This window comes from Astatotilapia calliptera, chromosome 10, assembly GCF_964374335.1.
Source record: "Astatotilapia calliptera chromosome 10, fAstCal68.1, whole genome shotgun sequence".
NCBI classification, from domain to species: domain Eukaryota; kingdom Metazoa; phylum Chordata; class Actinopteri; order Cichliformes; family Cichlidae; genus Astatotilapia; species Astatotilapia calliptera.
Genome location: NC_137431.1, coordinates 13,541,225 through 13,675,071, shown reverse-complemented (window position 1 = coordinate 13,675,071; position 133,847 = coordinate 13,541,225). Strand labels below are relative to the sequence as shown.

Genomic DNA, 133,847 nt, shown 5'->3' with positions numbered 1-133,847 from the left:
AAATATCCCGGACGAGCCCCCATTTATTTTATGACCCGCCTCAAAAGCCAAACAGTTGGTACCATGAAGATCATAAAACCAAAACTGGTGTGCCTCCACAGCCTGCCTCAAGCATGCCTTTATCCACATGCCATGTGTGGTCAATTGGCAATTGAAGACTCAATTGACAACTCTTTGCACTGCCACTGCAAAGAGAATAGAGGTTGCAGAGGGGCGTAACAATGGCAGGAGTGATAATAATAATAATAAGTGAAATAATCTAATACATCTATGAAATGACAAATCTTACTCTTTTGGCTGCTCTTTTTAAGGGGACACCTCAGCAGATCATCTATCTCTCACTGTCATCATCTTGCCCTGTCTCTAGCATCCTGGTCTGTCACACAAACACTCTGCAACACTCTGTCTCAAAACTGCCCAACCTGAGCTGTCCCTCTGATTTACTTATTTTTTTTCTGTCCATTTTGGTCCGTCCCAGTGAAGATCTTAGCATCTTTACTTGTGTGAACTCCAGCTCCTCCTCCTGTCTTTTTGTCTTTTACTCTTGCTGCTGTCATTCTGTCACAAGCCACCTGGGCACTCATTTCCATCCACTGCACTCTCTTCTTCACCTCTTTTGCATGCTGCCCATTCCTTTGGATGGTTGACCCCATTAAATCTACTCATTGGATGTATAAAATAACAAACATTCACACTTAAGAATCAAGTGACGCACTAAAGCAAAAAAAAAAAAAGACACATCATTTCAGTCCTGCCTTTGGCGATGTATGCATTTAATGGATTACATAGAAAAAAACAGCATTCTTTGAAAAATATCTGGACATGAATACCAAAGATATCCATATATGTTTATATTTCTATAAGATATTTCTATTTACATGTTTGAACTAACACAACAACTAAATCAATCAATGAAAAAATAATGCTGCATTTTATTTATCCTCAAAAAAACACATTTGCACAGAAATGTGCACATTAATTTGTGTTACACATAAAAAGAAATAATACCCTTTTCCTAATTAAATATAGCAGGCTCAAAACATTTCTACAAAAAATCTTCATAAGGTAATGTTAAACTATTTAAACTATGTTAAACTAGTCCTGGGACATACTTATTTTGATATGACAGAAAAATGATAAGAGACCTCTTAATCAACAACATAATTAAATTAATGTGATAGAATACTTTTCAGCGAGTTTTGTCAATGATAAATCTTTCAAATGACTTAGGTTTAATTAATCCTGATGTTATATAGAGAGATCCGTAAAGAGGTCCCCATTTATATAACTTGTTGCAGAAATAATGAAATATGAAAAAATATGTACAAAATCAAAACTTTGAGATGAAGACAAATCAAATACACAATACTCAGTGAAGAAAATTGGAAGGAAATGTTCCTTCAACACTTCAGAGGTAAAATTTTGAGGTATGAGTGTTCATATAGCCACTGATATTGTTTGCACTGTGATATGTAAACAACCTTGTCTAACACAATCATACATGCTGTATAAGGGTTCAGTACTACAACAATTAAGAGGTCAAAATACAAAAAGAAAAAGTAATACTAAATAAAATATGTACAACAGAAGTTTGCGAGATGATGTTAACACAATAAATTGGCACTTTTTTTTTACAATGTGTCTTTGGTGACATATGAAGCTGCCTGGAAGTAAGCAGCAAACACTTGGTTAAGTTTCATCAACCATTACATATTTCCAGCTATTTTAGGATTCCACTACTACCGGCCTTTTAATCGACCTCACATTCCCAAAAATATCCTTTTGATCTGAGAAAGTCATGAAAAACACATTTCACTCTTTAAATTATCCAGTACAGTTTTTACAGAAATGTTTAACGCATGGTAGAATTTACAGTGTCCATGTAATCCTGTAAAAAAACTGAATATATGTTGCAGTGATTGTTACACTGATAACCTTTCCCCCCAAGAGGCCAAATAAACTTAAGAAGCATTAGTATTTAGAGGTATTTCCAAACACTAAAATTCTCTAGAATTGTTTTAATGCTGTTAAAAACTGCTTTAAAACAACATTAACATAAAATAGAACATTTGCATTGGTGGAGATCTATATATGAGCCTTCTCTTAGATTTAGATTAAGAAACTGCAGCCATCTCAATACAATACATACAGGATATTATACAAAACATATGATTCACAAAGTTCAAAATCGAGAATTAACAGATTACAATAAAGAGCAAAACATGCAGTATATAAATTTCCTATTTATAGTTTCAGGTGGGGCTACAACGATGACATAATCGATAACATCGACTTTAAAAATTCGTCGACGGTCATACTCTAGAACCACGTAAATATGTTTTTGCAACTGCAATACACTATAGGAAGCTATGGGGGCAGTGTCGCCTATATGGGCTGCCAATACGGCATTTAGTACTAACGAAGAAGAACGTAGCGCGAAAAGTAAAACAGCTGGCGTGGGGAAGAGGGGAGAAAATGCAAAAAAATGTGAAAGTTAATTGCAGACTGTGCAAAACCTTTCACGACAGCACTACTGCAGCACAAGAGCATGTCCGTCAGCACCCTGGTGCGGTGACGTTAACTCTGAACGGGTCAGTTTTAGAGAGTTACGTTAGTGCGTCGCGTTGATACCTCGTTTATGTTTATGTTAATGTTTGTGTTAGCTTGCCTGTCGGAAATTTCTCATGGAAGATGCTTGCTAAGCAAACACCATTTCAGTTGTGTTAGCTAATGAGTGAAATGCGATGGTAAAAACATTAAACAGGAGTAGCAACACTCTCCCTTTTTTCTTTAACATTAATATTAGCGTTTATTTCGAATAGTAAACCTCTTCTAGATGTTATTTTGGACTGGAAAATAAAATCTTTTTGATTTAATTTGAAGCTTTATTTGAACTTACGGAGAGACGTTTTTAGTTTGCGCATTGTTTTTTTGTTTGTTTGTTTGTTTGTTTAAATACTACTAGCACTTTAATTTGTATTGCTTTATTTTTATTTACTTCATTTTTATTCTGTCCTACTGAGTAATGTTAAAAATAAATTGGATTATTATCATATTCATATGTTTTCTGTGTCATTACTTTCATTTTCTTTGGGTAGAGGCAACAGGGTGGGCAGACTTGAAGTGAAGTTGAGAGTTATTGAAATAATTGCTGACTAATCAAAAAAAATAAAATTTGCAGATTCGTCAACTACTAAAATGTAGGTCTGCAACAATTTTGGTGTAGCTCATGTTTCAAGGTCTAATCACATCTGATAGTGAGAACATATAGCTGATACTGTTTTGACAGAAGTGTATCACAACATCATTTGATTCATAAACTTGTATGTGGTGATTATGCAGAGGTATATTTTTGTGGATATACACTTTTTTCCAATACACAGCTTTTCCTCTATAATGTAATTGGTATTACTGATCAGACGATACACTACTTTATCTATTGATTATCAGTTAACTGTAATGATTTCTCCTGGTTGACAGTGTAATTGTTTTGCTGTTGATGGCTGGTTCCTAAAACACATTTCTAAATATAATCCCTAAAAGCTGAAATACTTTACTAATTTGGGTCATAATCATATACTATACTGATTACATGCTATCAAGTCCTCTTTTGAAGAATCTGGTGCTAATTTTCCAAATTGTTCTTCTAATTTCAAAAAATTGATCAAATGCCACTACTTGATAATGTAACTTATTTTCAATGTGGAAAGATTCATCTTGGTGAAGATGCCTCTTTGTCTGTCTTGCCTTCATAGTTACCCTACATGATGCTGTCTCCTTGCACCACAGGGTAGCAAGTGAAGAACTATTTTTAAATCATCTTTCAAGATCTACAAAGTAATGTGTGTTGGAAAATAGAATTATTGTGTTCCCAGTGTACCTTTTAACAAAATGCCTCTAAACAGCTTTTACACTAATCATGCTAGAGTAAAAATAAGACTGCAACCTCATTGCAACTAGAAAGGAATGGTAATTACCTGGTGATCACACAGATTTTTTTTTTACTGTTGAAAACCAATTGCAAGTACTTGTGGTAACTAAGTGGCTGCTCAGAGGTTCAGCACTCAACCTCTCGGTGCTTGCAGTTTGCCTGGTGGGAGGAAATCTGTCACCAAACAACCATTGTCGGACTCTAACTGCTATTACTCTCACGGATTGCAGAAGGTTTGCAAATAATTGTTATCTGATTTATAAATGCAGACACACTGACAACATATCATAATCAGTTTGAGTCAGTCTGCACTGATGAGACACAAATCAGTTTCTTTGCAAAAGAGGACTAAACCCAACTGGTTCTAGTCTTGTTATGTTCCTATATAACAGCAAGGTTGACAAGCACCTATGTCATTTCGCAATTAAATTGCAGCAGCTACATCACAATTTCTGTTTCAAATCTACGAGCTTCTGGCTTGACTCTGAATGTAAGTAGTTTGTGTAAAAATCTGTTTAATGTAGACAGCAACAGATTTATCACAGTTAATTACCATATTCTCGCAGACAAATTGCATGTAATTGCCAGCTTGACCTCCTCCAACCTGATAGCAAACTGACTCCATCTTATTGCCATTTACGGCTATTGGCTGCAAGTGGTTGCAGACCTGGTGCCTGTCTCTGAAGCAACAAATTCAAACTTGAACTTATTCACGCGTTCGTTGTACACAGTTGCAGTAATCTTGGTCATTCTGCATTCTGCAGTCATTGTTTCCCCGTGTGTGATTGTAGCACAAAGACAAATTCGTGTTACGCTGGTTCCTTCTTATGTATTATAACATACATACTTTTGAACATACATACAGTTTTTGATAGTTCACAAGTAGTTCACTTATGCAGGCTTGTCTCTCTGTTTTATATTCACTGCAGTGATGGTTGCGTCTTATTTCTGCGTCAGGACATGACTGATAAACCTCTTCTGATCTGTGGATAATGATGGTGAAAGCTTCTTTGGATTCCACTCTCTGAATGAAGGTGAGCAGTAGAGTGATGTGGAGAAAAACCTGCGGGGGTGAATGAAATGGAAAATGTTCAGGGATGACAAACACTCTGAGGGTGTTTATGTTTGTTATCTGTAATAAAATGTAATATGTATAAGAAATTAAGGGCAGACTAATGATCAGTCTCACCTCTCTGCGATGCTACCCTGACACCCAGTTGTGTGTGGTCGTCTTCACCCTCTGGGAAAACCCATGAGGCCCAGCTGCTGGATCAAAATTAAAGTCCAGCCCCCCACCATCCATGAGTGTGTCATGGAGGACGGACTCCAAGTCACATTCAAACCTTTCAGTAGGCACACTGTCCAGATCACTGGGTAGGTGCTCTTGATGATGATGACTGTGTGGGTGTACAGAGTTGAGTTCTCTGTAGCTGTTGCTGCTGCCGTAGGTCACTGAGGCATCATTAGTGTGTGGAGGGAGTCCGAGGGGGAGCTGCATGCACGTCCTTGGACCAGCCATTCGAAGAGAGGGCCCTGAATGGCTAGTCAGGCGTATCATGTTACAGCTATTCAAGTCTTGTGAGGCAGCTGGACCCTGGCTATGCAGAGTATGTGGATTTACACGAGGAAGTGGGTGACTCTGAGAGGGATTCATCATTTTTACTCCATTATGACCACCCACATGGCTTTGGCTGCTATAAGTAGGTATTGGACAACTTGCCCTCCCAACTTCAGAGTGCATCATGTCCCTTCTGGTGTCTGGTTCTCCTGTCAGCAGCCCAGAAGGGAAGATATACTGGTTCTCGTAAGCCCCAAAGCTGGGCTTAGTCTCTGGAAGTGTCTGCATAGGAGCAGGGGACAGGGAGTGCATTCTCACCTGACTATACAAGCACTTCTGGTAGTCTTGCTGCTGGTGTGGGGTCAGTCCAGTGGAGTTATAGGGGCTACTCTGAAGCATGCCGGCGTTTGAGGAGCGCGGGGAGTGTGAGGAGTCAGAGCTGAGCTGGGAGGGTTTAGGAGACAGCAAGTTAAGGTTATCCAGCAGATCCATGACCTTTTCTGAGCGATGCTGGCCCATGGATCCAGACACCTCAGACAGGCTGGGCAGGGTAGAGGTTATCTTAGCACCAGCAACTCCAGGATACATTATGTGGCCATCGGACTCGCCCACATCATCCTGTTCAGAAGGGAAAGGTGAACGGCGACCACTCAGAGTACTGGCATCAGAGCTGGTACGCGTCCTAAAGGTTTTCCAGTTGTCAAAATCTTCATTGCTGTGGGAGTTTGGACTTCCAAGCCAGGTAGAGTACTGGGAACTGGGGCTGCCTGCTCCTCCTTCAAGCCCTTCCTGTAGAGCCATCTAGAGATAGTAGAACACAAGAACACTGAGTACATGTAATCTAGATTCAACAGAATTAAAAAAACAAAAAAACATTTGGCTGAAATATCTATGAAGGTTCAGTTCAGGAGCAGAGACCTTTTTCTTTGCGGCTCTTCCTCTACTCTTGACAAACTTATTGCTGTTGTCCATGGAGGTAGCTCTGCGTCGAGGTGACTTTCCATTCTTTCCTCCTTCTGGGTTCAGCATCCACCAGGAGCTTTTTCCTGTTCCCTCGTTCTGTATGCGCACAAAGCGACTGTGCAGGGACAGGTTGTGTCTGATGGAGTTCTGAATGGGAGAAAAGTGATTCATTTGTAAGTTTTCCCTCACACAAATATCATGGTCAGTTTAATAAATCAGTGCCTGTCACTGAATATGATACTGAACAAAATAAAGTATCGTCAGCAACATAACTTAAGAGACTCTTTTCTCCAGAAATACAGGACCTATTCAATGAAAGAGGGAAGCGGTGATAAATGTTGGACACAAGTGTGACAAAGATAGATGACAATTCATATTACACTATAGTATAATAGTGCAAAATTTGACCAAAGAAACATTTCTCGTTAGTTTCTTCACTCGGTCTGCTTTTTTTTTTTTTCCTTACATTTTTCCTGTTTTCTGAATACATTCTGACTTTTACGTTGTATTCATCAGTTTTTCTCATGCTTTAACTGCTTGTATTGTTTTGAAGGCCCACGAGAGAGCTTACTAGGGTGTCCATCTTTCCTCACTGCGGACTATAATCATGTTTCCTGTGATTTCCACTGACTTTAATCAGCGCAGCCCAGCAGCAGCAACAACAACACCGTTCGCTTTGGATCCAAAGTGAAAAACAACAGTGAAAAAACAAGGAGAAAAACAACAACAAAAAACAGGGTAATTTGGAAGACACGTTACAGAAAAAAAACCATCACTGCTTAATCTTGCCTGTGCCCATCATCGAAAATTACACCTCTGAAAGAGCTCATTGAGATCACTGAGCTGCTCTCTTTTTTTGTATGTGGTCAAATTTGTCCTCGTCCAAATATGCACACACCTAAAGCCTTATTCAGTAGATTTTTAATGCCATGTTATGTATCCCAAAAAGGATGCAGTAGACTCCTCCTGTGGTAATGCTCTCAGGAAGAAAACCAGTGTCGGTCGGGAGGTCATGAAGACAGTTAGACATGGCACAGACACACTGTACAGACTGGTCTTTCTGTGACACTAATATGCAACTTGCTGAGCTTGATGGGGGGGACAATGAAAGACTAAAGTGTAACACAATACGTGCAAGTATGGAATTTCCCCCTAAACACCCATGTGAATAAGAAAGCAGCTCCCTGCAGTTAGTAAACCCAGATGTTCCCAACCGCAGGATTCAGCAGGGATATACAAAGCACTGAGATAAAGATGTTCTCATCCAAAACAATAGATGGATTGTCTCAGTGTGTCTCTGACATTTTGGGGTTAAAGTTAAGCTTCTGGCAGGAATATGACTTCTAATCTATAAAACTACTCTCAGTGAAAGTATTATTTCAAAGTGGAAATTATCAAAGTAGATTCAAGGAATAAAACCAGAAAAAACTGCAAAATTGGAACAACTTTGACGCTTTTCAAGTATTCTTTTTTGTGCCGTCGTCATAAGAAGGTGCTGAAAGATGAGTTCAACCTCAAACTGTAAACTGACAGAGTGAAAACAGAGAGCGGTACACAAGTTAGATTTTTTTTTTGTTTTGTTAAACAGAAACTAAGAGGAGGTCACAGAGTTCGAAGCTAAGTTGGGGAGGGCGACACTGTAGGATGTTATTGCCGGCAGTGAACTCAATGAGTGAACTCAATGAGTTCACTGTGTGCTAAACACGAGCTGCTCATACGAGCTGACGGGGACATGCAAACAGGTTGGATGGCAAAGGAAGAGCGAGGAGGAGAATCATCAGATGTGACACGCTGGGTAAGACCCGCTTCGTGAGACTCACCAAAACAGCTTCTTTGGACTGCACCCCACCACCAAAACCAGACTCCTCCCTTCTCCTCCAGTGACTTTTAAATGAGGCTTCCTGTGTCAGAGGACATCCTGCACATGTAGACTGAAGAGACCTGAGGTTGTATGGTTTCAAAATGCAATTCAATCATTGCATTTTATGCTCATTTGATTTACGACCCTTTTCTCTCCATTTTCCTTTTTTTAAATGATCTCCTGTAACTAAAGACAGGACCGGACATCTTAGCAGTGTGCTGCACAGACTCAAGCCTGCAAACCAACATTTATTTCACTAACCAAATGTGAAGTCTCGCTCACGCATGGCAGAGATCACTGTTGATATGCAAATCTCTACAGCCTTTGATTAGCACCTACTACGGATCGTGCACTGCAAGGCAGTGCTGTGGAAAGGGAAATTTTCTTCTCTGCCTTATCTTTGACAAACCTCAACTCAACTCAAAGACAACAAAAATTCCCCTTCCTTTTTAGTTCAGGAGGTGCCCCACTCAATCATTATTTCTTTGAAAGAGCCGCCTAAGGTCCAGTCTTTTTTTTTTCTGTTGTGTTACGGCATATTTTGTAGTAGTAAAATGTGTGCTTTTGTGGTTGCAAAACATTTCATGAGAAATCTATTTTTTCCTCCGCTGACCTGCTTTGGCAACCAGGGTAGTGACGAGGTCCAGATTAAAGAGAAACTTAAGTGACATAAATGTTTAAGAGCAAAGATCCTCTTAGAGAAGTGATGCCACACAAGTCTGCAGAAGAGTATTACAAAGAAATCTGCAACATTTTCTGCTCTACACTTGAGGACATTTAGTAGTGCTGCCCCTGAAACAAACCGGTGCAGCACGGAAGAGACATTAGACAGCTTATGCAAGAAATCCTGAAATCAGGAAAGACTGAGTTGGGACAAAATCTACTTTCAGTTCGTCCTCAGAAATGGGTCATTAGGCTTCCCACATGAAAGGAGAAAACAGCACCTGCCACAACTCAGGTGAGATACCCGGTAGAACACCTGAGCTGGAGTAAGGAAAGTCATCCATCACCATCATCCATAATGCAGCATGAAATGACTCCTCCTACTGGACTTCAAAACAATCTAATTGACGCAGCTGCTGTTTCTTGTGTAGTGAAGCATGAGGCTTGCAGTAACGGTCGCAGGGTAAGTAAACAAACAGGGCTCGATTGCAAGAACAGGTGCGGCCTCAGTGAAAGTGGCCTCAGTTGCAATTGGTCTATGCATTTTACATACAGCGCCAGCTACAACCACAGACAGGACAGAGGATCTCCCAGGAGGCTGACTGCTGGAGACCAGCTGCTTCTCAAATCAGTAACTTGGTTTTTATCTCAATGATGAAAGCTTACTTGTAGTTAGTGATGGGGAGGGGGGAAGGGAGAATGACCTTGTCTTCCCATCAGTAAATTTCCCAGGCAGGAGAACGTGAGAAAATATAAATATAATTTTTTTCTTTGAAGGCTTTAAAAGTTAAAGTGTACTGTGACTTTTGATGCTAAATGTTAGCTTAGGTTTTCAACCTTTAGATATTGCAACCCTGTAGATAAGCATTTGTGTTTGTATTTGTGCCACTGCTATATTTTTTCATTATCTTTTACACAGTTAGCAGCAAAACCTATAAATGGAAAATAGTGCAGTTTTTTGCTCATCGCTGACAGTTATTCAGTCCTTCTCATTGGATTGCTTGATTTCCCAGTAAGAGAGCCAAGAGGTACTGTCCTAATCTTTGCTAACATTCGCTAACACTAGCCACGATAAGCTGCAAAAATGCCCGGGTAAATAATGGTGCAATTTGTTGCTCACAAATTCAACTGTTTTTATATATTCAACCAAATATAAATGCTGTTAGTCACACCTGTTCAACTGCTCATTAATGCGACTGACTAAGCAGCTAATCAAATGGCCACAACTCAATGCATTTAGTGATGTCGATATGGTCAAGATGACCAGCTGAGTCTAAACTGAGCATGGGGAAGAAAGCTGATTTAAGTGATTTAGTAAAATTGTATGGCTGTTTGTACGAGACAGGCTGGTCGAAGTGATTTATAAAATGCTGCTCTGCTGGGATTTTCCCACACAACCATTTCTTGGGTTTACAGAGAATGGTCAGAGAAAGAGAAAATATTCACTGAGCAGCAGAAAAAAGGCCAGCTTGCTTTGATCTGATCGAAAGGGAATAGTAGCTCCAATGATTTTTCGCTACAATCAAGGTATGCAGAACAGCATCTCTAAATGGACAACAGTGAACCTTGAAGAAGACAGGCTATAGCAGCAGAAGACCACATCAGAAACCACTCCTTTCAGCTAAGAACAGGAGTCTGAAGCTATAGTTGTTATAGAGTAGTTATAGAGGTTGAGCAAAATTGAACAACAGAAGATTGAAAAAACATTGCCTGGTCTGATGTGTCTCAGTTTTTGGATGATTTGGTCAGAATTTAAGATAAACAACATTAAAACTTTTAAAATTTTGTATGATGGATTATGTAGAAAAAGTAGAATTGGGCTGAAAGATCTATCGCTTTATCACCTATTCAGGTTGTAAATCGTGTTTTTAAAAAACACGTAACTAAGTAATTAATTACTTTTGAAAATAAGTAATCAGTAAAGTAACTGGATTACTTTTTTGGGGAAGTAATCAGTAGGACTAGAAAGAGAGAGCATATTTCTCCTGTTTTGGCTTCCCTTCATTGGCTTCCTGTTAAATCCAGAATTGAATTCAAAATCCTGCTCCTCACATACAAGGTCTTAAATAATCAGGCCCCATCTTATCTCAATGACCTTGTAGTACCATATCACCCTATTAGAGCACTTCGCTCTTGCTCTGCAGGCCTACTTGTTGTTCCTAGAGTATTTAAAAGTAGAATGGGAGGGAGAGCCTTCAGTTTTCAGGCCCCTCTTCTGTGGAACCAGCTTCCAGTTTGGATTCAGGAGACAGACACTATCTCTACTTTCAAGATTAGGCTTAAAACTTTCCTTTTTGCTAAAGCATATAGTTAAGGCTGGACCAGGTGACCCTGAATCCTCCCTTAGTTATGCTGCAATAGACATAGGCTGCCGGGGATGCCCATGATGCATTGAGTTTTTCCTTTCCAGTCACCTTTCTCACTCACTATGTGTTAATAGACCTCTCTGCATTGAATCATATCTGTTATTAACCTCCGTCTCTCTTCCACAGCATGTCTTTTATCCTGTCTTCCTTCTCTCACCCCAACCGGTCGCAGCAGATGGCCGCCCCTCCCTGAGCCTGGTTCTGCCGGAGGTTTCTTCCTGTTAAAAGGGAGTTTTTCCTTCCCACTGTTGCCAAAGTGCTGCTCATAGGGGTCATATGATTGTTGGGGTTTTTTTCTCTGTATCTATGAAGCGCCTTGAGGCGACTTATGTTGTGATTTGGCGCTATATAAATAAAATTGAATTGAATTGAATTAATTAGTTACTGATTACTTTTTTCAAGTAACTTGACCAACACTGGTTATACCAGCAGAAGCTCAGCTGTTCTCAGATAACCTACACAGTCACAAGACAGCAATCCACTGGAGCACCTTTGAATTGTGGTAAGATGGGAGTGTCGCATTATGGATGTGCAGCAATTGTGTGATGCTGACATGTCAATATGAACCAAAATCTCTAAAGAAATGTTTTCAACAGCTTGTTAAATCTATTCTATAAAAAGCTTGAAGGCAAAAGGGAGGGGATCAGCATAAGGTGTACCTCGTGTTTTTGTCTTTTTAAGGCATACATTTCAACATTTTACTGACCTCAGTGATAGATTCCGCTGCACTCAAACAAAGTGCTTGTGCTGTGTCTGCCAAAAGGTTTTCAAACAAAGTTGTAGAGAATGAGGAAACTGGAAGAACAATTGTCTATTAATCAAGATCACATTAGCAGGGAAATTAGGAAGTGTGCTAATCTATGTAGCTGCCAGTGACTACAAAGAGCTCAGCAAAGCCATTTTACTGCTGTCAAACTTAATTTCAAAGCAGGATTTTAGGTAATACAGGCTAAAAGGTTAAGTTACTGGAAAATGTATTTGATACTGCTTGACTTCATGAGCATGGCCAACACCCTGCTTCTTTAATTTACATTAAAATCCAGACTTGACTAAATCGGAGTGATTTTCTGCTAACATGTAACTACCACTACAAAGCAGTTATCTGGTAGAAATAAGAGAATAGGAAAAACGAGCACTTGCAGAGATTACGGTCTTCCTGTGCTGCCTTCCTGTGCACCCCTCCCCCTTTCTCTTATGACCTATGATGCACAAAGCTGTGAGCATAGGGCCTGGGTTTGCTTTAACAAGGCGGCAAAAAGGTGAGAAAGCCTGCAGAAGAAGAAGAGCATGCGAGCCTGGTGCAGAGAGTGCAACTCTTTACAGCTCCACATACAGTATGCAGACTACTTAATTAACAGTGAGCATCAAAGGAAGTGACCTGTTTCTGCAATGGCATCATGAAGACGAATGGAGAGATCTGCAATTCAATAATTTAAGCACAAACACTGCACTTCAATCATATTTGAATATTCAGAAATAACAAGACTATCTCAGCCAATTATTGTGAATGAACCGCATTCTTTGCACACTTCATCGGGTGAAAAGGTCACCTTTTTAAAAAAATGTATTTCTGTCATCCTCTGACCCCGTCTTTTGTATTTTGCATAATGGATTAGAGGCCAAGTACATTTTGTGAACATAATATATTTGGAGCTGATTAAAGATCCACATGCCACAGATTCCAGCGGCTCACACATGTAGACAGCAGACAGTACACAGGCCTCAGCCCCCAGCAAACCAGTCAGCTGATTGCTCCCCTCCTTCCCTTAAGCTATGGCCGTTCCTCTTTGAAAGCCCCTGCCTCAAGCCTCCTTTTCTTCATGGGGTTACTTGAAGCTTTTAGTGGGCCTCTTAAGTTTGAGGCAGACATCCCTTTTTAACCTTGTGATCCCGAGACAAATAGCTGGCAGTTACTCTTTTTTTCTCTCTCTTGCTTCTTTTAATAGTTGCTACCAGTTTTCAGGTCAGTGTCCTTAACAAAGTTCACAAGGCAACAATGAAACAAAGGTTGATTAATAAATTAGATGATCCATTAGCATCTAATGCAGTGAATGCTCCTTGTTGTGATTGTGTTTGTTTTCGTGCAGCCCACATAGAGTCATGTGAAAAAGAAAGTAAAACTAAGTACACCCCACAAACATTAGTAGATTGTGGAACCAGCTTTGGCAGCAATAACTGGAAGTAAAAATTTCTGTATGACTTTGTCAGTCTTCTCTCCTCACTGTGGAGAATTTCTGGCTCACTCTTCTTTACAGTGTTGCTTCAGTTCTTTCAGGTTTGCGGTCATTTGTTTATGCACAGCACTATTAATATCTCACCACAGAATGTTAGTCAGGTTGAGGTCTGGACTTTAACTGGGACATTACAACATCTTGATTCTTACCTTTTTTTCTTTAGTCACTCTATTGTAGATTTGCCGCTGTGCTTGGGATCATAGTACTGTTTCAGAACCCACTGTCAGACAGACACCCTCACATTTGACCTCAGAATACTTGGTATACAGAGAACTTTGTGGTCAACTTCATGACTACAATGTGCCTAGGCACCGTGGCTGCAAAACTAGTCCAAATCATCACCCCTCCACCACCGTGCTTGACAGTTCGTATGAGGTGTTTGTGCTGGTATGCTGTGTTTGGTTTTTGCCACATGTGGTACTGCATTATGGCCAAACATGTCCACTTTGGTCTCCTCTGTCCTAAGGACTTTATTCCAAAAGTCTTGTGGTTTAATCAGATGCAACTTTGCAAAACTAAGGAATGTTGCTATTTTCATTTTACAGAGAAGAGGCTTTTTCTGTCGAGAGTTTTAACATTTAACATTCTAACTGAGGCCTGTAGAGTCTGAGATGTAGCTCTGGGTTTTGAGCAATTTCTCTGAGCATTGCACAGTCTGATCTTGGTGTGAATTTGCTGGGACGTCCACTCCTGACATGCTATAAACACCTGAATGCAAATAGCAAACTGTCAGAGCAACTGCTTTTACAGAAGTGCTCACAGTTGCTGATGCTCAGTTAGTCAAATTCACTGATTATCAGAACCTGGCTGCTACTTTTCCTCCTGATTCCTATGAAAGCAGTATTGGGTTGTTTTAAGCAGCAGGTGAAAGTTTCTACTCAGTTTCACTTACAAAGGATGTTGTTTGCAGTTCCAGGTTTCATATCTCAGTGTTTAGCAACATTTTAATCTTTAATGTTTGTATATGAAGAAATAATATTTGGGGCCATCAGGGATGTTTTTTCTTAACTGCAGAACTGTGAATGCCCGCTGACCACAGCATTTCCATCCAATAGTTCAATAAACATTTCACTCAAAACCACAAATGTAAACCTCCTGTTATCACTCACAGAGTCAAATCTCTCATAGCAACCCATCCAGTAGATTCTGTCGTGGACAAAACCAACCAATGTTTGTTCTGGATGAAAATTTCCATTTCTTTTTGTTTTAATCTCTACAATAAATGTAAAAAGGTTTTACTACACAGACATTTTTGTGGCCTTACTATGTGATCCACTAATGGAGAATATTACAAACTTGGTTAAAAACTGAAGCCAGTGGGGAAGAGATTTAAATTTATAATGTCTAAAAAAATGTCTTAAATTAACGTGGCTCTAGCTTTTCATTCAGGACAGTTCTAGTCACAGAAGCTGGAAAAAGGAGATTCACTACTCAAACTGGGAAACAAATCGAACAAATCTTGTTATAGCACTCAAGCAAGTGTATGGGTCACCGCAAAACCTGCCAAGAACTTTGGTTTGGGTTTTGCCATCACTCCAGTCCCGCTATTGGCTCTTATCGGCTGTAAGTTGAGGGACGATGACCTTTACCACTGTGCCATTTGGCTCATCCTGAAACCTTCAGTCTTGTTTGTCACTGGTTTCCAGAATGGTCATATGCATACATCAGGCGTGAGACAGGCAAATCAACACATTGCAGATCTGTAGGCTTGGTGACCTTTTGACCCCCGCGCTAGATAACATAGTGCGATAAACCTCTTCACAGGAGACAGTCACTAGACTCAACTCTGCAGGCTATCACCAAAGCAACCCAACGAAATATTCTTTCATTTGCAGGGCAATGTTTTCAAAAACTTCAAAAAACGGAGGGGGGGAAACGCTTTTTTGTAATCAACATGTTTTTGGGTGACACCTCGGAACTTCAGCGGCAGTTAAACTCAAGAGCGTCACTTCCTGTTCCATTATCTAATGTCACAGTTCATTGAGAAAAACAGTGGCACTGCCAGTAAAACGCTAAAAGTACGTTGCAAGCTGTTCACTGCTACTCACAGACCCACCAGTATCCCAGGGGAAACCAGTCCTCCCCGAGTTAACGGAGGGGCCCTCTGTTGTCCCAAAGGCATCATGATCACTGAGCTGCCACACAATATTTAGAGGGGAAACCAAAAGAATCTCCATGACATACAGTAGACAGAAAGCTGCTGAGGCAGTGCCTTTCCCCTTGCCCTGCGCTCCACCTATCTATACTTTTTTAGGTGTACTGCTACAATCAAGCGCAATGCCCTCCACCCACTATTAGATCCCTGGCTTATCTTTGTGCATCACTACAGCAAGAGACGAAACTGCTTTGTTAATAAAAATGTCAAAAAGCACAATCATAACAAGTAGACCAGCAATTACGTTTTTAAGTGGCACAAATGTTGAAATGATATAAAAGTGATTTTGCATAGACTTGGATTCACACAAATGCTGTGTATATGATCTCTTATTGATTCATCCTCTTTTTCCCCCCCTGCCCTGACCCTCATGTTTTGCAGGGTGGGGATGTTAACACATGGCACTGTTTTCCATCCACCGGGCAGGAAATGCATCATAGTTCATTGTGGGGGAACCGCCGTGTTTTTTTAACAGGAAAGTGTAAAAATAACTATAAGCCAGCAGTTCCAAGGCCTGGTGGGCATGCCAGCATTCAGGAATGGCGAGGCTGAAGCAAAGATGTGTTGATTATACGTAAAATATGTGAATGATCATGAGCTTTTGCTCTTGATAGAGAACTGAGAAGCGTTCGCTGCCTCGCTGAAGGGTAACAGAACCTTTCTCTTTGTTCTTTTTCTTTATCTCTATGACTAAGGAAGGGAAAGACATTCTTCATAAAGACAAAGTGCACCAATACAATTATTTATCTCCCGAATTTGTGTCTTAAAGACCCCCCCCAAACAAAAAAAGCAAAGGCCTTTAGTAAAAGAAATCTCAAGGTCCTATTGAACAAGCACAAACCCTGTGAGCAGAAACCCAAAGAGAGAGAGAGAGAGCAGAAGAAAGAGATAGGATGAAGAGCAGCGATCCCTTTCTCCAGGCCGTAGCATCCGCTAAGGAAACTCTAGAAGACAGGGACACAAAGATATGAGCACACAACTCAGGAATGGAGGATGTTTGACGTAGTTCCCAGCATCCCCTTCTGCCAGTCCCTTCCCCTCGAAAACACTCCCCAGCACTGATTGAGCTGTTTATGTAGCTTCCAGTTATTTCAAACAAAAACAGGCCGATTCGTCAGTGCCTGTACATTCAAGAGTGTGCAGATTTTTAAAAGAAGTAGGTTTAACAAAGTCTGTATATATAATAATCTGTGACAAAGCTTTTCAAGTAGGGTGGTGGTGGGGGGTTAAAACAATGGGAGCTATATATGACTGAGGTTTCCCAAAGGCATTTCCTGACAACTTTCAAATCACCTCTCAAGAGAATGCAGGGGGTTACAGAAAAGGCTGCGACACTGAAAACTCAAGCAGAATACGTTTTGTTGGGCGTGTGCGGGCTTTAATTGGCGTCTTCTGTTGGTCCACCTTTGGCTTTGTCTGCGGGCTTCTGTCCATCACGAGTGGAGTGACATCCTCACTGGCCGGATCAGCATGTTTGTGCAGGCATTAGGCAAATGTTTTCACAGCTCGTCCCCTGTACTTAATATTTCCAGGTCTGCACATTCAAATTGCAGTTTTCAGGGAGGTAGCAGGGTTTCCATGACTGTGGAAATGCTGCGCAAGTCAATGTGTTTTGTGATAATACAGGTTGGCTCCCACATAGGTGTGTTTGCGGGTGGGGGTGGGGGAATCCACAGAGCATACCTACACATCTTTATCCTCAGTCAAAACCCAATTTCACATCGCTGTTTCTGCTTTTTATAGAGAAAAGCAGTCTTGGTGGCATCTATGGGATGTTTACAGTCAGACCAGCTGGTTTGTCCTCTGCTGCTTTAGAGCTGCATGTGTCCTCAGTGACAAAGCAGAGAGGCATGTGCTACCACTGACAGAGGAAACCACTCCAAAACTTCAAAGGTTACTCAGAAGCCAGAAGTCAGCAGCCCCTCTAAAAGCTAACCACCATCGGACAGGTTTGAAATCCCACCATGGTGTTAAAAGAGAAAAGGAATGGGTTACTCCTGTTATTACTTAACTGCTAATAAATCCTGAATTAAAAGTTATAATCATATTTAAAAAATGTGATGGGTTGCTTTGCATAGCACAAATGTGAGTGCTGAGTGAATATACTAAACCAAATGCGTTGCACTATGTGCACACAGTGAAAGTGAATACTGTCACTTTCCTGAAGCAAACCAAGTTTTCTAGATAAAATAAAATCACAGGTTTAAGAATTTAAGGTGTAAATATCCTGCCACGACGTCTCTAAATGCGAGTGAAACAGGGCTGGGTTTTTTTTTTTTTTTTAACTACAAAGGCAATTAATTGCACATCAAACCTTTGCATTTCCTGCTCAGCAGATTGTGCAAAACGCCTTACAGTGGCAATCGGTGCAATAAGACGCTAATGAGGATGTGGCCTTGATATGTTTTGTGCAAGTTTCCACTGTCTGCATATAAAGTCTAGCACGTTCAAATGTCACTCCCTAACTTTTCTTGGTATCATGATTTTGTCCAGCTTTGCTGCTGGCGGCTCTTTTTTCATTGGTGCTGCTTGCTGTGCTGTGGTGGTAAAGATGGTTACAGCGCATATATGCATCTCAGCTCACGCACACATCCTACTGACAGCGAATGTTCACGTGCACGCACACACTCACCTTCCAGCCCGCGGAGCTGGTGCTGTCTCCTTTGTCTTTGAAGTAAGGCACGCTCTTAACCATCCAGTCGTAAATCTGAGAAAGGGTCAGCCGCTTCTCAGGTGAGCTGTCTATGGCTTTGGTGATCAGGTCTGCGTAGGACATGTTCCCCCAGGCGTTTCGCCGGGACGAGCTGCTCTTCCTTTGCCCGGGTCCACCCAAAGGTGGGACCCCAGGATTTGGCACCTGTTGCTGGGACGACAGCTGTGGACCCGGGACCTGGTGCTGCTGTTGGAGCTGATGATGATGGTGTTGATGATGATGTTGGTGGGGGTAATGATGCACACAGTTGCTATCCCGGCACTGAAAAGCATTGCAAAGCGGCTTCTGCTCTGAGTATTCTTTATAGTCCTCCTCCACCAGGTCGAGGTTTCTGATGAACTCGGCGTTTGCTGCTGGCTCCTGCTGCACAGACGGTGCTGGGGAGGATGTGTTGGAGCTGGCCGGGTCGATGAGCTCCGGCCGGGGCAGCGGCCAGGTGCAGGACCGCGGGCGAGAGAGAGGCTCGAAGTCCGGGTCTATATCGCCCGGCTGCGGCTGTTGTGGCAGTAACTCAGCCATGTCAGGGTAACACCGATCCTCTGTCACATAGATGTTCACTTAAAAAGAATTCGCCAAATTGTTAGTAAAAAATATAAAACGGTGACATAAACATCGAGAGGCTAATAATGAGTCATCAAGACCGAAAACAAACCCTAAAAGAGAAAGAGTCGTTTGTAATGTAAAATAAAGAGATATCTAAAACTGAAGTTCACACCATACTGTGTCAGTTAGCAGCAACTCTCAAGTCTGCCGCTCTAACAAGTGGTAGACAGTACCACACTCCGGTGCTGCCTTCACGGCTTACTCACAGGCTCCATCCTCCGAGCTTTGCAACTTGAAGGTGCGTTCAAGTGCTGTCCTGTTGACAAATCACGCCAAATGGACCCTCAAATTTGCAAATCCACATCAAGGGTGATTTAACTGCCTATTTGATGCTACAGTTAATAGTTTGGGCACACTTTCTCATAGCATCGTATCTATGTATTTGTTGGTGCACTTGAGTTTAAAATCTTATTCCACGATTTTCTGTGCTTGGTGCTATGAGTGACAGTCATCTCGACAAAAATAAAAAGTTGTCGTTACTCAATACCAGTTTTAAAAATATGTAGTGAAAGGGTTGGTTAGTCAGCTATCTCTTTCAGTTCGCTTGTCATTCAAACACATTTTGGCGGGACTTGAATGCACCATACAAGCTGAGAGGGCATGTTTTTAGTTTCAAAACGTTCTGAGGGGGGGCTCAGCTGATTCGAAACACTGCCCTAAGCTTAAAAAAAGAAATATATTAGGGCCATTTGTACAGGTTTTTTTTTATTACTTCCATACAAATATAGCAAAAAATGTTAATGTACTCCTAAACTTTTTTTAGTTGAAGTATCTGGATGCCATCTTTAAAACTGTGGGGAATCCTAATGTAATGCACAACCACAACGTTCAGTAGCGCCATCTAGTGGCCAAGCCTTAACAACTCTACATGAGTGTCTCTCCCCCCTACTGCACTGTATGGCCCAGACAAACAGAAACCAGGAAGTGTTGCCAACATCTTATCATGCCAATCACTCTGTTTAAGGAAAAGTGAACAAAATGTGGAAGTGGGGCACTTTGAAACATCAACCTGTCAGTTTCCACTTTCTCAGACAATAGATCGAGCAGGGTGTTTTTAGACCAGAAAGGATCCGTGTGGCACGTTGTTAAACAGGTTGTTTAACTTTAAAAGCACTTCCTCTGAGAAGGGGTACAGGGTTCACGGTCTGATTGTGTTTTCTACTGTAAACTTGATCTCAGATCCTCAATACCGCTCACAGGTTATAGTTCTTGCAACCGGTCTGGGAAAACACAATCACTCATGACTGCAAGGTGTTTGTATGACCTGTGACACTTAAAGAATACAAAAATATTTTCATCTGCACATTTTCTTTGTCACACAAAGGTCATTAACAATCCATTCAGCTAAAGTGTTACTTGTTTTTAAAGTAAGTTACTCTAATGACCTTTTATAACAATATTTCAGTGTAACAAGAATAAATCAACACAACCATTTTATTTACATCACTTAATACCACTTGTGAATCACAAAAATATTGCATTGACTATGTGTGCAGCAACATTTCACTTCCTTTCAGGGCATTTTTCTCAATAGCATGACATCCAATATCTCCACTAAGTTCTCTCCTACAAGAGTCAAGAAACCAGGAAGGTTTTGACTGCCGCATAAACTGTATGAGTAATGATCACGGTGGCAAAGTCTCGCTTTAAAGTGTTGGTTTTATGTGACCACAAAGAGCAAATGCAGACATATTAAACCGTGCTAAGTTTATTCAAGGTAAACATCAGCCTCCTTAAGCACTTCCTCTTTTTGATGGAAGTAGTCCCTGAACCAGGATATATGCTCCTTCTTCTGCTGCACAGTCAGATAGGGGTTTCTGGACAGGCCGGTCACTACTAGCTCCATGAAGTGACGCACTGGCCCCTCACGAGGGAAGCCCTCCTCCAAGTGCTTCTCTAAGAAGATGTGCTCATGGAATGGGACCTTGGCTTCCTCTTCGAGGCCTAACACAGCAAGAATGAACAGTCAGTTTCTCTCTCAGAAAAATGTATTTTCCCCTCTTTTAAAAATAATGAAGTCAACCTTCGTTACTCACCAGCTTCATTGTTTACTGGGTACTGCCATAGTTTCCCTTCTTTGGTCCACTGGATCATTTCCTCAAACCCATTTCGAAGCATCTGATTGGTCGATAGAGACAACTGATTTGCAAAGTCCATGTCCCACAGAGTCGGCTTAGCTGAAAATATGATACAATGACGTTAAAAGCAAAAGATTTTGCAATGTGACATGAAATATGTTTACGGAGTGACAGGCATTAAAAGCATCACAGTCTTGACAAGCATTATTAAAGCACCATGCTTAACATGTTTGATACTGTGTCATGTTTCATCAGTTTAAGCTTGAAAAATCAACTGTCACTCATGACTTGCTTACTAGAAGTCTTCATGAGGAAGACCACTGTTAAGTCAGTGATCTTCTGGTGTGGTGCATACATTTTGAAGACAAACTTTAAAAATGTTTATTTTTAGGCGTTAACAATGAGACAAGTAACACCAAAAAGTGGCCTCTGTGAGCAAACATATGAAATGAACAGTAAGCTTCAAATTGAAAAAAAAGAAAGAAAAGAAAATCTAAATCCATCAATACCTGCTGCTGGTTCAATTCCATCTTCATCAGCAGAGGAGGTGAAGATGTTAAGTCTTTTCCCTAGCAACAAGTTCCTCCTTAAAAAAAGAAAGACATTAGACACAAGATCCATTAAAAACAACAACAAAAAAAACACAACAAAATTAGTGTGAAGAGCTGATAAAAATATTACCGTTTCCGAACACTGGACAGCTCGGAAGTGATTCCTCTGTAATGTGTATATCCTCGCCCGTCGTCATCAAACCGGATCTGATCGGCTGGCCAGGCATTCTGCCGGTTAGGATTCTTGCCTACTTTCATTTCAGCGATAATCACTCTGAGAAAATATTGTTTGATTATTTTTTGTTAAATAAGCTTTTCAGAAAAGAAAAACGGGGGGGGGGAGAGAGTAACAATCTCATTAACTACAGTTATTGGGGACATACCCGAGGTTGTTAATGTCGCCTTTCTTCTGAGCCTCAGCGATTGCCTCGTGCTGCCTCAGCTGCCTGAGCAGCTCAGATTCAGCCTGGCTGTGGTTAGGCAGAGTGGAGGCAGCAGAAGATGCTGCAGCAACCAGATCAGGATCCAAAGTCTCACTAAAAACACAACCCAGGGGGGCACAAAATGAGTGAATGAAATGTGACAAAAGTATAGCTCCTAAGGTTTGGTTTTTAATTGTATGGACATAAGTATTGGGCTACTCTGAATTCAGGTGTTTTCATCTCCAATCAACCACTGATCCATGCAGTATACCTTTACAAACATTTGTGAATGAATGAGTCATTCTAAGGAGTTCACTGAAATCAAGTAGCTGTAATAATATGCAACAAGTCACATTAGTGGAGTTTCTTCCCTTCTAGAGATTCCACACTCAGCTGTATGTGGTATTGTTGCAAGGGAGAAACATTTTGGAACTACAGCAACTTAGCCATGAGCTGAGTCACCAAGTACTGAGGCGCACAGTGCATAGCACAGACTAAACCATTACAATCAGCACAAAAACTGTGTGCTGGGTGCTGGATGGCATAGGTTTCCATAGTTGAGCAGCTTGTGTAGGTCTAACATCTAGGTAGCCCAGTACTTTCCATGTGATGTAAGTAACTATAGATGAAATAAACTTGAAAGAGAATCATGTGGAGTGACTGCTGTTGTCATCTTACAACTTTATTGGCCAATGGTGTGAATAACACAAAAAACTTCAATAAGGCAATACAACCCTTCTCCAACTTCTCTCACCTCTGTGATGAATCATTCCCTGTAGCCTTCTGATACATACTGATGGTGCTCTCCATAGGTGCCGCCTTCGGCTTATATTGTGTAACAGACTCATAACTTTGCTTTGCCTTCAGGTTTTTGAGCTTCCTTTTGTTGGTGACTTCTACTTTCATGGCTCCAAGAAGATTCAGGAGACTCTCCTTCCCACTCTTAGCTGCATCATTCTTCGTTTTCGCTGGCTGCTTTGATGCAACCTGTTCAGTTTTAACATCTGTCTGCTGCTGTGTGGCGTCTCCATCATCTGCCTTTAACACCGCTGGCTCCTCCTTCAATTCGACCACCTCCGCTTGGTCACCCTCTTTAACTGCCTGTGTTTTCTGGTATTGGTCATTCTTCTTTTCACAGAGCGAGCTTGAACTTGTGCTGAAGGTTTTTACCCCACATTTATTTGTAACCCTGTGTCGAGAGATAAACAGATTTGTGCATCAGAAGGAGCCAAATCTGAAAAGGTCACGATTCAGACTTTTGATAATTATTACATTAACACAATATCATCAATATTGAACGTAATAAATGCAAAGGAGGGGGCAACAGTGTCTGGAAAAAATAACATTATTATACATTATAGATTTGTATGCAATTCCATGCAGTTTTAATCTACACCATTTACAAGCATACCGCTTAAAGACAACATGACAACTTGTGATGCTTTGCATATATTTGCCGGTTCGAGCCCCGGCTTGGACAGTCTCGGTCGTTGTGTCCTTGGGCAAGACACTTCACCCGTTGCCTACTGGTGGTGGTCAGAGGGCCCGGTGGCGCCAGTGTCCGGCAGCCTCGCCTCTGTCAGTGCGCCCCAGGGTGGCTGTGGCTACAATGTAGCTTACCATCACCAGTGTGTGAATGTGTGTGTGAATGGGTGGATGACTGGATATGTAAAGCGCTTTGGGGTCCTTAGGGACTAGTAAAGCGCTATATAAATACAGGCCATTTACCATATCTTATATAATATACATATTAGTCTGTGCATCTATACGTGAATCAAACTTTTTTTTCAGGTCCGTGCGATTAACTTCACATACACATTACCATGGAAACAACCGCCTGAAGAGCTGTCAGTCAAGACGTCCATCCCCCTCTTTAGGCTAGAATAAGCTAGTTGCTAGCCACATGCTACTCTTGTTTAACGAAACAAGCAAAACTCAGCATATTTCGTTTGTACTTTGGCAACCTGTTCTTTGACATTAAGAAGCTCGGCAGCTGAGTCTCACGGTCATTAGTTACTCTGTTTCACAGTGTGGCCCGTTCAATCACAGCTAACAGTCACATGGTTACCTCACCTGAAAACCGTCTTGTCACATTTAGCTGCTAAAACACACGAGTCGTAGACATTGACTGAAGAACTTCGAGGCGCCAACAAAGTCCGAAATATAATTCTGTACATTGTGGCTTGTTGTGATGTCCTTCCACGCTCCTGTCGTTTACCTCCGTTGTTACCACATAAGGTCACCCCTGTAAACTTTAAGAGAATGACAGTTCCGTTCCAGGATGTGCAAAGACTCGATGTTTGCTCTTCAACGTAAGAGTGCCGAGTTTTAATTTAGTCTGGATTTATTTGTAACATTGGCAATCTCAATATTAAAGTAAATTTAATTAATTTCTTTAACATTTTAGTTGATTTGATTTTTAAATAAACTTTAGGCGGTTACTGTCAGTAGTATAGTCTCGCGAGACCGCAACCGGAACGTGAGTCAAAATGGCGACGAAACACAACCGCTCATTCACGAACTGAGGTCTCAGCTGCAGTCCGCGAATTAGTTTCTTATTTGCATCAAGAGATGGATATTCAGAGAGAAGAAATAGCTTCGCAAAATCAGCATTTTTGTAAACATTGATTGTTTTTATTCGCATAAGTTCCTGCTTATATTCAGAGAGGAGAAAGCAACTTCACACAGGTAAAACGTCAACGGAAGCTAAGTTATTAGCATGCAAGCTAACATGCTTAAAAATTAGCTTACCGCAAGTTAGTGTGAAATAAGTATATATTTATTCAGAAGCGTAAAGTTACCATAATTTCTTTATTTTTCACTGATCTTAGGTTCCAGTGAATATATATAAAGTGTGGCTTGTGTGTTACATGTTGTAGTTCGCTGTTGTTCCGTCAGTGTGAACAAACCCGCTCCTTGGAGCTCAGTGTGTTTGTTTACCTACAAAGTATTTGGAAAAGAGGAACTTGGACAATCTTTAAATCACTTAACATTATATTAAATGTGTAGTCTTCGCCTCCACATTAAGTTTCACAGTCTTTTTTTTAAGATTTTAGATTTTATTTGATGGGTGTAATTACAACGCGCTAGCTTTGCAATACCTCCAGTCCTGTGAAATACCGTGGACTTGTTTTCATGATAACGTTGTATATCATCTTAAGAACAAGCTCCAAAGACGTAATTGGTGTAGTTTTAAAACACGACTTCTCTCCTGTTGAGGTTTTGTTCGGTCTGTTATCGTTGCATTTACGTTAACAAATACATGCGAAACTTAGAGAATGTGTCTGACAGCAAATATGCTGTTGCTACCACAGGATCTATTATGAATAAGTTTTGTTGTGCTTTAACATTTGTTGCTGACCAGAAAGTTACTGTTGTTTCAGCAAACCTCCAAATAGTTTTTCATGTATTTGAGATTCTCTTATAACCCCTGCCAATCACCAGACGAGATTTTAGATCAGTGTTTGGGTCATTGTTGCACATCTCTACTATATAATAAGCCGTTATTGTATGCAGTGTCTTGAAGGGGTTCCTTTTGTGTGATTATCCACCTTAATGGTTTTGTCGTAGGGACTGCCCATCATTAATGAAAAGGGTTTTGGATGAGGGTCTCCTTGGAGATGTGTAGCTGTGAGGGTTTTTTTTATGGTGAAACGCAATGGGACAATCTGTGTAGTTATTGCATTGAGTCTCGGAAACTAAAAGCACTACAAAAATGATCTACAAAAGGAAATATCTATAGTAAGTGAATTTAGCCTAAATGTCCTGGTTTGGTGGGTATGTAAACAAAGAGGAAAGAACATTGTACTTAGATCTGTGCAGGTATTCTGAGGAATATTCACTAAGCACCTCTAACATTCCCAATATACTTCAGGCCCAACAATAGCCACAGTAATCACACATAAAACCAATGTAAGGGAGCTGGGTTATCAGAACAAGACTCAGCTGTACACCTGCACTTAAAGGAAAAAGTACACTCTTTTGAAGATACTAATGTTCACATTTTGGATAGAGAAGCCACAAAGTTTGAAATATGAGTAAAGGATGCTTCCTATGTGCACCTATAGCAACTGAGGTGGTGGACTATATAACAGTCAGCTATAATGCATTCTTGAGATCAATTCGCACTCACACCTTGACCCATGTCATCTTAATGGCTCACATGATGGGCAGGCTTAGCTGACATGTTACAGAGAATTCACAGCATGGCATGTGACCTTAGTGTGTCACACCCTGAAACTTGTGACCCTGATGACACGAAGACAGAGTGGGTCAGTGACATTCAGGACCACCTTCAAGGTGGCAACACATTAGAAGTTAAATACCTGGGAATCCTCATCAGCCTTTAGAACTGAAGAAGCCTTTTCAATGAGAGCTGAAATGTCTCCCAAGACCCTACAAGAACAAGTCCACTTGCCTTCAAAGGAAGCTTTTAAGACTTGATTATAAGCTATTTATAATCAGAACTCTGTCAACAACATAGTATCACACTGTGATTGTTACTTTAAGTCCATTTGAGTATCTACAATTGGCTATGAACTATTAGAATTTTGTGTTTTAGTTCTAAGTGTGATCTTGACTTTGTGTGTGTGTCTACGAGAGGTTATATTTACAGACCTGTGTGCTTTCTTATGTCAGCCATGGCGGAAGAACGTCGGCAGAAGCACTGTTCGGTCGTCCTGCCTACAGAGTCAATGAAGGCCATGGCAGAGTCTGTGGGAGTGGGGCAGTTACAGGAGGACAGCTGTGTAGCTCTAAGTGAAGAGGTCAGCTACAGAATAAAAGAAATTGCACAGGTAAAGTATGAATTATCAGAGAAAATATTGCCTTTTATTTATGTGGAAGAAAAATGCTCAAAAAACAGTTACTGGAAAATCCAGATTTATATTTAAATCCTCTTTGGTGGTTTTTTTTCTCCTTTTACATAGGATGCTTTGAAATTTATGCACCATGGGAAGAGACGTAAATTAACCACCAGCGATATAGACAATGCTCTCAAATTAAAAAATGTGGAAGTAAGTGAGAACTTGTGTGTTTTTAAATTAAGTACTTTTTGCTGGCTTATTAAGTGATTTGATGGATGCAGTTGGAAGGCAAGCAAGTCTCAATTAATTCCTTTCGGTACAGCCCCTGTATGGCTTCCAGTCGCAAGAGTTTATCCCTTTTCGTTTTGCGAGTGGCGGTGGAAGAGAGCTTCATTTCTACGAGGAAAAGGAAGTTGACCTCAGTGACATTATAAACACGCCTCTTCCCAGAGTCCCACTAGATGTGTCTCTTAAAGGTATTCAGAGAGTCAATTTTTTTTGTATATTTTTGTCCAGTAGTATATTTAACTTGTACTCTGTGCTTGTTTGTTCATCACCAGCTCACTGGTTAAGTATTGAGGGGATGCAACCAGCTATTCCAGAAAATCCACCACCAGGTTAGCTCTGACCAGATTTTTTTCTATTAAAGTACAAAGTTAAATATCTGGAGAAGAAACGTAGACACATTAGATATATTTTGTTTCCTTTTTAGCAACAAAAGAGCAACAGAAAGTTGAATCTACAGAGCCTCTCAAAGTAGTCAAACCTGGTCAGGAGGAGGAAGGTACGATTCAAGGCAAGGGTCAGGGCACAACAACTCCTGACGGTAAAGGTCAGTGTCTTGTTTTCTATTTAACTTTTTTTTCTCTTACATTTCCCTGCTTTAGTTCATTTCAGTTTTGCCTTCACAATGCTTGTTGATAATGTTTATCTGTATCCGTCTTGTTCAGGAAAGGAAAAGGGTCTAATAAGGTTGAAACCACGCAGCACTCATGAGCTTTCTGTTGAACAGCAGCTCTACTACAAGGAAATCACAGAAGCATGTGTTGGATCCTGTGAAGCTAAGAGAGCTGTAAGTTCTGCCTCTACTTTATATTAGTATTTTGTATTATTGAACATTTTAGTAATGGTTTTGTTTTATTAATGAAAACTACAAATGTATTATACAATAAATATATATATAAAAATATAATATAACTTAAACTTGTGCATAAAACAAAATGCCCTTCACTGTTTTTTCTTGGAAGGCCAAAAAAAAGAGTTCTGTCTGAGTTTAAGTGAGTTTAAATGAGTATCTGGCGATTGCAAAGAAGAAAAGCGAACATATCCACATTCTCTGCTGTCAGCTTTCAGCAAACTGCCTAATTCTTCATGCCAGACTAAGTTAACAGGTCATCTGCACACATTCGAGTTTATTTACAATTCGCTGTCCAAAACTGACAGCGGTGGATGGAGCAGCTACAGAGTAGAGCAGGGCGATATGGCCAAAAATATTTATCACGATATATATTTGAAAATTTGCGATAACGATATAACTGACGATATAATTGATGCGAGACAAAATACAACTCCACAACATTACTAGCGCAAAAAGACAACCTTCCATTTATTTTCACGTAAACAAGAAGCTGGTTTTTATGTACATTAAAGCTTTATAAAAATGTAACAGTGCAAATGCAAATTCCTTGCTGAAAGTTTAACCCAAAGGCATTTCCAGTAGAAATGGGCTGACATATCCTGAGCATAACCATGTATAATATCCACTGAAGTTAAAAAGAGGTGCTTTGCAACATTAAACTGCAGTGTGCAGTACGCATTTTTCGGACCATAAGGTGCACAGGATTATAAGGCACATTAAGCGAAACAAAGCAGTCAGATAAATCAAACTTTATTAAACTCATTCTTCTTGCTTCCTCCACTTCTGTACCATTGATTCATTAATGTTGAATTCTCTGGAAGCTGCTCTATTCCCATGTTGTTGCAGTATATTAATGACTAACCTCGTATTGTGGATGGATTATCTCAGTTGTTCTCCTGACTGAAGTTTGGTCCGTTTACAGCATCCTGCCATGCGATTACATTTGTCTCTAACCATGAGGAACCTTCACGTTAACTTTTATAAGTGGAAAAGTGTTAGTGTTCGTCCTCCAGCTTCACTGTTTATGTTATGCTAACATAGCTGTGTCGCTAGCGATCACGTAGCACATCATTATATACCAGCTAGCCCAACTTCAGTAACCCTACAAACGTCACTGCTGTTTAGTTTCCTGTCTTCATTTATGTTGGAAGTGATAGCAGAGCTGCACGTTTGATTTTTTTCAGAAATCTCTCAGTCAGAACATGCAATATCATGCTTAGGTAACTAGCGAAACTAGCGAGCTAACTTCCGCTAGCTTCCTGCTAACTTCTAACTCCGTTAAATGTAATAACTTTTGTTTTCATGGATGCCTGGAAGTTAAACTTCATAGTTACACCTGGTAAAGCAGCAATGCTGATCGTTTTATTAAAGATGAAATAATTTAGACAGTTTTCAACTCTCAGTGATGCTGCAGTGTTGTTTGACCTGAAGTCAAATATACTGAGTTTGGGACCCAGATTACTCCCAGATTTAAGAGCATCTTAGTCCGACAAATACGACAATAACAACGGCCGCTTGCATGTTCTGCAAAAAAATGTGCTTTGTTGTGTATCTGACGGACAAACACCAAACCAGTTCCACATCATGGAAGTTGCACCATTTTTACAAACCAATTCTGGTTCCTCAACAATCGGTCATGTGCGTATGAAAACAAAGGCACTGCGCATGCGCGTTTTACTCCCATTCTATCGCGATATTTCATTTTCCTATCGTTGCCTAACATTATACCGGTATTACCGTGAACGGTATAATATGGCCCAGCCCTACTACAGAGCTCTCTTTTCTTCATGTTGGAGCTTGTTGATCAGGTGGTTTGATGAAGGACTAAAGCTAACTTTTCCCAGTGAAGCTTTTAATGGTAAGCACAGAAACATGTGCTGCTGTTTTGGATGCCTAGAAAATCTAATGGCGCAGCCTCTGTGCACTTTGTGTTTGTGTGTGTGTGTGTGTGTGTGTGTACAGACTGTGGCCCCACATTAAACTACTAACATGGTGATAGTTGAGTCCTACAGAGTCATGGATTTCTAAAAGCATTAAAAAAAAATGTCATCTGGGATTTTTTTTTTTTTATTTAGTTGTTTGTGTTACTTATTCTAAAACGGGTTGTTGTTGTTATAAAGTAAAATAGTAGTGCAGTCTAATTCTGTCATACTATCAAAAAGTTATTTCAGGCCAGTTTGTCACCTGACTTCTCTTTTTAAAAATGTTTGTATATATTTCGCACAGGAAGCCTTACAGAGTATTGCTACCGATCCTGGACTTTATCAGATGCTTCCAAGATTCAGCACATTTATTTCTGAGGGCGTAAGCACATTTCCAACATCTTGTCTTCTCAACCATTTCTTTACCTCACAAAAAAGCCCTGAGCATATTTGTGTTCAAAGTGCTGACCTTAGGCTCTCTTCAAAGGTGCGTGTAAACGTGGTGCAAAACAACTTGGCTCTCCTGATTTATCTGATGCGGATGGTCAAAGCTCTGATGGACAACCCCACCCTGTATCTGGAAAAATACGTAAGTGATGGAAACAAATACAATGTTGTATTATTTTATGAAGCTTGTAACCCAAAACATACTTTCAATGTGATATTCAATTTTTTTTTTCTCTTTTTCTCTCCGTCTACAGCTCCATGAGCTCATCCCGGCTGTGGTAACCTGTATTGTGAGTAAGCAGCTGTGTTTGCGACCGGATGTTGACAACCACTGGGCTTTACGGGACTTTGCTGCTCGTCTTATGGCCCAAAGTTGTAAAACCTTCAGTACAACAACCAACAACATTCAGTCTCGTATTACCAAGACTTTTACCAAGGTGAAGTTTTTCTTTGGTAATAAATATGTTGTTCCCATATTGAAGATGTTTTGATATTTTATATATATATAGTGAAATGCACAGAGCAGTTAGGGTTAGGGTGATTGGCAGTAATAAATTGGCTATAGGTGTGAATGGGTGTCTGTTGCTCTCTTATCCTTACGAGAGATTTGCAACCTGTCCAGAATGAGCACCAACTTGTATCTTATGATGGCTGGAATAGACTTCATAAGAGACTAAATTGGATATGTGGAAAAGGGGGGATGGAGGGAATCATGCAGAGCAGAGGTGTGGACTCGAGTCACATGACTTGGACTCGAGTCAGACTCGAGTCATTAATTTTATGACTTTAGACTTGACTTGAAAAAATGTTCTAAGACTTGTGACTTGACTTGGACTTTTACACCAATGACTTGGGACTTGAATTGGACTTGAACCGGTTTACTTGAAAAGACTTGATATTTTACCCCAAATATAAAATTTAACATGCATATTATATGGAGATTGAAAATGTGACGTCATTCACGGGTAGAACCGCAAAGGATTCTGGGAACTCGTGGCAAGCGGTACTAGCGCACGCAGGCTTTCAATTAAAATCAGTCACACAGCGATAAAAAGAAACACAAAAATGTCAAGAAGCCGTTGTATTATTAACTGCAATAGCCGGTCGCATGACAGCCACGGGAAGCCGACGGGTAAAGAGATCGGTTGTTAACGGATTACGTTGTTGAAGAGCAATTGTTCGAGCCATGTTTCCGAAGTAACAAAGAGGCGACTGGATTGCAGCCATTCAAAGATCAAATATAACGTCCTAGAACACTCCAGCTCACAGGTTAGTCTGCTCCAAGCATTTACACAAAGGTCAGTCTGCTGTTGTAGTTAATGCGTCATTTTTCTTAACATAATTGGTGATATAGGTTACAAGCAAGTCTGTCGCTGAACAGAAATTGTCGCGCTATGCTCCTTTATTTATTGTGCATAAATAGTGAATTGTCCTGACACAATATTGTGTTTCGCTTCTGTTATTATGGTACATTGACAAAAACATATACTTTTATTCACAGGATAAAACAGGTTTTTTGTATCACTAATTGCCCAGTATGATTACAGCATACAATATTATTGTCACTGCTACATTTCTGTGATGCTACCAGAAATTATTTCCACTACTAATTAATTACCGTTGAGCTCAAAGGTCCTATTAATAAACGGTTAACGAATGTGTATTTATGAAGACGATTTGTGAGACTGGTAAACTTATGATACGTACGATGGTCTTTCGTTCTACACGGTGCATTTCAAGGTCCTGTACCCATCCGTCGGTAAACTGTACCTGGGCTTGTTGCAGTGACCTGAAGTTACTAAACTTCATGAGTGTATGCACTCACTCCAAGAACCGTATAATTATAAATATGCATATAAATATGCTAAGATGAGATAGCTGACTTCATCTAACTAGCAAATGTTTTCCAGGCTACGTTGGTGATGCAGTTTTTTTTAATGTGTATGATATTTTTGTCATGCGATTTTAAAGCTGGTCCTACAACCGCATCCAAGAATAACATGCAGCTTATCTCAGAACTGTCGGTGAAAATTATTCTTGGAGCTAGGTTTAATTGAGCTGCATTTTAAAGAGGTGCAATTTCACAATTTGTGTATATTTTCTAAGTTCACTATTTTGTATGTGTTGAGAAAAACACAGATTTTAAAATTACATGGTCTAATATTTACATTTAGCATAACTGCAACATTATTTTTTCGTTTGTTTTTTTTTAAAGACTCGAAAGGACTTGAAATTCAAAGTTTCAGACTTGTGACTTGACTCGGACTTTTACACCAGTGACTTGAGACTCGACTCTGACTTGCCTGACATTACTTGAGACTTGACTTGAGACTTGAGGATAAAGACTTGAGACTTACTTGAGACTTGCAAAACAATGACTTGGTCCCACCTCTGATGCAGAGTATAAATTTGTTTAACTCTCTATCAAGTATTAAACAGGCTCTCTGGATGTATTTCATAATTTTGGCTGTAATACTTTTAAAATGACAAAATAATTCTCTTCTTTCAGCAACCATTCCATTTATCTCTGTTCTTTTTCTCTTTCATTTTCCCAAATAGTACTGTGAAGTGCACATGGTGTAGTGTAGGCGGTGTTAATTTGTCTGTCAGAAGTTAAACTAAATAGCTTCACAGTTTCTCAAAATCTAATTGATGACAGTGTAAAAATGCAGGTATGCATCAAGCTGTGTTGTGCAAGTATGTCTTAAAATTATTAATAATAATAATCAGTAACCAAATATGTCATTGCCAATTTGTAAAAAAACAAACAAATTCTAGTTGTATTTTAATGTTGTTTAAGAGTGTATCTACCCTTTTGCTCTTTAGTCTGATGGAATCTTACTGGCCCTGTTTTGTGAGCGTTGTTTAAGCAGGTGTGAACTTGGTAATCTCCTGTTGCGACTGAAGCGCTCTGAAGCTTTTCTTTGTGCTTTGCATTCTTACGTAGTAACAGTTCGATAATAAACCTTTACCTCACAAATGTATCCTCTAGTCCAGGACACAACAGTTGAAAATTCTCATGTGATTCACAGGGAGGCTTTGTAGCTTTTTTGGACTGATTCAGAACAGGCAGTCAAACACCAAGTAGGAAAACACAGCAAAACACATGAATCCACTTTTTTTTCTTCTTCCAGAGTTGGCTGGATGATAAAACGCAGTGGACGACACGGTACGGCTGCATCGCTGGACTTGCAGAACTGGGACCAGATGTGAGTGGGGTTTTGTTTCCTCTTCTTCTTGTTCTGTCTGTTGCAGTGAAACCAACCTGCTGTTTTTATCTTTTATCCTCTGTAGGTGATAAAGACATTGATAATTCCTCGGCTTGCTATAGAAGGTGCTCGGATCAAAGCAGTGATGGAAGGACCTGTGATCTCTAATATCGATAAGATAGGAGCTGAACATGTTCAAAGCCTCCTACTGGTAATATATGAACTTTTCTGAGTCTCATACATTAGTTTGTAAACTAGAGCAGTCCAAACAGATTACATAAACCCTGAGATTGTTATTAAAGTGTTTTGTTTTCCCTTCTCCTTTTTACAAAGAAACATTGTGCCAGTGTTATTGCCAAATTGCGATCTCCGCCTGACAACGTGGAGCAGTATCGCACAGAATATGGTTATCTCGGACCCATGCTTTGCTCCCATGTAATGAAGGCCAGGACTCAAGCAGCACTGCAAGCTCAGCAAGTCAACAGAACGACATTAACAATCACTCAGGTATAACTTACACCCAGTTATCACCAAAGTATCCTATACCATACCATCATTTATTTATATAGCAATTTAAAAACAACACACGGCCGACCAAAGTGCTGTACAGCAGAAATACTAAAAGTATATAAGTAAAACTATATGAATAATTATTATTATTTTTAATTTACAATTAACAACAAAATAACAGTGTCAGTTACCCGCTAATTCAAAAGTGAGGGAATGAAAATAAGTTTTGATTCTGGATTTAAAGACCACCACTGAAGAAGATTGCCTGATGTGAAGAGGAAGATGATTCCAAAGCTTCGGGGCAACAATAGAGAATGCTCAGTCTCCTCTAAGTTTCAGCCAAGACTGAGAGCAACAGCTGCTCAGGCTAACCGGCGTGAACGAGGGGGGACATAGGGCTTCGGCAGGTCGGACACATATACGGGCGCCAGACCATTTAAGGATTAAAAAAAACAGTAAAAGGGTTTTAAAATGGATTCTAAATTCAATTGGAAGCCAGTGTAAGGAGGCCAGAACTGGAGTAAAATGCTCAAATTTTCTTTCACCAGTTAAAATCCGTGCGGCAGCATTTTGCACCAGTTGCACCAGAGTTCCCTGGCTAACCTTTATTAAAAGGGAGTTAGAGTAAACCAAGGGTGAGGTTATAAAAGCATAATGGCAGTTTCCAAGTCATGCCTGGGGAAAAAAAGGCTTAAGCTTTGACAGACGTCTGAGGTAATAGAATGAAGATTTTCACCACTCCATTTACGTGGCTGTTAAAATGTAAATGAATGTATATTTAAAAATACTTATCTGTAATAAGAGAATTCAAAATTAAAATGGCATATTAAGATTATTACAAGTGCTATTGGTAACTAGTACGTTTGCCTTCGTTTAATAATGAACAATGACACTTTCTTTCAGCCGCGTCCCACCCTTTCAGTCTCACAAAGCGGGCTAAGTGGGTCATCAGGTCCTCGCACTCCCAGCATCATTAAGGTCCCAAGCTCCCTCACACTGATGTCGCCACGACCTGGTACCCCATCACAGCCATCTCCTCCAGCTACTAAGTACATTGTTATGGCAACCAGTGCAGGAGCTGCCTCAACTCAGCAGGTGATTTTAGTTTTTTACCACCACTACAGGAAATCTTTATAAACTGTTTTTCCATAAAGGCACAAAGCCTTTCTCATATACTTGACCTTCATATTGGCATGATAATGTGCCAGATTTGACATTTTATAAATGCTTAGTGTTACAAAATGGAAACGCAGTGACAAAACTTACTGAATAAAGATTGCTGTTGATGATTGTGACTTCTAATAAAATCTACAACTGCTTGCATGTTTTTTGTCTATCGTCAGGTCATAACTCTCAGCTCTTCACAGTCAGCTTCACCAGTAACTAGTACTGTTCCCAGTGCTACATCTACCTTGCAGCCTTTGGTAAAACTGGAGCCTGGCAGTGGCCCTGGACTGACAGCTTCACGACCTCTGCAGAAGTACATAGTCGTGTCTCTTCCCTCGTCTGCCTCGTCGTCTTTGGAGACTAAGAGCTCTGTGCTACCCACCTCAATCTCCTCAAGTTCACTAGATGGAGGGATGAAGCTGGAACGGTCCGAGTCTCCTGGAGCAAGCACACAGTCGCCACACTGAGACTTGTATGAGTAGTGGAGATTCCTATCAAGTTGGAGCACCTGAGCACACAAGGAGATTTGTTTGGGCTGAACTTAATGGGGCAACCTCTGAGGTGATATGAGGGGGCAATATCTGAACTCTTGACTGATTGAGAGAAAATGTGACCAGAGGTAAATATGTTGATGCCCGATGAAAACCGACCAATCTGTGACATCTTCACTGTTTCAGCCTATATTCAAATTGATTTCATGTTTCTTTTTTACCCTAAAATAAATGATTTTTTATTAAATCTTTCAACTGTATGTGATTTTTACATTTCTGTTGTCATTTTAAGTGATTCTTTGGTATTGTCATTTTTGGTATGGATGGCTCTCAGAGTTTGTAAATTGCTGCCAACATCCAATATCTGAGCTTGCAAAACAATCCACATGGGCACCAAGTCAGTGCAATAAATGAAAAAGGTGCAGTACAGTGAGGACAAACAACAGAAATGCTACAGTAGAGGGATTCTGCTCTAGTCACATAAAAACTTGGCTATTTTAATTACAGCTTGCCAATTTTTTTGTACTCTTTATATTTTCAGATGAAATTTAAATATATAACTCCAAACTTGCATTAAATTTGAGGAAAATATGTATGAATTTGTATAAATCAAGTTTGCTGCTACATTGTTGTGTGTAAATGGGTCTAATGTGTAATGAAAGGCAGCTTTAAGCCCAAAGGTTATAAGATAACCTGCAAAAAAAGACTCAGCCTCAACAAAACTTAGTTTGAATTCAAAGTACCCATAAAAAAGTTTTAAAAAAAAGATTCAATCCTGCATTTGAAATGTTGAGCGAAAGGTCACTGAATGCAGAATGATTTCTGTCAGCAAGTGAAAACTGCAGAATAATGCCTTTTGTTTTATATACTGCAATATTTATAGAGATGACATATAGTGTTACTTTGTGGTAAATATGAATTTTAAAGGCTTTTCTTTGCTTAAGTCAATAAAGAAAAATAGAGGCCACAACTGCGTTGTTTTACTTTTATTAGACCTTTGAAAGTAAAAACGGTGAAAGAAGTACAATTCTTTTGCAGCTGTTAAAGTTTTCAAATACAGTGAAAATGAAACGTTGAGGCAGTTCACCCCCAAAGTAAAAGCTGCACCTATTGGAATTCTTTCAGTAAATTTAAGAGCTGAACCACATACACAAGCAAATACAGTAGTTTAAATACTGGACACTTTTCATATCTTTCTATTACTTTCACACAGCTAGTCTCCTGTGTTGTGTGATGAGGGTTGTGATTCACGTGTACATATACATAATCTTTTTTTTAATGTTTTTGGGGTTGTTTTTTTTTTATGTTTTTGACTGAGCTCACTTGTCACTTCGGGTGACTATTATCACAATAGGAGAAAAAATTTCAATATTTAAATTTCTTGAAGCTTTTAACTGTACCATAAATAAAATAAGAACATTAACATTTGTTGTTTTAGTTGGAAAGCCATGTATGGCTGAATGGTTGTAATTGTCCATGGGTTATCCATAACCTTTTTGTTGAGCCTTTAAAGGGGGCTCAGTGTATATAGAAAAAATAGTGGGAGCTCACTCCCATTAGCTGTTTTCACAAACTTTTAATTTCAGGGTTTTTTTTTTTGTTTGTTTGTTTTTTTAGGGCCCCATAAAGCCTGTTGTGTTCTGACGTGTCATATAAGTTGACAGGTTAAAAATCCAATATCTGTCAACTAAAGAACAAGAAAAACCAGTAGTTTAACTTTTTAAAAATGATATTCAAGAAAAATGACTAAGCACCCTAAAAACAAACAAACAAAAGTATAAGTACGAACTTATGAAATTTGTTCATATTTAAGCAATTTGCTCATTTATGTGGTTCAACACTTACTGCAACTTTGGAGGTTTACTTTTTACTGTCTTTGTGTGCGGTTTGTTTGAAAAGGAGCAGGCGGATATTTTTGTACTTGTACTATTTTAAATGCACGTAAGTGCTCCTAATTGTGCGAAATTTTGTTGTTGGTAGTTGTAAAATGGGGCTCATATAAAGACTTATTGCCTTATCCAAATCGAAAGGCATACAAAACGGTAATAATAATAAAAATCAATCAATCAATCAATAAATAAATAATACATTTTTTAAAGTTCCAAAATTATTTTGACCTTTATTTTGAAGGCGGAAGTATCAAGGCGTAGCCGCTTCCTGTACAGACTTTTTTTTTTTTTTTACCGCGTAGCTTTTTTAGAGCTGAAAACTGGCAAAAAAACCCCTGAAACTCTGCAATTACTGTAGACATGAATTTCAAAATACGGCGTGCTGCGAAGGAAGACTGCAAAGACATATCGAGGATGATAATGGTGAATTATAGTTAACTTATCTCTGTTTTTCCCACTTCGCAGTACTTTGATAGGGCTCTGTTAAACGTTAGCTCAATATCTGAAATGTTAGATTTTGTTTCCTAATAATTCTCCAGAGTGTGTTTCTCAGTTGACATAACGGTAAAACGGCATTTTTCAGGATTTGGCGATTTATGAAAAGATGCCTGACCAAGTGAAGATTTCGCATGAAGGTAATTCTCCCATTAGTTAAATGTTACGGAAAGTAAAGATTTATTTGTCTAAAAGCATACCGTTTTTTTCTGTATAACTTTTAATGATGACTTTTTAAACCGACTGCAAAAGCATATGTATAATATGATGAACCATTGTTATATAATTTTGTTATATAATGACTGGCAGTCAGACCACAGTCCTTAAATCGAGTGCAGCCATGTTTACACTTAATAAGTAACTAGCAAGGGTTAAACTCCCAACAATCAGATTGTCATACTCAATCATCATTATAAACCCCTCTATTAAAAAGTAAGCACTTTAAAATCATTAAACATAAATATCAAAGTTGTGTATTTATTCTTTTTATAATTATATAGTCAGTGGTAACTTCATTGCCCCCAATGGGAAATCGATTTGCAGTATGTCCACACATCAAACAACACAAATAACAAAAAGAGAGAGAACAGTTAAATTGTTTATGGCAGAATATGAAAGAAGGTTTTCTGAGATTGTTGTAGAGAAAACTTTTATTTTCATTTGTTGCCTCAACAGTTTAGGGACACACAACAATAATGCAAATGACAGTAACTGTCACAAGTCATGTTTATGTCATATGAAAGAAATGGAATAAGGTATAAACATTCCCAGCTCCAAACAGACCTTTCCAGCACAAATAACTTGGGTGAATTTAATTATTTTCACAGTGTCTGTGTCCCATTTTACTTTTCTCATGAAGCCAGAGAGATTAATGACATAGAACCTGGCAGAATTTAATGTTTTAAAGGTACAGCTAACCACTAGATGTCAATAGATAGCAGACTTCATCAGTTGAGTTGTTTTCATATGCTGCTCAGTTCAAGTGAAAAATCCTAGCTATGGTGGTCGCTGTAGGACAAACAACTCTTGCTGTAGTTCTGCTGTAGTTCATCTCTGTTGTTACCTCAACTGTCAATATGTTTCCACATTTATTTATGCTGGAGAAGGTTGTAGAACTTGGTGAAAGGAGTTTAAGATGAGTCAATGAGTGAGTGAAACATTTGTCCGATGACAGTGAGAGTTGAGTTGTAGAGCAGTTGATGCTGCTGTAGTGGTGTCTCTTTCCTTTCTCTGATGAAAAAACTATAGGTATGATCCATCATATCTTGATTTTGAAACTTGCCTCCACAGCAGGTGAACATCTAAAAACAAACAAACAAACAAAAAAAACTAACATTATACCAGCTAACGTTAGGTTAGAGTGTCCTAAAAAGAACACTTTCCCTCTGATAAACAGAGGCTGGCCTCAAAGAATTTCCTGGCCAGTCACTGTATTCAAGATGGCCGGGCAGCATGGTGGCTTCACCAAACCTGATGCCTGTTCTGATGTATTTTTAGCTGATGAATTCCAGGTTTAGAATTGAACTTGGAATTAATCTTCCAGAAAACATTAGTTCGTTAGAAGATGTAATAACACACTAAACAGTATTTATTCATGGGTACAACATTCTTTTTTTTCTTCTTTTTTTGCTGTTAAATAATGTAAAAAAAATAAAGAAATGAGCTTCTTTACCTTTAGTTAAGTTGGTATTTAAAATGTGCTGCCTTGAAGGATGAATTTATATATAACTATAAAATTCATATATTAGATGCAGTTATTAGCTGAAACAATAACTGCAGCTCAGTGAGAACGAGTGGTAATTAGTCCAACAATGATTAACTGAATAAGATTAGGATTAGGTCCCTTAGATATAGGTGTATACGGTCAACTGCAATTCTTCATGTACTTTTCCCTATCAACTGTCATGCAGCTTCTTTTGAAATACATCCAATCTCTCTTTTATTATAAGATAAAGATAGCTGGATTACTAAGTGTCTTTAAAAAACAAATACAACCAGATTGTTTTGATATCTTGTGTTTTTCTATTGTGCTCAGAAGTTGACGACACACTGTGATCCCAAGCTTGACACAAAAGCATCCTTTTAAGTAAAAGCCTTTGGAAAAATTTACAGTAGAGGACTGTCATTCACAACTGGCTTAATAGAGACCCTGATGCTTCTCCTACTCAGAAAATGTTATTGTCACTACTTACTATTAATGAAGAGACAATTTTAAAGAGAATTCAGTTTCTCAAATGTATGTTTTTGATGTTTCTTCTTGTTTGAGAGCTTTTTATTGCTGTTAAAATAGAGATTAAACATGTCTATATGAATAACTTTTTCTTGTGCAATTTAGAGTTAGAGCGCGATGGTTTCTGCCAGAACCCCCTCTTTGAATGCCTCGTTGCAGAAGTACCAGAAGAGCATAAGTCTAATGAGGGTAAATGTTCAATCATGGCCTTTTGTTTTTATTGTAGTCTTCCTTGTCTGCCACACTTGATCTTATCAGTATAATAAAAGGCTTCTGGCCTTGCTGTTTAGATATACATGTCTGACAAATTGTGACTGAACAAGTGTTACCTCATAAATCAACAGTGGCACATGAGGCTATTCTTCCTAAAATTAAGATAAGCATTGTTCTTTCACGTGTTAGAAACAAACATAAACCTTGCTCAGACAAAGCAATGCTGCTAAGTAATTAGGAACTTCCCAGCTCACGTCACCACAGCTGCACAGTCAGCATTAGATTATTTTAGTTTAAATTTAATATCTTTAGTCCTTATTAGCAATAGCGGTCTTTTACATTAGCAGTCCACATAAAAGTGTAGTTTAGTATAAGGAAGAGAGAGGTTTTTCCATGATATTTGTCGTAATGTTTACTTCCCTTTGAAATATTTGCCTCTTTTTGTTCATATAGGATTCACAGTTACCGGGTACGCCCTTTACTTTTACACTTACAGTACATGGAAGGGACGGGCAGTATATTTGGAGGATCTGTATGTGATGCCAAAATTCAGAGGTACAATATTTTTTTTTGTGTGTGTGTGTGTGTGTGTGTGTGTGTGTGTGTATGTGTGTGTATATATATATATATACACACTTATATATTAGGGGTGCAACGATACAAAATTCACGGTTCGATATTTTTTCGATACAAAATAAAATGTTCATGCCTTTTTAATTTGTCATTTATTAAAATTATAAATATATATTTTAACTCAAAAGTACAGTTTTTAAATTTAACCCTAACCCTTGTGCGTGTTTTTTATTTTGACAGCGAATGCGCACCTGCGGACCACTTATGTGCAGCCCTGGTTATTTAGCTCGTCATATTGCAGCCACAGAAATTCTTTTGTCCATGAAACCATAAAGCTGCACTTTCTTTTTGCCTTATAGTCTGATTTGTCATAACTTTTCCGTTTTGTGGTAAGCTTTTCTTTGGCTGTCACTTCTTCACCCTGACCTGTCTTATTTGGCTCAGCAGAACTAAAATATAAATCCTGCTGCTTTTACACAGGCACTCACATAAGCTCAGCGATTCTCTGCGCGATCAACCTCTCACATGTTTAAGCTTGCTGCGGGAGATTTCACTTGTCATGTTTGCATAGTAAGCTAACGATTGATAAGACGATGTCAGAGGAATTGGTGCACAAATTATCATCACTCACCAATCAGTGCTGTCGCTCTCTATACACAGTTCACGCGATTGCAAAGTGAAAGCAAAAAAACAAGCGCAAATTCAAACGCGATTTCAATATGTCACATATTGACAGGGGCTCACCGATGCCAATGACATAATTACCCAGCTACATTTCCGAAAGAATGCAAAAGCATTGACATATATTTTTCCTTCCTACAATAGCCCGACGGGCAGGGCAGAGATAGATTTTGGTAGCCCGACTGGAAAAATCGCTAGCCCCAGGACGTCGGGCTAGCGATATTGCAAGCCCTGTATCTGATTGAGGAATCACTCATCTTTGGAAAAGAGAGTTTATTACAGAGAAATGTCTCTTTCCAAAATAAAAGCTATACTATCCGCTTCTTCTGGGCTATATTCTCAGCAGCATAAGGAGAATCATGTGCTAACAGCTGTCTAAATGACTCGGCTAAAGTTAGTAGCATGCTTGTTGTTTTTGTCTTTGCACTAGGATGATGTCGGCGTAAATGTGCAGTCATATTCGTTGTGTTCCCACTAGTGCTTTCAGGTTAATCTCGTTGAAATGACCTTAACGCCACAATAGGGCTGCTCGATTATGGCAAAAATGATAATCACGATTATTTTCACTGAAATTGAGATCACGATTATTTGACGATATTTATTTAACCCTTTAAGACCTACTATAGAACCAAGTCCACCAGAGCTTATATTATTTTTTTTTTACATGTTGTAGTGCCATTTGTGGGAGCATTTCAAGTTGCTATACATCAATACAACTGTTATAGCCCATATTTTAATAATATGTATGCATTAAGTCCATAGTAATTACATAAATTGCAAAAAAGTGCAATAAACTACAAAAAAAATTGAAAATCGCTTTTGTTTTGTTTACATATATTTCTACTTGGAGAAATTTAAGAGGTTTATCCCTCAAAACCTTAAATACAATAAAGTTGCAAAAAATAGTTTACAACAACAGGAAATTTATTTTGAGTGTCTTCATAGTTTTATTTTGGAGATACAGTTTTTATATACTGCAGGAAAAACAAAAAACAATCCTATGATGCAAATTTGCAAAGAAAACAGCAGGTGCATCATTTCACTGTGGGAAGTGTTACGAACAGCTGATGGATCGGCAAAGCGTGTTTCTGGAGTATTATGTTTTTGTTCCTGCAAGCGCTTTTTATGCAGTTTTTGCAAAGCTATATGTGGAAGGAAACCGTGACCGAGGACAAGCTGATGGCATAAGTTGTAAGTACAACTCCTCCGGTTTCATATGCAAAACAAATTATTGCGCTAGCTTACACGGTTCAGGTTCTACAGGGATTTAAAAATAGTTACACAACACGGAGCGTGCTGCTCTGACCGGATTTAAAGGGTTAACAATGACTTTAAAAAATAATATAAAATAGTGTGCAACACCACTGAAGTTTTTTTTTACCTCTCTTTTCAACCAACGGCAGTCACTCTCCAAATAACTTCTGCTTAGCTTTCCGGGCTTCCCTCGGGTCCTCTTAATCAGCGGTCTCCAACCTTTTTTGCGCCACGGACGGTTTATGCCCGACAATATTTTCACGGACCGGCCTTTAAGGTGTCGCGGATAAATGAGGGAGGGGCTAATAATCGGCTCAGTCATTTTTAATGATCGTTGAAAGCCCAGATCGTAATCGTGATTAAAATTCGATTAATTGAGCAGCCCTACGCCACAACACGGCAAATCTCCGTTAACGAGCTACCGCCGATCGCCCCGTGCATGGGGCTAGACGGCCAACACGTTAACGAGCTAACTGCGCTAACACACTAGTTCCCACCCATGGAATTGAGCATTGCATGGCACATCCAACATACTGTTTTACTTTAGTCCATGACTCGCTTACCTTCAGGGTCATACGTCACATGAAAACCAAAATAATTCCAAACGCCAGATCTGAATGAGAGTGGGGGAGGTCCATGTTGCAACTTCTGTCTTGCTAGCTTGCCCTGCGCTCTTCCTTCTGACTATGCTGTCTGTGTTGAGCGCTCAGTGGATCTGCGCTAGACAGTGCAGCCTAGGCGGAGTAGTCGAACGCAGATTCACTGAGCGCTCAACACAGACAGCATCGTCAGAAGGAAAGTTGATAAAATAAATTACAAATGTTGTATTGTTCGATACATATGCGTACCGAACCGAAAGCACTGTATCGAACGGTTCAATATCGATACGAATATCGTTGCACCCCTAATATATATATATATATATATATATATATATATATATATATATATATATATATATATATATATATATCTCAATCTAGATGTATTTGTTACTTTATCATGTTTATAATGGTTTCCCCTGTAGGAAATGGCATTGGTACAGCCTTATTGAGCAAAGTTGCAGAGGTAAGACTGTTTTTGTTGTTGTATGGAAAACCTATTTTTTTTTTATTTGATTTGTTGCATTTGGACGCTTTTGATTTTTTTCTTCTGTTTTGGTTAATATCAGCTGTTTTGTGTTATAGCGAGGTAATAGTGCATGATTAAGAGCAGGACAATTTTTTTATTTGTTCAGATTGGGAAAAAGAAGCAGTGTGTGCGGCTGCAGTTGTCTGTGCTAAATTGGAACACTCCCTCTCGAGACTTTTATGCTGCTAAAGGAGCTCAGGACCTCACTGTCACTGAAGGCTGGCACGCTATCCGCTTTGATGGACAGAACCTGGACAATTTAGCAAATGAAGCACCTAAAGATTGACAAGAAAACTATGCTCTTTACCCTTCTGTGCAAAATGGTGCTTGTTTTAAAACGTTTTTGGTATTTTTCTCCATAAAACAGCCTTAATTATATCTTGTGTGTGTCCTTGATTTAACAAATTAATTTACAGGGGGCGAAGGATGTGAAATACATATGAATTTAGTATTTTTGATGTGATACGGCTATCCCTTTTGATTTCTTCTTCTATAGACTTGAAATAGTATCGCTCAAAGTCCCATAAACACAGACCCCTGCTAAATAAAACACTGAGTAGCATAAATCAGTGGTTCGGTACATTTTTATGTTTTCATGTACGTTTCTGAGGAACTGAAAACCCAGTGTATTACTTTCACTCTTACAGTGATGCAGCTACTGTGACCAATTAAGTAATGAAAAGGAAGAGATATTAAAACAACCTGTTAAGAATGAGGCTTTTAAGAATGTTAAGAATGCGAATTTTTAAAGTGCTGTACATGACTTTATGCTTTAAATGTTATATTTTAAACTCTTCCTTACATTTAAATTATTTATCACCAATCAGCAAAATGTTTCTTGACTCTCATTGGGTAAACCAAATCCCAGATGTGACATCACAGCTTTCCAGCAGGTTGCAACTGTGAGATACTCCAAAGGTGATTTTTTGTTCCTGGAAGATGGCATTTTTAAAGTGTTGAATCTGTATTATGTGAGAATGTAAAACACAATGTGTCACCAAACTAAAATGGGCATTAAAGAATAAAGTGGGCCCTGAGAAAGTACTGTTGTTAAGTGGGTTATATGACAAGATTTGAGCTCTGAGCTTTTTTTTTTTTGTTGTTGTTGTTGATTTAAACATTCAAATGAAAAGCTGCTGTGCAAGCAAGTTCTGTGAATGTCCTTTTTTATTTGACTGTGTAAAGTAGTTAATAATGACAACAACAATGTCACCTGTGCTAAACACCGCTGAGCATCACTAGCAGAAATCATAAACATGTTAACATTCTCATAATTTAGGGCATTCGATTACTGTGAAATGGTAAATAACTGGTAAATATATAGTAAAAAACCATGCAAAAATCTTGAGAAATGTATAAAATCAACAAAGTGACATGTAAATATACTCTGTGCTTATGATTGTTTCATTCTTTTTACTCAAGTGGCTCCTGCAGAAAAAATAAAAAACCCAAAACAAACAAAAACCGCACTGGCTGAAACCACACGTGTCCTGTTATTGTGATAAATTATGTATGGGACCATTAGAAAACAAAATATACCAACTGTGTGCTTAGTTGGAAGTGTGACTTTTGCATCAAAATTTACTTACTGTAACAGATTTTGTCCTGGAACCTATGACCGTAATTGATATTATACTGTCACAGTTTTCATTATGTCCCCTATAAATGATACCAGATTAATTTTTTTTCCTCATTGTCTCTTTCAGAAAGATTCTGAAAAGATTCTTACTTTTCCGTCTACACATTAACTTCTTAGACATATGCGTTTCTGTCATAGTTGACAGACTGAGAGGGTGCCACAGTTGATCGCACGTGTCCTCTGGAGGATGGTTGGAGTGGATACGGTCTAAAATACAAAAGGCACGTTTAATTTTATTATATTAATTATACACCTGTTATATGTATAATATCTGGCGAATTAAACTTTTCAGCAACAGTTACATTTTTTCACTGTCAGTCATAATTCCGCAGGAACACAGCAGGCACGAGCCTCCACAAATGGCAAGCGTGCCTGAAGCCCAGCCAATATAAAGCGCCTCTCCAAGCTCATACCTGCAAGACAATAAGATTTATTTATATGACATTTTGATTGTGATATTTATTTAATATTAACAATTTTTAATCTATGTTATGTGCTTTCAGCTGATGCAGATTATATTGACTTACTTTGTCCCTTGGTAAAGAATGTCAAAGAACTGCTGGGTGATGTTTGCTGCGTACCAAGACACGGCAATCATGGTGCAAAGCCCTACAAAATGCAAAAACAAGTTAAATTCACAGAGTAGTGCACATATCTTTATTAAAAAAAAGTCAAGTTTAAAAACATTAGGCCAGTTGTGCAACAAAAATGCTATCTAAATGTTGCATAAGATTTTTTATATTCCTTTTTAAAAACTTTACAAGTTGTAGTTCAGTAAATCATATTAATTATGTAAATTAAAAATATGTTGTTAAATGAAAAATGTATATATCAAATATAGCTTTTTCAAATACAGGGGAAAATACTTTTTGGTCAATGAGATGATCCTATAACTGGGTTCACACACTGTTTTTTAAATGGGGTAACCAATAGTGCTGTTGAAATGCATAAACTCTTATTAATGACGGTCCTATATCAGCAGGTTTGTTAGCGTAAGGATAACCTTTTGAACTAGTAAACCATTATATAATGGTGATATGATAGCATGTCTTGTGAAAAGTAGAAATCGAACCAGGCATGCTTATATTTAACCAGGTGTTCTGTGCAAACATTCATTTGGGAGTGTGAACTGTCTTAAATCTGTCACATGACTTTATGGAGGCTAGGTTGCATTTCTCAAATTGTAAGTCTGGTTCAAATAATCAGGCAAAAATTTCACATGTAAACACTAAAATGCTTGTTTTAAATGAAAGTTTTTTTTTCATTCCTTTTTTTCATAGATCTTTCATCCACCCCCAAGTCTTTACCTTGCAGTAAAAAAAACACTCCTCCAACTGCAGCAATCTTCCCCTTTAGAACATAGTTTTCTCCACCTATTTTCGAGCACTTCATTCCTACAAGCGTAGCCACCAGGCCAAACGACCCAAACACAATTGAAGCAATCATCAGTGCTCGAGAGGCCTGAATGTAGCCTGTGTGCAAATAAAAGACAGAATAACATATTGATTTATACGTTTGTGTACCGTATGGTTATATCTAAATAAGTAACAAAGATTTAAGCAGTAAGTTGGTAAGAACTTTAGAAAAAGCTTTTTTTGTTTGTTTCTATTAAGCTTCATATAAAAAATTCTTGCCCTCAGATTTTCATTTGTTTCACATTTCAGTGAGAGGCTCCACCTTGAATCTCACAGGACAGACACAATGATATGAGTTGATTAAGTTCAGGCAGACCACAAATATTTTCAAATTATTCCACATTTCACAACTGATAAAATAGTCAGCAAATTGTAAAAGTATCTGTTGTTTCAGAGAACAGGAAATGTTTATCCTTTCAGGTCTAGGCAGATCTTGTGACCGGGCTGTACAGCCCATCTTGGGTCTTTTTTTAGTACCAATCAACCAGAATACATAGTATAGAAATGTGTGCCTCAGGATTGTAGGCAAGACTGATAACTGTTTGAGTACTACAAAACTCTTTCTCTTTGGATCACTTTGATATGGTGAATATTTATATGTCACTTCGCATAACTTGATTCTTAAACAGTAACTTAAGAAATACAAACCAAAGTAGATGCTAATTGCTAAATGGGCATTGATTAATTATAATTCAGTCAAAGTTTTTATTGCATTTGTTTTTTTCTGGATTTTCTATTGCAGTTACTCTGTTCACCAGTACTTAGTACAGTAGAAATTTCCAGACAAGTAAACAACCGACACACCCTGAACAAGTAAAATGTTGATGAAAACATTCATAAAAAGGATCAACCTTTTTTACCGTTGTAAAGACTGTTTAATTATTTGTTATTAAGGATTTTTTTAAAGTCCTCTGTTATAAGAGCTGATTTTTACAACATAGTTTAAGATGGTTTCAGATAAAATCTTACTTGGAAAGTCTTGGGCTTGAGTAGCTAAGCCAGATGAATCCTTAATTGATTAATTAATAAGTACTTAACTTAATAAAACTAAAAAACAAAACAAGAACATTTATGTGTTGACCACATACCAAGCAAAGATGGGAAATCACGGCAATAATTAACGCCTGTAGAGTCAGTTGCACAGGACATCCAGAGGTTTTCATTGTTGATGGGGTGAGATAACATTACCATCAACTGTAAATTCCTTCCAGTATCGATTTGGAAGGGCGACCCTGATCATTATCCAACTGTGAAAGCCCAGAAATGAAGCAAAAGCTTCCACTATTGGGTTTATAACGAAAAATAGACGTAAACGTTCATCTCCAAACTATGTTCCCACACAATCTTGAAGTTGTTAGCCACCGAGCCTCAATGTGTCAGAAAATTTTCCTGCTAAGATACTACAAAAAGTACAAATTAATAATTAATTCCAGCTCACCCACTCAACATTCCCTTTATTCTGAGTTCTATTCAAACTTTTCAAAGACTCAAAATGTTACCCAACTTACGGGGCCACAGAGAAGTGCATACCAATGTCTATAGATTTAAAGCTACATGTCACCTTTTGCCATTTGCTTTAAGTCCTGTGCCAATGTTATTAACTATTTATTGATGGGATTCAAGCCATGCTTTGGCTCCTCATTTCACTCTCTCTACAAGGGATGATGGTAACAGCTGTGGTAATAGGTGATGAGGATGCATAGTTGCATTATGACCCTAAGTCGAGTCTGCTTGCCTGTCTGCAAATCAGACAGATTCATTATTAGTCTTTTAGGATCCCAGCATTTGGTAATGAATAAAAGAAGCATTTAACTTCAAAATGTACTCTCTTCCAAACAGTTTTAAACTAAATTGCCTAAAATGAACATGTTATCTCTGAGCATTGCTAAAAACAAGTTTTACTCGTTCTGTAATGGAGTGAAGTACCACCAACCCTAAAATGGTTTTGAACATTGCGTTTACACACATGACAAAAATAAACTTACATGAGAAATTTGGCAAAAGGTTTGTTTAGATTGAACAGATGCTGTTTATTTTTTCTGTCACGCCTTCAGATTACAGCCTGTGGCAGATATTGTACTTTTTTTTTTGGCTTTTATGAAGATTATTTGATTATTATTTCATATTAAGTTTAAAGCATTTCTTTCAGTATGACTGTAAAATTTGCTAAATCATCAAGAGAATAAAAATACATATATGAGAATATGCAAGCTATGCATATAATCCCAAGTACTTTTATATTAGTTACCTAATTAAATTATTGTAAACGGCGTATTTTGGAAGATGAAAAAAATATTATGTAAAAAATTAAAACTTTACTTACCTGGAAGAGCAAAAAGGGATGGAAAGTCACGACAGTTATAGTTCCCCGTTGAATCACTTGCACAAGACATCCATAGGTTCTCATAGAGATTAGAAGTTAATATAACACTGCCGTCTTGACTGGATTCCCTCCAGTGCTGATCTTCTAGTGTTATAAGAGTCAATATCCAACTAACAAAACCTAGAAAAAGTGCTACGACTTCAATGAGCGTGTTCATCTTGGCAGTAATTTTTATTAATAATTAGTAGAAGTAATAATAATTGGAGGAGCTCTAGTTGCGACTTCAGTATCTGATACACATTTTGGGAATGTGAGAACTGACTCAGGAATTTTTTTCCTCATGCACTGGTACCTGGACTAATATCCGCGTTGCTTTATAGCCTGTAGCTACAATATAAGTGTGCTAATCCCGCCCAAAATACATGACATTACACATGGTAGGCAAGTTGCCATAGAAATGTGAGTAAACAAGGAGCATGTTCATAAAACATTAACTGTTTGTATTATTAAGAATGTTTTGCAGCAGTTCCAGTTTTTTGTTAATCTCTGAATCTTGTCTTTCTGTCTGTGTCCTGTTTCTGAGGAGTTGGTAACTTTCAATTTTAATGAGGCTATTTCAAGTTCCATGGGCAAATACTTAGGGGGGAAATGCTGAATTAACAGTAAAGCAAACACTTGAAGCTGCTTAGGTGATTTATAAAGGACAGAAAAGTATCTTTTTGCGGCACTAGTTAAACATTAACAATTTTGCAGCAGGAAAAAAGACCTGCTTAAATTCCTAACATTTGTAAATACTTTTTTTAAGTGATACAGCATATCGATCCAACAATGTCTGTTCTGTTGAAAGATTAGCTTGAAAAAGTGCAGAGCTGTCACCTAAAAGAATCTGCACAAAGGCCTGACTGCTACAACTCAACCTTGTAATTCATTAGTGTCTACACATGAGAAAAAATGTATGGAAATGTAAAAAAAGTCCAGAATTTATCTATACTGTACAATATATATGAAATGTATGTTTGTTTTAAATTAATTTTTTGCACGTGCAAATCTCCCCGACTGTCCCTCAGAATGAATGGTGATGTGTTTACCATCTTTGACTCAAGCAATTCTTAGTTTCTAAGAAACTTCAAATCACCCCTTAAAGTCTGTATCTTATCAAATGGGAATTCTCTTTTGCTGCCAGCAATCAAAAGCATAGTTCAAAGTACTGTCATATACTTACAGTACTGAAGAGGAATTACACTTTTAATGTTTTGTTAATCTTTTATCTCCCTGCCCTCCTCTCTATAAATTTAAATACTGATTTACTTGTGTCCGCACTGACCTCTTTGCTTAAAGGGAAAATTGAACTGAATTAGACAAGTAGCCGGACTTGATGTTTAAAATCAACCCTAACTCTAATCCCTTCATTTTCTTATTCAAGACAAAATAATTCAAGATACAATTTTATTTTTATTATTTCAACGATTTTAAGTGAAGGTGTTAAATTTCACCTAGTTATAGCAAGTTAATTTACTGCAAGCGTTGCATATCCCTTTCACGTTTCAGCTGTAATTACTGGATATGTGCCACGCTTTTGTACCCCTGGCTTTCAACTCTGCTCCAAATGTTGTTTCACTGTCAATGTTTTTAAATCCAAGTTAGCTTCTAGGCAGGGTTCCTATTCCACACCGTTCCTAGAAGAGATCTATAAATGTCATAAAGAAGTAGTCAATGAGGAGTAGCACAACCATTCAGTTAATGACAAAACTACTGATAAGGTGTAAACGAGACATTCCTTAACTTTATTTCTGGATGATTATTTTACATCTAAATATAGCCAAAATCAAAACATAGTCATTGTTTCTGACTTGTGTATGGGTGTGTAGTGATTTATATCTGGTACATTGTGGTTATCTAATGATTAATTGACCTGTAATTAATAAGCTGCATTGCACAGATTGTTCCATGCTTCTCCATAGCTAGCCGCGCCAGCCACCATCTACTATTAGTAATATACTGACATATGGATGAATCTGCTCTGAAACGGTTTGCTTTGCTTCAAGTAAACTAGTAGGTAAGGAAGTAAATTCATTTATAAAGAAATTTTGCATAGAAGATGTGACTGTAACAGTAGCTTCTGCACAAAATTCGCTTGAGACTATCTGATTTTCTTTGATTGTCTATTTAAATGACTTTCATAATTGAAAATATTACTTAACTGAAGAAAACTTTTGAAAATATCCCCTGTTTCAATTTTAGAGGATGATTCATATGTGGTTTGGTAATGTAATAAATTCAGCAAAAGCCATTTAACAATGCAGCATATTTAAACCTCGGTCAGGTTTTGTGTGCTGAAGGTAGCAGAAATTTGATGAAGTAACTGCGTCAGTACTGGTTTTACTAGTACGGTACTCGACATTTCCCCATCCCTCTCTTTCTCTTTCTCTCTCGCACATTTTTTTTTTTTTCCACAGGCAATCACCATAACCAGACAGCATGTGTGTCTGCGTGTGGGTGCACTTGTTTGTTGATTAATTGCTAAACTTATGACAGCACAAAACTTCCAACATAGTGGTAGGTTCATCGTCCTGTCAAGCAACATTTGCTATGTAAAATTAAAGTTACAGGGTGATTGATTTTAAATTTCTTTCTCTGTACAAGGTTAAATTGCCTCTGAAATACGTATATTCCAAAACTTATAGCAAAAATTGTGGAAAATTTGCATGTTAAGGTAACACGCAATCCATTTCAGGAGCATTACATTGCAAGATAGAACAACAATTAATAATACATGAATTTCCAATTATCTTGTAAAATATCACATAGTTGAAGTAATCAAAAGCAGAACATACCTGTTTGTTTGTTTGTTTGTTTGTTTGTTTGTTTGTTTGTTTGTTTGTTTTTGTTTTTTAATGAAACAAGAACTTTTCACGAGGCTTAATTAGAAAGGAAAGTTATGGCAGCGGTTTTTAAAATATACCTTCTCAATACCATAGTTTTTAATTTTGTACAAAAGAATAGAATGTTCCAGTTGTGAAATTTTAAAGTAACATAGTTAAATAGTTTATAAAGAACAAAGAAAAACTGAGATACAAATACAGTACTATTGCCTTAAAAGTACTGCCCAGACAATGAGTGGCTCTAGTGGAGATCTGCACTCTCTGAGTACTTCTGGTCTTTCTCTTTTATATTGAATTGTTCACAAACAATTGTTTTTTTTTTTTTACATTTTTGATAGTTACTTGTCCTCAATAAATGGTAAGCTGCATTAACTGTTAGCTTTTGCATGTTCTCTCTCTGTTTTGTGTTTTGTTTTTTTTCTTCTTCATCTTCATCGGTGTCCTCTTGACCGAAAACATGCGAGTTTGGTTAATTGGATGGATAAGCATGGATTTTCATTAGAAGGAAAATCAATTATTCGTATCCTGCGTTAATCAAGGTAAATGCAACAGGAAAAAAGCATTTGAGTTTCAGAAATGTAGATAAAATAATTGATAATCTGTTGCTGTAGGGTTTGATTAAAACATCAAAAAGAAAACAGATTTATTGCAGGTTTGTTCGGGGAACACGTCATCATGTCATGATTTTCATCATTATCAGATGGTTAATAATTTATTTCAATAATTACGCAGAATGGTGTAATTAAGGTCAGTATCAGTAAGAAACGTGTTCAACTCGAGACAAACAAGATAAATGTCCTTCAATAACATACTGTTCTGACCAACAGTGAGTCATTCACTTTTTTCAACTATTCTAGAAAATCCTTGTCTTTCTTTTCTCAGTAAGAACAAGCCGCCTCTTTGTAGAAGTGAATAAATAATCAGTGAAATGTCAACACAGTTTTGCTGCAGCTGGTAAACGTGCAATGAAATTTAATCTGCTGATTTGGTCTCGTCAGTACTGTTGTGTTGGTTAACAATGTAACCTTAGAGGAGGAAGGTCCTGGGTTTGATTGCAGGCTGGGGCCTTTCTATGTGGAGTTTGCACCTTCTACCTCTGACTAGATGGGTTCACTCTGGATGCTCTGGCTTCCCTCCCACAGTCCAAAGACACACTGATGGATAGAAGATTTGGTGTTGCATTCACATTGGCAAACAAAGTAATTTTTTTGGCTCTTCCACATTTTGTCATAAGCACAAGCTGGACATTTGCTATATATTTTATCACCATGTATATTCATATAAATTCAAATGCAGGCCAGAAAGTTACAAATGAAAAGAACCAACTCTTGCCCTTCCGAAGGTTTTATTGATTGCTTTTAACTCTTCTATCTAAAATGTTTCCTGTAATAATTACTTAAATCCTGTTTCTTAATAATAAATACATAAAGAATAAAAACATATTACTACAGTGTCAATACAGATTACATTGCATGTGATTTCTATACAGTTAGCTTTTCTATAATTACTGAATAAAAATCTTACCAATGCAATTAGTGCAACATATGTTTTGACAACTTTATATTTCAGCTATGTGTTATTTCACCATGCTGTACTTTTCTATATATTCTATAAATACTATAGATATTACATCATAAGTAGATAAAATATTTGCATGCAAATTCTACATAAATAATAACAATATAATATAAATTAAATACATCAACAACAGATTGTTGTACAAATGACTGATCTTAAAAATTAGAAGTATATCTGTTTTGCATCCATCTAAATTCAAAGCATTACACATCCCCCCCCTTTGGCTTCCACATAATTAGGGTCAAGGTCATTGGGCAACTTCCCCTTCTCTCCCCAGATATTCAGCTCTCCAAACACACCAGTCTCAATCATTTCCTCCTGCCAGGGTATTGGGACGTTGCCGGACGCAAAGTCATTGTAGAACTCAGCGTCCTTGTCATCCAGGACCACACCTTTGATTGTGCTGAAGGCACCCACATCATCAATATCTTTGGCATAGACCATTTTAGGATCGGGGACAAATGGTGGAGGTAGCATTCCTTTAGATGAAACACAAGAGATAAACAAATGAGCATCTTTTTGTTGCATCGTTTTCAATAGACATGTAATTAGGAAATACGTGCGCTTGTCGATGATATTTTTTCATCACCTGCTTCTAGACGTCCCCAGTTAATGTCTTTGAAAAATGGTTGATTCTTGAGCTCTGCGCACTCGTTATTTTTGAAGCCCAGTCGTTTAGTCGGGTCCTTCTCCATCAGGCCCTCGCAGATGTCTTTGCATTCTTTGCTGAATTTTGGTGTGTAAGAAACTGGATCATTTAGAATTCTGCGAGCTACCTCTTCATTCTCGACCTGAAGAAACAACATTATATACATTTTATTAGGCACAGAGAACCGTCAAGAAGGACAAGCAGGAGAAGAGAGGATGTATGTAAAGCACCTTTTCTCCTCGTACTCTAAAAGGTCCTTTGGCAGCAATCATCTCATACACCGTGACTCCCAGAGTAAAGTAGTCCACAGAGTAATCATACTGCTTCTTCTGAAGCAGCTCTGGTGCCATGAAACCTGTATTAACATGTAACACAGTTTCACACACAATAGTCCAGAAATGCAATCTACGTGTTGGTAAAGAGGTTTGAGCTGGCAGCATTAACCTGAAGGCTACACGTTTTTCTCCAATATGATAGTTTTTACCCCTCAGCCCTGAAAGGCTTATGTGGGCAGATGGGCATTCACCCAAGTTTGTGAATGCACAAACCCGAGAACAAGGGAACATAAGATTTTAAAATTGATATCAAAGGTTTATCTAAGGAGGCTGATAAGTGCAACTTTATCTTCAGGTATAACAGGAGTTAAATGACTTACCTGGAGTCCCAGCATATCCAGAAGTTGTATCTTTTCCTGGTGGAAGTTCAACAGCCAGACCCAAATCTGACAGGCGGACATGTCCTAAGTAAAAAGGCTTTGATTACAGCAGTAGCATATGGACACAAGTTTGGACATCATTTACCTACTGGTCATTTAGGGCTTTGTGATTGGGCGCTACCTGCATGTGATTTCTCTTTAGGGTTGTTTTTTTTGTTGTTTTGTTTTTTAATCTCAGGACAGGTTTGGACAGAGACTAAAAGATTTTGGCAGTGAACTGACAATATAAACAGACAAATGGAAAACAGATTAAGTGTTACAGTCTTAATTCCTTACCTGCATCATCAAGAAGTACATTTTCTGGCTTCAGATCTCTGTATACGATTCTGTGCTGATGAAGGTGTTCCAGCCCACAGATGATCTGAGCTGTATAGAAACATGCTCTCTTCTCATCAAAACCAGGATTTTTTTCATCGACGTTGTACATGTGAAACCTGCAAGAAAGGAAATAATATTGACTTTTTTTTTTTACAAACTTATTTGTCTAGATGAGGGGAGTGGATCCTTCACCCGTGTTAACTACAGGAACTAGCACGTCATAGTCTAGCAAGTCATAGTGTTTAGGTTGATGTGTGCATATTTTTGCTGTAACTGATTTTGATCTAGCACCTTAAATCACCACCATTCATGATGGTCATAACCAGGCAAAGGTCTGTCTTGGTCTGGAAGGCATAAGCCAGCGTCACAATGAACCGACTGTGAACTTTTGCAAGGATGCGCTTCTCCACAATTGCTCCCTAAAGAGAAATTAAACATTAGCAAACATGATTAACGCAACAAAACCAAGAATGTGCAATGTCAGGAGGCCCTACATCTAATGTCAAGCCAAACAGATAATTTGTATTATTTTACTTCTATAAATTAATAATAGGTTGTTATACACAGGTCCATGTAAGCCAGAGAGATTCATTGCCCTTTTTTCTCCGTATATGACATTCTGTCTTACTACTGCAGGAAACCTAAGAAGCAACAAATACTATTCATAATGGCTTTTGTACACTTCAAAGGACGCTTTGAAGGTTAACTTTCGGATTCTGATTTCTTGACACATTGCAGGTAAAGTACATAAAGCTATGTGCATGTGCAGCCTGTGCTGAGAGCAAATCAACCATTGCTGAAAACAACTGTTTAGCTGTATATGTTCATTACAACTCTGAATGCTTTCTTGAAATAATGAGCCGCTTTGTGAAGTCTTAGCATTTTACCTCATAGCCTTTGCGTTTCTTCAGCCTCTTTTTGTCTAGCTTCTTGTTCGCATACATTTTGCCTGTTGCCTTTGCCTGACAAGCAAACACTTCGCCAAAACCTCCTTTACCCAGTACCCGGAAGTCCATGAACCACTCTTCATCAAACGGCTGGCTCTCCATCCATTTTAATTGAGCAAAACGCAGGAAGTACATGCTGTTCTTAAAGCCATCCACGGCCGCTTTTTCCAAGTGCTTGAGCAGCTGTTGTTCACTCTCCTTAAATAAGTCACCACGGACATTCTTGAGGTCTTCTTTAACTCGAATGATGGCCTTTTCCTCTAGGAAAGTGCAAAAATTCTTTGAAGCTGATTGATAGTATTTATTGACTATCAATTGAGCCTTCTGCAGTCTGTCCTTCTCTTGGCACACGACATATTCTTCAATGTCTTTCCACAGCTCTCCAGCATTTTTATGGGTTGCATCACTCTCCAGATATTGCTGGAAGAGACGCTTGCCGATGGGTTGCTTGACACACATGCTGTCAAAGGTGGTGTCTAGTGTTGCTTTCATGTGTTCACAATTTCTGATATGTGGGAGTTTCAGTCTGGCACGCATCTTTTTGTCACGCAGCGCAGCTGCTGAAGCTCCATCCGTGCTGCCACGGGCTGACACATAGGCAGAGTTTGCCACTACAGTCTCCAAGCCACCGATGTCCATGGCTACACCTTTGTCTGGCAAATGAAACCAAAAATGTCATTAAAAGTGCTGATAATAAGATTTTACTACATTAAAGGGGTAGCTAATGAAGATCAGTCTCTTTTGTAACACTGTCTTGAAAACTCTCATATCATTCACTAGACTATATTACAATTCTGCACAATTTTAAATAAATATTCTAACAAAAAATAGAACCCATATTGCAAGTTGCAACAATGTTTAAAATACAAATAAAACAATGCAATGATTTTCATACATTCATAAACCAATATGCATTCACAATAGACCAAATAAAACATCAAATGTTTAAACTGAGAAAATGTACAGTTTAAGAAAAAAAAACTGAGGCAGATATAGATTTGATGGCACACCTCTATTGTAACGCTGTAATAGATGCAGTATGCAGTTTAGGACTGTCCTACTGAAATATGCAAGACCTTCCCCTGAAAGGACACCGTTTGGATGGAAGCATTTGTGGTGCCTTTCCACATTTTCAAGCTGTTAATTCCATAAGCACTAATGCACCCCAGACCATCAGAAGTGCTCGCCTTTAAACTGAGAGCTGAATACAAGCTGGATGGTGCCTCCCCTGTTCACTCCAGAGAATGTGACATCCATGTTTTCCAAAAGATCATTTCAAATTTCAATTTCTCTGACCACAGAACAGTTTTGCATTTTCCTTGGTCCATTTTAAATGAGCATTGGCTCAGAGAAGAAGGTTACTTTTCTGGATCATGTTCACGAATGGCTTCTTTTTTGAGTGATGGAGCTTTAACTTGAAGTATGTTCACAGACAGTGATTTCTGAAAGTGTTTCTGAACCCAGTCAGTGGTAATGCCTTTTTTTAATGCTATGCTGCTATGGGCCTGCAGATCACAGTAATCCAATATTTGTTTTTGGCCTTGTTCCTGGCATACAGACATATCTCTAGATTTTGAATCTTCACAATTTTTCATTGAGGAACATTATTCTGAAATTGATACACAATCTGTAGTCTCTTGCAAATCTTGGAACCTATGCCCATATTTACTTCTGAAAAACTCTGCCTAAGATGTACTTTTTATATCCAATCAAGTTACTGACCTGTTGCCAGTTAACCTAATTAGTTTTTCAGTGTTTAGTCAGCTGTTTCTTTTTACTACCACTTAATGCTTCAGCATTTTGTTGTTCTCGTCCTAACTCATCACGATAAGGTTGAAGCGAATCAGAATAAGTTATCTTATTCCTTTGTAAGCTGCCGGGGTAGTGTCGGAGTAGCTGTGTGCCATCTTAAATTTAAGTAAACGCTAAACAATGATCCTAAAAATGTATTATCTGTTTCTATATCAATTTAGGTATGTTGTATGTAGGTAAGAATCATTGATGGTGAAAATATTAAAATGCTGTTATATGCTGCTCCCTGCTGTTCAAATGACAAAAGTGAATGATGAGGACTTCTGACAGTGCTAAACTTGGGGCGCTACAGCTGCATGACGATACAGTCACACAGGCAAAGGATTTCGGGGACCTGCATTTTATATAGACATAAATCTCTATATATTATAGAGTGATGTAGATGGTGTAGATTTATGTTAGGGGTAACATGAACTGCAAAATATGCTTTATGGATGCAGATATTAAAATGTCATATTAAAAGTATGACATTATTATTCCAAACATTCAATAGATTTTTTACTCTATCAATGAATAAATCTATGCCCAACTGAAATAAGAGTTTTGAGAACGACACAGATATTTGGTGATTTAAAAATCCAATTTTCTACACCGGTTTTCTTTCACACACATGAAGCAAAAACAGATTTTGCTAACATTTGGTATGGGTTCTTATTTATTTACTCATATATGCTCTGACTGGCTGCTCAGATGAACTCATTCTTATGTTTGTGGCGGTGCAAACATTTATGCCCTCTGGTGGACAAACTATAAAACATCAACACTCATAACACGGTTGAAGCATGTTTCTTCTTCCCTTTCTTCCTTTCATCCATCCATCCATTTGCTTTCGCCTATCCTTTCCAGGGTCACGGGGGGGGGGGTGCTGGAGCCTATCCCAGCAGTCATAGGGCGAGAGGCGTGGTACACCCTGGACAGGTCGCCAGTCTGTCGCAGGGCCTTTCTTCCTTTATTATTTTTTATTTAACGGCTATCATAAATGCTGATAACAGTACATCGGCGGCAGATAACTAACATCAATCAGTAATATCAGCTTGTTAATAAATTGAGCTCTAAATGCATTAGATGTATTTACTCTACAGCAGTGGCGGAGCGGGGGGGGGGGGGGGGGGGGCTTACTGGGCTTAAGCCCGGGTTGCTTTTTCAGAAGCCCGGGGTCTTTTGGGGTGTAATTTTTTCATAGTTAGATGCCTGGCTGACAACTGTATAAAACAAAAGTTTGACCAGGTACCAAAGAAAATCATTCGTACTGTACAAATAATGTAAATATGACGGTGCATCACAAAAGATTGATATCAAACTGATCACTTGACCCATATTACGTTACTTGCTCTTCAAGTGAATCAACAAATGGCGAAATGAAAAGCCGAACAACAACAATGCTGTTTCTTTAGAAAGTCTTAGCTTACATGTGTGTTTATTTCATATTTTCAGTTGTTACCCTCCACGGCTAAATAAATCGGTTTCAGTAATGCACTGATATACAAGAATGGACATGAGGTGCTTCTTTCAAATAAATAACTCTGGTAGATGTTATTTTATATATTATGCTTTGTATGTTGTTCAGTATATTCCTATGCAAAACAAGAGAAATTTCAATATACAGCAGTATAGTCACAGTTTAAACCAGATACTTACATACACTTTATGGAAAACAAAAAACATTTTTTTTACTGTACAACATCAAAAGAGAGAAACAGAGAGAGGAGAATGAGGACAGAACTGAGTGGGAACAAGAGCAGGTGAGACACACATGTTAGTCAAATGGTTGTTTACCAAAAGTATCACCGTATCATAGGTCCTCATGTATCTCGTACCTAGTGTTTCTTTTTAGGTTTGTTATTTTTCAAATTCTATATTTATTAAGTTTTGCAGGCTTGTTTGCACAACAAGGCTAAATAATTATATAAACTTTTCTCAATCTAAATAGTGGACTTTGGTAGAATTAAACAATAAGTGTAGTGCAGGTCTATGATGATTTTTAGTGCTACTATCATCTAGTTCTGTTTCTGATTCTGTCTTGGTTAAGTCCTAAGTAGTCCTGATTTTGAACTGTTGTAGTCCTGTTTTAATTCCGGATCAGTTCTGGGTCTGGTTGAATTGGTGTGTAGTCCTCGTGTCTTGATACAGCCCTGACCTTGTTCTGCCTTGCTGCTTAATTAAAAAACTACGTAGTTTAAGGTGTCCTGCACATGTGATATATATTTTTCCCTATTGAACAAAACTCAAAACAGAGCCTATTAATCTTTGTCATTTCTAACCCCCCCAATCCCAATCCCACATACATACTACCCTTTAGGGCTAAGCCCCGGGTGTATCAGATGTCTGCCTCCTTAATCTTGGTTGTTGATACAGGGGATTTACTTATGCATGACCTCCTTGCTCTTAAACAGTTCTGTTAAGTAAATGTATGTAGCTATGCATATGAGGAAGAAACCCCGATGGTGCCAATACAAACTTTTATCTGATGATTCTGTACAGCCACTGAATAATATTTCTGGCCCATTTAATTTTGAATGTAGCTCTTTCAGTGCTATTTATAATTACTTTTCAGGTTTTAATTATTTTTATGCTTCAGTGTCACCAGCACTGACTTTTTAATGTACTGCAAAAGCAAATGTATTAACACGATAACTCAGAGACGGGAGAGGAAGTCATGACAGTATTTCAAATTTGGTCAAAAGTTGAATTGATGTTACAAATATTTGGTGCTTACCTGGTAAATTTCTTGAAACGACACAGATGTACGCCGCAACTTAGCTTGTAGAAGCAAACAACTGGAAGAAAGTAATTTTAATGTATCATGTGACAGTTGAACAAATCTCATTAGGCTATTGTCACAATCAAAAAATGCACAATGGTTAATTAAAAAAAAGATTTTACTTTATACCTAGGTACATGATGAACTCCAACTTACCTTGTTTTAAAGCAGCAAATTAAATCAGAGCTTGAGGCCAACAAATTAAATCCAATTGAACGCCATCCAACTTATATTTTCCTACTATTTTACCTGTTTGCCTTCTATTAATTAGAATATAAGCACTAATGTACAGCTCTGGCCTGTCGGTGTCTTGAATAAACCTGCTCTCTCCTCCTCTCGTCACTGTGTGATGTGTTGGACAGGTCATTGTTTCAGGTTAAGGTTTACTTTGCACCTGAAATCCTCCTTCCTGGTGAGGATTACACCCTGACATTATTGGAGTGAGCAACTTGGCAGAAGCCACTGGTGAGTATTGGGGTGAGCATTTCAGACTATATTGTTATTTATAACTGTCCTGTTTTCCTTGTCCAAGGTACATTTTCATATGTGAATCATACCAATGAGAATTAGTGAATAGCATCATTACAAATTTCACAACAACAACACGGTGTATTGGCAGAAGAAGCAGGCTGGAGAGAAATAAAATGGATTATCTCCTCGGGGTGTATGCGAGAGCAAAACACCGCAGCATTTGTTAATACAAACTTTGAGGAATGTTATTTCTGTATGACCTTAGCTTCATCAGTAAGCGGGATTTATACTCATTATGTATGTGAATTCAGATCTTTGCAGAAGCATTTTAATGCGCTCGAACAGGTGAGAAAGAGATTATGTGGGCACATGGCAGGTGATAGGATTTGGCAGGTTGTTGAGGAAATGGAGAAGAAGGATTTAGATCATCTACCTAAAGAGGACAGAATAAATAAATGAGTTGCTTGCACAGTGTAGCTGTTGGGAATATCGCCTTTGATTGAGCAGAAAAGTTAGTGTGTTGTAATACTATTCTTGTAATGTTGACTTAACTACACATTCACTACATTATGGGACTGCAAGCAGTTGCATTTCTTTTATTACAAAAGTATTTAATATCAATATAAAAACTGTTATCCTATTGATCTTTGTGCCAAGAACAAATAAATGCATTCAGCCTTCCAAAAGCTTAATTTTTTAATTGTTAATTTTTTGCATTATATGGGAATGGCCCTTTATCCCTTTATTTGATGAGATAAGCAGAGAGGAATTTTTACAGTTCACGATCTGATGTGGTGGCATAGTGCAGCCACCACAGCACTAGTTCTGTACGACTATATAGTGGCTCGATAAAGAAATAACAGTAATAACAGAAATTCTGGGCCTGTTTGGCTGTTTTAAGTCTCACTGTGTGCATCAAAACGCCCTCGGCACAAATCCTATTTAAAAGGGTTTGAGGTGAAACCGTTTTTACTGTCACGTCTAATCCAGCTCTGTGATGAAAAACAAACAAACCCACCGACCCAGACGGGGAGGTTAATCAAATTAGTCCAAAGACCGTGACAGTCTAGAGGATCTGACCACTATGTTTTCATCTGTGAAATCAAAGTTGATGTCACAGAAATGATAATCGTCTGGAAAAACATCCGTCTTATCCGGGTTTTATGCTCAATCTTCCATTGTCCTGTCACGAGACAATTTGATCAACTACTATATATTCAATATTCAATACTACACTAAGACCATTTAATTAATTTTGTGTTAAGATCTCATTATATTTGCAGTGCACACACTTTGGAGCTGTTAGAATATTCGTGATCCTCACGCAGCTGAGCAGTAAGTGTTCTTCATCTGATTAAACAGAGATGTGATTAAAAACAGCAGTGGAAGTCACTGTTCTATCTCACGCAGTAATCTCTAATTGAGCTCAGCGGAGCTGCCCTGGTTACCTGGTGTTTCTAACTTTAACTCAATGACACACATTTTACAGTGAGGTCAGTGTCCTTAACAGAAAGGTAAATCTGTGTTTGCTGCAAAAATTCTAAAATGTAAACATATAAGTCAAAAGAGGATTTACATCCTTTAATGTCATTAAATATGTTGCCTAAAGTGTTCACTCAGCCATCCAAATCATTGAATTCAGGAGTTCCAATCCCTTCCATCAGTCACGTAGGCGTGCAGACTGCTCCTGAAAGCATTTGTTAAAAAAAATGGGTCACTCTCAGGACCTCAGTGAATTCCAGCGGGGATACCATGACAGGATGCCACATGTCCAACAAGTCCAGTTGTAAAATTTCCTCACTACTAAATATTCCACAGTCAACTGTTAGTGGTATAACAAAGTGGATGTGATCGGCATAAACATCAACTCAGCCACAAAGTGGTAGGCCATGTAAAATCACAGTGCAGGATCAGTGAATGCTGAGGTGCATACTGTGTAGAAGTCACTAACTATCTGAAGAGTCAATCACTACAGACCTTCAAACTTTATGTAACCTTCAGATGAGCTCAAGAACAGTGCATAGAGAGCTTCATGGAGTCTGTTTCCATTAGTACCGTATTTATTTATTTATATAGCACATTTAATTACAACAGGAACGTTGACCAAAGTGCTGTACAAGAATAAAAAATACCTAGTAAAATAACCTATAATATTGATACCAAACATCAAATATGAATTAACAAATAACTCCGATGCTGTATTAAAAGCCAGTAAATACAAATTAAGATAAGATTTAAAAAGATTGACAGTAGGAGCCTGTCTGACGTGTAGGGGTAAACTATTGCACAGCTTAGGCGCTACAACTGCAAATGCTCGATCGCCCCTATGAACCAGCCTCGACCTTGGTATGGCTAAAAGCAAAAGATCTCTTGATCTAAGACATAGGTGTCAAACTCTGGCCCGCGGGCCAAATTTGGCCCACAGCCTAATTACATTTGGCCCGCAAAGCCATAACAAATTACTATTAGAGCTGGCCTACTGGTATTATACAGCTAATATATATATATATTGTTTAGTATTAAGCTTTGCTTGTTCCATATTCACATTTTCAGCAAAACTTGTTTGAGTCCATAAGAAAAGATTCATTCTCATATCTGGAGGAATAAATATATTTCAATAAATATTAACGTTAGCCCGCGACTTTGTTCCAGTTTTGAATTTTGGCCCAATGTGTGTTTGAGTTTGACACCCCTGATCTAAGAGATCTGGTGATATAGTGAAGCAGCTATATCACCAAGCACAATGCAACGTTTCAGATGCAGTGGTGTAAAGCATGCCGCCAAAGGCCTCTAGAGCAGTGGAGATGTGTTCTCTGGAGTGATTAATCATGCTTCTTCGTCTAGCAATCTGATGGATAGGTCTGTGTTTAGCGTTTGCAATAAGAACGGTACTTGTCAGAATGCATTATGCCGAGTGTAAAGTTTGGTGGAGGGGAGATTATGGTGTAGGATTGTTTTTCAGGAGTTGGGCTCAGCCCCTTAGTTTTAGTGAAAGGAACTCTTTCACAAGACATTTTGGATAATTTCATGCTCCCAGAAAAATTCCCATAAACACACTCCTAAACCTTGTGAAAGAAAGACTTGAAGCTGTTATGCCTGCAAAGAGTGGGGCACATCTTATTAAACCCTATAGAACCTATAGATTAACAATGGGATGCCACTCAAGTTTATATGCATGTGAAGGCAGACAAGCAAGTACTTTTGGAAATATAGAGTACATTTAGAATGGATGGAAACCTTTCTTGTAGTTGTTTTTTTTTTATACTTTATTGATCCCCGTGGGGAAATTCCTCTCTGCATTTAACCTATTCACTCAGTGAAGCAGTGGGCAGCCACTGGGCGCCCAGGGAGCAGTGTGTAGGGACGGTACCTTGCTCAGGGGTACCTCAGGGTAGCTGTTCAGGGAAACAGCTTTCAGTTTGGTGTATCGGACATACTATAGTATGATAAACCTTCTGAGTTCTGAAGACATGGATATTAACCAGAGCAATGACCTTAGTTATAGACACTATTTGAAGAAGCATTAGGATAAAGTCAAAAAAGTTGGCCTGAAGTTCTTACAGATTTATTGCCAATAATATAACACATACACAAGTGTTCACAGCCTTTGCCATGATACTTAGATGTATCCTGTTTATACGGATCATCTGACAATTATTTCTACAAGCTAACTGGAGTCCACTTGTGGTAAATTCAGTTGGTTGAACATTAGTTGGTAAATGCACATACCTGTCTATATGGGGTCCTATCATTGACAGTGTATGTTAGAGCACCAACCAAGCCATGACGTCCAAGGAATTGCCTGTAGACCTCAGAGACAAGATTGTATAGAGGCCTTAATCTGGGGAACTGTATAAAAAAAAAAAACTGCAGCACCGAAAGTCCCAATGAGCACAGTAGCCTCTATCATCCACAAATGAAAGAAATTTGGAACCACTAGGTCTTTTTCTAGAACTGGCCTCCCAGCCAAACTGAGCAATTGAGGTAGATTGCTCTGAGATTGATTTCTGTTGTTTTAGTGTAAGACTGGGGGCTGTGGGAGCACTGCAGTTTCAAATTCCTGTGTATGACCTGAACAAATGGTTTTTAACAGTAAAGCTGACTTTGACTTTAGGAAGGACCTGTATTGGGGAGGCAACTAAGAACCTCATGGTCACTCTCACAGAGCTCCAGCATTGCTCTGTGGAGAACCTTGCAAGGCAACTGATGGACTCTCAGACCACAATAAACAAAATCTGGTCGGACGAAACAAGGATCAAATTCTTTTTCCTGGCCAATATCATCCCAGCACCACATCTCCATCTACAATGATGGTAGCATCATTCTGTGGGTATGTTTTTGTTTTTTAGCCACAGGAACTGTGAGAAAAATATCAAGGTTGGAAAAAGGAAGGGAAAAGACCACAGACTGGGTCAAAGTTAATCTTCAAACCACCTTAAACACAGAAATAATAACAAAGGAGTGACTTTGCAACCAGAGCCAAGATTTGAACCCGACTGAACATCTTTGGAGAGATCTCAAAATAGCTGTGGAACAACACTCCCCATCAAACATGATGGAGCTTGAGAGGTGTTGCACACTTGAATTAAAATGAATTGAAACCAGTGTGGCTTTGTGAGTTCGCCTTTACTGCATCTGCAAATATATACATGGACATAGCACAGCGTTACACACTTTTGCAGTCTCACATAACGCTTATAGGCGCACTGCCTTATGGGTAGTGGCTGGCTTCTTTACTCCCGCTAGAGCTGCTCATTTTAGGGGATACTCCCTCTTGTGGTGTAACGGAGGAATAACTACGCTTCCTGCACTATGTCATTTTTGGAGACTGGGGCACACATTATTTTACCACAATCAAAGAAAATACAGATTTGAACAATCAGACCATTTAACTAACTACAATATTGTCACTAAAGATTATGGGGGGTGTCTTGTTTTGTCCACAATGTCTTTCTTGTCCTTACAGAGGTTCTGCAAAGAAGAATGGGAGAAACTGGCAAGCTTGTAGCATCATACTATTTAAAAAAAAAAGTAATTGATGCTTCAACAACATATTGAACAAAAAAATCTGAAATTAACTGTTAACTGTGTATTAGGTCAGTGTTTCCCAACCACCTTTCCGCGAAATGATCAGATGTGCCGTGGAAGATTATCTGGTTCCACCTTAGTACTGTAAGCAATCGGCGTGAATAATGGGCAGAACAATTACATTCTCTTCCACTAGAGGGCAGTGTAACTACCTTCTCTAATTAAATGGGTTGGCAACTTGCAGTAAAACAGAAGAAAACGAAGAATTAAAAAGTCATTCTGTGAGATGACGCAGTGCATAATAGCAATAGATAAAGTAGGAAAAAGTAGTCCGTCTGACCTGGGTCCTGGAGAAAATTCCGACCCAGATGAAGGCCCTTGCATGAGTAGTGTTCAGAAGAAAGCATAAAGGTATACTGTGGGGACAAACCGAGCCAGTTCCACTATACCTCGTGTGCGGGAAAAAATTATTACATGCTTTTTGTGACATTTTTGTTTGGTGGTGTGCCGTGTGATTTATTTTTCTAATGTGAAATATGTTGAGAAACACTGTCTTAGGTAATAGTTCTTATTTTTTCCTTTTAATTGTGGCTGGATGCAAGTAGCTCTGATAGGATTTATCCAAAAACTATCACATCAGGTAATTCAAAACAATGGGTGAACTGGTCACCTGGTCGATCCAATCTAGCGCCAGCAATCGTTGATCCAATCACGTCTGTCTATTGTGACTGTTGTTAACCGAGCACAAAGATTAAGGACCAAATTCAGTGGCTGAGTAGAGACGCGTTACATGAACTACGTAGCACGCACCAGTAGAATCTCTAACGTGAGATGTTTAGGGGCCAGAAAAAGTGTACGATGAAATTTCAAGGCAACAACATGCAACTGATGGATAGATATTTAACAAGTATGGTGGTAACTAATATGGTATTTAACAGCATTCTGTTTATATTTTTTAATGTCCATTTATTTTATTTTAATTTCACTGCGCATTTATAAATCTCCAAATGGTTGTTGTTGTGTATAAAAAAAGAATTGGTAGCACGGGTGAATATGATTTCACGGAACAGAGAAATAAAATGAAATCACGCATAAGTTGAAATTCTCTAAATACCGCAATTGGATATGTCTGCTTTGTTGCTGCCTTCAGCAGATGAGCGATTTTTCTTATTTCGTGTATCGAAATTTTGAGATTACGAGGCGCATTGAAGTACTCTTATGTCTTCTTTGTATTGTACTCAGCTGTCGTGGTTTGTACGGATGTACAGTATGTGGGAGGGGGTAGCTGCTTAGCAAACGTCCAGTGATGTGAAGAACGAGACAGACTGGAGGCCGGTCTCAAGCGTACATCTGTCGGCCCGTCGGTGGTCACTCGGTCGGTCTATCGCGATGGATTTCGTGCTGAGCGGAGTGGCGGCATGCGGCGCTTGTGTGTTCACCAACCCGCTGGAGGTCGTCAAAACTCGCATGCAACTTCAGGGAGAGCTAAAGAGCCGCGGATCCTACCATGTGTATTATCGCAACGTCTTCCACGCTTTTTATACTATCGGCAAAGTGGAAGGACTAGTGGGATTACAGAAAGGATTAGTACCCGGGCTATGCTATCAGTTTTTTATGAATGGAGTCAGGCTCGGGTCGTACGCCATCATAGAGTCCTCGGGTTACATCCACACCAATGGAAGGGTCAACGCTGTCAAAACCACAGTAGCAGGGGCTATGGCTGGAGTGGTGGGAGCTGTGATGGGCAGCCCCATATACTTGGTCAGTAGCTGGCTTTGCCCACTTACCTTGTGAAAAGTTATTCAGGCGTGACCTTAAAGTGAACTGTGACTTTCACCTGTGGTCAATGATAAACTTAAATTGTCTCCACTGACAGGTGAAGACTCACCTGCAGAGTCAGGCCACCTCCTCTATCGCTGTTGGTCATCAGTACAAGCACCAGGTAACCTGAGAAAGTGAATGTGCGAATATGAGTGGGAGGCATCAACAGCGTCCTAAAATGCTGCTCGTCTTCACCACAGGGGATGACCCACGCCCTGGTTGCCATCTACAGAAATCATGGCATTCTGGGACTGTGGAGGGGCTCTAGCGCTGCAGTGCCGAGGGTCAGCGTGGGGTCGGCCGCTCAGCTGTCCACCTTCTCCTCCTCCAAGGAGCTCGTCATTGACCTGCAGGTTGGTGTGTGGCTCATTTGCTTTTGACATGAAAATGAGGTAGAAGGCGGCTCACAGAGGGAGTTTTGTTTCTTCACTACTCCACCATGTGTGCATATTTTCCATATGTCCACACTGTTTAAAATAAACATGACTGTTTTTTAGAGTCTGCTTGTATAGTGAGTGTCGGTTGGGTAACACATCTGAACACTCCTTATTTACATTCTTGTCTAATTACAAGACCAAAACAGTACTAGAGGCTTGAGAAGGTGATTTACAGTCAGTAGCTGTTTACAGGCTCCTAAAGCGCCCGCTGTAACACTGACAAAGCGCTCTGTATTCCACTCCCCTGGGATGGAAATTCGACACCTTTTATTGGCCCCCTGTTGAAAACACAAGGCTTGCGTAACTAGAGCATCAGTCTGCATGATGTAAATCAGTGACCCAGCTCTAGTTTTAAAAAAAAAAAGAGTTCCTTAATAAGAAATTCCCAAAAAATTATATTAGCAAAAATCCTTACATTTGTGTATACTTTTAATTTACTACTTCCTTGATTTGGCTGACTTACTTTACGCTGTCCCAACTGGTTGGTTGTGTGAGTAAGAATGGAGGTGGACTTGAACATACCTCCCATCATCTCAGCCATTACCTCATGCATAATTAGCTTTATTAAACCAAAGAAGAAGAACTTTGTATTTAGAATAGAAAATAAAATTGCCCTTTGTTGTCATTGTACGTGTACAGCAAAATTGTGGGTGGTCCACACTAACTGTGCCAGAATAAAATAACTAAAAATGGAAAAAATTGGTAAAAAGTATAAAATCAAGAGCGATAGCTGAACTTCTATGACTAATTTGGGTGTTATTGTGGTCATTGGGCAATATATTGTCTTTCTTTCCTGTCCTCGTCAGTGAGTCGTGCTTTCCGTCTTTCACAGTGTGCTTCATAAGGATGGACAAATTGGCTAATGATTTCAAACAGGTGGTGGGAACTGAAGCGGTGCATGCGGTTTTGGATTTGTCAAAAAATAGAAGAGACAAAATTATTGCCGTAGAGTTAAAAAAAAAATGCTGACATGCTAGATTTTGAGTCAGGACATTGCAAGGTGTTGTGCAAAGCTCCCTCCATCATATGGGTTGTGCTACAGCCGGGCTGACACTATGCATTGACAGCTCTCTCTTCCATCATCATCAAATACCAAATAAGGGGATATCTTTGGGGAGTCCAGAAATTTCAGCTTGAAACATCAAATAGTTTCTAGATATTTGTTTAAAGGGTGTGCTTAAATATGGGACTGTAATAGCTTTATTATATTGGATGGTAAGAAAGACAAGTGAAAATGTCAGGCTTTTGTCTTTAACTGTTTTCGAGAAACTCGTGTTAAAGATTGCCTCGGATTTCAAAGTGTGACAAAACTTTGAAATGTATCGACGGATGATTTTTAAATTACAATATGTGTTAAACAAATAAAATTTCATATATCCAAACGTTGGGCTGTATTAGCAGGTGAAGCGGAAGGTGCACGGTAACTTGAGATGGAATGACCTCGATAATAATAGAGCCTCCTTCCTCTGGTTCGCTGCACGTAACCGTGCAATTATGAGGAGTTAAAATTAGAAGTGGCTGCACACATGCTGCTATCTTGATAATGACTTATTCCTCTACTTCTACTGCAACCGCAGGCCCACGTGTGCACGCTCTCTAAACCTGTCCATCCTGTAATATTATTTTCTTCTGTTGCCAAGGTGTTTCCAGTGAACAGCTGGCTGGTGGCCCTCAGCGCCGGCATGATCAGTAGTGTGGTGGTGGTGCTGGCTATGACTCCTTTTGATGTGGTGAGCACGCGGCTCTACAACCAGCCCGTGGATCATTTGGGCAAGGTGAGCACAGGGGCCAGACTGGGGAAGTATGAAGTGAAGGGAAGATCCTAGCTCACGGCGTGGTTGATATGTTTTCATTGTATTCATCCTCTGTGAATCCCTCATTGTGTCATCTCCCATTTGTGTGGGAGAAATTGTTGGTCACTTGGCTCCAGGTTTAGACAAGAAAGATTGCTTGAACAAAAATACAAGGTGGGTGTAGAACAAGAACAATCACTCTCTTGTTTTTTAGGGTCAGCTCTATAAAGGATTTACTGACTGCTTTTCCAAAACCCTGAAGAAGGAGGGATTGACGGGGCTTTACAAAGGCCTGGGAGCGTCTTATTTCCGACTCGGTCCACACACCATTCTTTCGTTGTTTTTCTGGGATGAACTGCGCAAATTCTACCAGCCGTTCAGATAACACCCGGGACAAAGACACTGGAAAATGGGTAACTCATTATGTTCTTAGTGCAGAGGTTAAATGAATCGTCGTTTAATGAGTTTATGATTATCCGGTGGATGGAAACACCTGAAGGTGTTCTAGAGCAAAGGTAATGTTTTACACTCCAGTTAAAAAAACACTTTAGAGTCAAATGTGTCAAGAATGAAGGTGAAAATGTTAAATTATTGAGCTGCTGAAGGATATATTAACTGCACTTGTCACATAGAACCATACAGTATGCTGTATGTCCTCCAGAGGAAATTCAACACTGTACCTTTTCTCTAGCTCTTAAACTCCTGCGTACTGAGGATACGAGGTCAATGTCCTATTTTTATTCTGTGTGTCTGGGAATTAGGAAAATCTGATCGTGATACAAATTCCCTGCAGCAGCATTGTGCTTAATCATTTTGGCCTTTAGCAATTTCCGTCAAGCAACTTTGCCTTTGACTCATTAAAGCCAATGAGAACCAGTTGAAAACCAGTTGAAAACCAGCTGACTCACCAGTGAGTCAGCTGGTTGCAAAACCAAAACTTCTTTAAACTTTTTTTAGGTCTATGTGGAGTTTCCTAAACTTTCTAAAGACTGCAAACATGCCAGGCTCAAGTTTTGTGAACTGTATATAATTGAGCTTTGAGTTTGAGTAGGTCAAATGCATCCTAGAATATAGTTACTGTCAAACAGTATGTGGAGAAAAATGTTTCCCAGCCTTACAAAAGGATAAATATGTAACGTGGTTAAAGGCAACTCTAGGACAAAGGCTTTGTTTCAAAATGACTTCTGCAGTAGACAGATTTCCTCTTTAGGTGAAGAAAGAAAACTCCACTAACATGAAATATTTTAGGCCTCATAAACCAAAGCGAGTATCCAGTGGATCTGCCAAAAAAAAGGATGTGAAAGCCAATGCTCTCCCTAAGCATGTGGTACTGTATAATAGCAGGAGCCGTTACTCTTAATATACACATCAAAGCGGCTCCCTCCATTAAATTAGACAAACAACAATAACAACAAAAAAAACTGCACATTTTTCATTGCCATACATGACACATTTCATAAAAAGTATTGTGTTTAAACACTGATGGAGACTGGCCCCTTTTTTCTAAATGTAAATGGATTTATTGGAGTTTTATTCTATAACTGCACTGGTACATTTGTTGAGTGTGCAAGCGCGGGTTAAAGTATTTCATTGTCATATTAATTTATTTGTGACGTTGACAAAACATTCAATTAATTATTGCCCATGAGTTAGAAACCTTACTGCTGCTCTGCTAAAATGTCTTGGTTAATAAGCAAAAATCTGTTGGTGAAGCTAGTTGGTGAATAGTGTGCCTTAATAAACCTTTAGGAATAAAAGCGGTCTATTTTAATATGTTACAGACGTGACGTTTATCAGCTCGTCCACTGACTCCATCTGCTTGAGTTTTGGTTCTATGAAGTGTTCATAATTGAGCCCAACAGTCAGATTGCCATGAAATGGAAACTGTTGGTAACATTTTGAAGTTCCACAAAACTTTGTGGATTTTGATGCTTTCTTAATAAGTGTAGGATGCCCATGATTTTATTTATATGAGCATTATTAGTTATTCCCGACCACCTTTGAATGCAACAGCACAATGTGACATGTAACAAATGTACTGTAGCTCTACGAATAGAGTTCCCTGAAGTTTGTGACAGAAGGCAGGAAACTGTTATTTAAGTTTATTAAATATTATGAAGTTTTGAACTTCAAAAGAATTGAGTTTTGGCAATTTTTCTGTTTTTAAATGTGTTTTTCTTGATATAATTATGCTCATTTGTTCTTTGTATATGGTTCCTTATGGAGTTTTTTTTTTTTTTTTTTTGTAAGGGAACATGATTTTTTTAATTTTTATTTTAATTGTTAAGGTGGTATTGATAGTAGAGATGGACCGATCCGATATTACGTATCGGTATCGGTCCGATACTGACCTAAATTACTGGATCGGATATCGGAGAAAAATAAAAAATGTAATCCGATCCATTAAATATCACGAAAGCACCTCACAAAACTTGCAACACGCCGTAACTCACCTCAGAACGTTAGCACGTCTGAGCAGTATGCCTCACGTGATAGAGCGGCTGTGGCATGCGGGACCTGTTGGTGCTCTGGATAGCATTTGGAGCTTCGCTAGCAACCCGGCATTTCATCTCCGACAAAGTTATCCCCGAGAGAAGTAAAGCAAGTGTGTAAGTCCATCTCTGAATGTTTGTAAAGCATTCCTGCGTTAAGCTTAACAAACGATATATGGAGCGACTGCCTCTTCTTGCTGCTACTTCAATCATGAAACTGCTTAACGATCAGCTGATCGGCTTTTCTGTCGTGAGTCCGTGTCTCTAGTTTGCTTTTGGCCCACTTTGCACCAGAAAGAGGAAACCAGCGGCTGAACAACAGAAGCACGTTTAAGCTTGATCAGCTGTTGTTAGAATGTATTTAATCTTACTTTCTACTCCAGGATCTTTTTCTACGTAGCTGACGCTGGTAACTGTGCAGGGGCGGATCTAGCAAAGTTTAGCCAGGGGGGCCGATAGGGCATTAACAGGGAAAAGGGGGCACAAAGACATACTTTTCTTTCTTATTCTCATTTAAAATGTCAAGCTTTTAATAAATAATTATCTGACACCCAAAGTTTTAATTTGATGCAAAATGAATAGAAGTCCATTACTGTATATAGTAACTATTAAGTCTAATATATATACCCTAGTAAGCTATAGTACTTTTTCCTTTGGGAAGGTACCATCTGTGCAGTCTGCAATTTTGTTGAAGAAAGATGTTGAATCTATTTAATATTTCTTGAAAAATAATTGATTTCTGTGCATTTTTTTCACACTGCATCAAATTAAGGTTGATTACGTCGATTAAGCATCATGAGGTGGAGCGTGAGGGGTGGTTCCCTATTTTTTATTTATTTATTTTTGTTGTTGCTGGGAGTTGGAACCCTATTAGTTAGGTTGCTTAATATTTATGCTAAGTACTCTTTAAAATACCAGAATAGGGAGGATGGTGTAGGTTTAAGTTTATTAGATTGATCAGTATTGCTGAACTATGAAACATTTTTTTTGCATACAGGTATAACAGAATAGCTTTAGTGTAGTTGTTGTTTTAAACTTGAGTATGAACTTATACAAAATGCAGCAAGATATTTAAAAAACAGTTTTGTTGATTAAAAAACACTATATCGGATTCATATCGGTATCGGCAGATATCCAAATTTATGATATCGGTATCGGTATCGGACATAAAAAAGTGGTATCGTGCCATCTCTAATTGATAGGTGTACTAGGCAGCAGTGCGGCATATCCAAATACTGATGGAACAATTTTAGGGTGGATCAAAATATAATGGTGCTGTGGTCTTTGCATGGAGCCCAAAGGGAACATGGATTCTTCCACATCTGTCACTTCAGTGGTTTCATGAGATTTCTGTCAAACAAAAGTTGTGCCAAAAGTTGTGTCATTAACAATTACCAATCCAGCTCGATTTTATTACACCGCAGTTCAATACCTTAGCTTTTAGTTATGATAAAGTCAGATTACAGCAAACTGAGCTGTTTGAATGCAAACCTGTATTTGGACTTTTCTCTACAGTCTCAGTAAATAGAAAGATTAGTTGATAGTTTTAGGAAAAAAAACTTTAGAATTGATACAGAGGCCTTGGAAAGGGAGCGATTTGATGCTCAAACACTATAAATGCAAAAAAAACGTATATGTATCAACACTTTTGTTTGGAAATCTTTCAGCTCATTTCTCTGTGTCTCTATTATACGATATTTGCCAAAGTTTAAACCTCATGACAGTTCTAAAAGTTATGTGTTATCGGTCATTTCATGGAGCAGCTTGGTTCAATTTCATGAATGTTAGAAAATAATTTTCCAACATGGTTTTTTGATATGTGGAATGGAAGTGAAGAGCAAATAAACTCAGACTTTTATTGTCCAACAGTGTGGTGGTTACTTACTTTGTTCAACAGTGTTGAAAATGTAAAATTTCCTGTGTGTTATTCTCAAACTTTACTGCATATGTCTTGTAGTACATTTATGTCATTTTCAAGATTTCCCACCATTGAGCAGCAGCAGCAGCTAGCTGGAGTTTCTTTTCCTTAAAAGAGATTAACTCACCGCTACATTGAAGAACTGGTAAAGTGATGAAGTTTCCCATCAGCTGGTAGAGAACAGAAAGTGCTGGACAAAATTTCTTAAATGACAATATCGCTCTGCTTGGCAGGTGACTTAAGAGGACTTATGAAGAAGTATGCTAACGTTTTCTAATTGGTAATGTTACAGTAGTTATTACTGGATATTTTTTTCTGCGTGACTTTCTTTGTGCATGACTGGATGTTAGTTGCACCTCCAACTGGAAGTTAAGGTTAACCTTTCTGTGAATGCCTGATATCATAGTTATGAAAATCACCTGTGTCAACCTGCAACGTGACTCCTACTGCAGGAAGTAGAGATAATTATGCCTTTGGCATAAGGATGACTGAAGGTGGCGTGTCTTTAATACTGTACACTTTTACAAAAAATGACTGAGAAAAACAGTTGACCAATATTTCACAGTTACACAATACTGTGCAAAAGTTCATGACAACCCTTATTTCTTCATATTTTGCTAGTGAAAATCAGGAACTCGCATGAAAATCCAGTGTAAAAAGCAAAAATAGAGTTTGTACAATTCTAACCTCGTCCATACATATTGATGATCTGAACTAAATAGAATATCGAATTTGATTTCATCTCTTCATAAGACCTGCTGCCACTGATTTTTAGTCCAGTCCTTGTGTAGTTTCGGATACTTATCACATGCAGAACTGAAAATGTAATCTACATGATACAGTGCCTATGCAATAAAATGAATATAGCAGAAACATCCTGCCCTCTGAAAGATCGAATTAATGAACACAGATGTTCGATCAAAAGGCTTGATCTAACCAGCCCTGTTGCAAGACACTTCAATGATAAACATCCAAATTCACCATTATTGTTTCTATGCATTGAAGCCATTAAACTAAACCAAAGAGGTGGTAATATTAACTTTATCCAGAAAAAAAGCATTTTGGATATTCCGCTTTAAGAGTCTGCACCCCAGAGGTATGTATGAGGATTTTTCTATCAATGAGTTTTTGTGAACTGAACCTTTTTTATGTTTTTTTCTAATTTTATCGGTTAAATTATTCTCGTATGGGTAATGTTTATTTAATTAATTTTATTTATTTTTTCAGCCAAAGGAGTAGCATTCTAGACATCTCATCTTAACTCTACATTTTAGAGATTTTACATTTTAGAGACATAAACTAGGACCTTTTAACAAATGTGTTCCTATGGGATGATGTCCTCTTGTTTTTTAATTCAACTGCTAGATGAACCTCTTTTTATTATTAAATACTGCCTTGTCCCTTTTTTTTGTGTATTCATAGTATTCTTCTTATGTATTTCACACATGTGTTATTTTGAGACAGGTGGGGATTATGTCTCCTCCCCTCCTCATCATTAATGATCTAGTCCAGTATTTACTTTTGCGTGACTTAACCAATTAATCATTACCTACCTGTTATATGTCATCTGATCTATCTATGAAGTTTTGATTGGTTAATTTTAATTTTTTTCTTTTTCCTATCTTGTATTTAAGCAATTTTCTACAATGTTTTACTATGACCCTGATGAAGGCCACAAGCCGAAACGCGTTGGTCAGTTATTAAAGTTGTTCATCTTCCCTTAAGTCTTGCTGGAGTTCCTGCATTGTGAATTCTTTCATCCTCTCCATGCACCTTGGAAGTAGGTGAAGTTGTGCCAGAAATTTTTGCTGTAGTTTCAGATACCTCAGCCAAACGAAAGTCTTCCTATAAAAAAGGGATGAGTGGCTCAAGTGTTCAATTTGCACTACATTTAAATCCATACTGAAATAAGGAACCTCATAAATTATAGTTATTAAATTGTTTATATAATAGGTTTTTGTGTTCTGTTGTAAAATAGTAAAGTTAGGAAATAACTACCTGAACAAAAACAAACACTGGTGGCTAAAAATACCTGAAGATCAAGTTAGATTACTAAACACTGTAAATATCCTGCAGATATGAACTTAAGCACTCTGACTGTGAGCTTACTGTGCGAGTGCCTCGGGTAAAGGGTACAAATTTTTGGAGACGCTCAAATTACAACACAAAATAATGAAAATATGATCAATATGTGATACCAACAGGAAGAGCAAAATCTATCACAAAAGTAATGTTTTTCTATTTTGTAAAACATAAAAGTAAAAAAATAAAAGTATGACCATATGAATATTCCTGTAATCTCAAAGTAGGGACTAATAAGTGATATTCCAGCAAAAGCTTCTGTATTTGTTCTCTTCAGCCCACTTTGAAATGGTTTGCGGTTTACTCAGCGAGTTTAATCTGGTAAACTTTAGTTTGATGTTGATGCAAATTTGAAATGGCTCAACAGAAAGACACAGAGCTGCCAGATTACTTAAAAATATTTTGTCATAGCCGCAGACAGTGAAAATTGTTTCTGTGAGAATAAAGTCATTTTATTTGAATCCCTGGTGGTCAACAAAGTATTTTTTCTATCCCCTTAGGTCACAATAACCTAAAACAGACATAATATTTCACACAAAACACGTGACAGTGGCATTTGGACATATTAAAAAGGAAAAATCTGTAAACATTTACTGCTACTTTGGCTCCGTACTTGACAGGCCAACCTCAGGCACAATATAATAACAGGCAGCATCATCACTGTGCTCTACACTGTCTTCTTTGTAGTGCTGACAGCGCCGGCCTTGTAGCAGAGGATCTGAGCCAGAAGGACACAGCTGAGACAGGCTGACAGTATGTGTGACAAACTCACAGGAGAGTTTCCATTTTCCTATAAAAAACGTTTCAAGTTGTTCCAGTTAGTATAACCACAACTATGCGGTTGTGCACATATGTCTGCTAGTAATTCTTAACTGCATACCTGTAAAGAAACAAAGGCCACACCCAGACAGCCTGCAAATGAAAGCAACACTGACAGAGTGGATAGTTGACCCGTGTGGCCGTTGTGATAGTTTGTTGTAGCCTGGAGAACCTGTAAATAACAAATCCACTAAATGTGTTCACCGTGCACTTAAAAAAGAAAAATTACAGTTCAGTGATCACATTTATCATAGAACAGCTCATAAATGAGGCAAGTTGATAAGTTGCTACCTTGCTTGCAATGAAAGCCGCCAAACTGGAGGCCTGTATCACTGAGATGACTGCTGCTGCTGCATAGGAGCGCAGGAGGAGCATTACACCACAGAGAGCAAAGAGGAGCAGAACTCCTGCAACAGAAACAGAAACCACAATTATATATGAAGAATACAGCAACACCACAAGGTGGCGCTATTTGAAAGCACAGCCACCCTGTCCTTGAGGGACTTTGTTCAAACCCTACAATCACTACATCACTGTGTTGTTTTTTCCATGTTCAGATATAACAGCTCCAAATATAACACTTGGAGAATCTGGCTGATTCTGCATGACCACAAAAAACACAGAGGTTCTTTAATGCAATTCAGACCCTGCATGACCGCAGCTGATTCCTTAAAGTGTCACTCAAAGTTCATTTCTGTGAAGAAGCAGCCAAGTGCTGGAGATTTCCAATAGTTTCACATTCAAGTCATAAATATCATGCCTTAACCCGCTGATTAACTCCTGGAGTCAATCCAGATCCGGGCATTGTTTTAATTAATCCTTTACCCCTGAGAAATAGGGCCAAAAAAAAGCAACTGTGTGTTAAATCTCCAAAAATCAGTATCAAATTGAAAACATAAAAACTGGGGGACACTGTCTTAACTGTCACTGTCACCGCTTAATTATTTGTATTAGTGTGGAGGGACCTGCCTGCCTCGGTGAAAGTATGTCATGTTGGACTGCTCTTTGTACTCTGCCTCTGCAAAATCTGCAGATGCATGTGCTCACCTCGGACCGTATCACCGCGATAATGGAGGATGAGGAAGACGATCGCCACTGTCTGGGCAAGCATGAAGAGCCTATCAGCCCAGGCACTGTTGAACAGTTCAAGTGAAATACATTTAAGGTAGCACAGAAAGAAAAGGTAAAAAAATTAAGTCACCCACTGTGTTTAAGTTGAGAGGATTTGGGGTGTGCCTATGCAGGGCTTGAGCAAGTGAGTCATGCATGATGAACAGACTGAGAATTTGAACTTGAGTGGTGTAAAGCATGGCATGAATGGGAAATCCTACGAACGGTGTGATCTGCGCATCAGCTTACTTACAAGAGTGGGAAGTTGTTGGCCATAGCGTACACAACAGGACACGAGAAAGCATAAAGCTGCAAGAAGAAGGCGCTAAGACTCAGACCCTCTGCACTTCCTCCCCATAACATCTTTATCAACTGAGGCAGTTGTGCTGCATGGAAACAACAGGGAATCAGGTGACATTTGGTCATTAGAGGAGAAATTAATGGTCCATATCTGGACCAACATGAAAAAGACAGAAAGCACTCATTGCAAGTCAAACATCTGAGTCAGTCAGCGTCATTCTAAAATTGGGCCAAAATGCAGACGCAGAGAGGTAAACGGAAATAAAGAAAAAAACGAGCCGCTTATCAACTGTTTGCAGGTCGTCATAAAAGCAACACACGAAGTCAAAATGGGGAAACTCAAAACGATACACTAGTGAATCATAAAGCTTGAACACACACACTGGGGGGAAGTGAACAGAAACTCTGATAAAGGACAATCACCTCTCTGTGTGTGATTGAGGCAGAGAGGAGACACGTGGGGGGGACACAACTAATCCAGATCACACAGGAGGAGACAAGGAAGGCAAAACTAAAAACAAAACATAAGGAACAACTAACTAGGTGAGATAACTAATCGAGGGGAAGAGTTTTTAGACTAAATGTGCTAAAAACACACAAACCAAACATGAACATTAAACAAACTAGGAATCAAAGAGAATATTAAAACCTGAAAGTCTAAAATCTTAAAAATCCCCAGGACCACACAAGTGGAATGACCTGTGAAAGTCAAGGATAAATGTAGTTCTATAAATAAAGGAGGGAAACTGAAAATATTTTGTCTTTTTTGGTAATATGAGTAACAGGGTTGTATTGGTCAAAAGGACACACTCAGTGTGGTCACAAAAGACTAGAAAAATACTGGCACTGAAATTTGGTGTACCCATGGTGTTTGTACGTGGGCTTGATCATGTCTATTTATACTCTTCATTTCCCAGACTAAAGAGCAGAGGTGGGACCAAGTCATTGTTTTGCAAGTCTCAAGTAAGTCTCAAGTCTTTATCCTCAAGTCTCAAGTCAAGTCTCAAGTAATGTCAGGCAAGTCAGAGTCGAGTCTCAAGTCACTGGTGTAAAAGTCCGAGTCAAGTCACAAGTCTGAAACTTTGAATTTCAAGTCCTTTCGAGTCATTCAAAAAAACGAAAAAAAGCATGTTGCAGTTATATGCTAAATGTAAATATTAGACCATGTAATTTTTAAATCTGTGTTTTTCTCAACACATGACAAAATAGTGAACTTAGAAAATATACACAAATTGTGAAATTGCACCTCTTTAAAATGCAGCTCAATTAAACCTAGCTCCAAGAATAATTTTCACCGACAGTTCTGAGATAAGCTGCATGTTATTCTTGGATGCGCTTGTAGGACCGGCTTTAAAATCGCATGACAAAAATATCATACACATTAAAAAAAAAACTGTATCACCAACGTAGCCTGGACAACATTTGCTAGTTAGATGAAGTCAGCTATCTCATCTTAGCATATTTATATGCATATTTATAATCATACGGTTCTTGGAGTGAGTGCATACACTCATGAAGTTTAGTAACTTCAGGTCACTGCAACAAGCCCAGGTACAGTTTACCGACGGATGGGTGCAGGACCTTGAAATGCACCGTGTAGAACGAAAGACCATCGTACATATCATAAGTTTACCAGTCTCACAAATCGTCGTCATAAATACACATTCCTTAACCGTTTATTAATATAACCTTTGAGCTCAACGGTAATTAATTAGTAGTGGAAATAATTTCTGGTAGCATCACAGAAATGTAGCAGTGACAACAATATTGTATGCTGTAATCGTACTGGACAATTAGTGATACAAACCTGTTTTATCCTGTGAATAAAAGTATATGTTTTTGTCAATGTACCATAATAACAGAAGCGAAACGCAATATTGTGTCAGGACAATTCACTATTTATGCACAATAAATAAAGGAGCATAGCGCGACAATTTCTGTTCAGCGCCAGACTTGCTTGTAACCTATATCACTAATTATGTTATGAAAGTGACGTATTAACTACTAAAAAACACTGACCTTCGTGTAAATGCTTGGAGCAGACTAACCTGTGAGCTGGAGGGTTCTGGGACGTTATATTTGGTCTTTGAATGGCTGCAATCCAGGCTATCCGTCGCCTGTTTGTTACTTCGGAAACATGGCTCGAACAATTTCTCTTCAACGACGTAATCTGATAACAACCGATCTCTTTACCCGTCGGCTTCCCGTGGCTGTCATGCGACCGGCTATTGCAGTTAATAATACAACAGCTTCTTGACATTTTTGTGTTTCTTTTTATCGCTGTATAACTGATTTCAATTGAAAGTCTGTGTGCGCTAGTACCTCTTGCCACGAGTTCCCAGAATCCTTTGCGGTTCTACCCGTGAATGACGTCACATTTTCAATCTCTATATAATATGCATGTTAAATTTTATATTTGGGGTAAAATATCAAGTCTTTTCAAGTAAACCGGTTCAAGTCCAATTCAAGTCCCAAGTCATTGGTGTAAAAGTCCAAGTCAAGTCACAAGTCTTAGAACATTTTTTCAAGTCAAGTCTAAAGTCATAAAATTAATGACTCGAGTCTGACTCGAGTCCAAGTCATGTGACTCGAGTCCACACCTCTGCTAAAGAGGTTACAGTAAGCAGGTTGCGCATGCATTCTGGGACACAATTATTATTATATTAACTAAAATGGACCTATGTCAACAAAATCAAAACAAAAAACAAGCAAGCAAAGAAAAAAGTGTATTTACTCAACTTATTTTGGCTTATATTAAACATGTGAATTAGTTTTAAAAAGTTGGGAGAGTAGATAAAGATGCAATTTTGGTTTGCAAGAGGCATATGCATTTTAAATAGCATACTGGAACCATTTGTTCAGCTAGATTTACATTTTGCATCAGAGCAGTGTTTTATGCTTAAGAATTTTGTGCATGGATTATTTCTAAATTCATGGGTGGGACTGAAAATGTCCTGCAATTCTGATTGGCTCACCTGTACTGAGAGCTTCCTGTGACAAATTTAGAATTTTTGGAACCGTCCCCCTAAAAAAAGCCACATGGTAATAACCACATAAATACGCAAATATTCATGTGCATTGTGCTGTGGCATGAATCCGTTTCCCGCCGTCATTTGTTTCTGCATTTTGCATGAAGACGACATGCTAATGCGGTGGCTTAACCGCTTGGCCAGATGTTATGTTGATTTGATTATTATCCATCATGATTATCGTGTAAAGGGAGGTTAGAGGGAGGAAAAATGCGATTGCGTTAGTATGTCTTTTCTTGTTTTGTTTCTTAAATGTGAAACTGCCCTGTTAATGAACCTCGTTTGTCATTGATACAGTATGCTGTGATCTGCTTTGAAACACATGATTAAATCACAGCGTCTTACCCAGGAATGTGTCCAGTATGATCCAGAATCCGGCAGTTTTGTTTAGTACGAACTTTAGGCATGGCACTGTAACACAAAAGAAAACTCTCAGACAATGAAGATGTACCTCCACGTCAGATCTCCAAATAAGTTTGCACTGTAGGTGGCAAAAGGCAAAAAAACCCAAAAAAACCAACATCTTTACTTTCCCTCGTCCCCACGCACCCTCTGCCCAGCCCCCGCTATCACTCATCTGCATCTGGAAAAATTAAGTTTCCATTTCACCCGGTCGGTTGAAAGTGTCAGCCGGAAGCCTCACCGTGAAAGTGAAAGTTCAGGAAGAGCTCGTAGTAGCATTTTTCTGGCATTAAATAAGTTACAAGAAACTCTTTGATGGTTGACGTGGCCATAGTGGCTCAGCCGTAGCCGGGAATGATCATCAGCAACAGGGGGAGTGGTCCAAAGGTTTCCCAGTGTTTACAGTGGAGTCCAAAGAGGATAAAGAGCCAGACGTTTGACCTCTGAGATAAAACCACAGTTTCCAAGAGAAAAAAAATGTTATCCAGCTTTTGTAGTCTTTGTTGTAATGGCAAAGAGGTTACTATAATTATGGGATGTTTCTGGAGAACTGCACAGTTTGAACATAACTGAATTCAGTTGTGTGCAAAGTACTTAACTGACATCTACTTCTCATGCTCTGCTAAAAGCTCTGAAACAAATTTCACATTTTTTATTTCATAGCTGAGCTACAACAGTGTCTTCGTAGGAGAGGGCATTATCTGCGGGTGTACTGGAGGGTTGACCAAAACATGTGACGTACTAATCCTGCTTGTAGCCTCCCACACATCTGGAATTCCGATTACAAGAAAGCACAGAAAATCTCCCCAAGTATGAAAAAACAGACTACAATCATATCTGGTTTTCATCCCAGGGTGTTCTCGCTTAAGAGTAGCCCATTTTTGGTGGGGGAGAAAATCAGATAGAAAACAGTCCTAAATGAGGAGGTGCTGAGACTTCGGAGTAGTAGTTTTTATTATTGCTCTTTGTTGAGTCTTTGTAGCAATTTATTTTGGTATCAAAAGTAGGAAGCCTCCCGCTGGTGAAAATTTGATAACTAAATCAACAAAATGTGAGTTTAACAGATCAGTGAAACAGATAAAGGCTGTAGATTTTATATAAATGATCACAAATTTGTAGAGGTTTTATGCCCAGGTGTAATTAGTTAGGCCTTTTGTTTTCCCTACAGCGGATACTTTGAGCGACCCTACCACTGAACCATCATCATTATGACACCACCATTAAGAAACCTGCGATTTTCACAGGGGATGGATGTTCGATAAAGACGTTCAGTTTTGGCTCAAAACTACTCTACCAGCTCCCTATTTTTAATAAAATGAAGCCACCAATGCAAATACGCTTCAAACTTTTTTTTTTTTCATGTAGGACGTCTTTCCTCTCAAAAAACAGAAGACCAAAAAAACCCAAAAAACAGGAAGGATGTGCACTAAAACGTGATGAACAGAAAGTCTTTAATCACAGTTGGTTAGTTTTCTCTGTGACAACATGTGTACTGGAAAATGCTCGCGTATCATTGCCTATACTCTGTACCCGATGGTGCTTCTGTCCATCATCTGCAACATCATGCTGTTCTTCCCCGACCTCAGCACAGAGTATGTGAAAAAACAGCACATCACTGGAGAGGTCATGTACATGGGGGGACTCATTGGAGGAGGTTTATTGGTGAGTTTTCACTTCTCTTATGTGCTGGATTGTAAGGGTGGGAGCCAAGTCTTTATTATTATTATTATTATTATTATTATTATTATTATTATTATTATTATTATTATTATTATTATTATTACATCTAATAGATGGTCTGATAGATGGTGTAAACTATAAAATATATTGTAAAACCTCAATTTGAACAGACTATAAATGGTTTTACAGAATAGTTTACTCCAAGTACAGATTTTGTGCGTTGGTTAAAAGAAAAAAACAAAACAAAAACAAACAACAACCTGGAATTTGTTTAATCTAGAAGCTCTTCAAATCTTACTGAAAATTTGGTGCTATTTAAAGGCTTAGAGTGGCTGAACTTAACTTAAGTGCTGTTGAACTGGTTTCTTGTTGATGATGCATGCAGAGTAGTTTAACTCTGTGTGTACCACCACAGGTTTTCATGTCAGCACTTTCCATTCACTTGACTGGAGAGCACGGGTGCTGCGCAAATCGCTTAGGGGTGAGTAACTTTGAACACATTTCTGGTGACAGGTACGTCTCAGTAACTGGTAAAGGAATTGTAGTTAAATGACTACTTGCAAGATCAGGAAGAACTGCCAAAGTCTCTATATAAAGGATAAAAAGTGTCCTGTATTCACAAAACCTTAAAGGCCTTTAAGCAAAAACTGCAACAAACAAAACAACAACAACAGGGGACAGTTTTCAAGTACACATGGGGGCGCTATCAACATCATCGCGTTCGAAGAAAAATGATTGTACTACTTGGATTGCAACACTTGGATACTTGGAATTCAAAATTATCTGGAGGTGATAGCATCATGTGGTGCGACTGCTTTGCTATAAGATATACTGGTAGGATGGCAGTATGAGGAAGGACATTAAAGCAGATATATTCAGTTCACACGTAAGTGTTTACGGGTGTGCGACCAAGCGGAGAGACACTTCCAAAAAGAAGAAATATGTTTGGTGTTGTATCATTATTACGCAATATTTAAGTCCATGTGAGATAAGACAGCAAATTACCACAAATACTAACTCAATTCATTTCTTCTTCTTTTTTGCCAAACAATTTGCCAAATTAAACAATAAGCTTAACGAAAGATTTGCATCGAGAATAGAACAATGCAATGACAGTTAAGCAAAACAAAACACCATTATGACATGCACATGCATGCACAACTGTGAGTCTTGACTAGAAACTATTATCTTGTTTTAATAATAGAGGTATGTTGGGACGTCAGTCTGTAGTTCGTGATAGGATAGGAGCTAGAAAGGACATTGGACAGTTATTTGGCTTTTCTTTCTTAAACTTATAAATAATAGTTTCACACAAATCTTAGAAGAACAGAGGTGAAATATTAAAAGCTGCTCAGAATTCACTGTTAATACCAAATATCTTAATCTGCAATAGAAATGTTTTTATGACCTGTCATTGTCATTTAACTCTGGCAGATGTTCCTATCTATTCTGTTTGCTGCACTGGGTGCGGCGGGTGCCGTTTACAGCTTCATCGCAGCATTTCTTGGCTTAACAAATGGCCCCCTCTGCAAATCTGAAACCGGTGATTGGCAGAGACCTTTCCAAAGCAGGTGACAAGCAGAAGCAGTTTTCCAAAGACACTTGTTAAAATCCTCAATAAGTTCTGGTTGCTCATAAACCTCTTTTCTTCACGCAGCAATATGACCTACCTGACTGACTATAAGTCGTGGGCGAAGTGCAGTGAGCCAAAGAATGTGGTGCTGTTCAATACTGCGCTGTTTATGACTCTGCTCATAGCCAGCTGCCTGCAGGGGTTGCTCTGTGCCATGCAGATAATCAATGGCCTTGCCGGCACTCTGTTTGGAACCTGTGACAAAAAAGAGGTGAGGTAAAAAGACCACACATTGATGTTTCACATAAGTTACACTCACCAGCGGCTCCCTCGTTTTATTGATGTTTGTTCTTTCAAATTACAGCATGCATAGGTTTCTGATCAGGAGGCTTTTGACTGTTTGCATTTACGCCACATCTGAAGAGGAGTCTAAAAGAAGTGTTCCTGCCTTCAGTACATCTGTAGTGTATGCTTGCTCTAAAAGTATTGTTGGGGTATTTTAATATGCTTGAGGCTGCTGTTACATACACACATTAGCGTCCGCTGTGAAACGAGTACAGTATTGCAAATAATTCACGCTAATCATAGAGTCAGATATTAATAAACTGCTTGAAAATAAATGCTTCTGGTCCACAGCTACACATTTGTCTTGTGTTTTGTCATTACAGTCACTAAAAAATATACTAATACAACTGCAGTGATATTTGAGAGTGCACCTCTTTGTTTCACTCCACACAAACTTTATTCTGTCTATCTATCCTGTATAAATGCGATTTCATATTCCAGATGCATTAACAAACTTCACGGTTTTTCTAAAAAGAATAATCAATCAAAATACAATCCACAGCACTCAAAACATTGCTGTGTGTGAGGAAGGTGAGGAAGGGAACTTCAGATCTCATGATAACCTTTATGGCAGCTGAGTAATCTTGCCTCACCCTAAGTGTTGCCCAGACACCAAACATGTTTTGTTCAGCATGAGTTTCTCTCTCGTTGTCAGTACAGTGCCTAGATAATATACTAATGTACTGATATATACTAATACATATGCCTTCGATTTGCTTGATGCCCAATATAACTGCAGAGACATTTAAGCCTAGAAATTACAAAAGTATACACACACACACACACACACACATATATATATATACATGTGTAAGATAACAATGTCATACATCGACACTGTTATTGCATGCTCAACACACAGCTTTGTTTTGCCGCTGTGTGCGGCAAAACAAAGCAAAAAAGTATATATATATATATATATATATATATATATATATATATATATATACATATATATATATATCCATAGGTCCCTCATCCTATGATGGTGGCTAACCAACCGGACATAGTGGTGGTAGACAAACAGAAGAAGATGGCCGTAGTGATCGATGTAGCGGTTCCGAATGACAGCAATATCAGGAAGAAGGAACACGAGAAGCTGGAGAAATACCAAGGGCTCAGAGAAGAGCTCGAGAGGATGTGGAGGGTGAAGGTAACGGTGGTCCCCGTGGTAATCGGAGCACTAGGTGCGGTGACTCCCAAGCTAGGCGAGTGGCTCCAGCAGATCCCAGGAACAACATCGGAGATCTCTGTCCAGAAGAGCGCAGTCCTGGGAACAGCTAAGATACTGCGCAGGACCCTCAAGCTCCCAGGCCTCTGGTAGAGGACCCGAGCTTGAAGGATAAACCGCCCGCAGGGGCGTGCTGGGTGTTTGTTATATATATATATATATATATATATATATATATATATATATATATATATATATATATATATATATATATATATATATATATATATGTATGTATATATTATCGGTACACAGCGGCAAAACAAAGCTGTGTGTTGAGCATGCAATAACAATGTCGATGTAAGACATTGTTATCTTACACTGCTTTTTGAACATGTCTCTCACACTAAGAAGTGGTGGCTGTTATACATTCCAACAACAAAAGAAACTCACTCGTTTTGAATATGTGTAATTGACAAGAAAAGATAGATCACACATAGACTTTGGGGGCTCTTAAATAAATAAAAAAGTACAATAAAGAAAATAAAAAGACATGTCTGAATGCACCATCACACTGTTAGCAATCAAAGCTGAATCCATTGCTGAGGAAGGAGAATCTACAGAGCTTGACATACACAGAGATAAAGCGAAGACATTATATGGTTTCGACACGTTTAACAATTCGTAAAGTTGGTCTTGAGTAGCAATCAGACAATTCTATTCTGACGCTTGCCGCACTTTAGGATATGACCCTGCAAATTTCATCAGATCCAGGGGTTGGTGTCCTGGTCACCCTTTTACCCACTTGAGACTTCTCAGAGTTCTGGTCACACAAATGTTTCACCTTGACCTGCGGCTTTTTTAGGTTCTGTTTTGTCAACTGACCTGCCCTATAGTCTGCCGCAAACCATTAACACGGTCTATCAATTTCACAGGTGAGTCATCTGATAACCACTTATCCCACTGCTAAAGGTCCTCATACCTTTTGTCTGAAGATCATAAAAGTCATTAGGGCTTAACCCTGTATTCTCTAACAGACTTCTACACCCATCTGTCATTCAGAATAGCAGACTTAATGGGTAACCAATTTTCAGCCAAGACCCAATTTCCAGCCAAATCATTTCCCCAAATCACCTCTATGCCATGGATAGGTAAAGCAGACTGAACCCCAGTGAACCCCAACGTGGATATCATCCACAAGGCCACACAACAGCCTGGCTTTATTCAGTGGTGGGTTTTTTCTGTTAATAATAAAGACAATAAAAACAACTTACAATGGACAGAAGAATAAAAGAAAAAAACACCACTCATAGCAAAGAAACACAGACAAGTGGTCTAGTTATATTCAACACTCTGAGAATATTAAGCCATCTCTAAAAACCATTACTAAGCAAATATAGTTCAAAGAATAGGATCTCATCACAAATGACCAAACCTGAGACTAATGAAATCACAGACTTCCTCCAAAGGCAAGTCCAAAGAGACAACTAGCCAAATTTTTCTATGCAAGTGGAAGATGCAGAGCACTAAGTGAAACCTTACGAAGTGATACAAACAAGCGTTTACGTAACTTACTTCAAAAATCTTACAAGGTCAAGATTACTCTGCAGACGAGCCCCATTTGCCCTGCGTCTATCTTTTTCATGTAACTGGTGGTTAGAGCTGTCCCAAACTTAGAAGCAGAACACCTGAGCAGTTCAGACTCAGGTACACTGTAAAAAGCCCTGCCAGAATATCCCTTTTTCTGCTTCTCTCTTCTTTATGGATGCTCATTGACTGACATTTATTTATTTATTTTTTTGGCACATTCTCACTCTTTTTTTTTTTTTTTACCTGATTTTTGTTTCTAAGAAAAATGAGAGCCACATATGAGGATATTCATTTAAAATTTCAATAGAATAGTAGCAGTATAACGTCCTCATAAGTGGATCTCAGGCCATGTAGAGCAAAATTGAGTATTTTGGTCTAAATAACCCAAAATGTGATGTGCACACACCAGGTCCTGGGAGGATAAGCCATTTTTGGTATCGTTAGCCTAAGTCTATGTGTGGGCTCCATATTTCTTGTCGCATACTCTGAGCTGGGTTCTGACATATAAACATGTGTCTCACACTAATCTAGTTGTGCATTCAAGCAATGTACAAGAAACTTGCTTGTATTTAATCCCAATAAGCATTTTGGAACTCTGATCATGCAGCTTATTTCTCAGCAGTGACATGCTCGGCACCAACATGTGTCAATAAGGGGACCAGTGTGTAGTTATAAAGTTGACCAAACAACGTCGTTATCTAATCATGCCAGCGAGTGAACAACACAAGGCTTGTGTCTCTATAATTCCACAGGGTGAGTCACACATCCTTCCGCAGCCTATCCCATATCTTTTCTGTCACTGGTTTTCACTACACCTCCCACATCCTAACCTCCCTCCCACTGGCTGCTTTTTCTTCCCCAGTCACATTTAAGTGGAGCCTCTTTCGACAAGCAAGAATCATCTGAGCTCAAACTTTGCTACCAAGTTAGTAACTTTCTCCATCTGCAGACATGTGCACTGGAAAATGTTCCCGTTTTATTGCTGTTGCTCTGTACCCACTAGTAGTCATATCTATCATCTGTAACATCGTGCTGTTCTTCCCTGATGGGGACGTCACTTATGCCAAAGACGGACATATTACCGAGGAGGTGAAATACATGGGGGGACTCATTGGAGGGGGTGTAATGGTGAGTGGTCTTTTTTTTATTTTTCAGTCTGTTGCAGAAATTAAACATTTTTATTCTGTATATTTGCAAGGTTGAAAAGTCAGAATGCACTTGGTGCGCACTGCTTCTCAAAACACGAATGAAGGCTCATGTTTGCATGTTTACAGAGTCTTTTAAATATTCCACTAATATCCGACTGAATATTATGTCCTATCACCTCCTTTGTCCTTCTACAGGTGTTGCTACCAGCATTGTACATTCATTTAACTGGTAAACAGGGTTGCTGTGGAAATCGCTGTGGGGTGAGTCAGACATGAGTACAATAAGATGTTGCAAGTGGTCGATTAGGGAGGCTTGATTAAGTTTAATGATTAATGCATCATATGCAATCTTCACTGAAAGGAGATTTGAACTCTGCAAATTGTCAGTAAATAGTTAAAAATAACATCAGTAAGATCAGTGGAAATACAAATAGCTATTGACCTGAAATGTTAAAGTATATGCCACAAGGTCACTCCAATGTGTGTCATACAAACTGGCCCAAAGTGATGATTATTTTATAAAAATTCCTTGTATAGTTCAATCTTTATTTTCTCCACTTTTGTACTGAGGCTAAATTCAAGTGAAGCCAAAAAAAAGAAGCCAAATTTGCTGCAATTTGCAAGCCACAATAGCATGTCTTTTTAGGTTCCTAATTTACTTAGATGTCATCCTAATTTAATTAGACATCATGTTGTTTGCAGAGTCTCCTTTCTTGATCTCGAGAGAATGTTTAAAGGTTGAAGACACAGGAAAAGGCTCACTGAAATGTTTTTGGACTTAGTGGTACAGAAATGCATTTTAATAAAAAACAAAACTTCAAACGTACAGCAATCCAGCGAAGGCCTTTTTGTTGATAGAGTTAAGCTATGATTACATTGTAAAAATTAAGCCTGCAACAGAAATAGAAAAAGTGACTTAACACAGTACCAGCAAACCTGTTTTTGTTATGTTTGGTTTAGCCTGTACTTAATTTTAAGGAGATCTGTAGTCTATGGGAAAACTAAACAGAGTGCTTGTCCCTCCCTAAATGTTTCATTTATCAACAGGGGGGGGAGTTGTGTCTTTAAACTGTATCATGATTGCATTTGACCTTTATCATTTACTCTCTCTGCAGATGTTCTTATCAATTGCATTTGCTGCAGTGGGTGTGGCTGGAGGCCTGTACAGTTTAATTGTTGCAGCACTTGGTTTGCAGAATGGGCCTCTCTGCAAAACTGTACTGATCTGGACAACGCCTTTTAAAGAACTCACAGGGTAAAAAAAAAGCACAGGAGTGACTTCCTCGTGACACGTTTGATATGTTTCTTAATTCTTAGTCATTTATAAATCTCCTGTCTTGCACAGTGACAACAACTACCTGAAGAACGATAAATTGTGGAGCTTATGCACAGAGCCCAAGAACATTGTGCAGTTTAACCTTGGACTGTTCGGCACTCTGCTGGCCACAAGCTGCCTGCAGGTGATCCTCTGTGCCATACAGATGATCAACGGGCTCTTCGGCTGTCTGTGTGGAACCTGCAACAAAGAAGTGCTTTGAAACTGAGTTCGCCTTAAAAGAATAATAGGTGAAAATAATTACATCTCAAATGATTTGCTTCTCAGATTTATATAGAGAGACTTAACTTCTCTTATCTGTATACTTATTATTTATTCATTCCTTAATCTACAGACACTGAGAGTTCCTGACAATTGATGGGCGCCCCCTGCTGGATGAATGAGGATAAACCTCTTGTCTACATCTGCATAAAACATTCTCTTTGATTTTTTACTATTTAAAAAAAAAGAAGAACTTTTTTGTATTTCATGCTTCACATATTGCAGAAAATTTTAATTTACTGTTGTGCAATCTTTTTTTAGTAATAATAAATCCACGACATTAGAAATGAGTTATGCTAATTAGATGGCCAGTTTTATATAATCTGGCTTGAAACATTGCAGCTAAAGTTTTACTATGTTTTTTTTTAAAAAAATCTAAAAAGTATATCTTTTGAATAATTGTGTTTTACACCATTGATAGGTTTTAGTGGCTATTACTAATATTACATTAGTAGTGTACTATATTACTAATATCTTACTATAATTAATGTAATAACCTTCAGAGCAAAATAAAATACATGACAAATGTCTTTTTACTATTATAATAAATACCAGCCTTGATATACAAATATTTCAGTGTTATCTCAAATTGTTAGCCAGTCCTAGATAAAATGACACATAATCAGGCAGTTTTGGTTTCACTGACGTACATGAATAAATAAATAAAAAGGTTACACAAGAATTGAAAAAGATTAATGTTGGGGACTGGAGAATCACAGCAGAGAGTGGACACATAGCTGCCAATGATTCCATAATGAAAATATTAATTTAGTTGCTACACCAGGTTTTATGTAAGTTAAAATTAAATAGCATATGCCACTTTACTATTTTTACATAGTCTTTAACCTCCTAAGACCCGAACTCTTCCACGACATGCATTTTTAATTTCTCTTTGATATTTGGACTGATTGGGACCTGATGAATGTAAAAACAAAGAATTGCCAGATTTTTATTTTATTTATTTATTTTTTACCTATTTTTTGTTCCTAAGAAAAATGAGGATATTCGTTTAAAATTTCGATAGAACAGTAGCAGCATAATGTCCTCGTAAGTGGATATCAGGTCCTTGTAGAGCAAAATCGAGTATTTTGATCTAAATAACCCAAAATGTGATGTCCACATATGTGGACGCCAGGTCATAGGAGGTTAAGCAATGACCTACAAGTGGCGCATGTGAAGTGGATTGTTATGATTTTCAAACACCACCAGAGGGCGCTTTCATAAGAATTCTCCTCTCGAGGAGGGTAAGTAGACTAACATTTGAATTGCATTCATTTCAATTCAATTTTATTTATATAGCCCCAAATCATAACAACAGTCCCCTAATGGTTGTCATGACCACTAATCAACAACCATGACAAACTACACATTAATGATCAAGGAACTGATCTCACAGCCCATTGTTCTTTTAGTTAGCTAGTTTCAGTCATTGTACAAATGTACTGTTTATAAGATTGGGGAAACCTGCAGTCAGCTGAGACTGAAGAAGTCACTTGGATGAGTGACGAAACGTTTCTCCCACTGAACACGCTACATCCAGATGAACAGATTCAAATTTTGGAAGAAACTCCCACCAGAACCAGGTTCAGGGAAGGGCGGCCATCTGCTGTGACTGTCTGGGGTTGAGAAGAGGGAGAAAGGACAAAAGAAAGAGAAAGTCTATTTTCTCTATAAAGAATGTACAGTGTGGTTTATAATTGTAATGTGGACATGTTTAACCATAATGCACAGCCCCACATTGGATGAAAATCAAACACAATTCCCCTCCATGAATCGCCACCTTATCAAGGAGAGGTTTGTGCCCCCCAGTGATCCCAGGAGCGATGTTGTTCAGGGCAGTTTCCCCCTATTAGGGTTTCCCATGGGAGATTACCTGGCCCCTCACCTATGATCAAAGAGAAAACTGAATTAGAGAAAAATCAGAATCAGAATCAGAATCAGAATACTTTATTGATCCCTGGGGGAAATTATTTTTTGTTACAGTGCTCCATTTTAAACCAACATTAAGACAAGACAGACAATACGCTAACTAAGAATAGTACAATATATACATATATATACATACATACATACATAAGTCACTTATAAATAAATATTTGGAAAAGAAACATGTGTAGTTGTAGCAGCAAACAGTGTGTTAAGTGGATGCGTTGTACAGGGAGATGGCCACAGGCAGGAATGATTTCCTGTGTCGTTCAGTGGTGCTTTTCGGTAATCTCAGTCTCTCACTGAACGAGCTCCTGTGACTGACCAACATGTCATGGAGTGGGTGGGAGGTGTTATCCAACATTGTCTTTATCTTGGACAGCATCCGCCTCTCCGACACCACCTTGAGGGAGTCCAGCTCCATCCCCACAACATTGCTGGCCTTACGGATCAGTTTATTAAGTCTGTTGGCATCTGCGACCCTCAGCCTGCTCCCCCAGCATGCAACAGCATAGAGGATCGCACTGGCCACCACAGACTCATAGAAAATCCTCAGCATTTTCTGGCAGATGTTGAAGGACCTCAGTCGCCTCAAAAAATAGAGACGACTCTGGCCCTTCCTGTAAAGTGCTGTGGTGTTTTTAGCCCAGTCCAGTTTATTGTCAATGTGTACTCCAAGGTATTTATAGTCCTCCACAATGTCAACACTGACCCCCTGGATTGAAACAGGGGTCAAGTGTTTCCTGGTCTTCCTGAAGTCCACGATCAGTTCCTTGGTCTTTGCCACGTTGAGCTGCAGATGATTCTGCTCACACCACGTGACAAAGGAGTCGACCACAGCCCGGTACTCTGTCTCATCATCCCTGCTGATGCATCCAACCACCGCAGAGTCATCAGAAAACTTCTGAAGATGGCAGGTCTCTGTGCAGTGGCTGAAGTCTGTGGTGTAGAGGGTGAAGAGGAAGGGGGAGAGGACAGTCCCCTGTGGTGCCCCTGTGTTGCTAATCACCTTGTCAGACACACACTGTGGGAGACGTACATATTGTGGTCTTCCTGTCAGGTAATCAACAATCCAGGACACCAGAGAAGCATCCACCTGCATCGCTGCTAACTTATCACCCAGGAGGGTCGGCCTGATGGTGTTGAAAGCACTGGAAAAGTCAAAAAACATGACCCTCACAGTGCTCGCCGGCTGGTCCAGATGGGTGTAGACACGATTGAGCAGGTAGATGATGGCGTCCTCTGTTCCGAGACGAGGCTGATAAGCGAACTGAAGGGGATCCAGATGTGGTCTTACTATGGGTCGCAGCTGGTCCAGGATGAGCCTTTCCAGGGTCTTCATGATGTGGGAGGTCAGTGCCACGGGCCTGTAATCCTGGGGGTCACTGGGACGAGGCGTCTTTGGTACAGGGACGAGGCATGATGTCTTCCACATCACCGGGACCCTCTGCAGACTCAGACTCAGCATAAACAGTTTATGAAAGACTCCACACAGCTGGGGGGCACAGGCCTTGAGGACGAGGGGACTCACTCCGTCTGGTCCAGCAGACTTGCCTGAGTGAAGTCTCCTCATTTGCATCTCAACCTGGTATTGAGTGAAGGTGATGGGTGGGGGAGGGGTGTCAGGAATCTCACAGGAGGCAACATGTGAAGAGAGAGGCTGGCACAGTGGTGTGGCTCTGGATTCCAGGCTGACTGCAGGTGAGGTTGTGGGGGTGGGAGCAGACACTGTGGTGTCGAATCTATTGAAAAACAGATTCAACTCGTCGGCTCTATTCTCACCTCCCTCAGCTCCCCTGCTGTTGGTTGGCCTGAATCCAGTGATGGTCTTCATGCCCCTCCACACCTCTCTCATGCTGTTCTGCTGGAGTTTCCACTCCAGCTTCCTCCTGTAATTGTCCTTAGCCTCTCTGATCTTGTCCTTTAGTAACACCTGGACCTTCCTCACCTCCTCTTTGTTGCCCCCTCTGAAAGCCCTCTTCTTGTTGTTGAGGAGGGCTTTGATGTCCTTAGTCACCCACGGCTTGTTATTTGGGTAACAATGAACAGTCTGAGCTGGAACAATGGAGTCGGTGCAGAAAGTTATGTAGTCTGTGATACACTCAGTAAGCCCATTGATGTCCTCGGCGTGAGGCTCACAGAGTGTTTCCCAGTCGGTCACCTCGAAACAGCCCTGTAGTTCCGCTATTGCCTCCTCTGACCACCTCCTAACAGTCCTGGTGGTCACAGGTTCCCTCCTCACAATTGGCACATAGCGGGGGGTGAGGTGAATCAGGTGGACGATCTGATTTCCTCGTGTCAGCATTGTTCCCACATCATCATAATTAATGTTGTTCCAGGTTCAACATTGCAAGTGACCAATCACCTTCTTGTGACGTCATTCCTTTGCGACTTCGAAATACCCGCCTTCGAGTATTTCGAAATACAAGTGAAGAAGCGAAAAACCGCCGCCTGTCCGCCGAATTTGAAGTCAATTTAGGATACTTTCCTTTAATAAACGGTAAGCATTATACATATGTTCCTCACTTGGCTTGCTGTTTGTTTGCTAGCGATAGGCTACTTGACAACAGCATTAGCTAACCAGTGTTCTCTAGACCAGCGTTCCCCAACTTTTTGGGTGTTTCGTGGCCCGGGGGTTGGGTCAGGCAAAATTGCAGTAGCTTCCCTGATCATTTTACAAACATAAGTGAAGAGAATCTGGACTAAAATGCCTAGACTTATGGTTGTGTGCTGAATCTATGAATCAAACTATCACCTGGAAACATAATTAACTGGTCCATAGCTGTGAAACTGGACATGAGTTCTTGATTCTATGGAGATTAACAGTAATCCAGAAATTTACAAATTTGTCCTGGTACATCGCGTAAATGTTGTCTCAGGGACATCGCGTAAATGTTGTCCCTGAGACATCGCGTAAATGTTGTCCCTGGGACATCGCGTAAATGTTGTCCCTGAGACATCGCGTAAATGTTGTCCCTGGGACATCGCGTAAATGTTGTCCCTGAGACATCGCGTAAATGTTGTCCCTGGGACATCGCGTAAATGTTGTCCCTGAGACATCGCGTAAATGTTGTCCCTGGGACATCGCGTAAATGTTGTCCCTGGGACATCGCGTAAATGTTGTCCCTGAGACATCGCGTAAATGTTGTCCCTGGGACATCGCGTAAATGTTGTCCCTGGGACATCGCGTAAATGTTGTCCCTGAGACATCGCGTAAATGTTGTCCCTGGGACATCGCGTAAATGTTGTCCCTGGGACATCGCGTAAATGTTGTCCCTGAGACATCGCGTAAATGTTGTCCCTGGGACATCGCGTAAATGTTGTCCCTGGGACATCGCGTAAATGTTGTCCCTGGAACATCGTGTAGAAGTTGCCCTGGGACATCGTGTAGAAGTTGCCCTGGGACATCGTGTAGATGTTGTCCCTGGGACATCATGTTAAAGTTGCCAGAGACATACCATATGAAAGTTTAGCTTCTTTTAGCCCCTGTTTGTTTTATATTATTTTATATATATATATATTTTTTTAATATTATATTTAATATTTACATTGTATTGCAAAAAACCCCAAAACAAGTTAAAATGAATTAATGAATATTGACTAATTAAACCTTCGTTATTTTTCCACCAGAAATGGACGACATAATTAGAAGAAGTGTTCTGAATGACGAAAAAAAAAAAGAACTGGAAAAGACACACAACTTTGTGTGCATGTGTCACAATGCCAGGAGGACCCATTCAGTGTTGTGTTAGAAAAATTGAACTCATTAACCCTTCATGGACATTATAAATGTTTAAATGTTGCCTCAGGTAAAGACAGGAAAAGAGACTATTACAAATTCAACTGCATCAGAGCTGGGGAAAAAAGTCGAAACAGCTACAGAGCAGTGGGCTGTAAGGCCTATGTTTCATTTAAAGTACTCAAATGTTGGAAAGACCACACAGTCATCGTGCAGCGTACATATGATAAGCATGATGGGCATGATCCTTCGGACCCAAAAGACGCACATTTCAACAATATTTCCAGTGATTTGAGGAGGAAGATTGAGGAACTGCTTTCCCTTGGAACTAAGCCAGCCATCATACTAACCGAATGTCATAAATGGGCCAAAGAACATGGACACAGAGATCTTCACAACAGAGAGCATTTTGTCACACCACGTGACATTGACAGTGTTAGAACCTGCATGATGAGGAAGAAGCACTTTAACTGTGGAGACAGTCAATGTGTACATACCTTACTTAATGGAAAACATCAAGAACATGTTCTCTTCTATCAACCATACACATCTGACCAAGAACTAATGATTGTTTTGCAGACACCTGTAATGAAATCAAACATGGAGAACTATGCAAAACAGTTAGTATTTGTTGACACCACGCACTGCGTTAACCAGTATTCATTTCCCTTATTCACACTTGTTGTAAGAGATGATCATGGGCATGGAGTCCCTGTGGCCTATGCTATTGTCAGCAACGAAAGTCAGAAAACCCTGGAAACTGTTCTTGGAATAGTTTGTGAGCATTTCCCAACTTCCCCGAGGTAAATAATACATTGACAGCTATTAATTTTGAAATAATTCCTTTTCAAAAAAGTTATAACATGCCAGAATCTAATGCTATAGCTGCAGCATGGGCTGCAAAAAACTTTCCTTTCCAGTTGTTAAAGTTATTCCTATAGGCTGTATGCAGTATTTTATATATCTACTTGTGAGTTGAAATGTTTAATTTGGCATTGAAGTGGTGCTTTGAGATAGCAAAAACATTTTCATACTGTTTAATCTCATTTAGTGTTTTCTTTTTTTCTGTAGAGCATTTATGGTTGACAAAGACTTTGCGGAAATAAATGCTTTGCAGAAGGTTTTTCCAGAGTCAGCTATCCTTCTATGCTGGTACCATGTCTTGCAGGTAAACCACATTGTTTTCTTTTCACGTTGTCTAAGATGCACCTGAAACACATTTTTACAACAGGGTCCTGTTGTTATGATTTGCCTCATTGTGATATTCACCTACTCAGGTTAATGAATATAAAGGGATAAAATGTTGAGTGACTATGTCCATCCATTTAAGACCACAGTGCACTCATCTTCTGGTGGCTGCTTCCCAAAGATCTTTTTGACATTTAAAAATATGTTTGCCTGGTTGATTTCTGTAATGCACAGGTCCTCTTGTCCAGTGAGTGACAAAGTTATTTTTGGACGTCAGCTTTCTTTTATGCTTTTTGTACAGCTGCTCCTCTGTCTCTCTCTCCAGATTAACTTTTTTTCTCTTACATTCACAGGCTGTTAATCGATGGCTTTCAAAATCAGAGTCCGGGGTCCATGGGCTTTCTAACACCCAAAAGAGAAATGAAATCATTTCTTTCTTTTGTAAGCTGAAAGCTTGCACATCTGTAAGTGTAATTTGTCTATTTCACATTTTGATTTCTTGATTACACTAAGAGCATAATAACTTTCAGTTGCTAAAAAAAGTTACAGAGAGATACAAAATAGATTTTTGAAACAATTTCTAAAACTGGCTTCTTATCTTGCTTATCAAAACAAGTACTTAAGCTGTGCAGAACATCATTGTGTCACCCACTGTGCAGTAGAACTTGTGAGTGGGATTCTTTCACAGACAGATGCTGAAACCAAATATGCTTATAGGTTTAGTGTTCCTTCTTAGCCATTGTAAGGGAAGAAATAATTGCTTCTTAATACAAAAACACGACATATTATTAATAACTTAAAATTCTTAATGTTATTCAATAAAAGGAAAAGGGCTTCAATACATAATATTAAAGATTTCAATAGGTCTGTTAAATGGATTGAAATATATTCTGTTGCATCCAATTCTCTTAGGAGGACGACTTTAAAGCCACATCAGCAGAGTTCTGCCAGACATTTAAGCAATACCCTTTGGTGTGCCAGTATTTTCAGAAGCACTGGGAAGGCATTGGCCACATGTGGTGTGACTACGGCCGTCGGTTCAGTCACGCTCGTTCTGAAACAAACAATGTGATTGAAAGGTATGATTTATTATTTTGACCTCATTCAATTGTATTGCTGAAAAAAAGATATTATGCTTTAATCCAAGAGGCTAAACTGAGTAGGTTCGTCATGTCATTGCCAGAACAAGTTTTAGGCAAATCCTTTAAATTCTAGCAGCGTTTTTTATGTTATCACAACAAAAAACAGAGTAGGTGGATTTGCCTAAATCAGCTAAACCGGCACAGAGCATTCCTTTATAAAAGACGTGTGCAATAGGTTTTCCAATTTTTTAAAAAATAATACAGTCTTGATTAAAACTTTAAATTCCTTCAATTACAGTTACTAATCATTTCAAATAACTGTTTTTCAGATTTTTCCACCGCCTGAAATACCAGTTTTTATCTGGCTACAAGAATAGGTGTCTGGATGATCTGATTGAAGTGCTCCTAGGGAAGGCCGACGACTACTTCTCAGTCATAAAAACCCTGCAAGATGTGGGCCGCATGAAAAACAGGTTTGCTGACACCTTGTCTCAAGTTTCAGACTCTGCTTCAAGACTGATGGAAAGTGGTTGGGCTCTTAAAATTACAGTCAAGAACAGCCATGGAGTTAATGCATATCAAGTCCCATCTGAGTCAAGAGAAGACATGGTGTATGATGTCTGCCCTGTTGAGTCCTACTGCAACTGTACATATGGCTTACGAGGACTTCTTTGCAAGCATCTAGTGTTACTTGCAAAATTAGCAGAGGCTGACAATGACATCTATCCAAACATGGAAACAGACCTTGGCAAGAATTGCAGTGAAAGAAAGGCATTACTTTGTACACTGTGAGGACTTGAAAGTGATAAAAATGCCAAGTTTGTTTGGAAATCTGTGTTTTTTTGCATCGGCTGAAACACTTCAGTGCACTTGTTGTACGTTCTCTCACTATAACACATGTGCTTGCCTGAAGGTGGCTTGTAGCCATTTTAAACAAATGAAAAACTCTCTGAAAAGTCCTCTATCAACTTTGAATGACACTCCTGTAGTTGAAAGCACAGACAAAAAATGCACAGAAGATGCAGTTTGAAAACTAAATGCTGTTTTAGACACAGTTAAACAGTGGGCATTCATTCCAGAGGGTATTACTGCAATGATAGATGAACTGCATACAAATGTCTTAAAAACAAAACAAGTAGGCAAAAGTATATGCCAGTACGAAATAAAGATGACAGATAATGCACGCAAAATTAGGCCATTGTATTCTAGCAAGAAACGTTCGGCCAGCATCGACATTCCAACAGTCTGAAAATGAATGTGAACAGTCGATAACCACTGAAAGAGAGACATCCTCTGGAGAAAATGAAAACCTTTTGGAATACAAAACAAAAAAGAGAAGAGTTAAAGCTAAGTATATGCACAAGTAGACTTTTGTGTGACATTTCAAAGGGACTGCATCCATTACTTCTGTTTATTGAAACCTAAAGCTGAATAGCTGTCTTAACTTTCTGCCAAGGAACAGATGAAAAGAAATTGTTTGGTCTCTCAAGCAGTTGTTATTTATGTGTGTTATTCATTACTTTGGCTTGGTTGCTGTTTTTGATACAAATTCATCTGTGCCCATTGTAATATTTTCATATGTTACTATTTTTATATTGCTATGCATTATAAATAAAGGATTACTTATTACTATTAAAGGTCTGCATTTGTAATTGTTGGTATTATTTATAAAATATGCGCTCTTAAGTTTTTTGCTCCATAAAACGATACCTGTCACTTTTTGGACATAGAGTATCAGCTGTTGAGAATCCTGGCTCATACAAAATAGAAGTAAAAGGTTTCAACATCCAGCCTTTTTATGATTAAATACAAAGTGTAATAACAGAGTTATTGGGGTGTGATTTTGTTAATAGTTAGTCTTAAGTATAAGTTTAAGAGTAATGAGTAAGAAAATATAGCCAGAATAATGGAATGAGACTAACACCTGACCTCACACTGAGATTTGGTATGAAGTGGCATGTTTGTGCTAATGCTGACATTGGGGCTCAGAGTTCCTCTGTGTGTATATATTTGTGAACGTTAACTTGGCTAATGTCCAAGGGTTTGACTGCTTTCCTGTTGGATTGTATCACAAAGAACAGGGATAAGAGCACCAGTGGCCGTGCACACCCTCATCTCTCTCCTTCACCCAATCATTAGTGTTGGAAACCGGCATTAGCTCAGAGTAGATTAGACTTCAGTATAGTGCAAGTGATTTGATTTTATGATTATTTGATTCAGTTTTTTCTGTGTTCAAGCTCAATTACTTTAATAAAATATGTTGAATTCAAACAAATAAATAAACAAATAAACTGTGGACATTACCCTTTTAAACCTTTCTGAAACAAGACAGGTAAAAACCAGTGTATAAAAGTTTACATAGGTATAAATAGCTCTAACACTTTACTCCAGCCTGGCGTCCACACATGTGGACATCACATTTTGGGTTATTTAGACCAAAATACTAAATCTTGATCAACAAGTGCCTGATATACAGTTATGAGGACATTATACTGCAACTGTTCTATCGAAATTTCAAATTAATGTCCTCATATGTGGCTCTCATTTTTCTCAGAAACAAAAATTAGGTAAAAAAAAACAAAACCTGGTAATTCTTTCTTTTTACATTCATCGGGTTCCAATCGGCCCAAATATCAAAGAGAAATTAAAAATGCATGCCATGGAAGATTTCGGGTCTTAGGGGGTTAAAATGACCAGACCCCTCCGGCCTGTTTTCCAGGCCACTAAATTAAACCCAGTCAATTACCAATTGAACAGAATAAAAACCTACGAGGTCCACTAATAGTCCAAAAGTCCAAATCTTTAATAGAAAAGACAGGCAGAACTCAAACAAACAATAATCCAAACGAGGAGCATATATACACACTGGAAAGTAAATAATTATAAGTTATTAAATCAGACTAATTAAATACAGTAAAACTAATAAGGGAAGACGAACACACGGGAAATAAAAATAACAGTGTAAACATACCAAAACTCAAAATAAAACAGGAAAGCTACTACAAACCGAGTGTGACACAATTACATTCATATTGAAACATGTGTGATAATTTTCTTTCTTTGTAGCATTTTTAAGATATGTGTTAGAACAGTCATTATGCTGTTTGGATTAGGAACCAATCATTTTTGCCAAATAGTTAACACAAACTTAGAACAACAATGAACAATTTTCAAGATTCTGATTTACAGAACAAACAAAAGTCACAAAAGGTTTCATTATTTAAGAGACAAGATCAAGTTTTTCACACAGGAATGAAATGACAGAATCCAGTGCAGCGGGGCCAAAGGTGTGTGTCAGCAAACTGAAGGTTGAGGAATCAGTCAGCTCATGTTTAAGATTGTGTTGGATTTTGAGAAGAGTCTGTCTGTTATTAGAAAGTAAGATTAACAATGTTACACCAATAACCCAAATACGGGGAAATGACAAATAATACCAAAAAAGATACAACTTTCATATTGTTTTACTAACTTACTTTGTCATATCAGCACTTGAATGGTCGATGCCTTTACAGACCATGTCTGTTGTGACATCGCAGGCCAATCTTCCGGCAAACCCGAGGGCTAGCTCCCCAGCCTCCTCTTCACTCAGAACACTAAACACTGTTACTTTAGTTTTGGCCTTCTTAGGCCTGTCAAGAATCATTGCGGGCAGTTTGGCTTTACGGCCCTAAAAAAGAAAAAGTGCAAACTAGGGCTGCTCGATTATGGCAAAAATGATAATCACGATTATTTTCACTGAAATTGAGATCACGATTATTTGACGATATTTATTTAACCCTTTAAGACCTACTATAGAACCAAGTCCACCAGAGCTTATATTATTTTTTTTACATGCTGTAGTGCCATTTGTGGGAGCATTTCAAGTTGCTATACATCAATACAACTGTTATAGCCCATATTTTAATAATATGTATGCATTAAGTCCATAGTAATTACATAAATTGCAAAAAAGTGCAATAAACTACAAAAAAAATTGAAAATTGCTTTTGTTTTGTATACATATATTTCTACTTGGAGAAATTTAAGAGGTTTATCCCTCAAAACTTTAAATACAATAAAGTTGCAAAAAATAGTTTCCCACCACAGGAAATTTATTTTGAGTGTCTTCATAGTTTTATTTTGGAGATACAGCAATTTTTATATACTGCAGGAAAAACAAAAAACAATCCTATGATGCAAATTTGCAAAGAAAACAGCAGGTGCATCATTTCACTGTGGGAAGTTACGAACAGCTGATAGGAACGGCAAAGCCTGTTTCTGGAATATTATGTTTTTGTTCCTGCAAGCGCTTTTTATGCAATTTTTGCAAAGCTATATGTGGAACGAAACCATGACCGAGGACAAGCTGATGGCATCAGATGTAAGTACAACTCCTCCGGTTTCATATGCAAAACAAATTATTGCGCTAGCTTACTCGGTTCAGGTTCTACAGGGATTTAAAAATAGTTACGCAAAACGGAGCGTGCTGCTCTGACCGGCTTTAAAGGGTTAACAATGACTTTTAAAAAATAATATAAAATAGTGTGCAACACCACTGAAGTTTTTTTTTTTTTTAACTCTTTTCAACCAACGGCAGTCACTCTCCAAATAACTTCTGCTTAGCTTTCCGAGCTTCCCTCGGGTCCTCTTAATCAGCGGTCTCCAACCTTTTTTGCGCCACGGACCGGTTTATGCCCGACAATATTTTCACGGACCGGCCTTTAAGGTGTCGCGGATAAATGAGGGAGGGGCTAATAATCGGCTCAGTCATTTTTAATGATCGTTGAAAGCCCAGATCGTAATCGTGATTAAAATTCGATTAATTGAGCAGCCCTAGTGCAAACACCAAAAGAGCAGAGAGAGACACACACACGCGCACAAAGTTAAATGCTTTTGTTTACATGGTGTAATTGTGTATATGTTGCAGCAAATGCATAATTTCCAGCCACATTGTCACTTCATTGATACGAGTAACCTGGATTTATTTCAGGTGACATCAAAATCACGAAATGTATACCTACCCCAATCAAACCTCTGAAAACATGAACTGACATGTTCTCTGCGTTGATTCTGCGCTTGATCTCGTCTTCTGTTATTGTGTAGGTTTTCTTTTTTGAGCTTGGTACAGATAAGCGACCATGCACTCTGTAAACTGTACTAGTTCCTTCTGAATCAGTTTGGAATTCTGTATCTGCATCGATCCTGTCAACATCATCAGCAGCAGCATTATCTGTACTCAGACTTGTGCCGTATACTTCTGCTTCTTTTTCGTTGTCTTCAGTCTGTGTACCTTCATCTCTGACTGTCAGTCTTCCTATCTCACTGTTACTTGTCGATTTGCTGCAGATGTTCTCTCCCTTAGGAACTTTTCCTTTGTCATTCGCTGCCTGATGCTTTCCCTGATGACATTCTTCACTGGCTACTTCTATTGCTCCTCCTGTATAGCCACCCACTATGCTGCACAACTCCTTTCCCTCTGCTGTGCTGCACTGTGCTGTTACATAAAGAAGAATGATATAAACAGCACTATATCAATTTAATTGTGAAGAGAAATCCCCACAATATGACACAGTTATGTCTAAAATAGTTTTGTGTAAAAACTGGATCTTGAAACGTCCACTTTAATTACACAGTCCTGGTGTGCAAAGGCAAAATTACGAAAAAAAATTTCACTTTAAACATTTTTGGACATTGTTTAGTTATATTGTGACTTACTCTCACAGAAGATACAGATGCCACAAACAGACTTTGAACAACGCATGTGCTTGTATGCACCACATTTCTGGCACTGCACCTGTGAATTAAAAAAAAGAAAAAAGAAGAAGAAATAAACAAACAAAAAACAAATGAACAAAGTCCATTAAATAAACAATCTATATGGCTAAGGACATGTCATAGTGTACCCGGTCTTTGGCTGCAATCACACACCAGCACTGACTGCACTTCCTAGTTCGATCTGCAAAATATAATTTGTTTAAGTACAAGTTACATTTTCCAATGTTAGAGAAAAAGAAGGCAGCTAATTTTATCTTTACCTATTGAGGAAAATAAGTAGTGGCAAAGTCGGGACCTGAGCTTTGTGATTTCAGTGTTGTACTCCTCCACTTGTGTTTTACCGTCAATGAGAGATTGGGCAAACTAATAATTGACGAAGAAGAAGAAGAAGAAAAAAAAAAAAAAGAACAAAAAGAATTAGATTAACAAAGAAATGTTTGTTTGTTTTTAACCCCCCCACCCCACCCCCCGAGAAAAAAAACAAAAAACAGAGCAACCAAAGCAAAGCATTACTGCTGAAATGGTTCAATCTACAAAAAAAATTGAGATTTTACCATCCTGCCTCTAAGGCTTTAAAAACTGAATAGGCAAAAATGTAAACATTACTTATATAGGTTAAAGCTATAGTTTTCAGTACCATTATGACATGCACTCCACATGAGTTCCCATCCTGTTGATGTGGGTGGCTCACATGTGACAAGGTCCACTCTCCAGCGCAGCCTCTTGCTGAAGCAAATGAGCTGAGAGATCGCAGTTATTACAAATAAAAAGCATATAGAGAAATCAATAACCACGTTCGGTAATGATTTCAATTAAATTAAATATGTTATGTTAAATATGTTAATTAATTACCTCCAGTTTTTCAACACCGCACTTTTTCTGACCTCCGACTCGCCAAATGAATTCATATAGACTATGGTCCTCTTGGGTATATCACAAAACTGTTTTGTAAAAAGATGGATATGGTAGGCTTGGGCCTTGAGCTTTCCTAATGAGGGACACTGAAAAGTATCATGCACTAGAGAGAGTGCAAAATCTGTGCAACTTACAAACAAGGTCCAGTGGCTGCCATTTTCCAGACAGGCTCCAATCAATTTCTCATACATCTGAAAGATGTTTTTCTGGAAATAAAAAGAATGTGACAAGTATGTTTTTCTGTCAAGAATGACACTGCAAAACTGCGAAAGCTTGTCAGGTGAGACTTGTGATTAATTCTGCAGATACACAAACATATAGAAAGTGTCATTTTTGGTTTACATTAATTAATTTCTATAGTGTGTACAAAACAAATCAAGACCACAGACTCAACACGCACCACTCAATTTTTGGTGTTCTTTATCAGTTGGCCAAGACAGAAATGTTTTAATCTGTGTGCATTGCTTTTGAACAAGTCTTTACACAGAAAAGGTTTCAGAAAGGTATTTTTCAGGTTCTTCTGACAAGGCTTCAATTTTGGAAAATGCTGTTTGTTTATAGTGGCAACTTATAAACCCTTTGTGATAAGAACATAGTTACCACAGTCCAAGTCATACCTTCAAAAAGTATGCACTTTGTGCTCTTGTGGACCCATCCAAAATTTTTCCAGTGATTTGGCTTGGTATTGGATAAATGTGAGGGAAATTCTATAAAAATAACATAAATACACCTATGTTTTCAAATACATTACAAAAAACGTAAACATGCTATGTCATTATGATCAAACAAGCTTTTCAACATACCTCACACTGCAAATAGATTAGGCCATCTATTACCTTATAAAACAAATAAATAAATACATATAAATAAAAACAGAACTAAGGAATACGATTCATTAAGTAAATTGTACAATAAAGTGTATTTAAAGCAGAATTTAACATTAGTTTTATGACAACATAAAATGATTTTTATGTCAAGAGGTACCTCATCTGAAATGTTAGTCTGGTCAAACAGGGATTTCAAACTTGAAATACCAATAGAGTTTGGTCCAGCTACTCCCACAAGGTAATCTGTGAGAAAGCATATGCTGTAGTCAACAGATATCATTTTCTTTTTGCATGCTGCAACTATCATCCATTTCAGTCTTCTAGGAGCTTTGTCTGGTTGTAGTTCTTTTTTCTCCTCCTCATCTATTAATTAAATTATTTTCTGACCTTCCTAACTGTTTCCGACCTGTCTTCCCAATGTGATGTTTAAGCAATATATGTATGGTCAGAAGGGGGTGAAATTTTCATTGCAGTTGTACGTGTAACATTGCATGTGATAATAAAAGGCTTGATTGGTTGATTATTCAACATGAGTTGACATTTACCTGACATTGTGAAGGAGTCACAGTTTCTGTAAGGGTGTAAGAACATAACATGTGGATTTGTTACACTTCTTTTTCACAAGTTAATAACAATCAATAATTTTCATTCCATTATTTACAAGCTATCACACGATGTCCCAGGGACAACATCTACACGATGTCCCTGGGACAACATTTACACGATGTCCCAGGGACAACATCTACACGATGTCCCTGGGACAACATTTACACGATGTCCCAGGGACAACATCTACACGATGTCCCAGGGACAACATTTACACGATGTCCCAGGGACAACATTTACACGATGTCCCAGGGACAACATCTACACGATGTCCCAGGGACAACATTTACACGATGTCCCAGGGACAACATTTACACGATGTCCCAGGGACAACATTTACACGATGTCCCAGGGCAAATTCTACATGATGTCCCAGGGACAACATTTACACAATGTCCCAGGGACAACATTTACGCGATGTCCCTGGGACAACATTTACGCGATGTACCAGGACAAATTTGTAAATTTCTGGATTACTGTTAATCTCCATAGAATCAATTACTTATGTCCAGTTTCACAGCTATGGACCAGTTAATTATGTTTCCAGGTGATAGTTTGATTCATAGATTCAGCACACAACCATAAGTCTAGGCCTTTTAGTCCAGATTCTCTTCACTTATGTTTGTAAAATGATCAGGGAAGCTACTGCAATTTTGCCTGACCCAACCCCCGGGCCACGAAACACCCAAAAAGTTGGGGAACGCTGGTCTAGAGAACACTGGTTAGCTAATGCTGTTGTCAAGTAGCCTATCGCTAGCAAACAAACAGCAAGCCAAGTGAGGAACATATGTATAATGCTTACCGTTTATTAAAGGAAAGTATCCTAAATTGACTTCAAATTCGGCGGACAGGCAGCGGTTTTTCGCTTCTTCACTTGTATTTCGAAATACTCGAAGGCGGGTATTTCGAAGTCGCAAAGGAATGACGTCACAAGAAGGTGATTGGTCACTTGCAATGTTGAACCTGGAACAACATTAATTATGATGATGTGGGAACAATGCTGACACGAGGAAATCAGATCGTCCTGAATGAGGTTATGATCTGACCTACCAAGTGGGGGGAGGGAGGAGGAGCTGTATGCATCCTTGACGTTAGCATACAGTAAGTCTAAAGTTTTCTCTCCCCTGGTGGGACAGTCCACATATTGTTTGAATGTTGGTAGTGTATTGTCCAGTGATACATGGTTGAAGTCACCCGAGATCACAATAAAGGCACTCGGGTGCTGAGTCTGTAGCCGAGCTATGGCAGAGTGGATAGTGTCACATGCAGCTGTGGGGTTAGCAGAGGGGGGAACATAAACAGCCACCAAGATGACGTGAGAGAATTCCCTGGGTAAATAATACGGCCTGAGTCCAACAGCACACAGTTCAGTGTCCGGGCAACAAATCCTTTCTTTGATTGTTATGTTGGCAGGGTTACACCACCGGTTGTTAACTAAAACAGCAAGCCCACCTCCTTTACGCTTACCGCTAGCGATGCTGTCCCTGTCCGCCCGAACAGTGTGGAAGCCTTCCACGGAAGCATTCTCATCGGGAATGACCTGGTGCAGCCATGATTCGGTGAAACACATCAGGCTACACTCTCGGTATTCCCTCTGACTCCGTACCAGTGCTGAGAGCTCGTCGATTTTACTTGCCAACGATCGCACATTTCCCATCACGATAGACGGCAGACACGGTTTAAACCTCCTCCTCGCTTCGAGCCTCCGCTGTCTCACCGTAGAGCTGGGCGATATGAGATTTTTTCATATCACGATATGTTTTTTTCATTTCAGGCGATAACGATATCTATCACGATATAAGCCAAATAACTATATTTGTAAGATTTAAATGTGCTGTTGCTCACAAGTAAAATGTGAAATAATCAGCAGCTTGTTTTTATTTAAATATTTATTTCCCATAATAAGTTCAACAGGGTAGATGTACTTAAGGAACATGAGACTTTTTCAGATAAATAAAGGCAAATATTGCAAACTACACAAAAGACAGCCGCTAAAGCGTTTAAGTTTCAAAATAGAACAAACGAAACAGACTAAATTGTCAATTCCACTTAGAAACAAAGTATTAATTCTAAAAATAAATCTTAGTTTGTTTTACAGAAGAACAGACAAAACTGACTAACTTTTGTCAATATCAAATAAACTGAGAACTAAAAGGAAATTCTCAATCTCTCCTTGTTGTATAGCTGAGCTTTTCAAACAGTTTTAACAGTTACTTTAGTCTGACAAAAGCTGAATGACGAATTAGCGCTTCCAGTCAGAGACTGAGGCTATGTCCACACGTACACGGGTATTTTTGAAAACGGAGATTTTCCGTTTTCGTTTTAAAAAAATAATCCCGTTCACACGTAAAGGCAGAAATGAAGGAAAACGGTGCTATGAACATGCCAAAGCAGCAGGTGGCGCTAGATTCCTAACCGTGCAGAAATGTTGGCCAATCAGAAGTCTAGAAGCCTCGGTGGGAAAAAGTAAACAAAGCTGGGGCATAGAAGCAGAACCGAGTCGTATGTGTGGACCGACAGTAACTGTGTGTATATGTAAGCATTTAAACACTGCAGAGAGTACAATTAACAGTAACAGTATTGTAGAAATTCATTTCACCGAAACAATAACGCGGCGCACAGTGTGACGCATGCACCAGTTTATTGTATTTCCAGACTTGCTTTCGGCACAATTTACAGTGCACGCTACTCTGTTTTTTGTCAGACTTGAAATAGCCAAAATACCTTCACACTACGGAACTTCTATGGCTCTTCCGTTCGACAATCTCTCCGGCATTGGAACCATCATCTGTTTTCTCTTCGGTCACGCTCGGTTGATTTTTCTAGTCGGCACACTCATTTCCTCCATTACCCGCTGGCTGCTTCCCAAACAAACACACGTGCGGCTTGGCACTTGTGCTGTACGTAACAAGTCACGCGACGTGAAGCTGCGGCTGTGATTGGTTCGGCTCTGCGCTACTTAATTTGGATCGGCCGACCTTTTTTTTTTTTTTTTTTTTTTAAGAGGACAAGAGCGGCGAGGTCTATCGCGATAGCTTAATTTCTCTATCGAGTAAAAGTTATATCGCGATAGATATCGTTATCGTTCTATCGCCCAGCTCTATCTCACCGTCACCTTTTTTCTTCTCTTCTGTCCTTGACCTCTGCATCCCCGATGTGTTTTCCTCCAATTAGCACCTCCAAGTCCGAGACCGTGGTTCTCAGCCAGAAGAGAGTGGAGTGCCCACTCTGGGTCAGGGACCAGCTACTGGCCCAAGTGGAGGAGTTAGGAATCCCAGGGTGTTGTTCACAAGTGAACACAAGAATGACAGATGGATCGGGGCGGCGTTTACAGTGAGGAGAATGCTGTACTGATCTGTGTCCCCCTGGTTGAGAGGAGGTGGCTGTGGTGAGGGACGCCTGGACTTCTCTGCTGAAACTGCTGCCCCAGAGACCAAAACCCATATAAGTGACAGAAAATGGATGGATGACAAACACAACGTATCCACACAAATACCTCTGCCAACTGTCACTAACAGTGGAGGAGGGGTGATGATTTTTTTTTTGCTGCCACATGGACTTTGTCACCTTGCGATCATCAAGTCAGCCATTAACTAATAATGGATTGGATTTATATAGCACTTTTCAAGGCACCCAAAGCGCTTTACAATGCCACTATTCATTCACTCACTGGTGGAGGCAAGCTACGGTTGCGAGGTTCAGGGAACGCCATTGGCCCCTATCAGTAGGCGGTAGGATAAAGTGTCTTGCCCAAGGACACAATGACCAGGACAGTGAGCCCAGGGATCGAACCGGCAACCTTCCGGTTACAGATGCGCTTCCCAACCCCCTGAGCCACGGTCGTCCTCTGTATACCAAAGTATTCTAGAGTCAAACGTGAGGCCATCTGTCTGCCGGCTGAAACAGAGTCATGCAACAGGGCTATTATTCCAAGCATGCCAGCAAAAAAGAAAAAGAATTGAGGTGTTGGAAAAGTTATTAGCCTTAAAAAAGAGTTGTGCATAAATAAATGCCTGTACACATCAATAAGCTAAAGAAGAGTGGCTCCTCTTTACAATAATATTGTGAGAGACTGATAAAGTCATTTGGAAAATAACAGTTTTTCAGATTCCTGTAAAAAACTAGGGAATGCTTAGTTTTCTTAGCAGGTATGCAGTGTACCTGGTGTACTAATTGAAATTTACTGACAGAAACATCCAAACCGAGACACATCTATAGTTTGATGACATTGTAAAGCAGTGTAGTCGTTGTCTTCATTAGTTTTTTTATGATAAGTCATCAAAAGTAACACAGGGAGAAATCCTGTTTGCAGATGGGGACTTCATCACTTCACATACCAATATATTGTGCATTAATATGATTTTATGTATTTCTGATGCTTCTCTTCTGCTTTTAAAAAGAATAATCAGTCAAAATACAATCTAGGACACACAAACATTACTGTTCTTCAGGTGAGGGAGGTACTCCTGGGCTTATAATTACAACTTTTACAAGGGTTAAGTAGCCTGATTCACTCTATGTGTTGTTTGGAGGATTCTTTTTGGGCAGGAGGCGCTCTGCTTATTCTCTTTCATTTTAAATTTCAGCTCGCCAGAATGTTTGATGAGTGTTTAACCAAGCACAAAGTGACCGTGCCAGTGACATATTGATCTTTCTTCCACTTTGTGTGTTGCTATAGCAGCAGCAAAGCAAAGTCCAGCTGTGCTTTGATCATACAATACAGCATATCCCCAGGATGTCTTACACTGGTTTTAAATTTCTCTCTGACACTAATAATCTTGGCTGTTTTACATTCCAACAACATACAAGAAACACAGTTGTATTTAATCCTAAAACAGTCTTGGAGTCTCGTTAGTTGTGGCATCATTAGTACCACCATGTGTCACTAAGGTGACCAACAGAAATTAACAGAAATTTGGGGTTATCTTATCATGCCGACTCCAACTGTCGAACAGAGCAAGCATGAGTCAGACACACTTCCGCAGCCTGTCCCAGACCCTTTTTTCCTTTGCTATTGCCCTGTCACCACACCCCCCACACCCTAACCTCCCTCCCACTTATGAATTTATCTTCCCAGTATGAATCCCCAGTCACATTGGAGTGGAGCCTCTTTCTATAAAGGGCGATTAGCATCCGAGCTCAAACTTTGCTACCAAGTTAGTAACTTTCTCCATCTGCAGACATGTGCACTGGAAAATGTTCCCGCTGCATTGCTATTACTCTGTACCCACTAGTAGTCATATCTATCATCTGTAACATCGTGCTGTTCTTCCCTGATGGGAACGTCACCTATGACAAAGATGGACATATTACCGAGGAGGTGAAATACATGGGGGGACTCATTGGAGGGGGCGTACTGGTGAGTGGTCCTCTGTTTTTCAGTGTTTTACTAAAGGATAGAGCTGATTTCTTTTATGAAAATTTGGAGTCTCAGAAAAAAATACACACTTACATATACAGTCTAAAACTGTGTGCATATCTAAATTGAATCCATGTGTTTTCTGAGAATTAGTTTAGTGTTTAAAGATTTGTTTCAGTGTGTTTGACACTCGCATGAGAATCATCTAAACTGGGTGTGAGCAGGGTGCAAAAGTCAGAATTCACTGGTGCGAACTGTTTCTTAAAACATGAATGAAGGCTCATGTTTACATGTTTACAGAGTCTTTTATTCCACTAACGACAGACTGAATATTATGTCCTATCACCTCCTTTGTCCTTCTACAGGTGTTGCTACCAGCACTGTACATTCATTTAACTGGTAAAAAGGGTTGCTATGGAAATCGCTGTGGGGTGAGTCAGACATGAGCACAGTAAGATGCTTCAGGTTAGACAGGCTTGATTAAGTTTAATGATTAACACATTAAATGTAAAGCATCACTATGCATATACACACACATCTCGACTGAAAGGAGATTTGAATCCTGTAAATGTCAGAAAAAGTGTTTGGACTCCCAGTCTTACTGCAACTTATGAGGATCATTCCTGGGATTTGGTACTGTTTGAGTCATTGCGACTAAAATAATGTATTTTGTATAAAAATGAGTCGATGCTACGGCTGCACCAACTCATTTGTAATGAGCAATTTGAATAACTCGATCATAAAAACATGTTTCTAGCATCCAAAACAGGAGCGCTTTTTTTTTAATCGCCATAAAACCTCTACTGGGTCAATACAACTTTGTGGCACTGATGTAGGGCTGTTAGGTTGGATATTTAATTATTATTAACATTAATTATTAACATCTACACCATCATAACATCTTGTTTTAAACCACAGGGCAAACTTCACAATGCTGTCATGCTCACTTTTGTTCAGAACAACCACCACACGCTCCTTTAAAGGCGTACAGACACAAACTCACTCATTCACTTAAACATTCAGATTAAAAAAAAGGAAAGGCACAAAAATAAATACACATGAACATACACACACAAAATCTACTTCATCAGGCGATACAACACTGTCAGACCTTTTTTTTGCCAACTATTAATGTAAGAAAGTCATTTTACTTTATGGCCTAGTTTAAATTGTAAGTATACCTTATTTTACTTTACTATACTTGAGATCATTTATTTATTTTTGCATTAAGAAATGTTTTTCTTTACAAATTTCTTTAAAAAATTACATGTGAATACTATGGGAATGTTTAATTTTGTGAAATTGTATTTATTTAAATTATTAAAAATGTTGCAATTTCTAAAATGAGCAGTTCATTTTAAGATGCCTCTGTTTTCTCTTTTGAATATTTATTATTGCTCATTAATCAGACAAAAGTATTTCTTATCCAATTACAAAATTGATGGAATTATAGATAAAATATTCAATTGCTAAAATAACTGATAGCTGCAGCCCTTCTCAATACATATGTCTTAAAGCTTCTCTTACATTATTCACCCCCCTCTACCGCATAATACAATTATATGAATCCAAAATTACCTATTTTTTTTACAATGATCACTGATGATTTTATTACAAGTATTCTAAAAAAGCCATGACCCGAATCATCTCTGTTCAAGTTCCGTTACCCATGAAAGTTAGAAAAGTCTTAAATAAGTTGACATTTTTCATTTCTGTTGCTTTGCCTTACTTATAATAATCTACACCCAATGTTGTTTTTTTCTTATTATAAATTATATTTTATCATTTTATATTTGTAATGCTGAAAATCTTAACAAGTTGTGTCTCTGAATTCCCTGCAGCCTCCCTTATGCATATGCAGATAATTACTTAACATAATATGTTTATTTCATTTAAAGATTATTATATGTACACTTTTGGTACCAAACCCAGTAGTAATTGTCCATATACAACCTGTTTAAATGGAAAATAGCTGAAGTGAAAAGATACAATTTCACTTCATGAAAGTAAAAATGTTCTTTATTTTTGTCATTGCTAAGACTGTGCAAACAAATTAAAACTGCAAGTTCTCACTGGTTTGGTACAGGATATGTTACCTGTGTTTTTTTGTTTGTTTTTCAAAATTAACTAAATGAAATAAAACAATATTACAATTATTTCAATGGATTGTTAAATGGAGTAAATAGACAAAAAGGAAAAATCAGAACACTGGACCAAATTTATTTTTATTATAAAAGATATTGATAGAAAGTACATCATATTTCAAAATACATAATGCCTTTTCTTTGATAATACTTTGTGTTAATAAACACACTCTTTAAATATATTTTCAGAGTAAAGTCATAGACATTTAAGCTCTCAGAAAATGTAAATATGACAGTGATTGTACATTTAAAACACTTATAGAGATGTGATATTTGACGCACATCGCGTGTGGAGAATTTAGACAAAATTGTTATATCATAATATCCTGAGGCTGACCAGTTTTCTAATATTTGAACAAGTCCAGTTTCAGCTGAGCTACTTTTTAGATGATCTTACTGTGTTGACACTGAATGGACTGATCCATGTAATTCAATTCAGTTTTATTTATATAGCACCAAATCACAACAACAGTCGCCTCAAGGCGTTTTATATTGTAAGACAGACCCTACAACAACACACACACAGAAAAACCCAACAGGGAAAAACTCCCTTTTAACAGGAAGAAACCTCTGGCAGAGCCAGGCTCAGGGAGGAGTGGCCATCTTCTGCGACTAGTTGAGAGATTTTAATATTATAATAAAGTAACAGATTTTATTAATAGATTTGAATAAAATCAAAACTTAAAGTAGTCCTGTTAATGAACCGTTGTTTCTAAAGTTAAGCTACGATTACACTGTGAAATGTGAGTCTGCTACAGAAATTAAAAAGGTGACCTAACACAGCACCAACCAGTAGCACCTGAGTTAGCTTGCTCTCTGGGTAATATTTACATTTAAGGGAAACAGTATTGTATTTTCTATATATTCATTTTGTTTTCTTTGCACATTAAAAACAAGTGAAAAGTGCAAGCATTTGTCATCTGCCTTGTTACAAGCTCTTTTTTTTTTAGGTAATTTTGACTATATTGTTTTTAATCTGGATAGATTACAAGTGTAGCATTCATTTCATTAAAATTTTTAGCAATAAATATTAATTGAAAACGTTTTTGATCACTAGTTTTGTTCCGTTCACGAACATGGACATGTATTCAACTTGTTATGTATTTATATGATTACTATCACTGTGACCTGTGACCTGAAGGAGAGGTCAGAGGTCAAACATGAAATGTTTTAAATCTTTATACTGTATTTTCTATATGCTGACAATACACAGCACAATTGTAAGAATTGTGGTTTCTAAATTATAAAGCTTTCCCCCAATTTTCCGCCAATAAAACATCAATTCGACCTTGAAGACCTTAAAGCCAAATTTTAATGGATTGCTAACATGACCTGACGCTAGGTTTTATCAGAATTCATTTCGAACCTTTTAAGGTATCATGCTTACATACAGAGTGAAATAAACACTAGCAAAACAAACTCTGTGGAGGGAGTAACAGACCTGTTTTAGTATGTTTAGTTTGGCTTGTAGTTAATCTTGATGAATCTACAGTTTATGGGAAAAGCAAACACTGAAAGAAAAATGTCACCAGATGCTTAGTGAGCACCTACAACTACCCGTTTTATTTATCAACAGGATGGAAAAAAAATGTGTCTTTAAACTGTATCATGATTGCATTTGACCTTTATCATTTACTCTCTCTGCAGATGTTCTTATCAATTGCATTTGCTGGAGTGGGTGTTGCTGGAGGCCTGTACAGTATAATTGTTGCAGTACTTGGTTTGCAGAATGGGCCTCTCTGCAAAACCGGACTGGTCTGGACAACGCCTTTTAAAGAACTCACAGAGTAAAGCACAGGAGTGACTTCCTCGTGACACATTTCATACGTTTCTCAACTTTTAGTCATTTATAATTCTCCTCTCTTGCACAGTGACAGCCACTACCTGATGGACAAGACATTATGGAGCTTATGCACAGAGCCTAAGAACATTGTGGAGTTCAACCTTGGACTGTTCGGCACTCTGCTGGCCACAAGCTGCCTGCAGGTGATCCTCTGTGCCACACAGATGATCAACGGGCTCTTCGGCTGTCTGTGTGGAACCTGCAATAAGGAAGCTCAGATCGCCTAAAAAATTTATAAATTAAAAAAATAAAAAAGGTAAAAATGATTTACTTCTCAGATTTATGTAGAGACAATTCAGACTTCACCTCTTCTCTCTGGATTATTATGTGGTTATTTTTTTATGTATTCATTAATTCACATAATCTGAGAGTTTCTGACAGTTGATGGGCGCCCCCTGCTGGATGAATGACGATAAACTTCATGTCTGCATAAAACATTCTCTTTGAAGTTGCACCGTTTAATAAAATAACTTTTTATGTATTTAATGCTTCATATATTAACAGAAAACTTAAATATTAAAATGCACAACAATAATTTTAACAGTAGAAATGATTTACACCAATTAGATGGCCAGTTTTAGATAATCTGGTTTAAAACGCTGCAGCTACAGTTATCATACTGCATTTTGTTGTGACGTTTGAATAATTGTGCTTTACAGTCAAAGTAATACAGTAATTACAGTCAAAGGAAAATAAAACAAATCTTACTTTTAATGTAAGCTGCATTAGTACAATAAATATCAGGTTTGATGTACAAACAGTTCTCCATCTTTTGTTAGCATTTCCAGGATAAAATATCTACACTTCTGAATAAAACTGAAGAGAACAGGATTGAGAATTCTGAACTGCAAACTCAGCATTGAAAGGGGAAAAACATGGGAAATGGCACATAAGCAGGCAAAGGTTACACAAGGAAAAAAAGATTAATGCTGGTTCTCAACATACTGAAGAATCACAGCACGGAGTGGAGTACGGTATGGCAACCATGACAAAGAAAAATCAGCCTATGATTTAAAACATATCGATGTTCCTTTTGAAAGCAGCAGAATTTATGAGCAGAACAACCCATACAGACAAACCCAGGTGAGATCCCAAATTAAGGTGTCCACATAGATGCCGATGATTCTATAATGAGTTAATAAAATTTAAAAATAGTTAATAAAATTTAATGAAATGGCATATGCCACTTTACTATCTTTAACACAGTCATATTAAGTTTTGCCCTAAATATAAACTCAAAACCTAAAGGAGCTGTTTACTCATGTCTCTGCACAACTTGAAGAGACAGGAATGTATTTGTGCCTTCAAGTAGTGCATGTGGAGTGGATAAGAGCCCCGAGCGTTGCTTGTATGACCACAGGGAGCTTTCACAACAACTCTCCTGTTTAACTGGGTAACCGATCCCATGTGAAAGAATCGTTACATGTGACGATGACCTTGTTGAGGTAGAGGTAAAATAATAAACGGAAGAGAAAACTGGCAGTTCCTTGTAAAGAGGTTGTTTGCTCAATACTGTGCTATACTTAGACATTTTATTAGGTACACCTTGCTAGTTCCTGCTAGTAAAATCCCAGCAGACCAGCAGTTTCTGAAATACTCCAACAACCCCACCGTGTTCACACTTACCAAAATCATGCGTCTTCTGATGCGCAGTTTGAACAATGAATGTGATTCGCTGGGCACGATCTGATATCGTCGTGTTTGTGTTGTTCCCAGATCATCGTACTAAATGTTGTTCCAGGATCAACATTGCAAGTGACCAATCAGAATGTTGTGACAGCTGTGACTTTTGCGACTTCGGGAAAAAAACCCGCCGTAAAACAAAAAACTACTTAAACTGCGAGAAACCGCCTCTGTCCTCCGATCAACGGACCCTGACCCTTTAATAAACGGTAAGCAGAACTGATAGTCCTTGCAACATTGGAATTTCATGAATGCACAAATGGCTTGGCGCGCAAAACAATAACGTCACAACAATGTGATTGGTCACTTGCAATGTTGAACCTGGAACAACATTTTCATGATGATCTGGGAACAACACCAACACGACGACATCAGATCATCCGATTGGCTGGTTAATGAGCAGCAGAACAGGTGTACCTAACAAAGTGGCCGAAGCATTAAAAAACTAAAACTAAAAATTCTTCTATGTAAGAACCAGAGTAATACTGTGATGCAAACGCTGCGTCAAAAGCGAGTTGCTTCAGTCTCACAGGAGATGGAGTGTGGCAGTTTTCAGAGCCCATGTATAAGGTCATATGGCTATAATATTTCGCCGTTTCTTCATTTGTGTTAAGGATGTGGACCGTTTTAGCTGTCAAACTGCCTCATCATGAGCTTCCGGCTGGCCTCGTAACCCAGAAACAGAGCTCCATTAGCAGGGAAGGTGCGGATCATGGTGGGGGTAAGACCAGAGTAGAGCGCCCTCACACCTAAACACAAGAAACAGCTGAGCTTACAGTGTGAAAACTGAAACTGCTGAAAGCTTTAGTCTTTTACACCAAGACTGCTTTTCTAAACATGTTATGGAAAATACTATAAAACCCTTCATGTGCTTACCTTCAGTGCGAGTGATGGTCATGAAGGTCTTGAAAAAGCCCGCCTGTTTTCCCGTCATAGACATGACTTGAATACGAGATTTGACGCAATCCATAGGGTAGACCACCAACCACAGACACGCCCCTCCAAAACCGCCGCTGAACACAATGGGAGCCACACCTCCAAAATACACAGCATGTTAAATATTAAAGTTCCTGACAGTACAATAAAAAAAACAGAATGCTTGCTTTGAAGGGCTGCCAGGAGAAAACGTGCTCAATCTAAAAAGATCATAGGTTATCAAAAATGCATCTGAATGAACTACGTCTGGACCAATAACCTGAGGAGACCAAAGTCGACCAACGTCATAACAACTGTCAAGCACGGTGGAGGAGGGGTGATGATTTGGGCTTAATATACCGCCACATGACCTAGGTAGGTTGCAGTCATTAAGTCAACCATTAACTCCTCTGTATATGAAAATATTACAGATTCAAATGTGAAGCAATCGAAACCGAGTCATGTAACAGGACCGTTTTTCCAAGCATGCCAGCAAATGTACAATAGAAAGCTGAAGAAGAAAAGGTTATTCCAGCAGCCACAGTCAAATGCATGCAGCCTACTCTGTTTGACTTGCAACACCTTTAACATGCATGCACCAAGCAAGTATGCAGTTTACATGGTGTACTAATGGAAATGTACTGACAGAAATATCCTAACAGAGACATATTTGTAGTTTGATGACATTGAAAGTAGGGTAGTAGTTAGCTTCATCACTTCCGTCAATATATCGAAGGTGACATAGGCAGAAATCCCGTTCACAGATGTGGACTGTATTAAAATTTTCTTCACTTCACAAGTCAAATATAAGCACATTATATTATAAGAAGTAACATTTAATAACATATGTAAGTTAATAAAGTATATCATTTGTGTCTACTCTTTTTTCACTTTATTTAACATCCACATTTGACCAGAACACCTTTTAATAACATAGGGAAACATTTACAGCAGTACCTATGTCATCCTTGCCACATTTCATGTAGTCTGCAAAAGTTGTGCGGCAGAGTTCGTAGGCACCGAAGAAGCAGAAGTAACCGGGGACCTCTCTGGCTATAGTGGTGGTCAGACCCTGGAAGAAGCCCAGTGGTCCCTCATTCCTTATGATGAATCTCACCACCGACCACACAGTGCTTCAGACAGAGCAGAGGGAACGGTTGCTCAGTACACGAGACACTAAAATAGCGTTTTAGTAGATGAATATTTAAAAACAACTGCTCATTAACAAACTGCGCTTGAGAAACACCCGCCCTACTGTTAGGCTATTTACTTACTTCTGGCTACTGGCAATCTTGCCTGATGATGCCATTTCATGCATGGCTTGTAGTCGGCACTTGACAAGCTCAGTGGGGCAGAGCACTAGCGATGAGAAGATGGACGCTACTGAGCCAGCACAGGCTTTCTGCACGTCACTAACAAAGACAGAAAGACCAGCAGGCGGTTAGAGATCAGACACACACAAACCCAGGGCAGGCTTTGTGCTAACATAAAGAACAGCTACCTCAGCACAGCCTTGCTGTGCAGGCCGGCTGTGAAGCGGATGACCTGCTGACAGAAGCCGTAACTCATGAAGAGCACAGCGTTCTCAGCGATATTGGCCATCAGCGCCGGACTAGTGCCCTGGTAGAGCCCACGCAGGCCCACTTGTTTGTAGGTAGACATGAAGCAGTGGATGAAACCGCGGTACAGCTTAGGAAAGGTCTGCATTTTGACCTTTACTGTGTCTAGAGGCTGCCCGCTGAAGACGCACGCAGCTCCCCCTGGGGAGGACGAAAGTACAAAAACAGTAAATAACAGATGTGAACCGGCACATACAGAGAGTTGCTACAGGAAAGGCAAACTTTTCACAAAAGCCAACCAATATGTGCCGTGAAGAGATTAGTATCATAGCGGGCTCGGGCGAGAAACAGAAACACTGAAACAAATGAGCCAGAAAAACATAGGAGTCATCAAAACATCCTTCAGTCTGACATAGGTGGTGAGGTTTTGTCAGCACTAAAAAGCAACAGGATTACTTCATAGACATTAAAGAGTGCATGTGCACATGTTTATGTTGGCTACTGTAGAAAGAGTTTTAAGTGACAGGCTACTGCATTTACCTGTGGCTCCTGCAGAGAGATCAATGATGGCCTGGACTACTGGATGTGGAGCCATGGTAGTTCAGAAAAGGTCTCCCCTCCTCTCAGCTACCTGGGAAAAAACAGAAACCTATAAATGGTGTGTTTTAGTAAAAAATATAATCAGTTCATTGTTCATTGTTCCCCTCACACTGTAATTATGTGTGGATTAGATCCCCCAGAGAGAAAGAGCAGCTGGGTTCATTACTACTACACTAAATTAGTTGCAATTTCAACCAGAACTGCTCAAAATGTGAAAATAAATAAAATGTGAAGACGCTGGTAGATCTTTCTATGAGCTTGCATGTTAAAAATAGGGCACACATGATCCGATTTTGCACTTTGGGGTGTAAAATAAAACTTACATCTGAAAGTTTTATCTACACCTGGGACATAAAACAATGCAAAGTGAAAGAAATATTCAGTTTGTCTGTAGACTGTTAGACGATATCAAGCAGTAAAATAAAGCCCATAATTGCACAACTGTAAACTTCAGTGCTACATAGGCATTCCTTTTCTAAATTCCAAATGATCTTCTTCTCCACGCTGTGTGCATGTACTTTATCCCTCCTTCACTACGTCCACGAGTTTCCTCTAAGGTCTTCTTTCCTTCCCGCTTGGTTACTCTATATTCAACATCCTTCAGCTGGCATGTCCTTGGAACACATCCAAATCATTTCAACCTTGTCCTACTAACTTTATTTAATTTCCTTCTATAATTTGATGACTAGAAGTATTATCCACGAAGGAAATTGTTGACCACTAGAATCAATGACCAGAAAAGTCAAGGTTAGATTAGCTTGGTTGGTTTGCCACGGTTCACTGGCACCAAAAGTGTCCTGCTTGGGTTGCAGCTCTCTTACAGCACTGCCATCTCTTGTGCATTTGAGTTGTGTGCTTGTTCAACAAAACCATTACGTTTGAATTAAGAAAAGCGCAAAAAAGTGGATCCTGTGGAGAGGAAAAGCAGACTTTACCTGCGGTTTACCAAAAGCAAGTTCAGTCCTGTCTTTTAAGCCTTGTGTGGTCTTGATGCGTGCCAATCTAAAACCTCAGAGCGCATTTATAACTAAATGGGTGGTTCACAGCTGCCCTCTCTGCTACTAAACTATTCCCACTTGTAAGGACACGGTGGTGACCCTTCCCCAGCTGATGAAACATGGCTCCAACGTTACTGTCATTGGCCTTTCTCAGCTCACACGTCACCAGCAGAGGCTGGTAAATGTTATTTTTGTGGCATAAATTAAACATCTGTTTTCCCCGCTTCTTTAAAACAAAATGACACATGTATGCTGTATGCCACGGGTAGAGCCAAAAGTCCAACAGGTATGAGAGATAACTTAGGTTGTTAACATCAATAAAATCCAACACGCTGAAATTATCAAAAGAAACTTACTGCTTTGATGTTCTTACAGCGTGGGTTCACTCTGAGAGCTGAACAGATAGACGGAATACGGTAATTTCAGAATACAAACATTACTGGAGAGCTTCGAGGTAAACTTTGTAGGAGAGGTTAACTTGGGAGTCTATGTGTCAGACATACGCTAATTCAGGGAGCTGCTAACCAAAGCTAACATCATGCTAATTTACTCCAACAGGCCGCCGTTCAACGTTGATCTTATTGCTATCTCATTTGCAGCGCCTGTCCTCACTGTCTGCACTATGATCAATGCATTGCCCATCAACGATCCTGGGAGGTGATGAGGAGAGTACAGAGGTTGCGTCATTGGAGGAGAAAATGAAAAGTTGAGAGCGCCCTCTCTGCTCTAAATTCCAGGGACGAAACTTGCCGTCACCCAACGACTCTGCTCAGAAAATTAGCAGTCTTACTAAGCAGAATTTGCAAATGCTGTAATGTAATTGGACTTTTTTTAAAATTACATTGTAGATTTACATGGTTATTATATAGTCGTAAATGTTAAATAGATGTCAAGATGCAGAAGCCGTCAGCGACACTTAGTGGTCCTCTTAGTTTTCTCGGGATCTTTGACACGGAGCCGCATGGCACAAGAAGAACCGGTAAAGCTTCCGGTTCACATGCTTTCGTGTTTTTCAAAATAAACTTAAACACCCCATCGAGTTGCTGAGTATTAAAGAAATAGTTTTTTGGTTTTATTTCTGTATATGATGAAATCATTTTTGTATTATTATTTTTGTATACGAAAATATTAAAACATCCATCATTTCTCCGTATTTTTCTTCCAGTGAGCCAGAGTTTCTTGTATTTTTGGAATGGTTCTTGAGCAACACTTCACCAGGCTTTCTCAAGGTCTGTCAAAGTTTTGTTTTCAAGCAAAAGCAATAAGGGATAAACCAGTGTTGTGTAACAGCCAACTTAGGAAAGAACTGATTTTAATTTGTTTCTTTAGGTACTTGCAGACTGTCATTGAAACTTATCATTTGTTCTCCTTTCAGATAGACAGACAGACAGATAGATAGACAGATAGATAGACAGATAGATAGACAGATAGATAGACAGATAGATAGACAGATAGATAGACAGATAGATAATCTGTGACAACATGTCCAATGGAGTGATTAATTAAAATTTCAATATGAAGGAGGTCATGAGAGGAGTACAACAGTACTACCATCTGGGAAATGTCTCACCGGCAACACCTTGATTCTCCAGCTTAATAATGACTCCAAACACAATGCCAATGAAGGAAAAGTATACCTGGATAGAAAAATACAATAACACAAAATCAGTCACTATCGGTCAGTCAGCCATACCAAATATTGACTTGCAAGCTTGATAGAATTGTGCAAACTCTCATACTGCATTTCCACGTTGTTGTAGAGCCCCACCTTTTAGCACATCCCAGCACACCCACTCACTTCACCAGATGCACCTTGTTTAGTTCTCTCACCTTTGATTGGGTGTGGTGCTTGTCCTTGATTGCACTCACCTGTCACACATTATATGTCACACAGTATATAAGGACTGCATTCACTTTTGGCTCACTCTTTCCGCACTTCCACACGGGGCGGCAGCTGAGGTGAGGTTCTGTTTGGGTTTTTATTTTATGTAATGTTAAGGTAATGAGTAACTTGAATCTCTGTTTTCTTTCAGCATTGGCAGTCCATGTGTGTCTTTGTTTCCTTCCTTCTTTGCCTTATTTATTTGAGAATAAAAGGAGAACACTGAGAATAATTCTGAATTAGATGGCTGCTTTTTCTTATTCTAACCGGATGAGCCCATGATGCTGATTGCTTCAGCCCTGAACCTTCCTCCCTTCAAAACATGGTCCTCCGAGCCGGAGAGGTATTAGCATCATGGATACACAGCAGCCATCTAGAAGATCCAGTTGTGATAGTAGACCTCCTGCCTACCTGGAACAGTATGAAGTTCAGTACCCTGGAGCTAGAAGAGCTACATGTGAGACAGAGAGCCAAACTGAATGCCAGCACAGTGATAAAGACACACATGGGCTGCAGGATCCTGTCGGAGAGTCAGACAGACCACCAGAGACATCCCTTGTTCCTTTACCCACCACCCAAGATGAGGTCATGAGGGAACTCCTAACGACCATGAGGGAGATTAAGCAATTTATGGTTCAATCATCTCCTTCCCATTCTCGTAGCTCCAGATCTTCAATTCGCACAGTCTCATCTGATGGAATCAAAGCTTCTGTATGCAGTTTACGAGCCAGTCCTCAAACACATCAACAACATGAGCAGCTCCCAGTGATTGATACAGTAACCTGTCAATCACCCTTCCAGCCCCCGCAGATTAGCCGTCAGTCTGGCTTAGTTACAGCTGCCAGCCCTCCTTTACCTAATTCAACAATACTAGATGCTGCTATCCCTTCAACTGGTTTGCCTAGACCAGTCCTTGCTACAGAAGATGAGACTCCCTTTGATTTCCTGGCCTTATCACGGCAGGATCCCGACCAGATCTCATGTGTTCAACCTGCTGTTCCTTTAGCTGAAGACCCTGTTCAACCTCTCATTCGCATATCTGACCACAAGCATTGCCCTCCTCTAGAGCAGCAACCAGCTACATCCAATACCTCATATGAACAGAAACCTTTGATATCTGGTACTGCTAGCTCGGGTCACTCCTCTAGCACGAGAACACATGTATATAAGCTTGAAGGTCCTTCATTTCCAGACCTTAGTAGAGAAGACGAAATGCAATACAGGATGTTACGGATGGCCCTTACAAACCTTCTTGATCCTCATGAGACAGAGCACTTCAAATATCACGTCCTTCTTGATCACCTCAAAGTAGACCAAGCTAAACGATTAGCTCTTGCCTTTTCCTACGCTCCTGACCCATACACTCAAGCCATCAAAGCCCTTGATGAGCGTTATGGGCAACCAAGACAGCTGGCATTGAAAGAGCTAAAGAATATACTGGAACTGCCTCCTATCAGAGCAGGTGATGGTCAGAGCCTTGATAATTTTGCTCTTCGAGTACAGGCTTTAGTTGGGTTGCTTAGCACTATGGGAGAACAAGGACGTGCAGAACTAGACTGTGGCTCCCATGTCGATCGCTTGTTAGTGAAGTTGCCTGCAGAGCATTTCAGTCGCTTCAAACGGCATATTTACAGGGAACAGGGAGAAATGACGTATACCTTGCCTTTGTTCTCATCCTGGTTGCAAATGGAATGCAGGTGTCAACCAAAGAAGGCCAGTCCTGTTCCATCCTTCAACCAGACACGACCTGCCCGTAAGTACGCTTCTCCACTTACAACAATATTACATGAAGCAAATACATCTGATGATTCTGTACATGCAACACAGCCGATCATGACAACTAAGGCTACATGTGCATATTGCTGCTCACTAGAACATCACATTAGTAAGTGTCCTGGGTTTATTCAGAAGACAAAGGATGAGAAAACAAACTGGATAAAAGTAAACAAACGGTGTTGGCGTTGTGCTAGGAATCATCAGGCCGCAAAGTGTGACCTGAAGAAAGCATGTGCCACCTGTATGGGACTACATCTCCAGATCCTATGCGATGTAAATAAGAGATCTAAAACTGACACTCATCCTGTAGTGAGGACGCTATACTTTGATAGACCTAGTGATTGTCCTAGTGTCCTTTTAAAGGTCGTGAAAGTGCTCCTGCGAAATGGCAAAAGAACCCTTGAAACATATGCAGTACTTGACGATGGCTCCCAGCGTACCATTCTTCTGACATCAGCTGCACAGCATCTCAACCTAACTGGGGAAGCAGAGAGATTATCACTTAGAACGGTCCGTCAAGAAGTTGAAACTATTCATGGTTCTCCCGTAAGTTTCAAAATCTCACCCATCGCACACCCAGAGAAAACCTACACAATTACTAATGCCTTCACTGCAAATCACCTAGCACTTTCAGACCACACCTACCCTGTATCATCTCTCCAACGGAGATACAAGCATCTTCAAGGTATCCCATTACCCATTATTAATAAAGCAGCGCCACTCCTGCTCATAGGCTCAGATCATACTCACCTCATCACGCCTACTGCTCCATTGAGACAGGGACCATATGGGTCTCCTGCAGGAGTTAAAACCCAATTAGGATGGACACTTCAAGGCCCGATCACAGATTTTCATCCCCAGAGCAGTACAGAGCACGTGCAGTGTTTGTTCACATCTCTCAGTTCATCTGCAGATGTACTGCGTTATCATGTTGAGAAGCTATGGCAACTAGACACTTTACCTGAATACAGTGAGAAATCTGTGATCCGATCAAAGCAAGATCAACTGGCACTGGAACTCCTTGAACAGGCCACAAAAAGGGTTGAGATCAATGGTGTTAATCGCTACGCCACTCCTCTTCTTTGGATGGCAAACTTTCCTCCTTTGAATGTCCCTCCAAATGTAGTCATGTCTAGACTCCGCAACACTGAGGCTCGGTTAGCTAAAGATCCTGGCAAAGCCATGTCTTACAAGGATCAGATTTTGAAATTGGAGCAAGCAGGCTATATAGTCAAACTTAGCCCAGAGGAGATGCACAATAGCAAAGAAACCTGGTATATCCCTCATCATATGACAAGTCACAACAATAAAGATCGCATAGTCTTTGACTGCTCTTTCACATTTCAAGGTCAGTGTCTCAATAAGTACCTATTGCCAGGACCAATCCTAGGCCCAACACTTCTTGGTGTTTTGTTGCGTTTTAGGCAACATTCAGTAGCAATAAGTGGCGACATCAAAGGCATGTTTCACCAAGTCCGTCTTCTGCCTCCTGATAAACCACTCCTCCGATTCCTGTGGCGTGACATGAACAAAGCAGCTCCCCCTTCAGTGTATGAGTGGCAGGTACTCCCCTTTGGTACGACCTGCAGCCCTTGTTGTGCAATCTATGCACTGCAGAAACATGTGAAGGAATATCAATCTGACAAAGATGTGCAGTCTTCAGTAATGCAGTGTTTCTATGTTGATAACTGCTTGCAGAGTTTTCCATCAGCAGAGTTAGCTCGAACACTCCTAGACAAATTAAGAAACCATCTATCAGAAGGAGGCTTCGACCTTCGCCAGTGGGCCAGCAATAATCCTGTTGTGATTAGCCATCTACCATCTGAGGTAAGAACGGCAAGTAATGAACTTTGCCTGACTGAAGACAAGCCATCTGGCCCACATGAACGCACATTAGGATTATTGTGGAATTGTGAGACTGATTTGTTTGCCTATAAATACAGAACTCTAGCCTCACACCCCACCACAATGCGTCGTATCTATGCAGTACTTGCTCGTCTGTATGACCCATTAGGCTACTTACTCCCATTCACAACACGCGCCAAAACCTTGGTGCAAGAGCTATGGAGAAAAGAGAGAGATTGGGACGACCCTTCCCTTCCACACAACCTCTTAGAGGCATGGAAGTCCTGGGAAGAAGAACTTTGTTATCTCCCACAAATTGCCATCCCACGTTGCTATACTTCTAAGGAAATGGATGTTTCTACCACAGTTCGAGACATTCATATCTTCTGTGACGCTTCAGAGCGAGCATATGGTGCTGTCGCATATTTGAGATCAGATGATCTTGAAGGCCATGTAGAACTGAGTTTCTTGTTAGCTCGCTCACGTGTTGCTCCTAAACGGCATTTAACAATACCCAGACTGGAGCTATGCGCAGCCCTACTAGGCGCACGCCTCTGTGAGCTCATACAAACAGAACTCACCTTACCAGTCAGGACTACCACCCTTTGGTCTGACTCGACAACTGTACTTCACTGGCTTCAGTCAGATTCCTGCCGTTTCAAGGTATTCGTAGGAGCCAGAGTCTCAGAAATTCAAAACCTCACAAACAGTCAAGACTGGAGATACATCAATTCAGCCACAAATCCTGCTGATGATGTTACGAGAGGTAAATCCCTGAAAGAGTTCCTTAGCCCAAACAGGTGGACTGAGGGTCCCTCGTTTCTGCATGAACCTCCAAATAACTGGCCCACAGTTACAAATCTCCATCCTGATGATGATCAGACTGAGTTAAAGAAATCCTACTTTTTTGGTATTGTCAGTATACCCTCCCATACATACACACCCAGCTTCAGAACGTATCAAGAGCTATTGGATTTCACGGCTCATTCACTCTCCAACCAAAAGGGTAACATTCCTTCTGCAGCTGATTATCAAACAGCAGAACAAGAAATCCTTCGTCAGGCACAACTGGACAGTTTCGGTGAAGATTTAGCCCGTTTACAGTCAGACAAACCCCTCTCATCTGACAGCCGTCTATTGTGTTTGTCACCAGTGTTGTGCAGGAATTCTGGACTTATCCATGTTGGAAGCCGACTACGGCAAAGCCCAGACTTGGAATTGAATGTCATTCACCCAATAGTACTTGATCCTGCTCATCCAGTGACCAAACTGATCATACAAAATTATGATGACAAATTGCATCATGCTGGTTCAGAAAGACTTTTTGCTGAACTACGTCGGAAATTCTGGATTCTCAGAGGAAGGGAAGCCATACGCAGGCATCGGTATAGCTGCGTCGCATGTCAGAAATGGAGAGCACAGCCCATCATTCCAAAAATGTCAGACTTGCCTGCTGCTCGTCTTAGGTTATTCAAACCACCTTTCTACTCCACAGGAATAGACTGCTTTGGACCATACAAGGTCAAGACAGGCCGCAGATCGGAGAAAAGGTGGGGAATAATATTCAAATGTCTCACCACTCGGTGTATACATCTTGACCTCCTAAACAGTATGGATACAGACTCCTTCCTCATGGCCCTCCAACGATTCATTTCTCGACGAGGAACACCCCTGGAAATTATATGTGATCAAGGAACTAACTTCAAAGGAGGAGATAAGGAACTACGGGCAGCTTTTAACAACCTTGCTCCGACTCTACAGCCGGTCCTGATGACTAAAAGAATCCATTTCAAATTCAATCCCCCGCATGCACCCCATTTCGGTGGAGCCTGGGAGAGGGAGATACGTTCTGTGAAGAATGCTCTGAAGAGAACCATTGGTGCACAGATGGTCACTGAAGAGGTCTTAAGAACAGTCCTAATTGAGATTGAAGGCATTCTTAACTCGAAACCCCTAGGCTATGTATCCTCAGACATTGCGGACATTGACCCCGTAACCCCAAACCTTCTCCTTATGGGCCGACATGATTCATCACTCCCCCTGGTATCCTATTCTGATTCTGACCTCCTAGGCCGACGACGATGGCGACATGCACAAATATTGGCAGATCACTTCTGGCGACACTTCATAAGAGACTATCTACCATCCCTCCAAAGAAGACCCAAATGGCAGAAGGAAAAACCAGATCTCACATTGAACTCTGTCGTCATGATTATGGATTCACACCTTCCACGAGCCCTTTGGCCTGTAGGAAGAGTGACGCGCTTGCTGAAAAGCCCAGATGACCACATCAGAACTGTGGAGGTCTTAGTACAGGATAAAACCTATATCTGCCCTGTCTCCTGTCTGATCCCCCTGCCCTCGCTTCCTGACGAAGACAGATCCTGATCATATCAACATATTTCTCACTAGAAATATGGGGGCGGCTGTTGTAGAGACCCACCTTTTAGCACATCCCAGCACACCCACTCACTTCACCAGATGCACCTTGTTTAGTTCTCTCACCTTTGATTGGGTGTGGTGCTTGTCCTTGATTGCACTCACCTGTCACACATTATATGTCACACAGTATATAAGGACTGCATTCACTTTTGGCTCACTCTTTCCGCACTTCCACACGGGGCGGCAGGTGAGGTTCTGTTTGGGTTTTTATTTTATGTAATGTTAAGGTAATGAGTAACTTGAATCTCTGTTTTCTTTCAGCATTGGCAGTCCATGTGTGTCTTTGTTTCCTTCCTTCTTTGCCTTATTTATTTGAGAATAAAAGGAGAACACTGAGAATAATTCTGAATTAGATGGCTGCTTTTTCTTATTCTAACCGGATGAGCCCATGATGCTGATTGCTTCAGCCCTGAACCTTCCTTCCTTCAAAACACACGTGTTTCAATGTGTCAATAAGTCGCTGGTAACTATTGTACCTATTGTAACGCTGCCCCATTTTCCTAGCAAAATATAAAGAAATGAATGGTGTACTTTTATACACAGAATTTTATATTTGTGGGGAAAAATCTTTAAAATCAGCACGACTGATTATTATTCCATGGACTCTGCTACAAGTGGTGGTTTTTCCATTCTCATCAAACAACACATTTGCAGCCTTGTGTCCTTCCTTAGCCACTGGCAGTCAGATCTTGAAATAGAGTTAATACAAAGTCCTCAGACAAGATATCATTTACTTTAACACTGGCTTTAACAGCCTATGAGTAACAAGCATGCAGATGAAGTAGGTAAGTTACCTCCTCTCACTGTGCACACCAGATCCCAAATGGTCACAGCATCCTTTAAATGAAGTTACATAACCCAAGATAGCGGTGTATCAAAGTAACAACCAGAAGAGAGAATTTGTTTTATTTCACGATGAATAGGCTAACTTTTGCACTTTTGCTTGTTACTCAGCCTTCCAAACTCCAACTAGAAGTCACTGTACACTTTTGTTTTGCAAGTGAGAAATAAATCTCCCACACCATGTTAGAGATTCAGAAAACCATCTAGCAGAGAAAAACACTTTTGGCTACAAAAGAATCGTACAGAAAATCAGAACAAAGAATGTCTCAGAACACTGTGTTCTCAATCACAGCTGCTCTCGCAGATCTGGGCTCTTAACTCTATAATTGCCTTATGCCTGTTGTATCATTAGAGGAGTCCCATCCCTTCCCCAAGCATAACATTACAAAGTCTCCATTAAACACAAGCTTGCAATGAATTGTATTGTTTAAACCTCATCTATAGCTCAGGGGTTGAAGTGGGCCGGCACACCTTCAATTGATGAGCATTGAAGTCTGATAAGCAGATTAATGCTGATGAAGTATTACTAACGAATTAGCTCATTTGTCGTATGCTGCAGCCTGGCGTTGTTTTCTTTCTTTTTTTTCAAACAGCTGGACAAACAGGACGAGTATGGACTAATATGTATATTTAGCTCTCAGCAACACTTTGTGACAAACATTTGTGATAAAATGCGTCTGCTAGCTAAATGTCTGCAGGTGTATTTGCCAGGGAGAGAAAAGGAAACGTTGATGTACGACACTGAGAGATGGAGGATGATCTAAGAAAGAGCACAGGAGAGGAAGATGAGAGATTATTTTCAAAGCTAAGAACTGCTCAGTAAGTGCAATTTGATAAACTGGAAACTTTTTAAATCCCACATTTGATTTGTACATGATGATGCTGAATTACATTTTTGGCTATTTAAAGGTTCCTATGTATATAATTATATAATGTAATGTGTTTTCCTAGTCTTACTGACCACTCAAAGCATTTTAAACTATAAGTCACACATTTTAACCATACATTCTCACACAGCACTTGATGCTATTAACCTCACATCCATGGCCATTTTCAATTCACAAATTAGCCTAACATGTATGTTTTGGGGCTGTAAAAAGAAGTCCACACATGTACAAGGAGAACATGCAAACTCCACACAGAAGGCCTGTAAGCTGTAAGGTGGCAGCACTATGTTGACCACAAAACAGCACAAAAATACTGGCAACCGTCAGTGCTATCCCTCAGCCTACCAGCATACACAGCTATAGCATCAGTTTCAAAATCCTGCTTTGCCTTGTTCTGAAGTTATTGCAGTTATTGCACAAGATTTTGGAAATCCCGTGTGACTTCCTTTTTGAGTTATGTGTTCAAAGATTTTCAGAGAACTTGACCTTTGACCTTGAGGTTGAGGTCACTGAGATTCAAACTCATCCTAGATTGTTAGAAGATGTACCCTTGGTATCACATAGCTTTCACAAACTTAGGTGTCCACGCTGCGTGACGACAATACCCCATCTGCCTTTTACGGCTGTTGGGTAAAAAAAACAGCAGGCCAATTCAAGTTCTTATCATCATGCGCCCTCTACTGGCTGTTTCATGCTTCTACATCAAACATTAACAACCTGTGGAGCTCTGACAGAAACTGCAACAAACGATTATTTGCTTTAAGTGTGATTTCCTGTATAAATTAAAAATATGAAATCAACATTTTCTTTATCTCTGTTGTATTTTTTCATAAAGGCAAAGGCTCCATGGAGGAACTTTGAACTGATATTTAAGATTTTTGAGATATTTAGCTGTTAATGTGCATTAGCAGTTCCATCAGTCATTTCCCCCTCTTC

General features: G+C 39.1%; 14 protein-coding genes and 1 long non-coding RNA gene across 25 annotated transcripts; 8 read left to right on the top strand and 7 right to left on the bottom strand.

Annotated features, from left to right (window-relative positions):
• Window positions 1-4,426: 4,426 nt before the first annotated feature.
• Window positions 4,427-19,196, bottom strand: LOC113030998 (forkhead box protein O1-A-like). The gene is made up of 4 exons (XM_026182814.2): window positions 18,364-19,196; window positions 6,408-6,599; window positions 5,121-6,290; window positions 4,427-4,994 (listed from the first exon to the last, which is right to left on the bottom strand). The coding sequence occupies exons 1-3, from the start codon at window positions 18,961-18,963 to the stop codon at window positions 5,133-5,135; spliced, it is 1,950 nt and encodes a 649-aa protein (XP_026038599.1). The 5' UTR covers window positions 18,964-19,196; the 3' UTR covers window positions 4,427-4,994; window positions 5,121-5,132.
• Window positions 19,197-20,463: 1,267 nt separating this feature from the next.
• Window positions 20,464-24,395, bottom strand: mrps31 (mitochondrial ribosomal protein S31). The gene is made up of 7 exons (XM_026182288.2): window positions 24,172-24,395; window positions 22,853-23,287; window positions 22,060-22,212; window positions 21,807-21,950; window positions 21,635-21,711; window positions 21,084-21,224; window positions 20,464-20,991 (listed from the first exon to the last, which is right to left on the bottom strand). Exons 1-7 carry the CDS (start codon window positions 24,273-24,275, stop codon window positions 20,756-20,758), a joined length of 1,290 nt encoding a protein of 429 aa, XP_026038073.2. The 5' UTR covers window positions 24,276-24,395; the 3' UTR covers window positions 20,464-20,755.
• A 182-nt stretch (window positions 24,396-24,577) lies between these two features.
• On the top strand, window positions 24,578-36,034 carry taf6 (TAF6 RNA polymerase II, TATA box binding protein (TBP)-associated factor). The gene is made up of 15 exons (XM_026182287.2): window positions 24,578-24,786; window positions 26,737-26,894; window positions 27,027-27,113; window positions 27,226-27,379; window positions 27,464-27,520; window positions 27,616-27,735; window positions 27,854-27,975; window positions 30,268-30,345; window positions 30,451-30,552; window positions 30,665-30,847; window positions 33,545-33,619; window positions 33,705-33,830; window positions 33,953-34,126; window positions 35,033-35,224; window positions 35,473-36,034. The coding sequence occupies exons 2-15, from the start codon at window positions 26,739-26,741 to the stop codon at window positions 35,761-35,763; spliced, it is 1,917 nt and encodes a 638-aa protein (XP_026038072.1). The 5' UTR covers window positions 24,578-24,786; window positions 26,737-26,738; the 3' UTR covers window positions 35,764-36,034.
• Window positions 36,035-37,938: 1,904 nt separating this feature from the next.
• On the top strand, window positions 37,939-45,717 carry LOC113030926 (thialysine N-epsilon-acetyltransferase-like). Its single transcript, XM_026182735.2, has 6 exons — window positions 37,939-38,099; window positions 38,260-38,311; window positions 40,507-40,590; window positions 41,068-41,169; window positions 44,150-44,190; window positions 44,360-45,717. The coding sequence occupies exons 1-6, from the start codon at window positions 38,037-38,039 to the stop codon at window positions 44,537-44,539; spliced, it is 522 nt and encodes a 173-aa protein (XP_026038520.1). The 5' UTR covers window positions 37,939-38,036; the 3' UTR covers window positions 44,540-45,717.
• LOC113030925 (claudin-15-like) lies at window positions 45,438-49,982 on the bottom strand. Its single transcript, XM_026182734.2, has 5 exons — window positions 49,631-49,982; window positions 47,200-47,364; window positions 46,420-46,501; window positions 46,195-46,305; window positions 45,438-46,099 (listed from the first exon to the last, which is right to left on the bottom strand). The coding sequence occupies exons 1-5, from the start codon at window positions 49,845-49,847 to the stop codon at window positions 46,006-46,008; spliced, it is 669 nt and encodes a 222-aa protein (XP_026038519.1). The 5' UTR covers window positions 49,848-49,982; the 3' UTR covers window positions 45,438-46,005.
• A 3,858-nt stretch (window positions 49,983-53,840) lies between these two features.
• Window positions 53,841-61,659, bottom strand: grk1b (G protein-coupled receptor kinase 1 b). Its single transcript, XM_026181800.2, has 9 exons — window positions 61,449-61,659; window positions 61,248-61,308; window positions 56,660-57,372; window positions 56,064-56,191; window positions 55,731-55,888; window positions 55,395-55,478; window positions 54,970-55,094; window positions 54,680-54,881; window positions 53,841-54,569 (listed from the first exon to the last, which is right to left on the bottom strand). Exons 3-9 carry the CDS (start codon window positions 57,356-57,358, stop codon window positions 54,286-54,288), a joined length of 1,680 nt encoding a protein of 559 aa, XP_026037585.1. The 5' UTR covers window positions 57,359-57,372; window positions 61,248-61,308; window positions 61,449-61,659; the 3' UTR covers window positions 53,841-54,285.
• Window positions 61,660-67,763: 6,104 nt separating this feature from the next.
• slc25a35 (solute carrier family 25 member 35) lies at window positions 67,764-75,200 on the top strand. The gene is made up of 5 exons (XM_026181801.2): window positions 67,764-68,552; window positions 68,668-68,733; window positions 68,813-68,965; window positions 70,690-70,824; window positions 71,057-75,200. Exons 1-5 carry the CDS (start codon window positions 68,181-68,183, stop codon window positions 71,225-71,227), a joined length of 897 nt encoding a protein of 298 aa, XP_026037586.1. The 5' UTR covers window positions 67,764-68,180; the 3' UTR covers window positions 71,228-75,200.
• Window positions 75,201-77,764: 2,564 nt separating this feature from the next.
• On the bottom strand, window positions 77,765-83,414 carry LOC113030390 (mannose-P-dolichol utilization defect 1 protein-like). Of its 2 annotated transcripts, none has more exons than XM_026181803.2 (7): window positions 83,236-83,414; window positions 82,938-83,003; window positions 79,517-79,649; window positions 79,201-79,286; window positions 78,445-78,560; window positions 78,215-78,325; window positions 77,765-78,124 (listed from the first exon to the last, which is right to left on the bottom strand). In XM_026181803.2, the coding sequence occupies exons 1-7, from the start codon at window positions 83,324-83,326 to the stop codon at window positions 78,002-78,004; spliced, it is 726 nt and encodes a 241-aa protein (XP_026037588.2). In that variant the 5' UTR covers window positions 83,327-83,414; the 3' UTR covers window positions 77,765-78,001. The 2 variants fall into 2 exon arrangements, with proteins under 2 accessions (XP_026037588.2, XP_080163193.1); XM_080307067.1 differs by having other exon boundaries at window positions 83,142-83,350.
• A 1,024-nt stretch (window positions 83,415-84,438) lies between these two features.
• Window positions 84,439-86,886, top strand: LOC113030391 (transmembrane 4 L6 family member 1-like). Its single transcript, XM_026181805.2, has 5 exons — window positions 84,439-84,656; window positions 85,090-85,155; window positions 86,109-86,245; window positions 86,332-86,518; window positions 86,612-86,886. The coding sequence occupies exons 1-5, from the start codon at window positions 84,480-84,482 to the stop codon at window positions 86,618-86,620; spliced, it is 576 nt and encodes a 191-aa protein (XP_026037590.2). The 5' UTR covers window positions 84,439-84,479; the 3' UTR covers window positions 86,621-86,886.
• A 3,308-nt stretch (window positions 86,887-90,194) lies between these two features.
• On the top strand, window positions 90,195-92,667 carry LOC113030291 (transmembrane 4 L6 family member 5-like). The gene is made up of 5 exons (XM_026181603.2): window positions 90,195-90,481; window positions 90,697-90,762; window positions 91,617-91,756; window positions 91,847-92,067; window positions 92,172-92,667. The coding sequence occupies exons 1-4, from the start codon at window positions 90,305-90,307 to the stop codon at window positions 92,037-92,039; spliced, it is 576 nt and encodes a 191-aa protein (XP_026037388.1). The 5' UTR covers window positions 90,195-90,304; the 3' UTR covers window positions 92,040-92,067; window positions 92,172-92,667.
• A 3,716-nt stretch (window positions 92,668-96,383) lies between these two features.
• LOC113018147 (uncharacterized) lies at window positions 96,384-101,674 on the top strand. Of its 3 annotated transcripts, XM_080307063.1 has the most exons (6): window positions 96,384-96,524; window positions 97,655-98,566; window positions 98,835-98,931; window positions 99,305-99,415; window positions 99,864-100,030; window positions 100,363-101,674. In XM_080307063.1, the coding sequence occupies exons 2-6, from the start codon at window positions 98,211-98,213 to the stop codon at window positions 100,823-100,825; spliced, it is 1,194 nt and encodes a 397-aa protein (XP_080163189.1). In that variant the 5' UTR covers window positions 96,384-96,524; window positions 97,655-98,210; the 3' UTR covers window positions 100,826-101,674. The 3 variants fall into 3 exon arrangements, with proteins under 3 accessions (XP_080163189.1, XP_080163190.1, XP_080163191.1); XM_080307064.1 differs by lacking the exon at window positions 97,655-98,566 and having other exon boundaries at window positions 96,416-96,524; XM_080307065.1 differs by lacking the exons at window positions 96,384-96,524; window positions 97,655-98,566 and adding an exon at window positions 98,585-98,733.
• Window positions 101,675-102,812: 1,138 nt separating this feature from the next.
• LOC145431395 (uncharacterized) lies at window positions 102,813-112,128 on the bottom strand. 6 transcript variants are annotated; one of them, XR_013911702.1, is made up of 14 exons: window positions 109,186-112,128; window positions 108,938-109,098; window positions 108,075-108,100; window positions 107,687-107,772; window positions 107,506-107,538; window positions 107,320-107,409; window positions 106,837-106,908; window positions 106,640-106,728; window positions 106,425-106,527; window positions 106,048-106,150; window positions 105,916-105,968; window positions 105,728-105,806; window positions 103,507-104,845; window positions 102,813-103,398 (listed from the first exon to the last, which is right to left on the bottom strand). XR_013911702.1 is itself a non-coding variant. In XM_080307059.1 (13 exons), exons 3-13 carry the CDS (start codon window positions 108,079-108,081, stop codon window positions 104,971-104,973), a joined length of 1,251 nt encoding a protein of 416 aa, XP_080163185.1. In that variant the 5' UTR covers window positions 108,082-108,100; window positions 108,938-109,098; window positions 109,186-112,128; the 3' UTR covers window positions 104,852-104,970. The 6 variants fall into 6 exon arrangements, 4 of the variants coding, with proteins under 4 accessions (XP_080163185.1, XP_080163187.1, XP_080163186.1 ...); XR_013911703.1 differs by having other exon boundaries at window positions 103,507-103,700; XM_080307059.1 differs by lacking the exons at window positions 102,813-103,398; window positions 103,507-104,845 and adding an exon at window positions 104,852-105,506.
• On the top strand, window positions 103,286-106,201 carry LOC145431396 (uncharacterized). Its single transcript, XR_013911704.1, has 2 exons — window positions 103,286-103,425; window positions 103,570-106,201. It is a non-coding gene; the product is annotated as an uncharacterized LOC145431396 (long non-coding RNA).
• Window positions 112,129-113,137: 1,009 nt separating the features above from the next.
• On the top strand, window positions 113,138-117,962 carry LOC113030290 (transmembrane 4 L6 family member 4-like). 2 transcript variants are annotated; one of them, XM_026181601.2, is made up of 4 exons: window positions 113,138-113,494; window positions 113,860-113,925; window positions 117,286-117,425; window positions 117,510-117,962. In XM_026181601.2, the coding sequence occupies exons 1-4, from the start codon at window positions 113,318-113,320 to the stop codon at window positions 117,706-117,708; spliced, it is 582 nt and encodes a 193-aa protein (XP_026037386.1). In that variant the 5' UTR covers window positions 113,138-113,317; the 3' UTR covers window positions 117,709-117,962. The 2 variants fall into 2 exon arrangements, with proteins under 2 accessions (XP_026037386.1, XP_026037387.1); XM_026181602.2 differs by lacking the exon at window positions 113,860-113,925 and having other exon boundaries at window positions 113,196-113,494.
• A 207-nt stretch (window positions 117,963-118,169) lies between these two features.
• Window positions 118,170-124,376, bottom strand: slc25a15b (solute carrier family 25 member 15b). Of its 2 annotated transcripts, none has more exons than XM_026183127.2 (7): window positions 123,593-124,376; window positions 122,179-122,269; window positions 121,581-121,839; window positions 121,354-121,491; window positions 121,037-121,212; window positions 120,041-120,199; window positions 118,170-119,913 (listed from the first exon to the last, which is right to left on the bottom strand). In XM_026183127.2, exons 2-7 carry the CDS (start codon window positions 122,231-122,233, stop codon window positions 119,792-119,794), a joined length of 909 nt encoding a protein of 302 aa, XP_026038912.1. In that variant the 5' UTR covers window positions 122,234-122,269; window positions 123,593-124,376; the 3' UTR covers window positions 118,170-119,791. The 2 variants fall into 2 exon arrangements, with proteins under 2 accessions (XP_026038912.1, XP_026038914.1); XM_026183129.2 differs by lacking the exon at window positions 123,593-124,376 and adding an exon at window positions 123,174-123,296.
• Between the last annotated feature and the right edge of the window lie 9,471 nt (window positions 124,377-133,847).

Excerpts from the sequence above, each read along its gene's own strand:
- LOC113030998 (XM_026182814.2), bottom strand. The coding sequence starts at position 18,963 with ATGGCTGAGTTACTGCCACAACAGCCGCAGCCGGGCGATATAGACCCG. Across the intron at positions 6,600-18,363 it reads CCAGCTCCGCGGGCTGGAAG|AACTCCATCAGACACAACCT; the intron begins GTGAGTGTGTGC and ends TCTCCCATTCAG. Across the intron at positions 6,291-6,407 it reads GAAGAGCCGCAAAGAAAAAG|ATGGCTCTACAGGAAGGGCT; the intron begins GTCTCTGCTCCT and ends TACTATCTCTAG.
- mrps31 (XM_026182288.2), bottom strand. The coding sequence starts at position 24,275 with ATGTACAGAATTATATTTCGGACTTTGTTGGCGCCTCGAAGTTCTTCA. Across the intron at positions 21,951-22,059 it reads GGCGACATTAACAACCTCGG|AGTGATTATCGCTGAAATGA; the intron begins GTATGTCCCCAA and ends ATATTTTCTCAG. Across the intron at positions 21,225-21,634 it reads TGGAATTGAACCAGCAGCAG|CTAAGCCGACTCTGTGGGAC; the intron begins GTATTGATGGAT and ends TCATATTTTCAG.
- taf6 (XM_026182287.2), top strand. The coding sequence starts at position 26,739 with ATGGCGGAAGAACGTCGGCAGAAGCACTGTTCGGTCGTCCTGCCTACA. Across the intron at positions 26,895-27,026 it reads GAATAAAAGAAATTGCACAG|GATGCTTTGAAATTTATGCA; the intron begins GTAAAGTATGAA and ends CCTTTTACATAG. Across the intron at positions 35,225-35,472 it reads GAGCTGCCTCAACTCAGCAG|GTCATAACTCTCAGCTCTTC; the intron begins GTGATTTTAGTT and ends GTCTATCGTCAG.
- LOC113030926 (XM_026182735.2), top strand. The coding sequence starts at position 38,037 with ATGAATTTCAAAATACGGCGTGCTGCGAAGGAAGACTGCAAAGACATA. Across the intron at positions 40,591-41,067 it reads AGAGCATAAGTCTAATGAGG|GATTCACAGTTACCGGGTAC; the intron begins GTAAATGTTCAA and ends TTGTTCATATAG. Across the intron at positions 44,191-44,359 it reads TATTGAGCAAAGTTGCAGAG|ATTGGGAAAAAGAAGCAGTG; the intron begins GTAAGACTGTTT and ends TTATTTGTTCAG.
- LOC113030925 (XM_026182734.2), bottom strand. The coding sequence starts at position 49,847 with ATGAACACGCTCATTGAAGTCGTAGCACTTTTTCTAGGTTTTGTTAGT. Across the intron at positions 46,502-47,199 it reads AGTGTTTTTTTTACTGCAAG|GGCTTTGCACCATGATTGCC; the intron begins GTAAAGACTTGG and ends TGCATTTTGTAG. Across the intron at positions 46,100-46,194 it reads ATGACTGACAGTGAAAAAAT|ACCGTATCCACTCCAACCAT; the intron begins GTAACTGTTGCT and ends TTTGTATTTTAG.
- grk1b (XM_026181800.2), bottom strand. The coding sequence starts at position 57,358 with ATGGACATCGGTGGCTTGGAGACTGTAGTGGCAAACTCTGCCTATGTG. Across the intron at positions 55,889-56,063 it reads ATGAATGGTGGTGATTTAAG|GTTTCACATGTACAACGTCG; the intron begins GTGCTAGATCAA and ends CCTTTCTTGCAG. Across the intron at positions 54,882-54,969 it reads TTAGAGTACGAGGAGAAAAG|GTCGAGAATGAAGAGGTAGC; the intron begins GTGCTTTACATA and ends TTGTTTCTTCAG.
- slc25a35 (XM_026181801.2), top strand. The coding sequence starts at position 68,181 with ATGGATTTCGTGCTGAGCGGAGTGGCGGCATGCGGCGCTTGTGTGTTC. Across the intron at positions 68,553-68,667 it reads TGGGCAGCCCCATATACTTG|GTGAAGACTCACCTGCAGAG; the intron begins GTCAGTAGCTGG and ends CTCCACTGACAG. Across the intron at positions 68,734-68,812 it reads GTCATCAGTACAAGCACCAG|GGGATGACCCACGCCCTGGT; the intron begins GTAACCTGAGAA and ends TCTTCACCACAG.
- LOC113030390 (XM_026181803.2), bottom strand. The coding sequence starts at position 83,326 with ATGGCCACGTCAACCATCAAAGAGTTTCTTGTAACTTATTTAATGCCA. Across the intron at positions 83,004-83,235 it reads CCTGAACTTTCACTTTCACG|TGCCATGCCTAAAGTTCGTA; the intron begins GTGAGGCTTCCG and ends TTTGTGTTACAG. Across the intron at positions 79,287-79,516 it reads GCCAACAACTTCCCACTCTT|TGCCTGGGCTGATAGGCTCT; the intron begins GTAAGTAAGCTG and ends ACTGTTCAACAG.
- LOC113030391 (XM_026181805.2), top strand. The coding sequence starts at position 84,480 with ATGTGTACTGGAAAATGCTCGCGTATCATTGCCTATACTCTGTACCCG. Across the intron at positions 84,657-85,089 it reads TCATTGGAGGAGGTTTATTG|GTTTTCATGTCAGCACTTTC; the intron begins GTGAGTTTTCAC and ends GTACCACCACAG. Across the intron at positions 85,156-86,108 it reads GCTGCGCAAATCGCTTAGGG|ATGTTCCTATCTATTCTGTT; the intron begins GTGAGTAACTTT and ends TAACTCTGGCAG.
- LOC113030291 (XM_026181603.2), top strand. The coding sequence starts at position 90,305 with ATGTGCACTGGAAAATGTTCCCGTTTTATTGCTGTTGCTCTGTACCCA. Across the intron at positions 90,482-90,696 it reads TCATTGGAGGGGGTGTAATG|GTGTTGCTACCAGCATTGTA; the intron begins GTGAGTGGTCTT and ends GTCCTTCTACAG. Across the intron at positions 90,763-91,616 it reads GCTGTGGAAATCGCTGTGGG|ATGTTCTTATCAATTGCATT; the intron begins GTGAGTCAGACA and ends CTCTCTCTGCAG.
- LOC113018147 (XM_080307063.1), top strand. The coding sequence starts at position 98,211 with ATGATGAGGAAGAAGCACTTTAACTGTGGAGACAGTCAATGTGTACAT. Across the intron at positions 98,567-98,834 it reads CATTTCCCAACTTCCCCGAG|AGCATTTATGGTTGACAAAG; the intron begins GTAAATAATACA and ends TTTTTTCTGTAG. Across the intron at positions 98,932-99,304 it reads GCTGGTACCATGTCTTGCAG|GCTGTTAATCGATGGCTTTC; the intron begins GTAAACCACATT and ends TTACATTCACAG.
- LOC145431395 (XM_080307060.1), bottom strand. Across the intron at positions 107,410-107,505 it reads TAATCTATTTGCAGTGTGAG|AATTTCCCTCACATTTATCC; the intron begins GTATGTTGAAAA and ends TTATTTTTATAG. Across the intron at positions 106,729-106,836 it reads GCAGCCACTGGACCTTGTTT|TTTTGTGATATACCCAAGAG; the intron begins GTAAGTTGCACA and ends TTTACAAAACAG.
- LOC113030290 (XM_026181601.2), top strand. The coding sequence starts at position 113,318 with ATGTGCACTGGAAAATGTTCCCGCTGCATTGCTATTACTCTGTACCCA. Across the intron at positions 113,926-117,285 it reads GCTATGGAAATCGCTGTGGG|ATGTTCTTATCAATTGCATT; the intron begins GTGAGTCAGACA and ends CTCTCTCTGCAG. Across the intron at positions 117,426-117,509 it reads CCTTTTAAAGAACTCACAGA|TGACAGCCACTACCTGATGG; the intron begins GTAAAGCACAGG and ends TCTCTTGCACAG.
- slc25a15b (XM_026183127.2), bottom strand. The coding sequence starts at position 122,233 with ATGGCTCCACATCCAGTAGTCCAGGCCATCATTGATCTCTCTGCAGGA. Across the intron at positions 121,840-122,178 it reads TCTCTCTGCAGGAGCCACAG|GGGGAGCTGCGTGCGTCTTC; the intron begins GTAAATGCAGTA and ends CGTCCTCCCCAG. Across the intron at positions 121,213-121,353 it reads AAGATTGCCAGTAGCCAGAA|CACTGTGTGGTCGGTGGTGA; the intron begins GTAAGTAAATAG and ends CTCTGTCTGAAG.